This window comes from Lynx rufus, unplaced genomic scaffold (assembly GCF_022079265.1).
Source record: "Lynx rufus isolate CCGP_SWC_20201006 ecotype Redwood Valley unplaced genomic scaffold, mLynRuf1.p SCAF_26, whole genome shotgun sequence".
Classification (NCBI taxonomy): Eukaryota; Metazoa; Chordata; class Mammalia; order Carnivora; family Felidae; genus Lynx; species Lynx rufus.
In genome coordinates this window covers 12,535,436-12,679,614 of record NW_025814841.1, presented here as the reverse complement: position 1 = coordinate 12,679,614, position 144,179 = coordinate 12,535,436, and the positions used below count along the sequence as shown (strand labels likewise).

The 144,179-nt window shown below is 37.0% G+C and overlaps 3 protein-coding genes across 20 annotated transcripts; 2 read left to right on the top strand and 1 right to left on the bottom strand.

The window, feature by feature from the left end:
- The first annotated feature begins 36,293 nt into the window (after nt 1-36,293).
- Nucleotides 36,294-64,240, top strand: CIBAR1 (CBY1 interacting BAR domain containing 1). The gene is made up of 9 exons (XM_047089050.1): nt 36,294-36,380; nt 36,930-37,164; nt 40,253-40,321; nt 41,512-41,613; nt 44,645-44,650; nt 45,837-45,941; nt 55,357-55,470; nt 61,050-61,169; nt 63,030-64,240. Exons 1-9 carry the CDS (start codon nt 36,355-36,357, stop codon nt 63,114-63,116), a joined length of 864 nt encoding a protein of 287 aa, XP_046945006.1. The 5' UTR covers nt 36,294-36,354; the 3' UTR covers nt 63,117-64,240.
- Nucleotides 48,990-75,083, bottom strand: RBM12B (RNA binding motif protein 12B). Of its 18 annotated transcripts, none has more exons than XR_006963986.1 (5): nt 74,667-75,083; nt 71,591-71,638; nt 58,554-58,662; nt 49,789-49,919; nt 48,990-49,058 (listed from the first exon to the last, which is right to left on the bottom strand). XR_006963986.1 is itself a non-coding variant. In XM_047089045.1 (4 exons), the coding sequence occupies exon 4, from the start codon at nt 70,975-70,977 to the stop codon at nt 67,993-67,995; it is 2,985 nt and encodes a 994-aa protein (XP_046945001.1). In that variant the 5' UTR covers nt 70,978-71,005; nt 71,591-71,638; nt 71,727-71,847; nt 74,667-75,054; the 3' UTR covers nt 67,381-67,992. The 18 variants fall into 18 exon arrangements, 8 of the variants coding, with proteins under 8 accessions (XP_046945001.1, XP_046944998.1, XP_046945003.1 ...); XR_006963993.1 differs by having other exon boundaries at nt 49,789-49,844; XR_006963994.1 differs by lacking the exon at nt 49,789-49,919.
- Nucleotides 75,084-88,168: 13,085 nt separating this feature from the next.
- Nucleotides 88,169-142,790, top strand: TMEM67 (transmembrane protein 67). Its single transcript, XM_047088997.1, has 28 exons — nt 88,169-88,391; nt 90,024-90,112; nt 92,473-92,566; nt 99,072-99,171; nt 100,862-100,931; nt 101,027-101,101; nt 106,471-106,533; nt 107,940-108,091; nt 108,212-108,320; nt 109,523-109,609; nt 110,108-110,173; nt 112,294-112,450; nt 113,030-113,153; nt 114,691-114,796; nt 117,437-117,493; nt 119,013-119,111; nt 120,882-120,980; nt 121,234-121,320; nt 123,247-123,346; nt 123,437-123,576; nt 125,885-126,025; nt 129,505-129,585; nt 130,084-130,200; nt 133,692-133,808; nt 133,913-134,017; nt 134,564-134,666; nt 140,116-140,258; nt 141,494-142,790. Exons 1-28 carry the CDS (start codon nt 88,169-88,171, stop codon nt 141,572-141,574), a joined length of 2,985 nt encoding a protein of 994 aa, XP_046944953.1. The 3' UTR covers nt 141,575-142,790.
- The last annotated feature ends 1,389 nt before the right edge of the window (nt 142,791-144,179 follow it).

Genomic DNA, 144,179 nt, shown 5'->3' with positions numbered 1-144,179 from the left:
GAGTTAGGTAAGGTTTTTGAAAAATCTACCAGCAAAGCCTCTGTTTGCTCTTACCAGCAGTAGAGTCTAAACTGTAAGTTCTGGGGAAGATGAAGAAAACAGCATAGAAAACAAGGTTGTACATAAAACTAATTTGAATTTTAACCTGTCAAACCAGATGTGAAAGACAGCAAAGATGTTTGTTTTCATGCTCAAAAAGAGGAAGCATTTCAGAGGAGGAACTTGGCGACCACAAGGGTTTAGAGGAGCAACAAAAGAGAAAAGATTCCAAATGGCCACAGGCTTTTAAACCTGAAGGAAGAGCTAAAAGGATTAAAAAATACTAAAGTTTAGGGGCACCTGGGTGGCTCAGTCAGTCAAGCGTCAGATTTCAGTCCGGGTCATGATCTCATGGTTCATGAGTTCGAGCCCCTAGTTGGGCTCTGTGCTGACAACGTAGAGCCTGGAGCCTGCTTCAGATTCTGTGTGTCCCTCTCTCTCTCTGCCCCTCCAATGCTTGTGCACTCTCTCGCTCTCTCTCTCAAAAATAGATAAACATTAAAAAAAATTTTTTTTAAATACTATAGTTTGGAAGAGAGAAAGGTTGGCTCATGTCTAAGATACTTAACTTGAAGACAGAACACCTAAGTGAAATAGTCCCATCATATCATGACTGATTATGAGAAACATGAAGGAGAAAGAGAAAGATCAACACAGTGCCTGCATCCTTACTTCTCCCATCTAATTCTTAGGTATAAAAAACTGGGCTATGTCCCAGAAAACATTCTGAGTACTCAGAACTTCAGCTTTTAGAGATATTTATTTAGTTTCCTCCAGTACATTTAGTTATGAAAAAAATATGAATTAACAAGAATTCCAATGTCTTGAACACAGAACTCAACAATTACACATTATTGCTAGTTAAAGCCATTTCCAAGGCATATACGTATTAGTTCCTCAAGAACATTTGCTTTGTGTGTTTTTCTTCTAGAAAATTAATAATTTTGGCAATGTGTTTGCGATGTTCTTTCTAACGTGTTGTAGAAGGATATTGTTGCAACTGCTGCTTTGTGTATTCTGGCTCTTATAGATGATTTCTCACTTACTAAGTTTGAAATTTAAATCGTAGGTTTGGCTATAGCTGTTGCCAGACAGCAATATCACAGAGTTAGGATGAAGTTAAGAAATTTGTGTTGTCATTTGGATTTCTAACTTTATTCAGGGAAAAAAAAAAAAAACTACATAATCTTAGGACTACAAGCATATGAGGTGTAGGCTAATATTTTGCTTCTGATGAGAGTTTTTGCTAGTTCTGAGAGATCTGCAGGGCATGTGCTATTGAAACAGCTCATTCCCAAACTAAGCAATAAATCTAGAATTGACAGCTACACAAATCTATCACCAAGTCAGGGAGGCACCATGCTCAGTGTGTAGACATCTGGGTAATTGGAGAACAGGAGGGCAACAGTGAAATGATAGGACCTCACTGCTGGGCGAGATCTGGGAGATCATTTTTAGATTACATTCTGTTTAAAATCACCAGATTTGAGAGTGTATGGGAGATCTTTAAGTGTTTCAAATTCTAATCACAGAGCCCATCAAAAGTGTAACTTATCTCATAAAATATATTTAGATTACTGTCTTAAATAGCAGCACCAAGAAGTGATTAATTTCTTAAAATCAAATAGACATTTTCCAAAAAAAAAGCGGTATGATTCAGGGTTTTGTGGAAAACTATGAATTTTAAAGATCTTTTTAATGAAAGTTAAAACCTTCCTTAATTTATGCATTTAGGTTTTTGGTTTGAAGTCATATTTTGTTGCATGACAAGGGGGAAAATAGGAAGAAAGAAATTCTATTTTAAAATGTACATTCAGTGAACTAAACGAAATCACATACTGGGAAAATCAGTCACTAGAGTTACAAAAATTATAATTTTATTAATGATAAGATATTTTCTTCAGATTCTCCCTAATTTTGTCTTCCATGAAAATTCTTAAGACACCTCCCATGAAGGCATCTTTGAGATATTTACAACAGTAGGCTGGTCTTTCTGGTGGCTGTATATTTTGTTTTTCTATCGTGGAGATGTATACGTCTGCTCTATAATGCTCCCTTTGGCTTATTGGCACAGCATTAGGGAGAAAATGGCAAACTGTTTCCAGAAAACTGATTCTCAATTTCATCCTTTAAGATTAAAGGATGTCTTGCGGCTTAAAGAGAAAGGGAAATATACAAAGGAATAAAAATCAAATGGGTTACACCATTTGAAAAGTTTCTTTAAGATATTAGAACTAGAACTTCAAAGGTTTAGCTGGAAGATATTGTCAATTATACAAGTTTTTTGAAATCCCTTTTCCAAAAGGCAGCATCTCAATACCTCATGGAAGATGGCATGATTTAATGAAGATCTCTAAGGCAGGGAGCTAGGTTCCCCCCCACACACACACACACACTAGCATCGCAATCAGAAAATAACTCTTCTACAGAAATATCTAAAACGGGGAAGCACTGTTTGAGTAGTTTACATACATTTGTGAAACTACTGCCTAGAAGATATGATTATAAACAAGCAAAAATCAAACATTTCTGACTCTAAGGTGGTTCAACACAGAACTTGATATAGGAGGCCTGGGAACCAGGATGACAACCAGGAAGCCCTTTTTAATGGTAAACCAGGGACATCTACTGTCTGAAAATGGAAATAGCAAACGAAAGCCATTTCCTACCCAGCATGTGGCGGGCTCTGGGAGAAAGCGGTGAGGCTGTCACAGGTGTAGCTAATTCTGGAAACCAGGATGGGCCTTGGCTGGTGAGAGCTGTTGAGGGTTGAGTATTCAAAGGAGACCGAGGTACGGGAGAGAAGAAAAACAGAAAGAGGGGAGTTGCTTTGGCTTAAGTGGTGACCAGGTAAAGATACCCAGCCAGGATGAGCCTCTGTGAGAGGTAAGGAAGAATGCAGGATCCTGGGGAGTGTTACCAGCAGGAATCACATTTACCCTGAGCACTTAGCTGTCTTCAGAGAAAATCTCTCTCCTGTGTTGTTGACTTTGTATATCCTTTTTTCCCCATTCCCCCATCTTAACTACACCGTCTGTAAATCATTTAGAGCTGGAAATCTGTTGATGATCCAAGGTTTTCAAATTGCTTCATAAATTAAGGAATTACTGGCTTTAAGACAATACGTAAACTTCTACAACTAGGCTGATCCCTTATAGACCATCTTAGTCTGCATTTAACAGTAGAGGAAACCGAAGCTAGAAGAATGTAGGTGACCCTGGGGTCACCCAGCTGGTGAGCGACAGACCACAGATTGGGCCCTGGAAGAATAAATTTTTCCGCAAGTAGGCCACACATATAAAATGTTCCTCAAAAGTTTCCTCACCTCCAGTCTGTTTTTATTTGTTTTGCATATGTTTGGAATTTCAGAGGCTTAATAAAATTCTATACTTTCCTCATACATACTTTCCTCACTTTCTCTGAGCTATTTTGAGGAAAATCAGAATTTAATATAAGTACGTAGCTACATGAGAAAGTAAAATGGGCAGTTATCTCTAAGTTGATGTATCCAATACATATGTTTCTGAAAAGAATAAACTGATTTAAATCTAAATTTTGTGGTTTTATGGTCCTTTTAAACACAACACAACAAAATAAAACACTGAGCTTTTTATCTTTAATTCACTCTATCTTTATGGAACTTTCTGCCATAACAAAGTCATTCACTGTAGAATGAAACTTCCTAGGGGGTCAGGAAATAGTCTTTAATTTTTTCATAAAGCAAGTACTTTAGAGTAAACCTGGGTGTTTACCTTTTTGGTAAAGTTCTAAATAGTGACTTTGATTAATCCATGTTTTAAAGATTTATTTTCTCCTACAATTCTCATTTACAACCATTAAATATGGAATGCCTCTGCAAGTCAGCTAGTATATAAACCAGAAAATCACATCCTTTAAGATGTATTTTATTTGCAAGAATAAAGCTCCAAAGATATTTTATATATTCACCTTTTCTTTTTCTGGGAGGAAAAATTTCAAATTTCAAATATTAGCAACCATCAGATTGTTTTCACTGTAATCCTTTTATAAAGCAGGCAGAATAAGGTCAGAGTATTTTTCCAAATTCATTCTAGGTAGAGAAACTGACAATGTTGAATTTTACCTGAGTCCTGTGCTCCTGGAAAACAACAAAAATTAAAGGAATTCTCCCTCTGCTTTTGTGTTCTGGAAAATGGCTTACTGCAAAGAACCACCCTTCCCATACTACTTAGATAAAATTCACAGGTTCCCCACTTGTTCACCCTATGACAAGACCAGCCTTTGCCTTACAAATGATTAGCTGAACCTCCTGGTCCCCACTGATTGACTAAAACAAAGCACTTGTTCACCAAACTTTGGTTAGGCTTCTCTTCTTGCTTTGGGTCCCTGAACTTGATTGAGCCCACTTACAGCCTGAGACAGCATACAATACCTATTTATGGGTCCCACCTGGAAAGCAGGGTGGGGTCTGAGTAAGGCATTCTCTGAGCTACTGTCCTATATGCTGTGCTCTCATCCCACTTCTCCAGCCCAGTTCTTGCTAGCCTTGTTCACTCCTCCTGTAAAAGAAGCCCTTTTTGCCTAACTCTTCAGACACTTGCCGATCACATGGTTACAGTGTTCTACCTATGGAAAGAGCCCCCTCATGACATTGTAATGGTCTCTGCCCACCTCCTGCAATAATCCTTTCAAATAAAGTCTCTCCTTACTAAGTCCAGATTTGCTTTTTATTTGACAAAACCGAGAACTCTAAGGCTGAGGGAAGTTGACTAAAATAGATCAGGATTATAAAGTCTTCCTGCTCTAGAAGAAAAATCATATGAGGTTCATAAAGATATTCATATTTCTCATATTTTTTTCTTTAATCCCAAGATAAAATTTCAAAACTTTCCAGGGGCAATGCTTTCTGGAAAATATTTGCACTCAAATGAATAGTGAAATTAGCTTTGTTTTTGTTTTGTGGAGGGGGATGGGGGTTGTTTGTTTGTTTTAACAAATCCTAGTAAAAGTCCCAGTATTTCCTAAGTTTAATCCTGGCACACCAAGTTCCTCAAACTTGCCCAGATCCAAGCTTACCTTTCAAGGAGAAAAAGAACGATTTATTTAGTATTAGCTCACTAAATCTTGCAACTCACCATTTTGCAGTGAGGTGAGAAATCTAAATATGTTTATTCAAGATTCTTGTTAATATGATCAGTACTCAATTGTCTACCAGAATGGAAATCTAATTTTTCCATGACAAAACCACACATTGTAAGGCCTAGTGCTACCACAAATCTTCAGGACATTTCTATGGTCAGAACTGACCGATACCATATGCCATATTATATAAACAAATATGTACCAATGGGCTCAACTGTATAAACCACAGGAGGAAATGAAAATGATGAGCTGAACAGATGTCTTAGAAGCATAATCATTTCTCTGACAATCCAGGAAACAAAGACCTATGTTTCCCTTTGATCTATGAAAACAGGTTGGAAATATTTATACGCTCACTCTTTATTTTAAAAATATGTATTTTGAAACATTAATGAAACAATTAGTTGGTTTCTCATAAACTTAACAGACCCAGGTAAATGTGAATTAATTTAGCTAGTGCCCTTCTACACATGTTGGAAAGAAACATTCATTTCCCTTGACATCATTTCTAGGCTCAGATCCAATGCCTATATACTCTGATTCATTTCTACTGTATTTATTTAATGCTTCTATTTATTCCTTTATTTGTTAATATTTACTGGACACCTACTGTGTGATAAACACTAGGGATACAGTTCTTTTTTTTTTTTAACGTTTATTTATTTTTGAGAGACAGAGCATGAATGGAGGAGGATCAGAGAGGGAGATACAGAATCCAAAGCAGGCTCCAGGTTCTGAGCTGTCAGCACAGAGCCTGATGTGGGGCTCGAACCCACCAACCGTGAGATCATGACCTGAGCTGAAGTCGGATGCTCAACTGACTGAACCACCCAGGCACCCCTAGGGATACAGTTCTGAACAAAATAGACAAAACTCTCTGTCCTCGTGGAACTTGTAATTTAGATAGAAAATGAACCAGATAAATGAGTAAGATACATAAAATGCTAAATGTATTATGTACTAAGGAGAAAAAATAAAGCAAGAAAGGGAACTACAAAATGCTGAGGGGCCGGGGCGCCTGGGTGGTGCAGTCGGTTAAGCGTCCGACGTCAGCCAGGTCACGATCTCGCGGTCCGGGAGTTCGAGCCCCGCATCAGGCTCTGGGCTGATGGCTCGGAGCCTGGAGCCTGTTTCCGATTCTGTGTCTCCCACTCTCTCTGCCCCTCCCCCATTCATGCTCTGTCTCTCTCTGTCCCAAAAATAAATAAAAAACGTTGAAAAAAAAATTTAAAAAAAAATGCTGAGGGGCAGGAGGATTTTAGGCAGTGATAACGTGATTTTTGAGTCAAGACCTCAAGGAAATGAAAGAGCTAGCCATGCAGCTGTCTGGGGGAAGAACCCTCCTGAAAGAGAAGAGCAAGTCCGAGGCCTAGAGGTAGGAACACTGCTACGTACAGTGCTGAGCACTGCAGAGGATACAAAGACGAATACGCTCAAAGAGCTCAAAATCTAATAAAGAAGCTTGGAATACAAATGTACTAAAACTAATACCAAGTAGACTGCTTTAAGAGTTGTTAGTGAGCTACAAACGCGATTCCATAGCACTTAGGGTTTCACGGCAATAATAATATAGTTGGGAAGGTTCGGCGTGCAGGGCGAGGTGTGGTTACGTTGGGGTCCACAAAGGAGTTCAAATCTGAGAGGAGTTTACGCAAAGCATGTAGAGCAATGAAGCAGCACCCCTGGGGTTAACTAGACTTAGGACCAAAACAGGGAGGAAATAGAAATACTAAATACCACGCAGACACATAAATATATGTGTGTCTGTTAAGTCAGCAGTATATTACATATAAAATATGTTTGGACTTATAGTAAATATATCATATTTCCCTATTCACAGAACTTTCCTGGGTCCCTCATATGTGTATTTGAAATGGGTGTCTTCTTACATTCATTTGAGAAAAAGAAGTAAATTCTTTGTCAAATATAAAGCCTTACAAACGGAGGTGGCAGGAGGGATAGGAAATGGCATCCAGCTGTTGATTTAGAACCTAGAAGAGTCCCGGTAATTGTTTTCTCTGGCCTTGGCAAAAGACACCCAGTTAGCAATATCCTGAAGCTTGCTTTTCTTCCCGGCCCCCCATGCTCCAACTGTAGGCCTCTGCCTTGACCACAGTCGCCCTTCTCACGTCCCCAGTCTCAGCAGGGCCCTTGCCCCCAACCTGTCTGTCCTCTGCACCACCGCATCCCCCCCCCCCCCACCGGGCTCCCATTCCTTCCGTTGCCGGGACCCGACCGGGCTGTGAAGTCCCCAGGAACCTAAACACCCACACGGCGCGGTGGGGGAGACCAGCCAACAGCGGTTAGGAAAGGACCTGACAAGAGCTACAGTGGCGACACCCGGCGGGCTGTGGCAGGGGCCGACGACCAAGAGGAGGCAGGGGACCCCCACACACACCCTTTCTCGAGGAGGCGGGGACAACCAGGACCCCGGGAGGCTGAGCAAAGGCAGTGAGTTAAACTCCCTCCCCTACTCTGCAGAAAATCGGCCAAGGACATCAGTTGCCCCAAAGTGTTAACAATGACACGTCCTTCGAGCACAAGGGCTGTTTTTAAAGAGCTTGTTCTAAGTGTGAGAAACCGACCTTGGGTGGTGGCCCGTGGGGAGGCGCTTCGGAGCGCAGTCCCTGCAGCCCGGCGGCAGCCAGAGGCGGACTAGCTGAGGCCGCTGGCAGAGGGAGGAGGAGCTCGCGCGGCTGGGACGCCGGGTCCCCTTCCTCCTCCCCCTCCTTCCTGCCCCAGCCGCACTGCTTGGGGTGGAAAGTTCACCTGGCCCTGGAGCGGGGCTGCCCCCTGACCTTTCACCCGGCAGACAGCCCTGCCCTTCTCCTAGGGCAATGCTTGGGTTCCTCACTTGGGATTGGTGTCAGACTCGTGTTGAATGAAGAATTATGAATTCCCTCTGCTTCAAAACTCGTGTCCGTCAGAATGTTAGGGATCCTGTGTCCCACGCCAAAGCTTCCATTCGATTTGGGAAAATAAGCTGAGTCTCAGTGTTCCCCTGAGATCATCTAAGATCTTTATTGAGTTGCTCTTTATTAAACATTCCCTAACGACCAAATCCCCTATTCTGCTATTCTACGAGTTAGCCCTTTAAAAAGCTCTGAGAGGGGCGCCTGGGTGGCTCAGTCGGTTGGGCGGCCGACTTCGGCTCAGGTCATGATCTCACGGTCCATGAGCTCGAGCCCCGCGTCGGGCTCTGTGCTGACAGCTCAGAGCCTGGAGCCTGTTTCAGATTCTGTGTCTCCCTCTCTCTGACCCTCCCCCGTTCATGCTTTGTCTCTCTCTGTCTCAAAAAAATAAATAAACGTTAAAAAAAAATTTTTTTTTAAATGAAAAGCTCTGAGAGTACCCCCAAATCTTCATCTACAGTTTGTACAACTACATTTGATCCTTGAACAGCATGGGTTTGAACTGTGGTGATCCACTTATACATGATGGATTTGTTTTTATAAATACAGTACATACTGTAAATATATTTTATCTTCCTTATGATTTTAATATTTTCTTTTCTCTGGCCTCGTATATTATAAGAATACAGTATATGATACACAAAATACCTGTTAATTGACTGCTGCTATTATTAGCCAGTCAACAGTGGACTGTTAGTAGTTCGGAGAAATTCAAAAGTTATAGGTAGATTTTTTTATTGCACAGGGTTGGTGCCTAACCCCTGTGCTGTTCAAAGGTCAACAGTATACCCCGTACAACTCAGAAAACCTAATTATTTAAGTTGGTAGACATTTTTCCACAACACTTCTTCCTTTGTGAAGCTTTAAAAAAGATTTTATATGCATGAATTTCAAATTCAATTTCCAATGAAGAAAAAAAAGAAAAAAGAAATTCAATTTCTAATGAAGAATAACTAAGCATAAATACTCCATTCTTTAGTTGTGATAATAGCAATTAAGTTATTTGTAAAGAATACACATATTCAGGCATCTAAAAATATTATAAAGCCAAACTGGAAATATATTAGGGATACTGATACTTAGATCAAGATTCAGATCAAGGTGATAGCCTTTCTGTAAATTTATTATTTTAAAGAAATATTTGTAAATATTACTTTTAACATGAAAGTAATTTTATTCTAAAAGATTAAAGAAAAGCACAGGGAAGACTTCCATTTTCTCATCTTGAGGCTTATTAACTACATTTAAACAGTTCAAAAAGCTATCTGCATTTGTCATCTGCTTTGTACATAGTTTAAGAGCAATCATTTGCTGCCCCCTGGCTGTAAAAAAAAAATCTTTATCTTTCAATAAAACTACTGTCTTAAAAAAATTACTATAAAGTGAAAAAGCGTAGTGGAGAATTTAGGAAATGTATCACTTCCCACAGATATCAGGGTACTAATTAATAGTGATTAATAACTTGAACTTTTAGATCAGATCAGACTGATTGGATTCGAATCCCAGTCTGCCATGTACTAGCGGTGTGAACTTAGTCTCAAGTTACTGAACTTCTCTCTTCATTTCCTCATCAGTATTAATGAAGATAATAAGAAAAATAATACCTACCACATTTAGCTAGTATGAGAATTCAGTGAGCTCATATAGTGCTTCAACTGTCTGGCTCAACTGTTAGGTATTAGCAGATGCCATGCTTTAAAAAAAAACGAGGAACTGAAATCATCCACTGTGACAGCAACACTGCTAATCGCTCGGACCCTGCTCTGTTTTCCTTTTGTTATACCACTTACCACATTCTAACATACTATCAAATTGGATGATGCCTGCACCTCACCATGAAGTAAACTCCAAGGGCATCTTTGCTTTGTTCTCTGACTCGTGCCAAGCACCATATCATAGTCCAGCACATAGTAGTAGGTACTTCATAAATATCTGCTGTTGAATACATTTTCTGCCATACTTTTGTCAATATTCAGAGAACCTTAGACTCTTGAGGTCGCAAGGAGTTTTCAAGAACAGTACCTTCATTCATCAGCCTTTTGTGACAGACTTCCTCTGTGGCTGATGTTGTTAAAGGGGCGTGGCATCCAAGAGGACTGCACAATGTGCGATGAAGGAGCAAACACAAGCACAATAACAAATAATTTCAATACAATCTCAACACTGTAATAAAGAATAAAATGTTGAAAATTGAAAACAAGAGAATATAAATCTCTCCACGGGAGTCAGAAACAACTGAGCTCGGATGAGAGGTGCTATCCAGGCAGAGAGCACAGGCTATGTTCCAGCACGGGAGCAGCTTGGAACAGAACCATGGAAGAGCACTGTGTATCTGGGGGCAGAGAGGAGCAAACATAGCTTGGGATGGGGTGAGATTTATTACTGTAATTATTGGCTGACATGCTCTGAGGTGCACAAGGGCCGTGTTGTGATTATGGGTGTTAACAGAGTTTTGGGTTTGGTTTGCTACAAACTGAGAGGGAGGGTACCAATGCGGGGTGGAGACCAGGCTAGCTGAGGCCAGGTTGTTATAGGCAGATAATCCAGGTTGTTAGAGGTAGACAGTCCAAGATCAGAGCAAGCAAGGAAACATGAAAAACAAAGAAATGAGAGTCGGAGGAAGCCATGGAAAGATGTCAAGAAGACAACCACGGCTCTATTCTGTGTATGCATTGGGGGGTCCAAACAACCAACACCAGCTCTGGAGGGTGGCTGGCCAGAACTGGGATGGCAAAAGAATTCATCTGTGGGCCACAGAACCTTTGATGTCAGTTACACAGCTAGCTGATAACTCTGCCAACTTGCCTCCAGGTGAGTTGTTACAGTGAGTTCAGGGGAAAAAAACAAAAACAAAAAACCTTCAAACCACTTACTCTGTACACAAAATGATGAACTGATTGATTGGATTTTTCCACCTTTTAATTGCTCTTCTTGGCACAGTATAGATCCCATCATAAAGAAATGGAATTTCTTTCTATGGATTGATCATATCAGAAATCACTTAAAAACATATTCTTGATTTTTTTTTATGCAACCTCCTTAAACGCAGGGAGTTCGACAAACATGACATTGACGGTATTTTCAGGTTTACAATTGTGAAATGTTGGAGGTAAGAATATTTCCAATTATTTTATAGGGGAGTATCCCCTTATTTGCAGGGGATATGTTCCAAGACACCCAGTCATAATACCAAACCCTATATATACCATGTTTTTTCTGATGTAAATATATATGTATATGTGTTCACATATGTGTGTGTGTGTGTGTGTGTGTGTGTGTATGATAAAGCTTAATCTGAAAATTAGGCACAGTAAGAGAGTAAGAACAATAACTAATAATAAAATAGGACAATTATAACAATATACTGTAATAAAAGTTATGTGAACATCGTCTCTCTCGAAATATCTTATTGTACTGTATTCACCCTTCTTCTCGGGATGATGTGAGATGATAAAATGTCTACATGATGACATGAAGTGAGGTGAATGATGTAAATATTATGATGTAGCATTAGCCAACCATTGGCCTTCATTGATTGACCAGGAAAAGGATCATCTACTTCCAAACTGGGGCTGAGCACAGTTGACCGCTGGTAACTGAAATCATGAAAAATGAAGCTGCAAATAGGGAGATTTCTGTATTCTTTTTTAATTAGTAAAAGTTATATAACATAGATAGGAGTACACAGGGTTCAGCAAGATTTTTTTTAAAGGGTGGATAGTAAATATTTTCTGCTTTTCAGCCCATATGGTGTCTGTAGCAATTACTCAACTCTGCCATTGAGCACAAAAGCAGCCAGAGACAATATGTAAACAGACGGGAGAGGCTGCATTCCAGTAAAACTTTATTTACCAAAACAGGCAGCAAATTGGATTGTTTGCTGACCCCTGATCTGTATACAGTTCTGTATCTTGTTTTTCTCTCTTTATAATATATCTTAGAGTGAATTCTGTACCAGGACATTAAAGAGATCTCATTTTTTAAAAGAATATATAATAAGCTACTCTATGGATGTATCATAATGTATTTAGCCAATCCTACATTAATAGTTTTTTGGTTGTTTTTTTGCTATTATAAATAACTGCTAGAGTGAATTACATATTACATACTTCTTTGTACGCATGTGAATATATATGTTAGATAAATTCCTAGAGGTGGAAACATATAATTCGAGATTGCCAAATTGGCCTCCAACTCTGCACTCCACCAACAATATATGAGACAGAATATCCTAATTTCACGTGGCATTATCCTCATATAGAAGTAAGTTGGGATCAAACTTTATTATATTATAATGCTACAGATGTGTGCCCAGTTGTCCCAAGATGATTTATGAACTACATTATCTTTACCCACTAATTTGAAATATTATCTTATTAAAGGTTTCTGCCACTAATAGCAGCCAAGAAAAACGTTTCCTATCAACATATGAAATAAAAATTTTTAAGTATGAATGTCATTTTCATCAAAGCTGCCTTCTCTTTCTCCCCATAAATCTAAAAGTAAAGAATTTTATCTTGATGCTGTGATGTATCGATCTATAAAAGGAACATGGAGATCAATTTAGATAATCACATTATCCATCATCTAATTCTAAAAGCATCACAACTAGTTGTTAATACCATAAGCATGAGAAATAAGTGGTTGTGTGTATGTTTTTATTGAAGTACTACCATATTGTCTTATCCCTCTCCAAAATTCTGCAATTCTTTGAAAGATTTATATAAGGATCTGCACTCACAACCCTGAGATTATATCAAAATCCAGTCTGGTGGGAGAAGAAACCCTTCTTTGGGACATTGTCCTTTGGCAGCTAGTATTAAGTAATGCAAAACATAAAGATAGATTACCAAGGGTCATTCTAGATCTGTACTGTCCAACACACACACTATATTGTGAGTATTGAGCCATATAGTAACCACTAACCACATGTGACTATTGATAACTTGAAATGTAGATAGTGCAAAATGGGATAGGCTGCAAAATATACACTGGATTTCTAAGAAATTATCAAAAAAGGAATTGAAATATTTCAATAATTTTACATTATTTACATATTGAAATGTTTATTGGAATCACATTTACATATGAAACACACAAAATGGAATACTACTCAGCCATTAAAAAGAAAATCTTGCCATTTGTAACAGTATAAACACACCTAGAAGGTATTATGCTAAGTGAAATAAGAGGAAGGAAGACAAATATTATTTCACTTTTATGTGGAATCTTAAAAACAAAACAAACAAACAAAATAAACATACTTTTGAATACAGAGAACAAGGGGCACCTGGGTGGCTCAGTCGGTTAAGCGTCCGACTTTGGCTCAGGTCATGATCTCCCGGTTCACAAGTTCGAGCTCCACATCGAGCTCTGTGCTGACAGCTCAGAGCCTGGAGCCTGTTTTGGATTCTCTGTCTCCCTCTCTCTGCCCCTTCCCCATTCACTCTCTGTCTCTGTCTCTCGCTCTCTCAAAAATAAATAAACATTAAATAAATACGCACATACAGAGAACAAACTGGTGGTTCCCAAAGGGGAGGGGATTGGGGGAATAGGTGAAATAGATGAAGGAGATTAAGAGATAATTCCCAAAATGCTAAAACTTTAGATATATTCATTGAATAAAATATATTATGAAAATTGACTTCACTCTTCCTCTGTACTTTTTTAATGTACTGATTACAAGTTACAAACCAGTTAAAAAAATGGGTCATGTTGTATTTCTATTAAATAGTGGTATTAGTTCATGCCAAGAGAACTTATAACTTTAGGATATAACTTGAAGGTTAGCTATGACTCTTGGAGACCACAAATAGAACTTGTGATCATAGGGATTCCTAAGAGTTCAGTATGAATACTGGAAAGCACAATGCACTAGGAAAAAAGAACATCATTCATTCTGCAAATATGGATTAAACACCAGTTATTACTAGGAACATGACTGGAATTAGTTCAAGGCTACAGACTTCTTAATAACCATATAACTTTCACCTTGTCAAGTCATTAAACTACTCTGAGCCCCATGTCTTCATCTGCAAAACTGGCCTCACCTGAAGAGAAGACACTGGAATGGATGAACTCTTGAAATCCTTTTCTGCATCAAGATCTATGATTCTGTACATATTTCAATTTTTTAATCAAGGTCTCTAACTGGGTGTAATAAAAGCTTATCTCATAAATTTATAAACCACATTTTTACACATAATTTACTATGAGCATTTTCTCTCAGCAAGTAAATATATTTCCTTAGTGTCTAAAACATTCAATTATATAATCAATGGTGAACTAAAAAGAGATAAAATCAAATATATTTTGTATTATATTTTGACAGTTTTATTTTGAAGTACATAGATTTTTTTAATTCATTTATTTCTTATTAATGAGTATAAGGCAAGATCCTATAAGGGTAACAAACATCCATAAGCATAGTCCCTGTTCCTGAATAACTTATCTCTGTGAAGCTTTCCCAACTTCCCTGGCCAGAGTTATGCCTGAAGGTAGATTTAATTACTCCACTGTTCATGCCCCTATTACAGCACACAACTCATGTTACTGTCCTTTTTCTGTTTACATTTCCATTTCCTTCCTACACTGTAATCTCCTTGGCAGAGGAATTATCTTATTCATCTTTGAACCCAGTACTTAACTTATAAGAGATGCACATTGAAGACTTGGCAGATGACCATTACCATAACCAATAAGGAAGAGATGAACATGTGCCCCAGATGTGATACTCTGAGAAGAACACACCATCTACAATGCAGTATTTTTGCCAAGAATGCATAACCTCAGTCTTTTATGAGGAAACATCAGACAAGCACAAAATAATGAACTTTTACTAAGAACGTGGGACATGGGGGCATTACATTCTCACAAAATGTCAATGTCATAAAAGACAAAGAGGGGCTGTGGAAATGTTCCATATTAAAGAAGGCTGAAGAGACGTGGCAATTAAATGCAATACCTTATCCTAGACTGGATCTTTTATTGGACTGGAAAAAATGCTATCAAGGAAAATATTAGATCAATGAACAAATCTGGAATATGAATGATAAAGTATTACATCAATATTAATTTTTTTATTTTGGGGAGAGTCCAAGTTGGGGGGGGAGGCGGGCAGAGAGAAAGGGACAGAGGATCCGAAGTGGGCTTTGCACTGACAGGCTGACAGCAGGAAGCCCAATGTGGGGCTCAAACTCATGAACTGCAAGATCATGACCTGAGCCAAAGTCAGAGGCTTAACCAACTGAGCCACCCACATGCCCCTCAATATTAATTTATGAATTTGATAAATTCATGTGGTTCTGTGAAAAAGTGTCCCTATTCTTAGGAAATATATGTGGAAATATTTAAGAGTAAAGGACTCCATATATGTAACTTCAAATACTTCAGTAAAAAATTATGCACAGACACACACACACATACATGCGAACATACACAAAGAGAGAAATTGACAAAGCAAACGGAGTTAAATGTTAGCAATAGATGAACTTGAGTAAAGAGTATATATATGTTCCTTGTACGGATTTTGTATTTCCAGCTTTGAAATTATTTCCAAATGAAACATTTTAAAAAAGACAAAAAAGAACACATATATTTAAAAAGATGCTCAACTTAACTACAATTTAAAGGAATGCAAATTAAAACAATGAGAAAGCATTATTCACTATTGGCAAAAATTTTAAGGAATCATTAAAAGTCAAGGTGTAAAAAAAAACAATACTGTCTCGCACACTTTAAAAAATAAACATGTCATTGTATGTTTTTATACTACTAGAAAATCTGTATGTATTTCTTTTCCGTTGGCTAGAGTTTTAGATGGGACAATTACCACAGCTGCAAATAGATACATACATACGTATTTCTACAGAGAGATAGAGATAGAGACAGAGACAGAGAGATAGATAGATACTTGGGACTTTTAAAAATCTCCTTAAAAGGGGAAGAAACTTTTAGGGAAAGGCTTTTTTGCCCTTCAGCCTTCCCAAAAGTTGTCTGAAGCCAAAAATCTGTATATAATGACTGTGCTGCTGTCTTGTTGCAAAGAAAGAAGTCTGCATTCCAGATAACTTTATTTATCCTCCAGACAAGCTATTGACTGCCTACCATGGCACTTCTTTTATGTGAAAGAAAAATTAATTTCTATCTTGTGTAAGCCCCCCTGACTCCCGGTGTCTTCTGCTTAATGCAATTCCCAAAGCAAATTGCCAATTTTTTTTTTTCTTAATTAAAACTGTTTTCTTAGGGCAGACTTGGCAACACAGAGCCACCTGGAAGTTCACATATGGCCAAAAGCACAATGACTTTTCCCACCATTCTGGGAAAATTCAACATTTCTGGAGCAAAATGTGCAAAAGTGAAAAGCAGGGATAGGGTCAAGAGCACTTCTGTGATTTTGAATTATGGTTCCATTCCTAGGCACATACTTTAAAGAAGCTTCTTGGAGACCAATAAGAGGAAAAGAAATATACAGAGCCTCAAATTATCAGAGAAGGTATTTATATTATTAAATCAATGGTACTGGGGAAAATAGCTAATTAGACATATTGGTCATACTGGCCATTTAACACTGTTGCCTCACAACTTAGAATGAAATAAATTTTTAAAGGATTAAAATGTTAATTACATAAAATGAAACCTTATAAAAGCTTGGGGGGGGGAAGGTGAATATTTAATTGATCTCAAATTGGGAAAGGGCTTTCAAAATATAAAAGCAAATTACACTGACAAAGACTGCTACAATGGATTTTATCTGTTCGTTTTAAAGCATAAGCTTAAGAGGCAAGTTACAAATTTGGGAACTAAAATATTAAAGTAAAATATTTACTATTTTTAGATATAATTTGCTCAACAAAAATATGTTGACTGTTACACTTAAGACAGTATTCTAGCTTCTAGGGGTGCGGTAATGAATGATGTAGCATGCTGTCTATATGAGGTCAGACATATGAGTAATGCGGTCTATATGAGGACAGACAGACACAAATAGTACTCATTACCCAATCAGATATTTACTTATAATTGTGATCGGTGCTACAGAGTAGTATGAGATATCACATAGAGAAGTATGAGATATCAATAGCACCCAGGGGTGCCTGGGTGGCTCAGTCGGTTAAGCATCTGACTCTTGATTTCAGCTCAGGTCATGATCTCAGAGTCATGAGATCGAGCCCCATGTCAAGCTCAGCACATCAAGCTCAGCATGGAGGCTGCTTAGGATTCTCTCTCTCTCCATCTCTCCCTGCCCCTCCCCTGCTCGTGTTCTCTCTCTCTCTCTCTCAAAATAAATAAATAAACTTAAAAAAAAGAAAAGTGATTAACAGTGGTTCTGCATCTTGCAAGCTATCTAAAAAAAAGTATTATAACTTTTATAATAATAACAAAGCAATAAATATGTGAGAATTTTTAAAGAAAATAAAAGTTTTAGGTACACTCTTTTAATAAAATACCCATTTTTCTATAACACAATATTATCTAGATAAAAAGGAAATGTTTCTGAAAATTATTCCAATGCTTCAGTTAATCCCAAATAAAGATCTGGACATACTCTAATAAATGACTGAACTTTTCACTCCATGGTATTTGTCATAGAAACCCCATATTTACTAGATTCTGCTATCAAAATGAGAAGTATTTACAAAAACTGGTGATCTGAAGAAACATTACTCTTTCTTCCCAGTAGGCTAAGCCTATGAGTATGTTAAACTGCATAAAACTGTCTCTAATACAAGTACAATCTCAAACACACTATTTTAAATTTTTGTTTATTTAGGTTGAAAGAATAGGAGCACAACAAGCTATGATTTAACGCAGATTTTGACTGTGATAGTCTTTGTTAAAAAGATAAACATATTGTTTTCAGTGACCATTACAGCTAACAGTCAAAATAGATGCTTTCAACTCTTTACTCAGCAGGCTTGCTATTCCCAAAACTCTCTCAAGAAAATGCTTTAATAAGGAATTCAGACTTTTCAGTTTAAAGTGACGTCTAGCTGTTCCTTGCAGAATTGGCTGATTCCAAGTCTTGAGAAGAATAGACACAAGGTGAGTCTGGGACGTCTTGGGCCAGAACCCAGGACACATTTATGAAAAACAGGAACTTGTCAAACACAGCACCAGCTGGAATGGATCCCAATGGCCAGCTCCTGAGTAATTGGAACATCAGAAAGAATAATGGCTGCAATCACCTGTAATACACTGACTAAGTAAAACCTAACTGCTCACTAAAAATAACTGTGAAGACTCAGACAAACTGATATCAACACTGAAAAACAATAAAGAAAAAAATTCATATGGACAGAACATGAAGCTAATATGTGAAATACAAATGGTTGCTAACACAGGCTTTTCTTTTTAAAAAAATTTTTTTAACATTTATTTATTATTGAGAGACAGAGAGAGACAGAACATGAGCAGGGGAGGGGCAGAGAGAGGGGGAGACACAGAATTCGAAGCAGGCTCCAGGCTCTGAGCAGAGACTGATGCGGGGCTCGAATTTACATAGAGATCATGACTTGAGCTGAAGTCAGATGTCAACCAACTGAGCCACCCAGGTGCCCCTAACAGAGGCTTTTCTGGTTGAGAAAGATAATCTTCCAATCTAAAGGACAAAAAAAAAGTTACAACGTATGCCCACAATATAGTAGCTTAAAAATTTTTACATTTCTGTCAGGAAAAAAAATGTTAATTCATATCTAATTTTATCCTTTTAAAAAGTTAATAGAATTATTGTCTAAGCATCTGTAAAAACAAGGAAATCTACAACTACAGTAGTAATAGTAGTAGCTTCACAAGATCATTGTGAAGATTAAAGAAAATAATATAATATAGCAAAAAATACAAGGACTTCCAGGTAAAGATGATAGAATAAAGTTGGTTCACAGAATCCTTTCCCTCCATATCTGACAAAATAAACAAATAAATAAAGGTTGCAAAAACTAGCCAAAAAATTACAAGCAAAAGTAAAACACAGTAAAGTATACTAAATCATGTCATAAATTTTGAAAAGTTTCAGCCATGACTAGATCATAATCCCATACCTTCTTCCAAGGAATAAGGATAAGGGAAAATATTGAGTTCAACTAAATCCTGGGAATTCTCCATTTTATCCCCAAATTTTTAAAGAAGTGAAAAAAGAGTAGGTAGGGAGCTCAGAGAAGCATTAAGGAAAATCAATGAAAGTAGAATTTTCTATTTTCATTCAAGATCTTCCCAGGGTCTGCAACCTAATTCACATTAGAATCACCTGGGAAGCCTAATTTAAGATTATCAATTGCCAGGCTGCATTCCAGATAAATCAAATTATAATTTTTATTGGTAGGACACAGGCATTGGTATTTTTTAAAGCTTCTTAGGTATTTCTAATGTGCATCCAGCATTAAGCTCCACTACACTGGAGGAATCTCTTGAAGTAACTGCATCCCATGGCCACATGCTGAATTGGAGTCAGCAGATATCCCCCACCATAGGTGCAGGATATACTGCAATTACATGGAGTTAGCCCTGACACAGGATATTAACAAAGACATCAAAAAATAATAGGACCCAGGTCTTCCAACAAAGGAAATACGGAATATATTTAAAAAGCTACCAAATGGTAGATTTTAATATTACTATATCAATTATTACATTAAATGTAAATGGCCTAAACCAATTAATTAAAGTCAGAGACTATCAGATGGATAAATCAAAACCTAACTATATAAGAAACCCATTTTAAATATAAAGATACAGATAAGTTAAAAGCAAAAGGAAGGGAAAGATTATACCATCCTAACACTAATAAAAAGTACATTAGTATCAGGAAAAATAGTCTTCAGATTAAGGAATAGTACCAGGAATAAAGAGCAATATTTTTTTTTTAATTTAAATCCAAGTTAGTTAACATATAGTGTAACAATGATTTCAGGAATCAGTAGTCAGTAGCTTCTCATAGATTAAAATAAAAAGCCCGTAACAGCCAAGCCTAGTTTTCATTTCACTAGGTAATTCATAACTTTCCTCTGGCAGTGCTGCCAATCTCTAGGTGAGAGTCTGTCTCTGCCAGGTCCTACTTATTTGTTCCCTTCTATTTCTTTTTTTTTTTTTTTAAGATTTTATTTTTTTTTTTTTATTTATTTTTTTTTAATTTTTTTTTTTCAACGTTTATTTATTTTTGGGACAGACAGAGACAGAGCATGAACGGGGGAGGGGCAGAGAGAGAGGGAGACACAGAATCGGAAACAGGCTCCAGGCTCTGAGCCATCAGCCCAGAGCCCGACGCGGGGCTCGAACTCACGGACCGCGAGATCGTGACCTGGCTGAAGTCGGACGCTTAACCGACTGCGCCACCCAGGCGCCCCTTAAGATTTTATTTTTAAGTAATCTCCACATCCAATATGAGGCTCAAACTCACAACCCCAAGAACAAAAGTTGCATGCTGTACTGACTGAGCTAGCCAGCCAGGCACCCCTGTTCCCTTCCATTTCTTTTCAATGATGAACCTCTGATGTATATCAAACCTAGGGACGTTTGTGTTTCTATTGTCCCTAATATACCATCTAATGTGCTGCGAAAGGAAATGACTAGTTGTCCATTAGACAGGAGGAACAATTTCTCAGCTCCCAAAAGGTTGCAATGTTTAGCACCAAATGCCAACTGTTTTAAAGCAAAAATCCTAAATGCTTTGAATAATTTTTAAAAGTTTTGCTGAGATATAATTCACATATGATACAATTCACCCATCTAAAGTATGTAAGTCCAATGGTTTTTGGTATATTACCTTTTTAATATTTTCAAATTGTGGTAAAATATATATATATATATATATATATATATATATATATATATAACCTTGGCATTATTTTCTATTTTTATTAAAATTCCAGTTAGTTAACATACAGTGTAATATTAGTTTCAGGTGTAAAATTTAGTGGTTCATCACTTTCATATAATACCCAGTGTTAATCCCAAGTGCCCTCCTTAATGCCCGACACCCATTTAGCCCATCCCCCCACCCAACACCATACCAGCAAACCTCAGTTTGTTTTCTGTATTTAAGAGTTTCTTATGGTTTGTCTCCTTCTCTGTTTTTATCTTATTTTTGCTTCCGTTCCCCTATGTTCATCTGTTTTCTTTCTTAAATTCCACATATGAGTAAAATCATATGATAATTGTCTTTCTCTGAGTGACTTATTTTGCTTAGCATAATACACTCTAGTTCTATCCATGTTGTTGCAAATGGCAAGATTTCATTCTTTTTGATCACCAAGTAATATTCCATTGTATGTATTGTGTGTGTGTGTGTGTGTGTGTGTGTGTGTGTGTGTGTATACACACACATGTACCACACTTCTTAGGGATAAAAAGCAGTATTATACAATCATTAAAGGGTCATTAAGAAGATATATCAATATGGTACATAATCTAAACATATATGAACCTAACAACACATATTCAAAATGGACAAAAACTGATGGAACTGAAGGGAGAAACAGGCAAATCTATAATTACAGTTGGAGACTTCAACATTCTTATTTCAGAGCAAATAGAAAGAAATTCAGTAAGGTTATAGAAAACCTATAATACAATGCTATCAACACTTGACCTAATTAACATTGGTAGAATTTTCTACCCAACAGTAGGATACAAATTCTTTTCAAAAGCATATGAAACAAGGCCTCATATGTAAGTGATGAATCACTAAATTATACTCCTGAAAACAATATTACACTATATGTTAACAAAGTAGAATTTAAATAAAAACTTGAAAAATGAAGTATAATAAAAATGAAGCATATGAAACATTCACCAAAATAGACAATATTCTGAGCCATTAAAAAATCCTCCAGGGGGTGCTTGGTTGGCTCAGTCGGTAGACATTGTGACTCTTAATCTTGGAGTCATGAGTTTGAGCCCCATGTTGGGCATAGAGATTACTTTAAAAAAAATCCTTCAACCAATTTGAAAGAACCAAAGTCATAAGATATATATTCTCTGAGCATAACAGAATTAAACTAAAAATCAGTAACAGAAATAGATCTGTAAAATTTGAAAATTTGGAAGTTAAGCAACACACCTCCAAATGACCCATGAGTCAAAGAGGGATCTATAAGGGAAATTAGAAAGTATTTTTAGTTGAATGAAAAGAAAAACACAACATACTAAAATTTACGGATGCGGCAAAAGCAGTGCTTAGAGAAAAGTGCATAGTATTTACATAGCATTAAATTCATATATCAGAAAAGAAGAAAGGTGTAAATACCATGATCTAAGCTTCTATCTTAAGAAACTAGGGGGGAAACGGGGTGCCTGGCTGGCTCAGTTGGTAGAGCATGTGACTCCTGATATCAGGATTGTGAGTTTAAGCCCCATGTTGGATGTAGAGATTACTTAAAAATAAAATCTTGAAAAAAAAAAAAAGAAAGAAAGAAAGAAAAGAAGAGGAAGGACGCCTGGGTGGCTGAGTCAGCTAAGCATCTGACTCTTGATTTCGGCTCAGTTCATGATCTCACGTTCATCTCTCATGAGATGGAGCCCCGTGTCAGGCTCTGCACTGACAGCATGGAAGCTGCTAGGAATTCTCTCTCCCTCTCTCTCTGCCCCTCCCTGCTCATGCACATACACTCTCTCCATCAAAATAAATACATAAACATTTTTTAAAAAAAAGAATAGCAAATTAACCCTATAACAAGTAGGAGGCAGAAAAAAAAAAAAAAGAAGGAAAAGGAGAGGGAAGGAAAAAAAATGGGACCAAAAGCTAGTTCTTTGAAAAGATCATTAAAATTGATAAGTCTCTAGCCAGACTAATCAAGAAAAAAAAAAAGAGAGAGAGAGAGAGAGAAGGCACAAATTATAAATCACATAAATGAAAGAAATGAAAGAAGGAACATCATTACTCGTCCCACAGACATTAAAATACTGATAACAGAATATGACATACAACTCTGAGTTTATAAAGTCACCAACTTAGATCAAGTGGACTGATAGGGAGCAATGAGTCAATGAGTCAATGTAAATGTACAACCAAGACTAAACCACTATATGGGTTATAGCTTCAAACATATTGTTAGGGACATTGATAATATAAAATAATAGTATTATTAATAAAAACAAAATGTGAGGAAAAGGGAAGTGATGGAAGGTATAAAGATGGTAATTACTTTATTTTTCATAGCAGAGAGTTTACCATAAAATTTGAAATTGAACTACATGTTTACAAAATATAAAATCTTCAATTCTTAGGCAGCCTGGGTGGCTCAGTTGGTTGAACATCTGACTTCTGTTCAAGTCATGATCTTACTGATGGGTTCCACCCCCATGTCAGGCTCTGTGCTGAGAGCATGGAGCCTGCTTTGGATTCTCTCTCTCCCTCTCTCTCTGCCCCTCACCACTAATGGTCTCTCTGTCTCTTTCAAAAATAAATAGAGGCTCCGGGATGGCTCAGTTGGTTAAGCATCTGACTCTTGGTTTTGGCTCAGGTCATGATCTTGCAGTTTTGTGGGTTCAATCCCTGCATCAGGCTCTGCGCTGAAGGTACGGAACCTGCTTGGTATTCTCTCTCCTTCTCTCTGCCCTCCTTTACTCATGCTGTCTGTGTATCTCTCAAAAGAAATAAATAAACTTTAAAAATAAATAATTAAATAAATAAATAAAGATTTTTAAAAAATTAATTCAAAATTGACCATAGACATAAATTTAAGTGCCAAAACTATAAAACTCTTAGAAGAAAATATAGGCGTGATTCTTTATGACCTTAGGTTAACCAAGCCCTCTTTGTTTAAAAAGCACAGACAACAAAGGAAAACTTACATAAATTGGGCTTCATCATAATTAAAACCTTTTGTACTTCAAAAGATACCATTAAGAAAGTGAAAAGACAATCCATATAATGGGAGAAAAATATTTGCAAATCATATATCTGATAAGGGACTTGTATCTAGAATACATAAAGAACTTTCATAACCCAATAATATAAGAACAAATTACCAATTTAAAAAATAGGCAAAGGATCTACATAGATATTTCTCCAAAGAAGATATACAAATGGCCAATAAGATATCCAATAAGGGGTTAATACCCAAAATATATAAAGAATTTATACAACTCAATGCCAAGAAAACAAAACAAAACAACAACAACAAAACAAATAACCCAATTAAAAATGGGCAGGGGGGGGTTGCCTGCGTGGTTCAGTCAGTTAGTTGACTCTTGGTTTCAGCTCAGGAAATGATCCCAGGGTCATGGGATCAAGCCTCACATCAGGCTCTGTGCTGAGCATAGAGCCTGCTTAAGTTTTTCCTCTCTCTCTCTCTCTCTCTCTCTCTCTCTCTGTGTGTCTCTCCCCCACCCCTCCTTCACTCTGCCCCACTTATGAGCTCTCTCTCTCTCTTTAAAAATTTTTTTTTAAAAATGGGCAGAGGACCTGGGTAGACATTGTTCCAAAGAAGACATACAAATGGCCAACAGACATATGAAAAATGTTCAACATCACTAATCATCAGAGAAATGCAAATCAAAACCACAATGAGATATCACCTTACACCTGCCAGAATGGTTAGTATCAAAAATACAAGAAATAACAAGTGTTGGTGAGGATGTGAAGAAAAAGGCACCCTCGTGCACTATTAGTGGAAATGCAAAGTGCAGCCACACTGTGGAAAACAGTATGGACATTCCCCCCAAAATTAAAAATGTAATTGCCATATGATCCAATAATTCCACTGCTGCGTATCTATCCCCCTAAATGAAATCATTAATTCAAAAAGATATACACACCTCTATGTTTAATTGAAGCATATTTACAACAGTCAATATATGGAAGCAATCCAAGTGTCCATCCATAAATAAATGGATAAAGATGTGATATATATATATATATATATATATATATATATATATATGATGCATATATATACATATAATGGAATATATGTGAGATTTATATATATACATATATATGTACACATATATACACATATATACATACATACATATACACATATATATATTATATATATACATATATATAATGGAATATTACTCAGCCATAAAAAAAGAATTGGGATCTTGCCATTTCTAACAACGTGGATGGACCTCAAGGGTATAATGCTAAGTGAAATAAATCAGACAAAGACAAATACCATATGATTTCACTTATACATGGAATTTAGGAAACAAAAAAAAAATGAAGAAAGGGACAAACAAAGAAAGAAACGACTCAAATACAGAGAACAAACTGGTGGTTGCCAGGAGGAGATGGGTGGGCAGATGGGTGAAGTAGATAAAGGAAATTTGTAGCAGTCTACGAGTCTGGAGTTCTCTCTTGTCCAGCAAGAGAGCAGATGCAGAATTGAGTGCAAGAGAGGCTAATGCCTGGGAGGAGACAAGAGCCCCAAACAGGGATTTTGTCTCCCTATTTATTGAGTTCACAAGATACTACCCACGTGGTGAACATGAGGAAAAAAAAACCTTACACACGTGAACATGGAGAAAGCAACCAGACAGTAATCATCAACTTGTATGTGTAAGAAGCAAAGGATCTGGGGGGCAAGCGGAGTTTGTGATAAAGGTACATTGGCGCCAGATGGAAAGTAATTTCCTGCAGGTGATAGAACTCGTGATTCCATTACAGTATCTCTCTAGCTAACCTCGGGTGTTTTCACCCCGTGGTGGCAGTTTTCCAACCTAAGTTTTTTTTTTAACCCATTTAGAACCTATTTCCCCACAGAAATTAAGAGTACATTTCTTGTGAAGAGCACTGAGTAATGTATAGATTTGTTGAATCATTATACTGTACGTTGGAAATGAATAACACTTTACGTTAATTATACTTCAATTTAAAAATACAAAAAAAAAGATAAATGGCCAATAAGATCACGAAAAAATGCTTATTATTAGCCATCAGGCAAATGGAAATCAAAACCACTATGTCATATCATTTTTTTCCCACTAGTATGGCTAAAATGAATAAAGTCAGAAAATAACAAATGTTGCAAAGGATGTGGAGTAATTAGAGCCATCATACACTGTTAGTGGGAATCTGGTGCAGCCACTTTGCAAAACAGTCTGGAAATTCATCAAAAAGTTAAACATACTGTTACCTTATGATCCAGCAATTCAACTCCTAAGTATATATACTCAAGGGAAATGCAAACGCATGCCTACACAAAAACTTGCACAGAAATGTTTACAGCAGCATTATTCATAACAAGCAAAAAGTGGAACTAACTCAAACGTCTATCAATTGATGAATGGGTAAATCAAATAGGTATATCCATACAAAGGACTATTACTCAGCAATAAAAAGAATAAAATACTACTACAGTTTATAACATGAATGAACCTTGAAAATATTATGCTAAGTGAAAGTTCAATCACAAAAGACCACGTATTGTATGATTCCATTTATTTGACACACCGAGAACAGGCAAGTCCATAGAGACAGAAAACAGATTACTGATTGCCTAGGGCTGGCGGGTTTGAGAAGCAATGGCTAAATAAGCCAATGAACAGAATGCCTATAAAAGGTCAAACTATGTATGGGAACTTGGCATGTGACAGAAGTAGTAATAAAAATTAGTTGGGATGGGGGGATAATTCAATAAATTAATTTGGTACAAGTGGTTATCTGTATGTTAGAAAATAAAATTAGATCCTTACTTCCTAGTATATACAAAAATAGATACCAACTAGATTAAAGGCCTAATATTAAAAACTTTTGTAATGTAAAAGTTATTACAAACAACACAAAAAGACAAGCCAACTCTATATAGATACTCTAGAGAAAATAAAGTACATTGCAGCATATTTTGTTAGACAAAAAATTGGAAACAACCAATATTCACCAGAAGAATACAAACACTGTAGTTTAACTACACAGCACCCAATGTAACAATATGGATAAACCTCTAAAACATAATAATGTTGTGTTAAAAAGCAAATTTCAAAAACGTACGTAAATATTACACCAATCACATAATGTTTAAAAACACAAAAAATACTACATCATTAATGAATACATACATATAAAGTAGAAGTATATAAACAGGCATGGAAAGAATATGCTTGAAGACAGTGATTATCATGACAAAAAAGGGAGAGAGGGAACAAGATGAAAGGGTAGGATTTTAACTTATCTGGAATTTTTGCTTATTAAAAAAAAACTGAAGCAAATATGGTAGAATCTGACCAACGAATACACAGAGGCCAGTTAATTACTTTCTGTATGTTTGCTATATTTCATAATGTAAAAAAAAATTAAATAATACCTAAAATAAAAATTTAAAACACACACAAAAATCATATTTTTGTAAGATTATTTGTCTTCAGGCCTACTATATATTTGTATTTTTACATATGCATATATATGTTCTACCTCTACCTATCAGATCAATCTAGAAAAACAGATCTACAAAAATGTTTACCTAATATTAACATAACATTTTACCTATAGTATTGGCATTCTTTTCTTTATTATACTTTTCAACTTTTCTCTTTTTTTTAATTTTTTTTAATGTTTATTTATTTTTGAGAGACAGAGACAGAGAGAGAGCAGAGGAGGGGCAGACAGAGAGGGAGACTCCGAATCCAAAGCAGGCTCCAGGCTCCTAGCTATCAGCACAGAGCCTGATGCAGGGCTCGAACTCATGAACCACGAGATCATGACCTGAGCTGAAGTCGGATGCTTAACCGACTGAGCCACCCAGGCGCCCCTCAACTTTTCTTTATTATACTTCTCAACTTTTCTCATTCTAATAATGAATATGTATTCATATTTTTCTAAAAGTCAAATAACTTTGCTTTATTTTTTTCTGTATTTTATTCAGATTTCCTTAGTTCTTACCGTTTACCTAATGTCCACTTCCTGTTCCAGGACCCCATCCAGGATACCACATTACATTTAGTTGTCATGCCACCTTAAGCTCCTTCTGCCTGTGACAATTTTTCAGACTTTCTAATTTTTTTAATTTATTTTATTATTTTTTTAATGTTTATTTCTGAGACACAGAGACAGAGCATGAGTGGGGGAAGGGCAGAGAGAGAGGGAGACACAGAATCAGAAGCAGGCTCCAGGCTCTGAGCCGTCAGCACAGAGCCCAACGCAGGACTCGAACTCACAAACCATGAGATCATGACCTGAGTTGAAATCAGTAGCTCAACCAACTGAGCCACCCAGGTGCCCCGTTTTTAAATTTATTTTTGAGAGAAAGAGCAAGAACGCAAGTGGGAGAGGGGCAGAGAGATTGGGGGACAGAGGATCTGAAGCGGGCTCCATGCTGACAGCAGAGAGCCCGATGCAGGGTTTGAACTCATGAGATCATGACCTAAGCCAAAGTCCAATGGATGCTTAACCAACTGAGCCACCCAGGCACCCCCAGACTCTCTTATTTTTGATGACCTTGACAGTTTTGAGGCATCCTGGTAAGATATTTTATAAAATGCCACTGTACTTGGATTTATCTGATGTGTTTCTCATGATTACTCGGGGGTTATGGGTTTTGAGGAGAAAGACCACAAATATAAGATACCATTTCCATGACATCACATAAAAGGTACATACTTGTAACATAACTTACCACTGTTGACATTGACCTTAATCACCTGGCTGAGCTGATGTTTGTCATGTTTCTCCACTTTAAAGTTACTTTTTCCCCCTTCTTTAGAAAGAAGTTACTATGTAAATAAAAACAAAAGAAAGAAAGAGAAGAAAGAAAGAAAGAAAGAAAGAAAAGGAGAAAAGAGAAAGAGAAAGAGAAAGAAAGAGAAAGAGAAAGAGAAAGAGAAAGAAAGAAAAGGAAGAAAGAAAAGGAAGAAAGAAAAGGAAGGAAGGAAGAAGTCACCAAGTGTTGTCTACACTGAAGGACTGAGTTAGGCTTCCGCTTTGAGGGCAGAGAATCTACATAAATTATTTGGTACTCTTCTGCATGGAAGATTTGTCTCTTCTCCATTTACTTATTTATTCATTCTTTCATTCATTTAATCATTGACCTCGGCATGGACTCAGGGATATCTGTTTTTCACCTTGGGTTATAATCCATTACTACTATATTTTATTGCTCAAATTTTTCCAGCTTTGGCCATTGGGAGCTGTTTCAATTGGCCCCTGTGTTTATTTGACACACTCCCCTTCAGTGTGTAGTTTCTGTTTTGTTTTGTTATCAGTTTTTCAAAGCAATGAAAAAGATTAATATATTAATAATGAGGGAGATTCTATAGATTTGTTAATAATGCTTAGTACAGTGTCAAGCACAAAGACCTTAACCATAAGTAAAATTACTGATATAACTTAGCTGACTATTTTAACTCAACAATATTATTAAACAGTTTTACTTTATTTTTTGAATTTTCCAAATTAGAAAACACTGCGTATCTGTGACATTAACACAAGCTAACCTTTATGGAGCATTCACTATGTCAGGAATCATGCTAAGCACTTAATTAACATCAACTACTCCATTTAATTCTCACAACAACCCTGCAGCTCAACCCTGAGGAACAGAAGGCTTACTTAGTGACATCACTCTAGGAGTCAAGGATCCTATTTCTCAAAGTGTGGTTTTGAAAGAGAACTTTACCTCCATTTTTACCTTAGTCTGTACTTTCTAACTGATGAAGTTTTCCAACTTAACTTTTAACTCAAGCAAAAGAGCTGGCGGTTCCCATGATGGGAACCGAAACTACCCCCTCAAATAATAATAATTGCCCTGATGCCAGCAAGACCCCCCACGACTGACCCCAGGACAAGGCTTGACCTGACCTGTATTGCCCACCTACATGTACCCACCAACCTCTGTCCCACATTTTCCTTATATAAACCTAGCACTATCTTCAGCACTTTGGAGTCAGTCTTTGGGATATTAGTCCGCTGTCTTCCCAGTGTTGTCACTGAAATAAATTCCTTTCTTGCCTCACTACCCTTGTCTCTCTGCCTCTGGATGATGTCAGCAATAAGTGGCTGAACGTGGTCTGTTTGGGACCCCTGGGGCCAGGCGCTCTTGTACCCTTGGGCCCCGGCTACAGTCCCTGGATCAGCAGCATCAGTGTCATCCGAGAATCTGTTACAAATGTATATTCTTGGAGCTCACTCCAGATCTCGGAGTCAGAAACTTGGGCTGGGGTCTAGAAAGCTGTGTCTTAACGTGCCCTCCAGGTGACTCTGATGCACACCAACCCTCAAGAGAGTGATAAAGCCGGGCTTTAAATCTGGGTGTGAGACCTCAGAGCCCTCCAAAGCCCATGTGCTTCATCACTTTATGACACTCACTCCTTAAAACACTAAGAAAGCCAGTGATAGGTAAGTTCTGCTTGAAAACTGATCATAAAAGGGATAGCAGTCTGGGGCAGTTTCATCCTAATCCCTTGGTTCTAGTTCTTGACCAAGTCATTTTAAGTACTAAATTTACCACTAGAGGGAGTCCTTATATCCCCTCAAATATTGAATCTTCAAAGAGTAAAAAAACAAAATTAGGGGCGCCTGGGTGGCTCAGTCGGTTAAGCGTCCGACTTCTGCTCAGGTCACGATCTCACGGTCCGTGGGTTCGAGCCCCGCGTCGGGCTCTGTGCTGACAGCTCAGAGCCTGGAGCCTGCTTCCGATTCTGTGTCTCCCTCGCTCTCTGCCCCTCCCCCATTCATGCTCTGTCTCTGTCTCAAAAATAAAAATAAACATTAAAAAAAAATTAAGGGGCGCCTGGGTGGCGCAGTCGGTTAAGCGTCCGACTTCAGCCAGGTCACAATCTCGCGGTCTGGGAGTTCCAGCCCCGCGTCAGGCTCTGGGCTGACGGCTCAGAGCCTGGAGCCTGTTTCCGGTTCTGTGTCTCCCTCTCTCTCTGCCCCTCCTCCGTTCATGCTCTGTCTCTCTCTGTCTCAAAAATAAAAATAAACATTAAAAAAAAATTAAACAAATAATAAACAAAACTATTTGCTAGGGAGAGGTTTTGTATCTGTGTATCAACATTAAAACAATTTTCTTAAGCTATCTAACATGTAACAGCTACATCTGAAGTCATGTTGTATAGGCATAAACAACGGCAAAAAAAATACAATATATCATGGTTGCTCACTTAATATTTTCCTTTCTAAAATGGGACAAGGGGGAGGGGAGGAGAAAGCTAAGATTAAGAAAATAATAACATATGATTTAAATAAAATAACCTAATTTAAACTACATCATCACCTCTAAAGTTTCAAAGAAATACGACTGGAAAAAAGCTGAAAAACTGCTCCAGTTATATGTATAGGTACTTCCTTCCACCTCATGCAGGGCACTTGGTTTAAAAAATGGTAAATCCAGGGGCGCCTGGATGGCTCAGTCGGTTAAGCATCTGACTTCAGCTCAGGTCATGATCTCACGGTCCATGAGTTCGAGCCCCACGTCAGGCTCTGTGCTGACAGCTCAGAGTCTGGAGCCTGTTTCGGATTCTGTGTCTCCCCCTCTCTCTACCCCTCCCCCTGCTTGTGCTCTGTCTCTGTCTCTGTCTCTCAAAAATGAATAAACATAAAAACAAAAAAAAGAATGGTAAATCCAGCACCTGGTATATGACAAGTTCTCAGTAAATAATGCTGAATAAATGGTGAATGAAGTTAATGTAACTCTTTGCCTCCACTGGACCTTTCTTAAACCAACCTAAGTAAATTAGAATTCATTCAATGTTATGCAAAATAAAATTGTGCTGTTTTCGCAATAAATAAATATCATGTAGTAACTTAAGAGAAGTCAGTGAAAAGTCAGTAGTAATTTAAGAAATCACTGAAAAAAGTCAAGTTATACAGCTGGTATCCTGGAAGAGTAATTCCCAGAGATTTTGGAATGCTACAACCATGATTGGCTGATCACTGACATATACTCTCCTTATTTCAAATATGAAATGGCATTCATTGACTACTTAAATTAATTTATTTAATGTTTACATTTGTTTAAGAACACTGCAAAAAAAAATCACAATGTACGTGGTGTGTGTGTGAGAGAGAGAGAGAGTCTACAACAGTGGCAAGCACACTAGAAAGAGAAGACAAGGGATTTAATTTCAATGTTCTGAAATGTCTGTTAACAAAAGAGTAAAACCAAAGAAGAGCCCAGAACTCAGGAGATGGGTTCCTAGAACATATTCATTCCATATGTTAGGTGGAGGCTGAAAGAGTACAATTCAGTATATTTTTGTTCAAAAATTGTACATGAAGCATTTGCTAAAAGATTTAAAAGTTACATGACGAATACGATAGTTGTCGCTGTAACATATAAATACTAAGATAAGGACTGTGATCCTTTATTTGTATCAACTTGACTGGGCCACAGGATGCCCAAACTTTTGACCAAACATTTTTCTGGGTGTGTTTGTGAGGATGTTTTGGAATGAGATTAACATTTGAATTGGTAGACTGAGTAAAGCAGATTGTCCTTCCTAATGTAGGTATGCCTCATCCAATCAATTTAAGACCTGACTAGAAAGAGGTGAGTCAGATGGGTGATGGGCACTGAGGATGACACTTGTTGTGATAAGCACTGGGTGTTGTATGTAAGTGATGAATCACTGAATTCTACTCCTGAAACCAATATTGCACTATAATGTTAACTAACTAAAATTTAAATTAAAAAAAAAAAAAAAACTACCTGACTAGGACAAAAAATCTGAGGGAGAAGGAAAGCTTCCTACCTGACTGCTTAAACTGGAATGTTGCTTTTTTTCCAACCTTCAGACTCAGCCAGAAATATCAGCTCTTCTTGAGTCTTGAGTCTGCCAGCTTTTGGACTAGAATTCATACCATCAGCTCTCCTGGGTCTCCAGCTTGCTGACAGCATGTCCTGGGACTCAGCTCCCATTTTCACATGAGCCAGTTCTTTAAAATAAACCATATGGTTGGATGGATGGATGGATGGATGGATGGATGGATGGATGGATAATAAAAACATATATATACACTATATTTAGTACATATACACATATACTATTGGTTCTGTTTCTCTGAAGAACTCCAATGTAAGGAACAAATTTTTTCACCATGACTGAACTGCCTATGTGACCAGACCCCCTCCCTACCACTCCAACTACATCACCTATCATGATGCCCACCTCCTCTACTCCAGCCTCTTTGATTTTCTTCCATCTCCTCAAACACACCGTGCTCTTTCTGTCGTGGGGTTTTCACTCATTCATTTTTCATTGGTAAATTCCATTAATTACTAATTCCATTAGTTCCTACTATGAATCAAGGACTTTGGTGGTGCAGAGAATATAATGTGAACTGTGCCTACCTCCATGCAGATTATATTCTAATCATGGAAGACAGAAATAGCATATAAACAAATAGGTTAATTTCAGAGAGTGTCATGTGCTTCAAAGGAAACAAAACAGAGTGATATGGTAATGATTAGGTGTTCAGAGAAAACCTCATTCTGTAGGCACCTTTAAAGCAGAATTCTATGTGATAAGAAGGGGCCAGCCACGTGAAGACCTGAGGGAAGAGTGTTCCAGGCGGAAAAAAACAACAAACACAAAACTGATTCTAAAACGAGCTTGATACATGCTGGGAACAGAAAGAAAGATACTGTAGCTAGAGCAGAGTGGGGGCAGTGGAAGTAGATGGGAAGGCAAGAATGAGATACAGCCTTCACAGCCAGAGTAAGGATTTAAATCTTGATTTTAAGCGTACTGAGTCTGTCTTAGTCCATTTAAGCTGCTATAGCAGAAACAAAAACATAAACTGTGTAGCTAAAAAAAACCCAGAAATTTACTTCTCACAGTTCTCTCCCTCATTGATGGCCATCTCCTCAGTGTAACAAGGCAGAAGGAGCTACGGAGCTCTCTGAAATCTCTTTTATTAAGAGCACCAACAGGGTTGGGACATCTGGGTGGCTCAATGGGTTAAGTGCCACACTCTTGATTTTGGCTCAGCATGACCTCATGATTCATGAGTTCGAGCCCCACATTGGGCTCTGTGCTGACAGTGCAGAGCCTGCTTGGGATCCTCTCTCTCTCTCTCTCTCTCTCTCTCTCTCTCCAAGAAATAAATAAACTTAAAAAAAAAAAAAGAGCACTAATAAAGCCTTCCCCTAAGGCCCCATCTCCTAAAACCATCACCCCAGAAATTAGGATTTCAACATATGAATTTGGGGGAGACATAAGCACTCAGATGATTCAGCAGAGGCTTTGAAAGGTTGGCATGATCTGATCTACATTTTTTTTATTTTGCATTGCAATGTGTAACTGTGGACGTGCAGAGACCAACAAGGAGGGTCTGCAGTAAAGGTGAATGATGATAGTAGCTTGGATTATGGTGATGCAGAAATGAAAAAGGAGTGATTCAGGATATGTTTTGGCAGTGGAACAGATGGAAATTGTCAGTGTGCCTGGGGAAAAGAAAGGATGGCTCCAAAGTTTTTGAATTGAATAATCAGCTGGAGGGCAGTTAGGATAGATGGGAATGGGATTGGGGTTTGGGTTGGGAGGGAGGGAATCTGCCTATCCTGTCCTTCTCTTTGGACTACTTTTCCCTCCTTCTTCACCTAGTTAACCCCTTCTCAATCTCTGAATCTCAGTTCAAATGTCACTTTCTCAATGAACTACTTTCCCCATCCAGTTCAAACCAAACTTCTGTATTAAGTATATGTCATCGTGCACCATGTACTTTTCCTTAGTACCTGTGTTATAATGCAAAAGGGGTCACTAACATGTTGCCTCTGTTGCCCCTGCTGATAGCCTTCCCAACCCCAGACTTGTGAGCGAGGTCACCCTGGCTCATCCAGTCACCAGCAAACCCAGAGCTGGCCAGAAAGATATAAAAGAACCCATTTGAGTAGACTAAAGTAAAAGAACCACCCAGCCCATTCATAGAATCCTGAGTTAGCTAAAGGACTATCATAAGCCACAAGGTTCTGCCATGATTTGTTATACAGCAAAAAATAGATACAGTAGCACATACCTCAACTGCAATTTTACAAGTATTTGTTTGATTAGTGTCTATCACTCTGAGGAGACTGTGCACTCTACAAGAGCAAAGACTATTCTGATTTTAGTTTACTACTCCACGCTCAGAGTCCAGCACACTATCTGGAATACAACAGGTCCCGGATAGATAACTTGCCGAATGAATACAAGGGGCAGAAGAGAGGAATACAGGTAACATACGAGAAGAAGGGGAGTTCCATAAGAGAGGTAACAAAGGACTGGGGATATCCATTTGTCCAAAACAAACTTTCATCAGCCTAAGGCACTGACAATACAAGACCAAAATTGCATTTCCTCTACCTCCAAGAGCTCAGTCTAGACGGGGGGAGACAGCACAAAATCCAGAAAATACACTACCAAGGAAGAGGGCCCTAACGTGCTGTTGGGAAGACAGAAGTGTGAGGCGCGCGCGCGTGTGTGTGTGTGTGTGTGTGTGTGTGTGTGTGAGAGAGAGAGAGAGAGAGAGAGAGAGAGAGAGAGAGAGAGAGAGAGAGAGAAGCTTGAATTTCGTCCTAACAGTGTTAACTTGGAAGAGCAGCACAAGGTAAGGTCAGAAGACCCAAAGAACATGGGTTGTTCAAAGGCAAAAGAAAAGCCTCCCGTTTGTTATTTATCTCAGAGTATATTGTTCAACAGTTTAAGTGGCTGTCACCTCATTGAACACTAAGGTCCGTCAGGATGGGGGTCCTTTCTTCTTACCTTTGTATTAGTTCCAGTGTCTAACCCAATCTTTTCCAGAAAATAGGAACTCGACAAATATTTGCTGAATAAGTGAAAAGTTAGGGATGAGACGGTAAGCAGCGCTCCTACCAAAGGCAGCTTCCAAGAGCCCACGTTTTCAGATTCAACACAGGGACGCGGACACGCTGAGCATATGCTCTGAAGCTAAATGGCGCGTCAGCAGAAACTGGACCCCATTGGCCTTTCCTTTTACGTTTCCCTCCCAGTTACTGGCTGATTGGCTTTTCGCTCCTTTGCCCACAGTCCCGGCTGGAGGGACCGGAGGCGGTGTTTGGCGAGCGCGGCTCTCGACGAGGATGAAAGGCCCAGCAGCGGGCACCGGCCTAGGCGCTGTGCCAACCGCACGCGGCGGGAGGGAACGCGCGGGCCGAGGGCGCGGGCGGGTCTCGGGGCGGGCGCCGGGGCCCCCCGGCTTTCCCTGGCCGCGCTCCCGCCGACTCAGGCCCCGAGCGCGGGGACGCGCCGCGTTGCCGTAGAAACGCCGGGGCCGGCGCGGCGGCGCGCGGGGCGGGTTCTCAGGCTCCGGGAGGCGGCGGCTCGCGCCCCGGCGCACGCTCGGGCGCCTCCGAGCCCAGGTCGTTGGGCCCAGCCCGGGGTCCCCGGCCGTGCGCAAGGCAAGATGTTGAGGCGCAGCTTGGAAAACCGGTAACAGCCCCGGAGCCTCGGCTGGCCGGGGCCCCTCCACACGCGAGGGCTCGGGTGGGGGAAGCGGAGCCTCTCTCTCCGGGGCCTCCGTGCCGAATCTCGACCCCAGGCCGGGGTCTGGCCCGTCCCCGCTGCGATCTGGGGCCTACTTCCCAGGGCTGCGGCGAGCCCCGGAGGCCGGGGTGGATCTTGGGACCACGCTCCCCGGGCCCGGTATTGCCCGGGCGGTGCAGACGCCAGGGAGGCAGCCGGGCGCCCAGGCCGCGCCGCGCCGAGCGGCAGCCCTAGCAGCCGCCTCCCCGCGGCGGCGCGGCCAGGCCACAGCCTGGCCTCTCCGTGCGCCCGCACTGTCGGGGTGTTGAGGCCAGGCCCCGACATGGGGACCTAGAGGAGGGGAACCCGCCTCGGGAGGTGGTGGGATCGTTGATGGTTTGCTCCTTCGAAGCCGCAAAACGCCCCGGGAATGTTTGCGTATCAAATTAACGCGGAGATGAAGCCTTTTCATCTCTGATGAGAATGATTTGCGTTTTGTGTCATCTTTTTCTCTAGGGACGCTCAAACCAGACAACTGCAAGATGCTGTCACGAATGTGGAGAAGCATTTCGGAGAGCTGTGCCAAATCTTTGCTGCTTATGTGCGGAAAACTGCCAGACTGCGAGACAAAGCAGACCTACTGGTGAATGAAATCAACGTGTATGCCTCCACAGAGACCCCAAATTTAAAGCAGGGCCTGAAAAACTTTGCCGAGGAGTTTGCCAAACTTCAGGATTACCGACAAGCAGAGGTATGGAGTGAGGTCACAGCGTCATTGTTATGAATGAGCCCCGAAGTAGTGGATGAAGGAACCGTGAAGACTTCCACTTGTAATCCACCTAACTGCAGTGGCGACCACACACTTGATGATAAACGTACATTTCATGTAACATTGTGTGAGTCTGTTAAAGGGAAGCTTCCTGTGATTTGTGATTTTACCGTTTTCAAACTAAACTTTAGGGTGTTCTGAAGTCCTGAATTTCCCCACTTCATTTGGCCAAGGGGTGGCTCTTTACAGGGGGTAGTAAACATAGTACCCATGGGAAAGAAAAGGAGCATGACTTGTGTCTTGTGTGCACGTAAGTATATTTTAAAGTATGTCTGGAGATGGAAGATGTTGAGAGTGGTAATACGAGTGAATAAGTAATAATTGGACAAGAGATCTTTGCTGCTTCAGTGCTCTGTAAAGTGGACCGGTATTTCATTGATAAAAAAAAAAAAAAAAAAAGCAGCAGTGATTTGCTGATTTATATCATAGATATAAACTAGTAGTGAGACTTTGTGGAGTGGCTTTGGTTTTTTTGCTTTTGCTTTGGAAAGGAGGGAAGAAGATGGTGTTGTAATTGTTTTCTTCATGAAAGTCCATTTTTACCTTTAAAACCTCATAAGCACTTTCACTTATATTTATCTTAGGTTTCAAGATACAGGTTTACTGTCAGAAAATTGCCAAGTTAGGAGCCACATTGCTTCTCTTGGACTCTTCTCATCAGTGCTTTTGGTACTTTTTAAAAGCCTAATCCAGTAATTTCAATTATCAAAAAAACTCACAAAAACAAAGATAACGATCTTTGAACCTACATTTGCGATCCAAACGGAAATTTGAGTAGTAGCTAGATTTGGGGGTACTTTTTGGGAAAAGTTGAGTTCTTGTCATAGGATAGTCTTCTATAATAAACACCCAATTCTCAGTTAAACATAACTGGGGACTTAGTGTTCAAAAATTATTTATTTACACTCACTGATAACCCTGAATTCCCATGTTAAGACAGTAATTTCAGTGCCCCTTTCTAGAAAACCTCTATGCTATTTATCAAATAGCAAAGTGAATTGGTTTACATTTGTTCTCCTTTTTTATTTCCCCTGCTTCCCAAATGGTGGAGGTGCTAATGAACCATGAACAAAAGGTAGGCCACAAAAAGGAGAACAGAAACAAGACTTAAGATAATCCTTGCACTGCATAATCAGTGTATGGATTATTCAAAATGGTATAGACTAAACTATTCAGAGTATTCATGGTTTTTATTTTAGGATTCCTAATATTTACTCAATGAGAACTTGGTTTGTTTCATTTTCCTAAAATTTTTTAAAGTGAAGCATTCATATACATTTTGTTTGTAGAAAAACCAATATGAAATGTAAAGTACTGACTATATAAACATACATCATCAAAAAAAAGCCTTCTTCCTGGGGCGCCTGGGTGGCTCAGTCAGTTTCAAGAGTTCTGACTCTTGATTTCGGCTCAGGTCATGATTTCACAGTTCGTGAGATTGAGCCCTGCATTGGACTCTGCGCTGACAGCACAGAGCATGCTTGGGATTGATTCTGTCTCCCTCTTTCTCTGTCCCTCCCCTCCTTATGTGCTCTCTCTCTCTCTCTCAAAATAAATAAATAAACATTTTTTAAAAAGGCTTCTTCCTTCTCCAAAAATAATGTTCATTTTGAACAATAATGTCATCTTGTATTACTTGTCCTGATAAAGAAAATGTTATTGTCCAAGAGTTATTTTTCTTACACTATACATATATATTTGCCTTTAAAGTTTTGGATTGTTTTTAATTTTATTTTGAGAGAGAGAGAAGGTGTGTGTGCATGTACAAGCACCTGGGGGGGGAGGGCAGAGAGAGAGAGGGAAAGATAGAATCCCAAGCAGGCTCCTCCCTGTCAGCGCAGAGCCTGACTTGGGGCTCAGTCTCATGAACCATCTCATGAACCATGAGATCATGACCTGAGCAGGGATCAAGAGTTGGATGTTTAACCAACTAAGCCACCCAGGCACCCCTATATATGTCTTTATAAAACCTTTTTCAGTGCCTTTCACTAGCACTATTAATTAAAGAAAGTAATTACTCAAAATGAGATAAAAACTGTAATGTTTAAGAAAAACAGTTCAATTTTTTTTTTTTAATTTTAGGGAGATTGCAAGCAAGGGAGGCGGCAGAGGGGGAGAGAGAGAGAGAGAGAGAGCGAGAGCGAATCCTAAGTAGGCTTCAGATGCTCAGCAATGAGCCTAACATAGGCTAGATCCCACGATCCTGGGATCATGACCTGAGATGAAATCAAGAGTCAGCCGCTCCAAAAAAAAAAAGTCAGCTGCTCAACTGACTGAGCCACCCAGGCGCCCCAAGAAAAACAGTTTAATTCTGAATAAAAAATCAACCATGCAGTTTGACAGTTCAGCAACACTGAGACCATTTATCTTGTTCTTCAAGCTTTAGTAGTTTACAAAAGGCTTCCCAGAAAAGAATTGCAGCTAATGCAGTGGTCTGTAAGCTTTTTCTGCTTTTGAGGATTTGTGTCATTTAAAATTTTTCCAATATGCTGTAGCTTTCAGCTTCAATTTTCTTATCTGGAAAGTTGGACTATTACTTTGGAGATAATATATTTTCTTATCTGGAAAGTTGGACTATTACTTTTGGAGATAATATATGTAGAATATCCAACACTGTGCTAAACACACTGATAATGGTAGCAGTACTAAAATTTGAGAGGTCTTGAGACTTACCCAAAAGCAACTGTGAGGTAGAAAAGTAATAGATGATTGTGTGGCGGAGATAAGCTTCTTAGAAACCTGAGACACCTTCTTGCCATATTGTATACGAGGTACTTTTCTGCTTTTATTGTTCCTCTGCAACTTAATAGTTTTTATTGTATTTGAGTTTCGATTCTGAGTTTTATCAATTTCTGGTGATGCTTTTTTATAAAGATAAACTGTGACATCTTAAAACATTACTCTGTGTAGTAATTATGTTTAGGTTAAATAGCACAGGTTTTATTTCCGAATTTAAATTTTGATATGTCTGTGTTTCTTTTCAGTTATATTTTATAATAATTTTCAATAGGTTGAAAGACTTGAAGCCAAAGTAGTTGAACCTTTGAAAGCTTATGGAACCATTGTAAAAATGAAACGAGTAAGTAAATTCATTTTTTCCTACTATTTATTAGGTATTGTGGCAATGAGGATGAGATTTCCAATAATTGTCCTCTTAATAAAAAGTATAACATAATAGTTACACAGTTCTTTTCACACATTTTATGAAGCATCATTTCTTAGAACTTTGAGAATAGTGAGATATTTTTAGTGAGTTTACTAAGTAAACTATAGCAACATAAAACATTATTATAGAAAGTTTAAAATATTTAATATTTGTAGTCATGAAGAATATATGGACAGAACTTATTTTACTAAATGAATATAAGTTTATATTAAGTTTATATTTTTTCATTTTAAAGTAGGCAATAACAGGTAGACTAAAAGTGACTAAGACAAAGCTCTATTTTTTTATTGAGACATATTAGTTTCAGTGATTTAGTATCTGTGTACATTGTGAAATGATCACAAAAGTCTAGTTAACATCCATCATCATACATAGTTAGAAATCTTTTTTTCTTGCGATGAGGCTTTTTAAGATGTACTCTTAAGCAACTTTAAAATACGCAATACAGGATTAATAACTATAGTCTCCATACCGCATGTTACATCCCAAGTTCTGTTTTTTAAATCAACTTTGAGGTATAATTTACAGGCAGTAAAATTCTGTTTTAAGTGTTCATTGAGTTTTGACAAATGTGTATACACATGTAACTACTACCACCGTCAAAATTCTCTCTCTATATAACATTATATATAATGGTTATAGGTTCGTATTAAAATTATCTTGCCTGTATCATTATTTTTAGAGGATATTAAAGAAATGCACACATACATAGGCACACTCACACACACTGATTCTGCAGTAGTAATAATTCCTGTGGTAATGATACATGGACCAAACAAGGAGTGTTTTCCCATTCTTAAAACAGAGTGTGTATGGGGCGCCTGGGTGGCGCAGTCGGTTAAGCGTCCGACTTCACCCAGGTCACGATCTCGCGGTCCGTGAGTTCGAGCCCCGCGTCAGGCTCTGGGCTGATGGCTCGGAGCCTGGAGCCTGTTTCCAATTCTGTGTCTCCCTCTCTCTCTGCCCCTCCCCCGTTCATGCTCTGTCTCTCTCTGTCCCAAAAAAATAAATAAAAAAAAAAAAGCATTGAAAAAAAAAACAGAGTGTGTATATATTACTTCTTAAATCAGAGATTTGTATTAATCATAAATGCCTCTTTTCAGGATGACCTCAAGGCAACATTAACAGCAAGGAATCGAGAAGCTAAACAGTTAACTCAGTTAGAAAGAACACGACAGCGAAACCCATCTGATCGACATGTTATTGTATCCTTTGACTTTTGATCTTTAAAAAAATGTTTTGTAAGGTATGCCGTACAAAAGTAAATATATATGGAAATTATGCATTTCTACTCTTAAATGTGCAGAAAATTTGAATATAAAGGTTGAAAAGAAGCCTATGCATTTACAAGTTCTCATTATAGAAATCAACTGCCCTGCTTTTGAAAAGGAAGGAAAAGTCATTTTTCCCCAGTATAATCCCCTTCACCTTTAAAAACAACAACAGTGTGAAACCACAATTATGACTACCAGCCAAAGACCCTCAGGAGGTTCTAGAATACAATTGAGGTCCTTAGCTGGACACAAAAGGATCTAGATAGGACTATCAACTGTGACAAGGATCTTCTGTTAAGACTGACTGTTACTTAAGGTAGAATGTACCTTGTTCATGACTAAATAAAAGGATAGAAAATAGTGCCTGGCTAATTGCCAACCATTGGAATAGGTGCAATTGTATAGAAAGTACTAATTTATCCCCCTGCCTCTTTTTCCCATTCCTTGTGTCTCCTTCCTGCTTCCTGAAGGTTTTTACTGCCCTAGCTCAGCCAATTAGGAGTGCCCCTATTGGGGGCATTTGAGGTTCCATAACACCTCCATCCCTGAGGGGAACCCCTGGAGCAATAATTTGGGGCTACACCAGTTGCGCGGTCCTCCTTCTCTGGACCAAAGGTACATAAGCCCAACCTTGTAATAAACAAAAATGGGCAGCCATAGGGCTGGGACAGAAACATCTAGTTGAGGATTAAGATTTACCAACTAGATTATAGAGTCTGGATTTTAAGCAAGTCAGAAAAACCAGAGAATGGTGGAAAATTTATGACTGCCAACTAGGGACTAAGGCAGAGAGACCAGGTTATCCAGATTTTAAGAAGCGAGAGATCAAAATTTTGTTGTTTTGTTTTGTTTGGAGGAGAATACATAAAGGCAGAAAAATGTCACATCTGGAATCCCAAGTGGTTGGTAGGATTGAATCATGGGTATTAGTGTGGAGATTCAACACAGAAATGAACATTTCTAAGACAAAGATGTTTCTGACTTAGATGGTCTGTTGTAAACACTGCTGTGGAGGAGGCAGTCATACTGTAGATGAAACTGGTCGCTAGGTTCACATTGGGGGAAATAAATGCAACAATGGGATAGATTACTGCTATAGGTGAATTGATATGCTCACTGGAAAAGTGAGTGGATTTTGACAACCTAAGACTAGAAAATAAAGGACAATCTATATACAAATGTATTCAATATAAATATAAAAATATTCAATCTTAGCATAATAGAATATTTACCAGGATGGACCCTTAAAATTCATCTGATAATTCAAAAGCAGCAAGCATGTTAAAGTTCAATATGTAAAAAACACGGAGTGGCTCTGATATAAGAGGATGGGATAAAGAAGAATCTCAGGGCTCTGTCTGCTTGCTCATCCTGCAAGGCCCTGGGTGGCTTTGGAAAAAGTTTCCTATGACACAGTTTGAAAAACGCCAGTCTGGCTCACCATTTTATAAGCCATTTTGCACTAATGGCTAGTTTCATTAAATATACTGATACCTCTAACTCACAGAGTTGTGTCATAGTATTTTATTTTTTTATTTTTGTAATGTTTATCTTTGAGAGAGCATGAGCAGGGGGAGGAACAGAGAGAAAGGGGACAGAAGACCTGAAGTCTGCTCTGTGCTGACAGCAGTGAGGCCGACGGGGGCTTGAACTCACAGGCTGTGAAATCATGACCTGAACTGAAGTCGGATGCTCAACTGACTGAGACACCCAGGCGCCCTCATAGTGTTTTAATAAAAAGCATTTCCTACTCAAATTGATACATTATAGGATTTTGAAGAATTTTCCGAAAAAACAAAACAAAAACCAGAAATAGAAACCTATGTCCTTTTTGTTAAAAATAGCTGTGTTAACTTTGTGTGAGTTGCTGTGCCTGAGTGAAAAGATCTGAGACTTTCAGAAATGAATATTAGTTGGTGGAGGGTGGGGGAAGATTAAAACACAGGTGTCCCAGCTGTAGCCTCTGCTTCCCCACTCTTTTCCTGGTTTAGCCAATTCCACCTACCTGTCCAAATCAAAAAAAATTTTTTTAATTTGAGACTATCAGTAACTGGAGAGGGCAAAGACATAATCAGAAGGAAGTAGTCACAAGAATTGCGTGAGTCGCATGTAATACTATTAAGAAATTAGTTTTCTTGAATATTCTCATCAGAAGGTTAACATGCATCAAATAACTGTTAGAAATTTTTTCATACTAATCTACAAAGGAACTCTATTTTACTTTTGAATTTCCTGTGATACAGTTATATTTTTAAAAATTGCAAGCCCAGGGCACCTGGGTGGCTCGGTTGGTTAAGCCTCGGGCTCTTGATTTCAGCTGAGGGTCATGATCTTGCAGTTTGTGAGATTGAGCCCTGCATTGGGCTCACTGCTGTGAGCACAGAGCCTGCTTGGGATTCTCTCTCTGCCTCTCCTGCACATGTGTCTGCACTCTCTTTCAAAATAAATAAGTAAACTTAAAAAAAAAAGTTAGAAGTTTGTATGCTTTTAAAAAACTTTACTCCCTTATGGCAAATGTACACATACGTATAATGACTATATTTTTAAATTCTTAGCATCTTAAAATCATGTACTTGAATTATTCTAAATTCTTCTTTTTTTGTTTACTTATTTTTGAGAGAGAGAGAGACACTGCAAGTGGGGGAGGGGCAGAGAGAGAGGAGAGAGAGAGAGAATCCCAAGCAGACTCTGCACTGTCAATGCAGAGCCTGGTGCAGGGCTTGAAGCCACAAACCTGTGAGGCCATGACCTGAGCTGAAATCAAGAGTCAGACACTTAACCGACTGAGCCACCCAGGTGCCCCATGAGTTATTCTAAATGTAAGAGTACATAATCAATATAAAATTATAATTAATGTATAATCTGATTGCAAGTTTATATAACTCAATGAGCATATGATTCTAATTTACTAAAAAAAATTGTTCTCTTTGAAATGTATTTTTTCCTTTATGAAAAATTTCAGTCACAGGTGGGTAATAAAGTGGTGTGTCGAGATGGATCCCTATAGTAAACTCTTTTACTTACTTCAATTTGTACATTTTCTTGAAAAAGCAAGGGCTAAATGTCAAAATAGTACGTGTCACTAAACTTTGATGACAAATGCACATTTTTCCATGGATTATTAAATGATGATATTTGATACTTTTGAGTAAATATACTACTAGTACAGGAAACAAAACTGTATTAGAATTTAATCAAAAATTAAGCTATGTTTTTTAAAACCTCTACTGCTTAGTAATAAAATCTTTTAAATATTTTTGGGCAACTACAATTCTAAAGTAAGAAATGCTTTTTTAAGTGAAATACATATATTGCTAGTACTGTAGCCACTAGCAATATATGGCTGTTGAGCTCTTGAAATGCAATTAAACCAAATGAGGAAGTAGTTTTTTAATCATTAAATCTTACAGTAGCCACATGTGGCTACTGGCCACCATATTGATTATACACTACAGATCCAGATTGTATGAGTACTTGTCATTACAGTATATGAAGTAAAGCGTTAAAGTTGCCATCTAATTTATTACTTACTGGCATATATTTTTTGTAATAAGCATTAACTAAATGGTAACAGTGTAATATGATTAGCTTATAAGAAGAATGTATAAATACACCCCATGCTGAAATAAAGATCTGTAGTGTACATTCTTCTATATCTGATTAGGATATTACAGGATTAGAAACATTTAATGCATTTGGAGAATTAGAAAATTTAAAATACTTAAGTCACAAGTCCATCCTTTTTTGGAAAATAAAGGGCTAAAGGGGAAAGAATGAGAAAAGAACAGAATGATAAATGGCACAGATGATAAAACAGATGAAAGGAGTAGAAAATATAGAAAATTGTTTTACAGTAAACAGCCCAAGGGTGATATAGGGAAAAAAATGATTTTGTAGGAAGAAAGGGGAAGGAGTTAACGTTTTCTTTTGTTTGAGGTCAGGAATCATGTCATTTAATAGATTTAAAGTTCTTTATTCTGCACATGCTTATTATATAGATCATTTTATTTTATGTGGTAAAATATATTCTTGAACAGTTTACAGTATTACGCCAAAAAGCCAATAGGGCAATTGTAACATTTAGAAATAGACTCAGTTGAATGGATTCTAACTTGAACTGTTTTATATCTTTGGTTGGGGAATACTTTTTGTAGGCAGAAACTGAATTGCAGAGAGCTACAATGGATGCTACCCGAACAACTCGTCATCTGGAGGAAACCATTGACAATTTCGAAAAGCAGAAAATAAAGGATATAAAGGTAATAAAGTAACTGTTAAAGTCTGCAACATGTTTTCTAATGTTATTTTTTGTTTATTTAAATGTATGAAAAATTTTAATGCTGATTTTTTTAGCCCATAGTCTATATGGAAAAGGTACTATAAATAAAAATATATCAGATGATATTTTCCTATTTCCTCAGATATTCAACTTATTCCATTTCTATTTAATCAAAGGAAACTAACATTTCTTACGTTTTTGTGCATCCAGTGCTGTTACAGGCACTTTATATGAATTCTCTTTATAGCAACTTCATAAGAATGAGGTGGTGTTATCCATACATTATATAAAATTTAAGCAAAGATAGAAAGTAATTTACCCAAAGTATCATAGCCAAAAATCTGAAACTATAAACCAATTATGTATTTTAAAAATCTGTGCTTTCCATTATAATACACTCATTAAATGCTCTCTAGTAACTAGATATTATCACATAAAAAAATAGCAAGAGTAGCCAACCACATAAATTTGCATCCACCATGATACAGTGTCATAAGAACTGCCTTATCTTATTGCAACATACCAGTAGATATGACATCTTTCAGATCATAGACTTCAGAAGTCTTCAGTGACTTTTTCATATGCATTTGGAAAGATTTGGAGGATTGCTTATGACCATATTATGTCCTTTAAAACAAGTAATCTAGGATGTGTTTTGGCTTGCTGCAAATTTTCTGAGAAAAAGGCTTTAAAGAAAAATACTTTTGTCATTTTACAACTACTAACAAAGAAAACATCTTGCTTTCAAAAGTTACATTTTTATCAGTAAAATTATCTGCCATTTAATTATATCATTCCACTTTACAGTCCACGAAACAACATTCATTTGTACCTTTTTCTCCCCGTTACAGTTTTAAAGGATTCAGAACTTTGATTTTTTCTGATAACCATGCTCAAAAGTCTCTGGTTTGGTCCTGAAGACCAAAACCCTTTTTTAAAGCCTCTCAATTCACTTTGCACTCTGCTTTGTAATGGTAGATTACTGCTCATAAAGACCATCTCATTTAATAGAGGAGACAAACTCCATTTACTGAGGTGGGAGAGTGTGGGCAGGATATAACATTTTACAGTCACTGACATCATCTCATAAATTGAGGGAGAAAGGAAAGAAGATTATTAAAATAAATAGCTTTAACCTGAACAATGAGAATGAAGACTGGGGAGGTATGCTTGATTCCATTGCCACTTAAGGGCTTCTTCAGTGATGGCAGACTGATTCCTCTCTCCTGCTGATCCTCATGCCTGCAAAATTTCCTTGTACACATGGCAATCTGTGTCTCTGATCTTTGGGCTCACTTCAGGGGCAGACTACCTCTACATGTGTTTTTAATTCCCTGAGTGACCACCAGTTACAGAACAGGCAGAGACAGTGAATGCAGAATTCCCAACTGCAATTCCAAGTACCTGGGATTTTCTGAAGCATTATGACATAGAAAGAGACTGCACAGTGGAGGGTGCACAGAGAAGGGCTTCCAAGCTTTCTCTTTACCTACTGTATCATGCCCTTGGAAGGCTCTTGGTGGTCACAAAAGTGTTAGACAGGAAGAAACCTACTTTTTAGAAAATTGAGATATAATTCATACACCACACAATTTACCCACTTAAAATGTACAACTCAGTAGTTTTTAATGTGTTGTGATATATGTAATCATCACCACTCAATTTTAGAACATTGTTATCACCTCAAAGTAAGACCTAGTACTTCACTGCTCCTCCCACCCCACCCCACCCCACCCCAGCCCTAAGCAACCATCACTTACTTATCTCACGTCTCTATGGATTTGGCTACTCTGGACAGTTCATGTGACTGGAATCATGACATGGTTTTTATAACTGGCTTCTTTCACTTGGCGTAATGTTTTCATTATTAACTATACTTATATACATATATGTATATTAGCTGTATACATGCTATCATGTCATAACATGTATCCTATGAGTATAATCCATTCCTTTTTATGGCCAAATATTCTATTATATGAGTATTGCCACATTTTGTTTATCGGTTCATCCATTAACGGACACTTGGGTGGTTTCTACCTTTTGGCTATTGTGATTAACGATACATTCATATACAAGTTTTTGTATGGACATAAATTGTCATTTTTATTAGGTATACATCTAATTGAATTGCTGCATCATATGGTATAACTTTATCTGTAATCATCTGAGAAACTTCCAGACTGTTTTCCAAAGGGGCTTCAAGATTAGGTTCAAATTTTTTTGCATCCTCACCAATACTTGCTGTTCATCAAACTTTTTCATCACAACCATCCGAGTGGGTGTGAAATGGTAGGTCATTGTGGTTTTGAGTTGCATTTCCCTGCTAATGCTTATTGGCCATTGGTATGTCTTCCTTGAAGAAATGTCTATTCAGACCCTTTGCCCATATTTTCATTGGGTTGTCTTTTTATTATCGAGTGGTAAAAGTTCTTTATCTGTTCTGGATACAAGTCCCTTTTCAGATATATGGTTTGCAATTATTTTCTCTCATCCTTAGGGTTCTTTTCACTATCTTCATGGTGTTCCTTGAAGCAGAAAAGTTTTTATGCTTGAAGTCAATATATTTGTTTCTTTTGTTGCTTGTGTTTTTAGTGTCATATCTAACAATCCATTGCCAAATCTGAGATCATGAAGATTTATCCCTGTTTTCTTCTAACAGTTGTATAGTTTTCATAGTTCTTTTAAGTCTTTGATCCATTTGAATTAATTTTGATGTATGGTGTGAGCTGAAGGTTAAACTTCCATCTTTTTGCATGTGACTGTCCAGTTGCCCAAGCACCATTTGTTGAAGAAGCTATTCTTTTCCATTGAATAGCCTTAGAACCCTTGGTAAAAATCAGTTGACATGGTTTTTGTTTCCGAACTTTGCCTTTCATTGATCTATAGGTCTGTCCTATGCCAGTACCACACTACATTGATTAGCATTGCTTTATAATGAATTTTAAAATCAGGGTGTATAAGTTCTTCTACTTTCTTCTTTTCAAAGATTGTTTTGGCTATTCTAGATCTGTTGTAATTCTGTATGAATTTTAGAATCAGCTTCTCAGTTTCTATAAAGAAGTCAGGTGGGATTCTGGTAGGAATTGCATCAACTCTGTAAATCAATTTGGGGAGTATTGCCATCTTACAATTAATTTTTTCAGGCCATAAACATAGGGATATTTTTCCATTTATTTAAGTATTCCTTAATTTATTTTAACCATTTTATAGTGTTCAGAGGATACATTTTTGTGTTTCTTTTCTCAAACTTTTTCCTAAGTATTTTATAATCCTTCATGCTATTGTAAATGGAATTGTTTACTTAATTTCATTTTTGGATTATTCATTGCAAATGCACACAAATATAATCAGTTTTTGCAGACTGATCCTGTATTCTGCAACCTTACAGAATTCATTTATTAGTGCTGATAGTTTAGTAGATTACTTAAGATTTTCTACATACAAGATATATATCATCTGTGACAACCTACACTTTAAATACAGACCCCCCCCCCACGATCTACCAAACTTCCAGAAATGAGTTCCAGAGGTCAAAATTAAATTCTGTTAGGGTTCTGAATCTCCATTTTATACATCTTTCCTCATCACTATCAAATTGTTTCTTTTCCAAGTCAGGCCTCATTTGAGATCTTTTATGATAAAGAGGGATGCACAAATCCCAGAAGTTTCAAACACAAGTCAAAAAAAGTGACACTACTGCCCCCCTATGTTGATTTTAGCATGTCTTACATTTCTGTTTATGATAGAAATTCTTGGAAAAGTAAAAATCGTTGCTGCCACTCATAATTTTGGGAGAAACAAACCTAGAACATTCTTATTCTTACCTTTTATCAGGCTACTGGTTCAGATGGGGGCAGAACTTCTGGCTCCTCTAACCTCTCTGGGGGCAGAAATGAGTGAGCACTGCTGATTACTGTACAACTGTGTGGGAGGTAGGTTTAACTGACAAGTCCATCTGAATTTTGGTAAAAGCAAAAGTAGCACAATTAATTAATCAGCAAGGTAGCACAATTTTTAGATAAAGACCTCACAGGAACCTTGCAAAAAATCGGCTTGAGAAAAGTTGTTATGGAACTTAAGAGTACAGAATGTGGATGAAAAATCACAATCCCATTTGTTTCCCATATAATAGGAAAAATCATCAGTTACATGGTGAATGTCAAGGGAATTTCAGGCCTACAGAAAGGATCTTAAACAGGGGGTCACTCCTGGAACAGAGAGGAACAGGAATTCAGTATGTGGCAAAGTAGCTGACATGAACAAGAAACATCTTCTAAATTTAATTTTAATAGCTTTATTTTTCTTATAACTAAATATAAAACAACCATAAATTTTCTGCATGAAACTATTAAGAAAGTATAATAATCCTACTACTGAGAAATAATAAATTAGCATTTTGGTTTATGTCATTACAACTTTTTTCTATGTACATATACACAAGAGATAGGATAATAAATATTTCTTAGGCGTTGACTATGTCACATATTGTATGCATTTTATGTGGATACACTCACTTACTCCTCACAACATCTTTATGAGGGAGGTAATATCATTACCCCTATACAGTTATATTTAAGTGGACCACACTATATGTAGCATCTCTTTTTAAAATTTAATATATCACAGACATTTGCTAAGAAACAGATGTGTATCATCCTTTTGGTATCTTCACAGTTTTTGCTATGGATATATATTACTTTATCTAACCAGTCCTTATTGGTGATATCAACATTATTTTTGCAGGTATAGATCTCATTGCATCATTAAACATTCGGCTTTTTGCTGATCCAGTTGTTCTTTTGGGATAAATTAACAGAGTGGTATTTCTGATTCAAAGAGCATACACCCTTTAAATTTTGATACCTTCTGTCCACAAAGCTTTAAACTCCTGCCCACAAAGTTTTAACTGGTTTACATTTCTATAAAACCTGCATGAGCAACCCAGTATACCAATGATGAGTAGTAGTCTTTTTAATAATTAGTCTGATAGGTGAAAAAAATCGGTGTAAACTTAATTTGCACTTACTACTATTAAGACAATATTTTTTCATATATTTAATAATACATTTATTTCTTCTTTAGTAAATTACCCACACTTGTCCTTAGCCTGTATTTTTATTGAGTGTTGGCAGTTTGCTTATTAATTTGTAAAAAATCCTTATATTGAGAGAATTAACCTTTTATATTGAAGAGAAATGTCGCAAATGCATTTTCCCATTTTGTTGTTTATGGTGTGTTTGTGCCATAAAGTTTTATGTTTGTTGCCAGATCTGTTGGTCTCTTTTTTGGTTTCATACTTGGTGTCATGTTTGAAAGGTTGTTTTCATCCTCAAGATTGTAAATACTTGCTTATATTTTCTTGTAGTATTTGTAAGTTTTAAAAATATTTTAAATATTTAAACATTTTATCTGGCAGTTGTGTTTTGCATATGGTATGAGGTAGATATCTAGCTTTATTCTTTTCAAGTAGATAAAAGTTCTCCTGGCATCACTTATTGAATAGCCTCTACTCTGGAGTCATTATTTCCCCTTTATTTGCCAAAATGTTATTGGTCAGACCTTTCATGACTTTTTTGTTAAAAGTGTTGCTTGCTAATTAAACCAGGTAGAGGCTTTAATATTAACATAAGGAACATTTTCTAACTTAGCAAGTTTACTTCTTGAGTGATAAAAATAGCTAACGTGTGTTGAGCACTTACTCTAAGTCAGTCACCATACTATACCTTTTCTTGGATTCTCTCATTTAATCCTTCACCCCCAAACTTATGAGTTTGATACTGTTCTTATCCCCCATTGTACAGATGAGAAAAATTAAGGAAAAGTACAGATAAACTGCTTATATTATATAACTGTTATGTTCGGTCATGATTGGAACCCACATTTATCTTAATCCAGAGCCCATAATCTTAACTCCTATATACTATCCTGCTTTACAGAATACTTGTCAATAGAGAATTTCAGATTAGCTCCCCCATCTCCTACCAGTAAAAATTAAGTACATGCCCAAATTGCCCTCTAGTCATACAAAATAAAATTGAAAAGGGGAAAAAAAAATAACTCATTAATGCGTCTGTCCCTGATGATACTCACCCACTGCAGATAAGATTACATGAGATCACTGAAAGTTAGGCTAAATTTATTTGGGGAAAATTACTTCTAAGTATGATTGGGTCCTAAAAAGTTCCACCACCCTTCTGGTGATTCACTGAAACTATTTAATTTCAAAAACATGCTTTTTATGTTCTTCTTATACTAGGTGTCACCTAACTTTTCTGTTCCTTGCTATTATTCTCCTTCCTTCTGCCTATCTTCAGATGTTTTGTGAAATTCTAACTAGAAAAAAAAAGTATAATTAATTGGCAGTATTCCCTCCTCGCTATACTCAGGGATATAACTCTCTATGATAATCTTTAGGCTTCATAACTCTTAGGTCAAAAATTCCAAGTCTGGGATACTAGATTACCAGTACTTCTGATTTCCCATTATGGTTTTTGACAGAAAAATAAACAGTATAAAATATCAGTAGGGCCAGTCTCGTCTTATTTAGGTGTTACAATATAGGTTTTGTCAAGAAATAAAAGTTCATGGGGCGCCTGGGTGGCGCAGTCGGTTAAGCGTCCGACTTCAGCCAGGTCACGATCTCGCGGTCCGGGAGTTCGAGCCCCGCGTCGGGCTCTGGGCTGATGGCTCAGAGCCTGGAGCCTGTTTCCGATTCTGTGTCTCCCTCTCTCTCTGCCCCTCCCCCGTTCATGCTCTGTCTTTCTCTGTCCCAAAAATAAATAAACGTCAAAAAAAAAAAAGAAAAAAGAAATAAAAGTTCAAACCATAAAGGATTAAACCAATGTATCACAAAACCTGAGAGTGATTCCCTCCCCCCCCACCTTCCACATAGTAAATAATAGCCATTTATAGATTAAAGAGAATTTGTAAAGTACTTATCATTAATTGAAACTAAATTGAGACTGGAAAGTGGTAACAGACTCAAAGTTGATCAGTGTTTTTTAAAATGAGAATGCAGTAGATTCTCTTATCAGAGGACATGAATAAACAAAAATAATGTAGCTTTCTTCAGTGACAGACGTATCTACATATTTTTCAGGGCTCACTTATGAGCTAAGGGTAATGTAAATCCTATAAAATGCTAGTATTAAAAAATTGTTAGTTCAGAGATGACACATTCAGAGATTCTGACCATCAGAAATTTAATAACTATATTCAAATACTTGAAAAATGTTTTAAATTATTTTGAAATGTTTGCATATTCCACAAAGTTACCACAGTGGAATAGATTTGAATTAAGCCTAATCTACTGATTTAGGTGTAATAAGGTTGTAAGTATTTGGATTTCACTAGTTATTTAATAGTGTGACAGTCTATTATAAAGATTTAGAATGTCCACTTGTAGAAATATTTAAAAATAGGAGTAATACCTAACTCACTTGACTGATTAAGCTTAATGCCCTTATTTGAGGCTACTTTATTTCTCAAGTACTTTTATAGCATAAAGCAAATACCTTATCTTCTCTCTCCACATAATAGATCCACGTAAGTAAACAGATGATTTATAAATACCCAAAAAAGAAAAACTAAAAAAGAGAGTGCACTGTGTAACATTGTAAAATGTTGATTCTCTACTGTACTTAGCTGAAACATTAAACCTAAATAAATGAAAACAAATTTCTGTAACAGCCTTGAATAAAAAAAGTCAAGCTATGTCTATATTTTTTACATAGTTCTTTATTTAGTAAATGTAGAAAATCTCTAAATTTAAGATTCAGAAGGAAAGTTGTAAACCTCTGCTTGATTATTCCCATTGCCTAAAATGAGCTGCAGACCAAGAACCAAGTAGGAATCTTAAGTGTTTTGGCATATCATTGACTTCTGGTTCTGCTGTTTTCCCTCCTGGAGTTTTCACACTCCTAAGGGCACTTGACTCCTTTCTAGCTAGACTGCTATCTTAGGAAGACGGACAACTAAGTGAATAAGTGCCAGTCTTAATCAAAAGCGACTTCATTCTTGGGTATCTAGAGATTCTTGGTCATAATACTGCTTATTAGTCAGTTGCCATTCCAGTATACCAGAACCCTCTGTGACCTATATGAAGTGACAGTAAGGGTCACTGTTAGTCATACTTGTGTCTTGTCCCAGAGCCCAGTCTTTTTAGGCCAGAAGGGATACTTTCAACTACTGATCTGTTTCCATCGAGTAGTAATCAGAAGCCTATCAGTACTCCCTTAAATATTCTTAAGGAAGAAAGAATGGACATAAAGGAGAAAAAAAAAAAATCACAGGACACTAAGGGATACCTATAACACTGTCTTCCAAAGTGCAGGGCCACTCCTATTTGATGACTAACACAGGAGAGCAGCAACAAAGTGAAATGGGTATTTGACTCTTGTCTGTTGTAGCCCATCTCTTTTCTCTTGCTGCTTAAGGACAATGCTTTGGTACTTTCTACCTTATTCTTATTCTGTCCACTCCTCTCTATATTAATGCTCTGATTTTTTTATTTTGATAAGAGACAAAATAATTAACAAAAGGATAAGATCCTATTTTATTGAAAACTTTTCTGGTTTGTATCCTTTCCTTACCTACCGATTATCTCACTCCTGCTTAAATCAACATGCACATCTCCATTCATTCTCTTAGCTCATTATCTTCCTTGTTGTAAGCTGTCATCATGCTCCATAGAGTTTACATGCATAGTTTATTTGTGAAGGAAATGATGGATTCCAGCAAGAAGAGCACAGTACAATAAGCAAGAGCTATAACTTTTGAAGAATCAGACCCAAGTCACAACATTCTAGCTATGAGCAACAGGAGGCAAGTCACGTATTCGTAAACTGGAAAAGCTCTACACAAATGCATGGTGCTATTATCAGTAGTAGCAATATAATTACCAAGTAAGTCCTTTGTGGCTAGAGAATACAAGTAACACATAGAAATATGATGGGATAGAATTCCTGTCTAAAAAGACATACTATTGTTTCAACATCAGTTGGAGTTACTAAAATATCAGGTTTAGAACTGACCTGTTTTATCTAATATTTAGAGACATATGGTAACAGAGTACATATGGTATACATTTTAGTCAGATCTTTTTTTTTTATCACAAATATCAATTACAAGGTATACAAAGAACTGACTTATTAAAAAATAGGAGGAAATTAAATGGTGGGATAAGAAATATTTTATATAATTTCAACGTTGTGCTACAGTCTTTTCAACTATTTTTATTCCCATTATCTTTTATACTTGATGTGCCCTGTGGAAAAAGAGATACCTCTGTATTTCATAAAATGCAAAAACAATAATAAGGAATAAATTTACTAAATTCACAAATTCATATGATTGTTTAAATTCAAATCTTTGTGGTTTTTTTTTTTTTTTAGACTATATTTTCAGAATTTATCACTATTGAAATGTTATTTCATGGCAAAGCTTTAGAGGTCTATACTGCTGCCTACCAAAACATACAAAAGATTGATGAAGAAGAAGATTTGGAGGTAGGACTATATCTATCTAAGTTAAGTTCTTCTCTTAAGATGGAAATATTTAAAAGAAAGCATTAATCTGTATGGGTAAAAATATCTTAAGTTTGAATACTACAATGGCTCGTGTTACTGTGTGCAGTCCCAAATAGCTCAACTTTTATGTTTTTCTCATTATGTATTTTTAACTTAACAAATTGACCATGGTAAAGTTCCAAGAATTAATTTATTAACAGCTAGTTAATAAGGCCATTACGTGAAATACTGTATCATTTTGACTGGTGATATAAGTCACTTAAGTGTGCTAACCATCACATTGATTAGTGCTAACATTTGATTGCTTATGCTGTGCAGAATACCCAAAGCTTCACATGCATTTTCTCATTCACTGCTCAGAATCCTATGAAGTAGGTGCTGTGGTTATTCGCATCTTATAACTACAGAAACAGGTTTAGAGGTTTTAAGTAACTTAACTTGACCACAGCCACTTAGCTAGTAAACAGCAGAATCAGGATTCTCACCAGTTTTGTGTGATTTAATCAGTATGCTATGAAATAAGTGTAGGTTTATAATAAGGCTTGCTTTGTACTGATAGTTAGATGCAAATGCAAGTAGCCAACTAATGTTAGAGCATCTAAATATCACAGCCTGGCTTCAACAAGCACATCTGAAGAGTAACTGTCCAACCCTCCTACCTTTTAAAGGGAGGAATAAAGGCACAAAAGTATTTTTGCTGAAATAGATAAAATATTACACACAGACTTTGTCCATATTATCTCTATAGTAGAAGTGAAAAAGACCAGATAATCTCAAGATATAACCAGAATTCTCTATTAATGAGTGATAGAATTTGGGAGTATCTGCCAGTTGACAATTTTGAAGATTCCCCCAGTTGTTTATTTATTAACTAACTATCCATAAAGAGTTCACCTGGGCCTTCTTTTCCCACTACTCCACTGGTTCCAGGAAATCTAATTCATAAAATCAGATAACAGTTTGACTAAAATGAAGAAGGATACATGTTTTAACATGTGTACATGTTTTCCAATGTCAAAATCTCATCTTAGTTTTATATCAGTTATGCACACATGATATTTCTATTTATTGTCTATCAATAGATGGCTTCCTAAGTTTCCCTTCCTTCCAAGTACTATAGCTAAGGTTTCTTAATTTTTACTCCTTTCATGTCCTATCTTTTAAAAAACAGATCAAGCTTTTATCTGTCATTTGTAAAATAATAAAATAGCAAATGTTTATATATAGCGATTACTTTGGACAGCTACTGATCTATGCATTTTAATTATATTTTAATCCTCCCATCAACTTTGACAAAAGTATTTATTGTCCTCCTTTCTATGGAAGAGGAAACTGAGGCAGAAGTAGATTAAGAAACTTCCCAAAGGGTCCCATAACTAATAATGCTGGAAGCCAAACCCAAAAGTCCTGACTACAGACACTGTTTTTATCCTCTCTATACTGTGATTAGTGTGGTTCTTGATGAGTGTGATAGGCACCATTCCCTACAAGAAAAACACTGCACTGAGTGGTAGGTTCAAAACTGATCCCTTACTTTTCCTAGAAGACTGGAGTCCTGTTTAGAAGTATCTTCATTCTCCTTTTTCTAATGCCTCTGACATGCCATTTGTTAACTCTTACTAAAGTTCCTTCAATCTCTTTGAACCCCAAGATTTTCTTTCTCATTCCAGAGGTCCTAGCTAGTTTATTCTGTCACACCACTTCCCTTACCAGTATTCTTAATCTAGCTAAATAGCTCGTGGGAGGAGAGATTCATAAAACACCCAGGATCTCAGAGCTGTGTGATAGATACGTTTTTGAGTATCAACGTTCCTACTTTCTAATGGGGTAATATTGAGCAAGTTTTTCATTCTTCAGCTTCCTTATCTCTCAAATGGAGATCTAGTATTTACCTCATAAAATGTTCATTCAACAACTGTTTATTGAGCACCTGTTATATACCAGGCATCACTCTGAAGATTTAGTATTATAAGTTAGAAAAGGTCTGAGTTGTCAAAGCAAAGATTTAAAAATCTACCATAGAGTTCAGACATTTAAAAAATATACAGGCATACCTCAGAGATATTATAGCATTCCAGACCTGTGCAACAAAAGGAACATCACAATAAAGCAAGTCAAATGAATTTTTAGGTTTGCCAGTGCACATAAAAGTTATGTTTACGCTATACTTGTAGTCTACTTCTTTAAGTCTTTTATTTTAATTCCAGCACAGTTAACATACAGTGTTATATACTATAGTCCATTAAGTGTGCAACAGCATTAGATCCAAAAAGCAAAAAGGTGTACATAAAGAAAATATATTATTGCTAAAAAAAATGCTAACCACCCGAGCTTCCAGTGAGTCATAATCACTGATCACAGGTCACCTTAAGACAGGTAATAATAATGAAAAAGTTTAAAATATTGTTAGTAATTACCAAAATGTGACACAGAGACACGAAGTGAGCAAATGCTGTTGGAAAAATGGCACTGACAGACTTGCTTGAAGCAGCATTGCCACAAAACCCTTAAGTTGTAAAAGAGTCTCTGTGAAGCACAATGAAGTGCAATAAAATGAAGTGTGCCTGTACTGTGTAACTGTTTAAGTTTTATAATGTGACCAGTCCTGTAAAGAAAAAATATAGTGTGCTGTGAGGATTCTAAATAGTCTGGCGAATCAAAGAATGATTTCTTAATTAGAAGTCTGAGGGACGCGTAGGATGCCTGGCAACACCTGTAGGGCAAAGGACACAGATACACAGAGGTCCTGAGGCGTAACGAACTATAGGCAGAAGCCGTTAGTGTTCTGCCACACAGCAATTGTGGAGAGAAGGAAGCAGACTAGGGAGAGTTGTGGGACCAGGGAAAGTAAAATTCTATGAAACTGGTACCAAGAAGAAAAAGAATCTTTTACATACAGGATTTCTTCGGAACAAGTAGAGAAAATATGTAGACAGGGACAGAGAAATAACTTGCTATTCTTCTTAAATACTTCATGCTTTACAAGGACTGCTGAGACTTATTCTGGCAACAGCTAATTTTTTTTGTGGTTAGGCATCTAGTTATATCACAAACCATCTTACCTTATTTGTTCTTCACATAAAAAAGCATTGTCAGGCTCATTTTCCCCTTCAAAAGATCACCTCTGTGCAGTCACTTCAGAGCATCTTGAGACTCACTCCTAGAAGAGATCTTGGACCATATTGGGAAATGCATTATTGCCAATAAACATTCCTGTAAACCTGTTGTTTTGCATTAAGAGATTAATTTTAACACGTAGCTGGTTTAGACTTTTATCCCATGGGTGTATACTGTCTTCCATTTCCCACTTTTAACTTCATCTTTTCTAGAACAGTTAAAAAAGGAATGTTGTTCTAACAAAAATACATCCTTTCCAAATACCATTTGATTAATGGTTCTTATACCAGGATACGTGTTCCTTATATCCGTTTCTTATATCATACCAGGATATGTTTTCCTTAACTGGCATGAAAACATAATTGGATCCTCAGTAACATGTTAAATAACCTAATTAGCATGACTGAATTGTCCTAAAACATGTCTCACCTCTTGAGTTTAAGTTTCACCTCTTCGCTCCTTTTGTGTCTTGTACTTCTCTAAGGTTTAAAGAAATCCATAGAGAAATCCCTTAGTTTTGAGTTTCTTTTCCCCAAAACACGTCGTTAACATTCCTTTATGTTACAATCTTAAGCTGGGAGGAGTTGCAAAGATAAAACGGGGCTCCTTGCACTAGTGTTGGAGATAGATGCATAATTACGGAACAATGAAATGATAGCTGTATTGAGGTATAAACAGTAAGCGCTACTGACTAGAGAATAGGAGAAAGCAGAAGATGGCATTTGACTTGGCTCTTGATGAGTGTGCTAGAATTCTAGGCTGAGGAATCAGCATTGCAAAGGCAGAGTATAACATATTCTGCATATAGGTAAATAGGCTAGAGGTGAAGAGTGATGAGTAGGTTTGAGTAATGTTAAGCCTTGGGTGTCAGTGTTTGGACTCTAGGTAGGGAGGAGCCACAAAGTGTTTTAATAATCATATTCTGGTCTTCAGTAAGATAATTCTAAGTAAACTACAAAGAAAGATGTGCAGAGTCAATAAATTAAAATAGAAGTGCCTCAGATGAGAAATTTAGGGAGAATGCCTAGGATTATAGTTTGGTCTACTCAATGTATCATAACATCTATCATTGTAAAGGTGAATATAGAACTACGCTGTCTAACACAGTAGCCCCTAGGCATATGTGGCTAAAGTTAAAAATTCAGTTCCTCATTCACATGAACCACATTTCAAGGGGTAGTAGCCACATGTAGCCTGTTTAGACAGCAAGCATTTCAATCATCTCGGAGTTCTACTAGATGGTTGGTCTAGAACAGAAGTAGTTAGGCATGTTAAGTATGGCTATCAGAAGAGAGCCTATAGAAAATTGGTTAAAAGGTAGATAAGATCTACCAGAGAAAGGTAGATAAGATAAGATCTTCAGAGAAAAGGGTAAAAAAAAAAAAAAAGTGGCCTAAGGGAAATCCTTTAAAATTATTTAAGGTATAAGCAGTAAAAAAAGAGATGTGAAGAAATAGGGCAGCTAGCACATGAAAAGAGTTTAGAGATGGCATACCTGGAAAAGAAGTTTCATAACAAGGCCAGGGAGGATCAAAGATGACTTTGGTGGTTTGGGGCAAAAGCAATTTCAGTGGAAAGTGAAAGCCCACTTGTAGTTTTTTTGACAAATGGAGATGAAGGAGAATATTTGAGAAGTTAAGGAGTAAAGTTATATCTTGAATTAAAAAAAAAAATTGATCTTGAGCTTGTTTGCTGAGGGGAAGGAACCTGTGGAGAAAGAAGGCTTTTCTTTTTTGAAGTCTTAGATATAGGAAATATGCACCTTGGAAAGACTCAGATGACATTAAATAAAAGGGGTGGGGTAAAGAGTTGAGGAAAAAGGGAGTGAAGTTGAAGAAATTCACATCTGACAACATTACCTTCCAGTTTAATTATTAGAGAAATGGGGGAAGACAAAAAATATAGATAGGCTTAAAAGAGTGGTATTTGGAACTGTTGCCTTAAGGATAAAAAAACTGACAAAAGGTGTTTCAGAGTCTAGTGAGATTATAATCCATAAATCACAGTGGCTCCAACTTACTCTGAAATGATGTACTGTCAGACTATTGCGATGAAGTTAAATTGATAAGAGTTGAGACAGGGAGAAGACAAAGAATCAAAGGTATGACTTGCAGCCTCTCTCCTTGGGAGCATCCACTTTGAGGGAAGGAACTCCTCAGCAAAAGCTCTCAAGTGATGGTTTCAGAACCCATCAGCATCTTAACCTGGTTCAAATAAACTTTATAGCTTTCATCTTTAAAACTTTATTTTTTGTAATGGTTTTTTGTGTTTTTTTTTTTTTTAATTTACAATAATAGAAATTTGTTCCTGGGAGGTGGAGGTGAGCAGGTGGATGTGGTTGCTTTAAAAAAAAAAATCTTAACTAAGAAGAACTTAACATGGCTTCCTAGATTCCCATCGTTTGGTATTTATTTTATAATGTTGCTTTATCATTGCAACAGGTTTTCCGAAATTCTCTGTATCCACCAGATTATTCATCCCGTTTAGATATCGTAAGAGCAAATTCAAAGTCCCCTCTTCAAAGATCACTGTCAGCTAAGTGTGTATCTGGAACAGGTCAGGTAAGCTAAAAACCGTAATTTAAAGGAATACGAGCAGCTGCCTTTGGTATTGTTCAATACATTTTTAGTTTCCCTTATGTCCTGACTTCATATAACTTACCCTCTTACAGAAGATGATTGGAAGATTGCATTAAGTGCAGCTCTGTTCTTATTTTGTATACTGTAGTACATAATACTCTCTACAAGAACACTTGAGAGCAGAGGTGGAAAGGACAGGAGAATGCTAATCTAGATTTGTTTTCAGATGTAATATGAAGAGCATAGATTCTGAAGTCAAACTGCTTATGGTTTAAATACCACTATCATGACTCAGTGAAAATTATACCTAAAAAAAGTCTTTTTGCTGAACATGATCTTAGATCTGGAAGCACGTATCTTTAGGTAAAAAGTCCATTTTCTCATTTCTTCTATATCCAGAAAGCCTGAGTTACTAGATGTCTACAACTGGGAGGGGTGTACAGCCTTTTTCTTTTAAGAGGCCATACAGAAAATGGGCCCAAGGTGTATGTCCCAAATAAGGGCAGCCATAAACAATACATTAACAATTCTTTATGGCCGTGTTATAATAAAACTTTATTTACAAAAACAGGAGGCAAAATGGAGTATAGCTTGCCAACTTCTGATCCAGAGATCAATACTTTTTTTCATATCTAGCCTTCAGAATTTAAAATTGAGCAAAATAGGGGCACTTGGGTGGCTCAGTCAGTTAAGCATCCAACTTCAGCTCAGGTCATGATCTCAGTTTGTGAGTTCAAGCCCCACATCGGGCTCGCTGCTGTCAGCACAGAGCCTACTTCAGACCCTCTGTCTCCCTCTCTGTCCTTCCCCACCCCCTTTGATCTCTCTCAAAAAAATTAATAAATAAGATTAAGCAACATATTTTCAAAATACAACTTGTAGGTAAATGTGACCCAATGACTTCTATTTCCATTTGGTTCTCTTCTAAGCATTTATTTACTGCTTTATATGTATAGGTCTCTCTCCCCCAAACAACTCACATTTTTATTATTTATCAGCATAAAGTGCCTTGCATGTAAATTCCATATTATCTAGTATTATAGTACAAAGTTTGTTTCTATTGAGAGCTAATAATGTTACCAAAATTAGCTAACATCTGTGTCGTACTTTAGAATTACATTATCCTAGGGTTTCTTGACCTCCACACCATTGACTTTGAGTCAGATAATTTGGCAAGGGAACAGGGAGTACTGTCCTGTGCATTCTAAAGATGTTCAGCATCACTAGCCTCTACCACAAGATGCCAGTAACACACACAAACACAAACCCCCAGATGTAACAACATTGTCTCCAGACATTGCCAAATGGGCCTCAGAAAGGTCTGAAGCAAGATGACTTCCCAAGTGGCAATGGTCAGGACTTAAAAGCAAGTAGTGAATTCAGACTCACTCCATTTAAATCACAGTATTAAATTTTAATATTTCAGCTGCCTAGTTGAAATAGTCTTGGCATATTATTTGCTGTCCCTTTGATGATTCTCATATTCAAACGCCCATTTTTGTGACCTAAGAATTACTTAACAAAATATTTTCGATATCCATAGTATACTGAGTATGTACTTTTCTCTGAAGTATTTAGTTATTCAAATACTAGTACCGAACTGGAATTGGTTAATTTCATATTTTTGTTCAAAAACAATCTGATATATGAATGAAAAAGCTCTGTAACTGTTTTCAACCTTAAAATATAAGAATTCATAGGGAATTTTCATTACTAAAAAATTATTATCTTCCTGAAACATATGTTCTATGTGACCTTCTCTATAAGGGCATATTCAAAAGATACCAAGTATGTAAAAATATTTTAAGTTAATATTTTTTAAAATGTGTTAACTTTTAACAGGTGTCTACCTGTCGACTAAGAAAGGATCAACAAGCAGATGATGATGAAGAGGATGAAGACTTAGATGTTACAGAAGAAGAAAATTAATTTTCTTAAGAAAACTTCATATTTCGGTTTTCATCTTGAATGACTTGGCGTCCAGAATTACTACACTGTAAAACTTTATACTGGCTTCATACTCGTTAAACCTCAAAATGAAATCCTCCTGAAAATGAAAATTAAAGGAAATTTATGCTGACCAAAAATGAAGGTTTTAAAAAATATTACACACCAGTCATTTCAACATCCTATCTAGCAGTATGTGATTTTTGTATAGGTTCCATTAAAAAAAAAAAAATTATGTATTTCAAATGCATTCCATATAATGCACTATACCTAGTTGAGGTCGCAATAGAAATAGATGACAAAACACAAGAGATCTAACAATTCCACTTGTTTCTTTGCTTTCATTGCCAAAAAAAGGGTCTTTACTCATTCTGATTAAATACAAATTCTATTCCATAAAGCCTTAATCAAAAGGACAAAGGTTTTTTTCCTTTACTTTTTTTCACTTTTACTACAACCTGAAGTTTCATTATTTGATACATAATTTACTTTTCAATAAGTGTCATTACTTTTTATTAAATGTAATGGGACACTAGGATATCAGTGTCTTAAAACTACATAAAGCAGAAATTTTAGATTCAAAAAGAAAGCCACATTCAGCCTGATTCTGGTTTTAAAATGAAAATGCTGTCATACTGAAGCATTATACATGGTACTATAGCTTTTAGAAAGCTGTAATTTGGTGGAGTGTTGCCTAAGAAACATCATGGAAAACGATAATCATTTAAAAGTCTATAAAAATTTTACCAAACCACCATCTAATTAATGAAAGAGTATACAGTTACTTTTATTCCTGAAAATAATCAATTTAATCAGAGCCTTTCAGTATGTCCAATACTTTTGTTTCTTTGGATGGGGATTGTACTTTTGTTATTTCATGGATACCAGTCAGGCATATAAAAATTTTGAAATTTATAAAATTATTTGGGATAACCACAAAAGGCAACTATTCACAACAAAAATAAAGACTTTCTAGAAAGCTTTTTTGACTTTGTTATTCATGGTTCTGTTAACAAAACATTGCTTCCTGAGAATAGCCCTAAATGATAAAATTACTTCAGTACAAAATATTCAAAATGTTCTAAAACCCTAAATAAATTAAGACACTAAAGGTATCATTACATTGCATTTTATTTTCTCAATATTTAAACGTGGTGTTATAGTTGGGAGGAAAAACCAGGGTTATAGTATTTCTCTTGTTTACTATAGCAGCTCACTTCTCTTAGCATTAGTTGCCTATCTATAAAATTAAAACAGTGCCTGATATACAAAGCAATCAGCAAACAGTTCTGATATAAAATGTATGCTCTGCCTACTTCAAAGAAATCTTCTAAAGACAAAAGGATTACTATACATAATACGTTCAGCAATGTAAAATTAAGTTTCTTTTAGACCAGACTTAGGTTGGCAAACTATTACTTAAAGGGCTAGGCAGTAAATACTTTATAATCTGTGGGCTGAGAAACAAAATTAAGGCTATTACATAGATAGTTCTATAATCATTTAAACCACCTTTAAAAATGTAAAAACCTCTTTCAGCTTCCTAATTAAAAAAAAAAAAAAAATAGGTAACTGGACCAGTTACTTAGCCTATAAGCCTCCATATATCTCCAAAACAGTTTAAGTTTTTTAGGGTTATGGAGAATAAATCACATAGTTAATTCATAATTATAAGCCAAATATACAGTACCTAGTACAACTCCTTAAGTAATAGCTAACACTTAATACAAAAAGATGGAGGTGATGGGGTCACTGCTTAATAGGTGATCTATGGACCAAGAGCTACTGCTCTTGAGAATATCCTTAGTAACTGATAAAAAATAAACTCTTAATGATTCTTAACTATCTCCTGGTTTATGGGATCAAGTTTACTTTCTAGATGGTAACTATATTTTTCAGATACCTTCTGACAAAAAATGTTTGGTTTTAAGATAGTTAACATGTTGCTAGGTATTAAACTAGAGAACCAGTACGCTCCTAGTGTACCTGATATGTCTGGGAACAGGAGAAAGAAGTGGCTGAAACAGTTGACCCCCGAACTATACCAGGGTCAAGAGTGCTGATCCCTGCACAGTTTAAATCCATTAACTTTTGATTCCCTTAAAACTTAGCAGCCTCTTGCTTATCAGTAACCTCCCGTTGATCAGAAGCCTTACCAATAACAGTTGATCAACACATTCTGTATCTGTATTATACACTGTATTCTTACAATAAAGTCAGCTAGAGAAAAAGTATCAACAAAACCATAAAAATATTTAGTGTTATACTGTATCTATCAAAACAATCCTACCTATAAGTGCACACTTGCAGTTCAAACCCTGGTTGTTCAAAGTCAACCACATTGATGGGTCTATGAGAATTGAGTGCAGTATTCTCTTTTATGTTTTTGAAATTGGTGTGCTGTTTGACGGTCCATCATGGAAAATGCCCTGATTTGTTACATTTGCCAATTTCCATTGCAAAAATACTACCATGGCCAATTTAACATAACCAACGACAGCAGAGCTGGGAAAATGTGCAAAAATGGTTCCCAACCAGTAGGAGCCAATTTTCTCTACTTTTTTATTTTTAAAAGTTAAAAAATTTATTAAACTAAATGGTTATGAGTGTATCATTAATTTTACAATCATAATACAAAGCTTCTGTTTACTATTGTTGACCTCTTGTCTACTATCACCTCACACCCCCGCCCATTTGAGAAGCAGTTCCACATTACATGATATTTCATTTTTAGGCTTCATCTTGGCTCTTACTGATATGTATTTAGGAAGTGTTTTAAAGTCTTCTATACATTCCTCACGAAGACTGATCAAATGAACCATCTATATAATCTCTGAGCATTTAAAAATAGTGATTTATTATTTTGTTTTTTGTTCATTGTGTTTAGTTTGCACATTTATCATTCCCCTGGCTATTTGTAAGCTTACTAGTTTAAAGAGCCATATTGATGTGCTTTTTCAAACCAAATTTACCAGTTTATTCATTCTACTAGCAAGTAAGATATTCACAATAATTAAAAACACAGAAACTTCAGTTGGCCTCTCAAGTTTCTTAAATCACTGAAGATTAATCCAAAATAGTGGCAAATGGCTAAATACTGACAAAGTATTCTACTTCTGCAAAATCCTATTATTAAATTACTAAGCTACCATATATAAATTCAAATTATATTCTTATTTGCTCAATATGGGAAACCTGTGAATCACAGAATTGAGGAAAATTAACCTGGCTTTATGTAAACTATATAAAAGGCCAACCAAAATCAAATCATATTTGATAAAATGAACAATTTTAAATTAGAAGTCAATTTATGATATTATTATCTAAGAAAAGCCCTGGATAGATATATACAAACTTTTAAAGTTATTTTGTCTTTTATGAACAATGAGCATAGTAATTTTGGTTTTTTAATGCCACTTTAAAGCAACAATGGAGAGAAAGAAAATATCATTTACTCTAAAGTATTTTTAGCACAATCTTACCAAAATAAAAAGTACCATTTAACAAAAGTTAGTAGGCAAAAGTGTTAAGAGCATGAACTGGAGTCCAAGGTCTGTCTGGGTTGAACCTGGCTCCATGATTTATTAGCTATGACTTTAGGCAAGTTACTTAACCTCTAAACTTCATTATCTCACTTGTGAAATAGACATAAGTAATACACCATACTTCTTAAGGTAATATTTAAATTGAGATTGAGATTATGCATGTAAAGCACTTTCACTGCCTAGCACACAGTAGGTGCCCAATAAATGTTAGCCACTATTATGGGTATAATAAAATCAAATGCAGTGTTTATAAAACGTCTACACTAAATATCAAAGAAGTAAAAATGCAATCTCACAAAAATCTGATTATATTTAGTTACTGAGTCTTTGGATACAAAGTCTTATAATTTAAAAATGAGAACCTAGTAAAAAAAAAAAAAAAAAAAAGTTCAATGAATCATCACTAAATTCTTCCCAGAACAAACTACATCCATTTATCAGATTCTTCCCAGCATAAGCCTAAATGTCCCCTTGTACCTATAATTACTTTTTTCTTTTAAGTATTTGGAGTTAATCTTACCAGTTTGGTTGATGAGATATGGAAAACACCATAAAGGTACACAGCACTCTATGCTATTATAGGCTATTTGGTCCATCCTATCATAAATATGGTCTAAGATAGCTGTTGAAAACTTCACAGAAGAAGCTGTAATCCTTTTTTCTTTTTATACAAATACAAGTAAAGTTAATTAGCTGGTCTATTCAGTTGCAAATTTTTTTATTTTTATAAAACTTTGCAAAGTTATGAACATGGAAACTTCAAGAATCTCCTAAGCTTTTTACACAAGTAAACTTCAAGTTCACAGTCTGTCCATTTTGAACTATTTATAATTAATGGGAGGCTTAACACAGTAATATCTCAGACAAAGAAGAGGGCATTAATTCTGTAGGCAGTTAGCAATGCAAATGCTAAACCTGAACAATAGTCACTGACCATTTCCTTATACAGTGTAAAAGATGTAGACTACAGACCAGAAACAAAAGTGAATATAAAACTTATCTTCCCCAAATACAGGTCTACTTTATACAAATCTTGAGGTTTACCCATGACATCAACAAAAACTAATGCACTCAGGGAATTTTCTCCCCAACTGTCCAAAAAAGGGGGCATATATAATTTTAAATTAGAAAAAGTGAATGGTAATTTGCAAGCAAAAGAAAACCAGATTCACATTCTAATATTTACATTTGTTCTATTCACAAGTCAAAATGTTTCTTTTCATTAGATAATTAAAAATAAACACTTAAAAAAAACAAATGCATTTTACTGCATCAATACTGTGGGGAGGTAATTCTGAATTTAGGAATGCTCGCTAGAGCAACATTAATTTAACTTTGCGTGGGCCAACCGGCCTATCACTTAGGTCTTTAATAGCAGCCATAGCTTCATTATAGTTTATCATAGCAACAATGGCTTCCCCTGTAGGTAACCCTTGCTCATTATACTGTATTGAAACTGAATCAGGTATGATTCTATAACCATGGAAAAAGTCTAGAATTTCGTTAACATTAGCTTTAAATGGAAGATTCATTATCTTAATAGGTGTTAGTCTACCTGAACTACAATTTAATTTTGGGTCAGGCATAAATCTCCCCTCAGGAAAACTTCCCATACTGCGCTTTCCAAAATCAAACTTGCCACCTTCTGGGCGACCAAAATTCACAAAAGGACGATGACTTCTAAAGTCATCGGGTGGACTCCTAAACTCCTCACCAGGAGGTCTAAAACTGTCAGGAAGTCTAGGGTCCTCCTCTGGAGGTTTCCTGAGGTCTTCCTCCGGGAGCCGCCTGAAGTCCTCATCAGAAGGGCATCTAAAATCTTCCTCCTGGGGGCTCCTGAAGTCCTCATCAGGAGGATGCCTCAAGTCTTCATCGGGAGGGCCTCTGAAATCTTCATCCGGTGGGTGCCTGAAATCCTCCTCTCGGGGGCGCCTTAAATGTTCCTGGGGTGGCCGCCGGAAATGCTCCTGAGGCGGCCGGCGGAAGTGCTCCTGGGGTGGCCGGCGGAAGTGCTCCTGAGGCGGTCGCCTGAAATGCTCTGGGGGCGGCCGCCTGAAGTGCTCCGGGGCCGGACGCCTGAGATGCTCTGGGGCCGGCCGCCTGAAGTGTTCCTGGGGCGGCCGCCTGAAATCTTCTTCGGGAGAACGCCTGAAATCCTCCTCGGGAGAACGCCTGAAATCCTCCTCCGGAGGTCGCCTGAAGTCCTCCTCGGGAAGTCGCCTGAAGTCCTCCTCAGGTGGTCGTCTCCACTCCCCTTGGGGAAGCCGTCTAAAGTCATCCTCAGGAGGCCGCCTCCAATCCTCCTCAAGAGGCCGCCTGAAGTCTCCCTCCGGGGGCCTCCTCCAATCCTCCTCCGGGAGCCGCCTCCAGTCCTCCTCGAGGGGTCGCCTGAAATCCTCCTTGGAAGGCCGCCTGAAATCCTCCTCCGGTGCCCGCCTCCACTCCTCCTCTCTGGGGTATCTGAAGTCCTCCTCCCGAGGGTATCTGAAGTCCTCCTCCCAAGGACGCCTGAAATCCTCCTCAAGAGGCCGCCTGAAATCCTCAAGAGGCCGCCTGAAGTGTTCCTCCCGAGGGCGCCTGAAGTCTTCTGGGGAGCGCCTGAAGTCCTCTGGGGAGCGCCTAAAATCTTCTGGAAGGCTCCTATCAAGCTGTCGGAAATCCCCCTGGGTTTGCTTGAAATTGTCCAGTTGCCTCAAGTCCTCCTGCTGATGCCTGAAGTTTTCAGAAGGACCAACTGAGTATATTGGTGGATCGCTGGAGTCAAAAGAATGGGAATGGTCATCTCTATCACGTGACTGTGAATGGTCTTGCACTCTCTCACTGGACATCAAGGAAAAATTTACATCAAACTCCTGCATTTGTGCCTCAGATATAAGTCTTAACAATACCTCTGTCCCCAAGAATCTCCGTCGGTTTAAACGTTCGGCTTTCATGGCTTGTTCTTCTGATTTGAATTTCACCAATGCTTCTCCCAGACCAACTCCTTTGTCATCATAAAGTAAGTAAATGTCATCCTCTGCAAGAGAAAAGTCTGCAAAGAACTTTTGCACTTCAACTTTTGTAACATCAAAAGGAAAATTTCTTATATATATACACAGTTTCTGGCCAAGGTAGCCTTCTTGAGAGTATTTTTGTGAAATATGTCCAAGCCTCTCTTTTTCTATGGACACTGGTCTTTTCTTTTCATAACATTCAATGAACTTCAGCATTTGTTTTCTAGAAACAGGATCAATATGAACAGGACGATACTGTAAAACAGTCTTATGTAAACCCAGAGCAGTGTTATAGTCTTTCAGAGTTTTGAACATTACAAAGGCATATCTTGTTCTTCTTTCATCTTTATATAAAAACCTAATCTGTTCATTAGTCAGATCAGTATCTCTAAAGAAATTTCTTAAATCTCTTTTGTTAATACTTAGGGACAGATTTTTTAAGTGAACATAAAACCCGAGAGGAGAACGAGAACGTGTTCTTCTGGGAGATTTTGAATGAGATCGTTTTCGAAAATGTCTATCATTAATTCCTCTTAGTGGAGAAGAATGTTCTTCAATTCTCATAGGAATGTCAACCTCCTTAATTGCATTACCACCAAACTCAATCCACTGTTGTTCTGAGCCTTGCATTACTTCTATAAATCTTGAACCCATAAAACTTCTATGACATTTAAGACCTCCTGAAGCGTCAATACATGAAGCAAATTTTACTATGGCATCACCATTATTTCGGCCATCGTGATGTTTTAAGAAAATTACGCCATCCACACACAAACCAGAAAAAAAGACACGTACATCATCTTCATTTACTAAGTAAGGCAAACCTCGCAGAAACAAGTAAGGATTCTCTGCCTTCAATGGCCTTGTCTTTCTTGGCCTTAAATCACCATGTCCTGTACCATTAGTATGAAACCCAGCATCTTGATTAATTGGAGAGCCATATCCGGAATTACTTGCTTCTTCTTTAATAGCCTCAACAAAGTTAGATAAGCTGCCAGCCCCTGATGCCCCAGATCCCGGTCGCTCTCTTCCTATGCGATCAGTTCTTTTCATTTCTATAGTCTTCTGCATTTCTGCCTTACTACTAAGAAAGAGCTCTACAGATGAATCCTTGATAAACCCTCCTGAACGACTTATGGCACGTCTTGCATCTTCATCTGTTGCAAAAATAATAAAAGCCTCCCCAACTTCCCCTCCAATTATATGCACTCCTCCATCAGGAATAGTCAATCCCGTGAAGAAGTGACGAATATCCACAGGCCCCGCAATAAAAGGAAGCCCCAGTAAACGGATGACTACAGCCATGCTGAGCTCAAACCACAGCAATAATGACCTGCAGACAAAAAGGTACACATAATAGCAAGTCTTATTTGTGAAGTACCTTATCCCAAACTAAACTTAATAATTACTTAGTTCCTACCTTCTTCAGCATTTATAAATGAAAACAGGGTATGAGTTCACAAAAAATATTGACAGTATCTAATTTCTTAGAAAAAGAATAAACCTTCTCCCATCTAAACATAAAAATAAACCAACTACTTCGGAGAAATATTTCATATCACCTATCCTATATAGTATGAACATCAAAAATATCAAATCTTCTTTGTAAATCTGCCAAGCACTGCTTCACAACAAGACCAAAAACTATTTTCAGACTCACTTAGAAACAGATCTTCTGCTGAAACATGTGAGAGAGCTTTGTGGATTAAAGAATGTTACCAACCATGATAAGTTTTACATATGAGAAAAGCCATCTATGGTCAGAATATAATTTCTGCTCATAATAATAAACTGTCTGCCACTAGTGCATCACTGACCAAAGGTAAAGTACAGAAACCATGTGTGCCTACAGGTACTATTCTACTTTACATTTTTTTGTCAAGCTTCTGTGAATAGCCTTAAGCTCTGGATATCTTACCTTTTTAAAATTTCTTGGAGACCTGTTAATTCTGTAAAAGCAACTTAACTGTGGAAAGAAAATGAAATATAATTAATCCTTGGACCCTGTAATTGATCTTAAACACGCCAGATTAGGATATTCCCTTCAGAATTACCTATTAAAAGTGAAGCAATATACGGAACCACAACTATGGACATTACAAAATGGTCTTCTTTGTTCCAAGGGGAAATTAATCATCCTTCAGCAAAAACGAAGTACAAATTCCAGGCAGACATCTGCAAATTATTTAAAAACAAAAATCTCCTGGAAATTAAATAGCTCCTTGATTGGAAGTGGCAAGAGCAAAGGGGTGATGAAAGTGTTATACATTTTGATTAGAGTGTTGGTTACATGGGAGTATAAACTTATCAAATGAATACTATCCTTAAAGTCTGTGCATTTCACTGTATATAAATTTTACATCCACTTAAAAAAAAAAAAAAAAAAGACAAGTGTTCTACAAGTAAAAGGTCAATTTAAACACATCAAAAGTTCCCAAAAAAACTTCTGTCACTTCCACTCATGAGAAAACCAAACACCTAGCTCCTTATGTCCAACTCTCTTGCAGTTTTCCTCCCTTTTAAAATATAAGACCAAATCAAACTAATAAGGCAACCATTCAAAATGATACAATAAATGAACAAAATACTAATGTTTTGAATTCAAAAACCAATTTTTAAAGTAATAAATTCAAACCAATGGCTACCCATTTGAATACAAATTTTAAGTTATACACATATAGCTCACACTTCCAAACATGGAATTAAATTTCCTGATTCTAATATAATTAAGGCAAACACTAAAATACCCATAAAATAAAAAATCTCTGCTACTAATCCTTATCTTAAACTCCTAAAACAATTACTACTAAATTCATCCTAAGCCAAACAGAAAATGTTCAAATAAGAATCTTATTATGCTAACAAGTTTATTCCATTTTAAGCTGTCCTGCACTGAGAAAACCCAAATGACAATAAAGAAAATAAAAACACATTTATTTAGAATGTTTAGGGATTATCAGTATTAACTGCTGAGAAATCTTATTTCCTTAAGGCAATTTATATCTAATATTTTCAGAGATACTCAAAGTTACAACATTTAATGTAATCTTATCAAATAAGAGTTGCTAAATTAATAATTATACATTTATGTTTTTAATGTGCAAAGAAATGTTGCTTTAATTCAGTACTTACACTTAAGTACCACTCTTCCACAAAGTGTGGTTGGAAGACATATTCTTTGAGGTCTGCAAGGCTTATTTTCCTTTGGAAAGGGTCCACTGATTACTTTTTAAACTACAAGCTCAACTAACAAGGTATCAAGAAATTACTGGCCATATTCTACATCTGAATTATCAATGCCAAATTGATACTTAAAATATTGACTATTAATACTATTAAAATATTTACAAAGTACATGGGCGCGGGCAGGGGGTATATAGGAAATCTCTGCATCTTCTGCTCAATATTGCTGTAAACCTAAAAAAACTGCCCTAAAAAAATCGTTTATGAAAAATCCACAGTACCAAAAATAAAAATGAGTACAAACCTGGTTCCTTCAACAAACCAATATCCACACCAACGTTTAAAAAACTATATAAATGGCTTCTGTACTAGTTGTCCACATTAAAGTTCCAAGATTCCTTCCTATACAAATTAACTTAGCTCCAAAGCAAGTAAGATACATGCCATTTTGTCTATCCTCAACTTTTTAAAAAACTTAAAAAGGGATATGCCCTGAGAACATAAATATATCTACAAGCTACGTAGGGACGTTTCAAGGAATAACATGTCAAATTCAAAAAATTTCTAGTTTATCCTCAGCTTAAAAACAATATTTGAACTAAATAGTTCCAGGAGTACAAATCTCATGAATTCCAATCCAAGCAGACAAGATAAAATATTTTGTCTAATTTGCCACATATAACTAACAATTAACTTTTTTCCCTTTTAGCTGGTAGGGTAACGTACCATTTCATCCCTCAACAATGACACACCTAGGAGGCCATCTGTAAGAGACCGTTCTCAAAATGAGCACTTTTCCTCTGGTTCCCATAGGTCATTTCCTTAAGCAAATTCACCAGAAATTCTACTCTTAGAACATAACACAGAAATAGAAACACACAAAATACCCTAAAGTACACTGCACTTAGATTTGTTTCTACTTATGAATGTAACAGAAGTATTTTTGCGACTGTGTTGATTTAAAGACAGTGATGTTAGAACTTCTAACCTATGAAAAGATGAAGTGAGTCCTGAAAAGCTTGAAGTTAAGAAGTTCATTTTAAGTAATTTTGATTTTATCCAGGATTCATCACACTTGATCACCATTACTAAACAATACGAAATGTGCATCTTCTAATCAAGCCTGATAGGGAAACGAGACTAAATTTAAATAGGTATTATCTCAGATCCACCTGATTTTAACTAGAGAGTAACAAGTCATTCTCCAGATACGGTGGGGGGAAATGACTATTCCTTAAAACCCAAAGTTATGATGAAATTCTAAATGCATGAGTTTCCCTTGCAGAAAATAATCTAGCCCGGTCCACAATTATTCTTTATGAAGATCTGCCTTTTATCCTTTTATAATGTAGATGGTTAAAATAAAAACCAAAGGCATGACGACAGAGCCATAGTCGTTAATAGGAACTGTAAATGAAGACGAATCCACAGGGCACAGGATTTCCCATAACATCCATCATCCTCAAATGGGGATCATCCGAAGGAATCGCTTCTATAGCCCAAAGCCTTTGTCCAGACTCCCAAGGGTTAGAGCTTCCTTCTTTTGCGCCAGGCCAAAGTTGCTACGTGGGATCCGATGCTGTCGCCAGACCTTCAGCCAAAATCAGCCTTCAAATTAACCTGGACCGCCCAACCTCCGTGCCTTTCCGTTACGCCGTCCCAAGGGCAAACATTCCACCCTAACTCGCCACAGGGTGAACTGCCCCATACCTAACTCAAACACTTTGGCCACTCTCACGCCTAACAAGCCGGGCCTTCAGCGCTTTTCTGCCACCACTGACTACGATGACATAGCAAAGAAAAAAAAATACCTATGAAATCCTTCGAGATCTTCACTCTCAGGAAAACTGGGAAGCGCACACACACCACATGGAGGCTGACGGGAGAGTCGGTGTTTAGCAAGGAAGGAGGGTGCCCTAACGGCAGAAGCTACGCTAGCTCCTGGCGCGGCCGCCGGCCCCGCCTTTCCCCGTTCTTCCGTCCCCGTCGCCAACCCCTCCCCACCCCCGACGCCCCAAGGGTAACTGCTTCGCACTTGGCAGTAAACACACACCACTGCTGCCGAGTCGGACACACAAGACCGGGGGCGGGGGGCACTCCTCGTCGCAGCAGCCTGCCCGGCACAGGTGAAGCCCTCAGTGAGCCTAGAAGAAGATGGCGCCCACTCTCCCCTCCGCTCCGGACAAACGGACGTACAGTTTGTCTGCCCATGCGCTCTCCAGGCGTAACCCACCACCCCGGCGCCCCGGCCACGTTTGCGCACGCGTCTTGTGCTCACCCGCTTCCCCTTGTCAGGGGAAGGGAGGCGGTGCCCGCGAGCACAACGGCCCGCCTAGGGTTTGCTGAGCTTCTGCGCATGTCCAGATTCCAGCCAATCCGGGCGCCTCCACCAGAGAAGGGAGAGATTCCTAGACAAAGTTCGAGGCCGTATCATTGCAGTAAGGAGAAGCTTCAATAATAACTGCTGAGGTACGTTGGGGAAACGTCTGTGGTTTACAGGAATTAAGGAGATGCAAAAGCAGAGACGAGTTGGCGATTTGTCTTTTCACCGCTGCAGTTATCGTGTGTTGTAAGCATCTTCTATAAGGCTCTTTCATAAGCTTCAAAAAGGCACAGAAATGTTAGTTTTACTGCCTTAGATGACCAACACCCAGTGGGTTTAATAAATGCATGCCTATTCAATTTTATAGACATTAATAACTTTTTGAAGTGCCTTTTTACGTTTGTTGTTCCTACGTCCTAGTTTTTTGAAACATGAGAACAGACCAATCCTGAACAAATGGTAAGTGAAAAGCACAATTACAGGCATGTTCTGTGATGCCAGCTATGTAATATCTGCTGAACAGCCTTGTGTTTGATTTTATTTTATTATTTACAAATAACAAAGCAGCCCACCAGTTTTATAACTACATGATGCATTTATGGTTGGAGTCAAAGCTCACTAAGAAAGCAGATACTACATCTTTAAAATGGAGATGAAAAAATGAGTTTTCAATCCTTCTGATATGATTATAAGAGGTAGTCTATCAAGTGAATAAAAGGTGGTTCCTGGAATGAGAACCACCATTTACTCGGGCAAGTTATTTAGCCTCTCTATGCCTCAGTTTCCTCATCTGTAAAATGGGGGTAAAATAATATCTACCCCATGGGGTTGCCATAAATACTAAATGAGTTAATATATATAAAACCTTAGACTAGGTAAGTATTAGTGACTTGTTTCAAATGTCAGGGTTACCCAGGCCATCCATGCCGAAAGAGGGCACTTTGGGAAGCTAGGCTTATTGAGTAGATAGCATTTACCTTGATTATTCCCTACAGTCCTGGGTTTGGTCCTAGGGGAACCTGGCCTCAAAAGCTAAAATATATTGAGGACTTACTTACCACGTGACAAGCCCTGTGCATTATCTCATTATATTTTTACAACTATTTTTAGAAGTAGGTACTATTATGTTTCCTATATTACAGATAAGGGAAACTAATGCATAAAGGATTGCATAGCTTGCTCAAAACTACAGAGATAGTGAAGGAATTGAATCCAATCCAGGAATTGAACCCTGCTCATTTGCTCCCAGAGGCCACAGGAAGAGGATTCTGGCCTGTGAGGCAGGCTCCCTTTAAACAAACACAGAACCAACACTCCAGAATGTCAATATTGCCAATATTAAGTCACAAGAAGAAACACTAGTAGAGTGAACCTGAGATCACCTCTGGCTGACCAGCACTTTTCCTGGCCTGTATATGCTCTCTATATGAAGTCAAATACTCAAAGAGTTGTTCGCTACATGTGGAAATAGAACATGAGAAGGTACCTAATCTCAAAAAGTGGTTCTCAGTTAAAGGGTACCTAGGAAGCATTCTCATCTATGTTAACAAAAATAATAGCTATCATTTAATGAGCATTTTCTATAAGGCTAATCTGAACAAGTATGCTTAGATCAAACTCCCTCTTTTGAACAGGCTTAAACAGGTATTGTCAGCCTCATTTACTGTTTGGGGATAGCCATCCCCTTCTACTTGCACAGATTTTCTCCACAAATAAGACACTATACCGTATGCCTGTCTTTTCTAGTCTGCCTCCTGCCTCACTCAGATAACAATACCAATTACAATCAAAACCAGAAAATGCCAGTTGAGGTAATTAGTTTTAATTACATGGTATCCTGGTTATAGAATAGTTTCTTGAGCCTTTAGTATGTCAACATGGATGTCTAATCATTTCAGAGTACAGAAAGAAAAGTAAGTTTCTGGAACAAGACTATATCATAAAATATGGTAACCACACCAAGCCATGAGCATTCTGTGGCTCTGCCTGGGCAATTACTCAACCTCTCCCAGCTTTTTACTATATCTACATCACTTCCTACCCTCCAGAATGATTTTGGTATCAGACAGCTTTCAGCTGCCCTTCCTAGCTCTTCAACACCCACAAGAACAGTCTTTTCTCACTTGATCTCAAGAGTTCCTTGATCTTCTCAACTGCAAAGTCCTTTATCCATCTTGCACACCTTGACTTCCATTCAATTTAACTGGCATTTATTGAGCACAAACTGTGGGCCAAGAACCTTGCCAAGGCCCCTGAAAGACGAGGGTGAACAACTCAGCCCTCTTTCCTCAGGAAGCTTATACTGTAGCAGAATAGACACTGCACACGCCATTACACCAGAAGCACAGGTTGAACATGGGGATTAAGACTGTGGGCTTTTGAATCAGGCAGATCCAAGTTTAAATCCCAACTCTGCCACTTGATGACTGTGAACAAATTCCTTATCCTTAGGTTTCTCCATTTGTAGAGTGAAGATAACAGTATTCACCATTCAGGGCCATTTTTGAGGACTAAATGATATAGTGCTTGTAAAGCACTTACCACAGTCCCTAACACACAACAAACTCCAATATGACTTGGAAATCAAGAAGGCTGGCTCAGAAATCAGAATACCATAGTTCCAAACCTAACTCTGCCACTTGCTAGCTGTATCACATTAGTCACTGAATCACTCTGCCTTAATTTCTTCACCTATCAAGTGAAGGTGACAGTAGGAGTGTTGTGTATGTAAAACACACATGCATGTGCATAAACATGCATGCACACACATGCATTGTATATTATATATAATACATAGTAAAGCACCAAGAAAAGCATATAACATGAAATCTTACCTGTTGCTGTGGTGACCTGAATGCTCTTTTCCAATTTTCCCCTGAGGTGGTCCTCAGAGGCACACCTACAAAACCCCTAGGGATTATTGGAGCCCTGTTTGGACACTACTGATTAAATAAAGGAGCTTGCTCAACTGTGTGTGATGGAGTAAATGGGAGTCTTATCGCCATGGTAGAAAGATGGAGGAGACTGAGATCCTGAATGTTATTTATGTTATAGGTTAACAAAGGAGTCATGCAGGAAAGGTGGTGGACAAAATCTGTTTTACTGCTGAAGCTTTGGCCCCCAAATCTCAGTATAGAACCCACTTCTAGTGAACAGGTAGAACCACACATGAAACATGACCTCTCCTGCTTAGGCGTCATTTCTCTTGGTTCCATTTAGTACTGGGTACATAAAAGAAAGAAGCAAGAAGACCTAATAAACTAAAGAGAACTTCCAAACACAGAATATAAGGAGAAAGTGAAAGAAAGAAGAAAAGGGTGAACGGAGGAAGAAGGAAAGAGTCTATAAAACTTTGTGTTGGAAGAGGGAGTCTCCTTCATGCAGTCTTTCAGACCCCACTCAGCTGCATAAGAATGGGCCTTGAGTCTGCAACACCTCCTTGCCAAGAGTTAAAGAGCCCACACAGACTAAACCTGACCTATCACCTTATGTGGGATAGGCCTTGTTTTGGGCTAAGTACTCTTGCTCTGTTTAAAGTATGTACATTAAACATCGCTTGGTCAACCCACTGTTATGTCCTAGAGAGAGGCCAGGTTGTTTCCACTGCATCATGAGAGGGGTGTGGCACAAAGACCAGTTGCTTTGTGTCAGTGGCCAAGAGAGACCCACTGGCCATGGGGGACTGACACCACTATTGACGCTGATCCTGCTCTGTCTCTTCTCTATGTAAATAAACTATTGTCTGTCCAATGTTTGACTGCATTGTATTTCCCCTAATGACTCTAAAACGAAGATGCAATGGGCAGAAATTTTTGGAGTCCTCCCCTGAGACTGGTTATTGGTACATGGTACTTTGATTGATCAACATCAAGCAAAGTAGAAAGAAGATTTTGTGGACACTAAAAAATCTGTCTCTTAGACTATGGCTAGAGCCTACTCCAGGCTCAACCTATGTTGGTCCTCTGCCCCCTTCTCAGGGATGAAATGAGAGGACACAGCATTGAGATCCCCTTAGAGTTTGGAAGATGACAATAAACTAGAGAATGAGGGAGTGAAGCAAGTTTTAATCTTTTCCATTGCAACAAATGTATATTAAATGACAATGTGTTATGCACAACTCCAGGTACTAAGGAGACAGGGTGAACAAAAATGGACATGGTCCTTGCTTTCATAATTCTTGCAGTCTAGGAGAGGGCAGGAAACCTAGTAGAAGAATTACTCAACTAAATGTAAATTTACAATAGGGACAAGAGCTATAAAAGGGAAATACATGATGCTGTGAGAATCACAGGCCTGGCCTGATCACAAAGGCAGGAGGAGTTCCTTAAATGACAGATGAGAGATGCTTGGGTGGCTCAGTTGGCTAAGCATCTGACTCTTGATTTCAGCTCAGGTCTTGGTCTCATGAGTTCATAGGATTGAGCCCCACTTGGGGCTCTGCACTGACAGCATGGAGTCTGCTTGGGATTCTTCTCTGTTTTTCTCTCTGTCTGCCCTCCCCCACCCACTCAAAATAAATAAATAAACTTTAAAAAAAAAAAAAAAAGAAGTGACAGATGAGCTGGAAGGAAAGGTAGAGTTAACAAAGTAAATGGAAATTTCCAGGGAGGGCAAGGAAAGAGCAATAGTTCAGGCAGAGAGGTGCACAGGCTTAGCATTCAGAGAATTGAAAGAAGACCAATGTGGGCAGAGTGCACAGGAGTGCACGGGACAATGAAAGGATGTGGGAACAAGTCAGACCCTGCTGGGAGTTGTGGTTCATGCTCAAGAGGTTGAGCTTCCCACTGGGGGAAAAAAAAATTATTTTAAGCAGAGAGGTGATAGACTTGCATTTCAAAGGTTACTCCAGCTGAGGTATGGAGAATGGATTAGGGGGCGGCAAGAGTATGTATATGAGGACAGGTTAACAGGGTTTTTGACTTCCAGTTTAAGGTGACAGTTTGAACACAGGTATTTACTTCCTCTCCTTTCAGAAATCCTAATAATATAACAAAAAAGGAACTTTTGGAAGAAGCAAAAACTGACACGAAGATAATAGAGTAGGAGGCAACGGCAATAAAATTTTGTGAGCAGGAAAGAGATAGATAGGTGATAAATTCTTTTGTGAATCCAAGAGGGCTGAATCCTAAATTGACAGTGGGAAAAGCAAAAGGCAACCTGATATACACCAAATAAGTCCTCAAAGTCTTAGAAGTCCTCAGTGTCTTCTGTTGGGGAAGGAGATGAAAACATTTGGTTGAACATTAATTTATAAAGCACTAAAAACATGCACTTAAGACTCCTTTCCAGAGCCAAGAAACATAGATCTCCCCCCAGAAGATGGAAAGTTTATTCTCTTGAGAGAATATGACTATGGGACAATGGGTACAAATGAGATCAGGGGTTCTATTATATGAAAGAATGACAACGTGTAAATGATGAAACTGAATGATGAAACTCACACCCTCCTTCCCTGGCAGCCAGGCTTGCATTCTCCAGAGAGAAGTTTCTTCCTGGGGAACCTGATCAGCACAACAAGACAGAAGAAAGAAAAAACACTAACATGGGAGATGCCCTAAGAAACAGCCCAGGCATGGGGAGCCTGGGTGGCTCAGTCAGTTAAGCTTCCAACTTTGGCTCAGGTCATGATCTCACAGTTCGTGGATTCAAGCCCTGTGTCAGGCTCTGTGCTGACAGCTCAGAGCCTGTAGCCTGCTTCAGATTCTGTGTCTCTCTCTCTGCCCCTCCCCTGCTCACACTCAGTCTCTCCCTCTCTCTCTCTCAAAAATAAATAAAAACTTAAAAAATTTTTCTAAAAAAGAAAAAGAAACAGCCCAGGCAAATCACCCTACACATTGTAGACAGTCAAGAAGCCCCACATGTCCTTTTAGAGCTTCCTATTAGCTTTTCAGTGTGCCCCACTCTAATATGCATACATTTAGGAGATAAATATACATAGATATAAAACACATATACATAAATAGCAAAGGGTCACCAGATTTATAAGTAAATCCTCTCATACAAAACATAACTTTGAAAAAACAGAGATTGTGCAGGCAGAAGGAAACTTTAAACGTAAAAGGAGGGGCGCGTGGGTGGCTCAGTCCATTGAGTGTCTGACTTCTGCTCAGGTCATGATCTTACAGTTCATAAATTCAAGCCCTCTGTGCTGACAGCTCAGAGCCTGGAACCTGCTTCGGGTCCTGTGTCCCCCTCTCTCTCTGCCTCTCCCCTGCTTGTGTTCTGTCTCTGTCTCTGTCTCTCAAAAGTGAATGAACATTAAAAAATAAATAAAATTTCTCAAAAAAAAAACCTTAAAAGGAAACTTAAAACACTATTAATAAGTAATATCTTCAAAGAGATAAAATATTACATCCATGAAAGAATACCATGATGTTACACATTAGATATAGTCAGAAAATTAAAAAGTGCTTTTAGAAGTTGAATTAATAATAGTGGAAATGAAAAACTCAAGGTAATGTTTGAAAGAGAATGCTTGGAAATTTTTCCAGAAAGTAGAACAAAACAAAATGAAATGGAAAAGATAACATAAGAAAATTAAAGAAACAGTCCATGGGGTCCAGTATCTGAAACAGGGCTTCCAAAAAGAGAGAAGAGAAATAAATGAGTGATCTTCATAGGAACAATTAAGATCCAACAAGTGCTCAACACAAAAGAAGACAATGAAATACTCCAAGACACATCACTATAAAATTTTAAAAAATGAGGACAGAGGGACATCCTCAAGACTTCCAGAAGGTAAAAAGCAAATTTAAACCCAAAAGATTAAGAATCAAAATGGCAGATTTTTCAAGAGCAATATGAGAAACCAAAAGAAAGAGAAGCAGTACCTTCAAAATTCTGAGGGGATTTTCCAAAGTAGAACTTCATACCCAAATAAACTGTTAAGTAACTGTGAGGGAAGAATAAAGATATTTTCAGATACACAAGGTCTCAAAAATTTACATCTTATGCATCTTTTCTCAGGAAACTCTACCCAAAGAAAGCAGTAAACCAAGAAAGGAGAGAACATGCAATACACTTAACCTGAGATCTCGCTTTAACATTACTCCACTTTACCCTTCCAGTTTGATAGATTGCATAGTCTCTTCATTCTGGGTTTCTGTCCTGGAGGAGAGACCTCATAACAGTGCTTAAGAACATAGATCCCTGAGGCAACTGAAGCAAAAATAAACAAGCAGGACTGCATCAAACTAAAAAGATTCTGCACAGCAAAGGAAACCACCAACAAAATGAAAAAGCCTCCTACTGAATGGGAGAAAATAACATGCAAATCATGTATCTGATAAGGGATTAATACCCAAAATATATAAACAACTAATACAATTCAATCACAGAGAAACGATCTGATCAAAAAATGGGCAGAAGGTCTGGATAGATATTTTTCCAATGAATACATACAGATGGCCAACAGGTATATGAAATGGTACTCAACATCACTAATCATCAGGGAAATGCAAATCAAAAACAACGGTGAGATATTATCTCACACTTGTTAGGATGGTTATTATCAAAAAGAAAAGAACAAGTGTTGGTGAGGATGTGGAAAAAAGGGAAACCTTGTGCACTGTTAGTGAGAATTTAAATTGGTGCAACCATTATGGAGGTTCTTTTAAAAATTAAAAATAGAACTATCATATGATCTAGCAATTTTACTTCTGGGTGTCTATCTGAAGAAAATGAAACCCTAACTCAAAAAGATACATGCACCCTCACACTCATTGTAACATTATTTACAATAACCAAGATATGGAAACAATGGAAACAACAAATGAAAGAAAGAAGAAAGGAAGGAAGAAGGAAAGAAAGAAAAAGAAAAAGAAGGAAAGAAAAAGAAAGAAGGGAAAAAATGTGATTATACACATATATGTAGGAATGTTATTCAGTCATAAAAAAGAATGCGACCATGGGCCCCTGAGTGGCTCAGTCGGTTAAGCGTCTGACTTCGGCTCAGGTAATGATCTTGCGGTTTGTGAGTTTGAGCCCCGTGTCGTGCTTTGGGCTGACAGCTCAGAGCCTGGAGCCTGTTTCGGATTCTGTGTCTCATTCTCTCTCTGCCCCTCCCCCACTTGTGTTCTGCCTCTCTCTGTCTCTCAAAAATAAATAAATGTTAAAAAAAATTTTTAAAAAAGAATGCGACCTTGCCATTTGCAACAACATGGGTGGACCTTGAGGCATTACACTAAGTGAAATAAGTCTGACAGAGAAAGACAAATACCTTATGATCTCATTTACATGAGGAATCTATTTTAAAAAATAACAAAAAAATCCCCAAACTCATAGATACAAGAGAACAGACTGGTAGTTGTCAGAAGTGAGGGTAGAGAGTGGGTGAAATGGGTGAAGAGGGCCCAGAGGTATAAACTTCCAGCTGTAAAATAAATAAGTCATGGGGATGTAATATACAGCATAGCAACTATAGTTAATAATACTTCATTGCATATTTGAAAGTTGCTAAGAGATCTTAAAAGTTCTCATTACAAGAAAAAATTTTGTAACTATATATGGTGATAGATGTTAACTAGACTTACTGTGGTGATCATTTATCAATATATACAAATATTGAATCATGGTGTAAACCTGAAACCAATATAAAAATTATATGTCAATTATACCTCAATAAAAAAATAAAATAGAATAACTGATAATGTCTAAAACTGAAAATTAAGGTTTAAAATAGGTCATTGCAGTAATTCATATGAGAGAAGACATTTTAGGATGATAGAGGTTAAGAAAAGTAAAAGAATTCAAGGGATATTTGGGTGATTAATTCAAGATATATTTAGAAGGTAAAAAATCAAGAGGTCTAGGGGTGCCTGGGTTGCTCAGTCAGTTAAGCATCTGACTCTTGATTTTGGCTCAGGTCATGATCTCGTGGTTTGTGGGATAGTGCCCCTCATTGAACTCTGCACTGGCAGCATGGAGCCTTCTCCTCGGGATTCTCTCTCTCCCTCACTTTCTGCCCCTCCCTCGCTCTCTCTCACTCCCTCCCTTGCTCTCTTTCACTCCCTTGCTCTCTCTCAAAATAAATAAAGTTAAAAAAAATAAGAAGTCTAGCTAGACTGAAATGGGAGGATGAAAGAATGGAAAGCATCAAAAGTGACTCCTAGAGTTTTGGTCTGTATTACAGGTGGGATGATGTTACCATTAACTGAGATAGAAGACACTGGAAGAAGACAAGGTTGGGGGTGGAGGAAGGGATGGAGATCATGGGTTGTTTCGGGACACCTTGAATTAAAGATGCTTCATTCCACCCAAATGGAACTTCCAAGCAAGCAGTGGAAATACTGGTTCAGAGCTCAGAAAAAGAAATTTGGCCTGGATATATAAAAATATGTGAGTCATCTGCAAAAAGTGGTCAGTGAAGTCAAGGACATGGTTGACATCCAGAGGGAAACTAAAGTATGAGAAGAGACAAAAGTCTAGGACTGAGCCCTCAGGGACTATCCATATTTAGTTAGATAAAGGAAGTTGAGTCAAGAAAGGGCAAAGAGCAGGAATAACCAGAAAGTTTATTCTAGGAATCACCTGGAGAAAACCTGGGAGAGTGTTCCATTATGGAAGCCCATCCAGTTTAGAACATATTGAATGTGATGCAGCAGTTCTAGTAGGAATTGGCACCACGAGTCTGAAGATTAGGAAAGAGAGTAGGGCTTACCACACAAAGTGCCCTGACTGTAAGATCTTGACCTCACTAATTCCCCTTTCTGACCACAACTTCCACTTCCGCACTTTGCATTTGTTCATCACATTCTTTAATACTTTAAATTCTGTGATACTTTAATGCATTAACCCCCTCATGGGCTTACCTGCCTTTCCCTTTTCTTTATTCATGCCCAAGAAAGCACATCCAAGGGTTCAAGAGGACAAGTAAAGAATCAGGGTCAAGATGGTGGGCTCCAGGGGTGCCTGGGTAGCTCAGTCAGTTAAGCATCCAACTTTGGCTTAGGTCATGATCTTGTGGGTTCAAGCCCTGTGTCAGGCTCTGTGATGACAGTTGGGAGCCTGGAGCCTGCTTTGGACTCTGTGTCTCCCTCCCTCTCTGCCCATCCCCCTGCTCGCACTCTGTTTCGCTCTTAAACAGAAACATTATTTTTTTTTTTAAGAAAGAATGTGGGCTCTGGTATCAAATTACCAGAGTTAGAATCATGATCTGAGTATGACCTTAGGAAGTCATATATGCTTTCTAAGTCTTGGTTTTCTCATCTGTAAAGTAAAGTGATTATAATGGTCCCAATTTTGTCAAATGAGATATTGCAGTGACTGACACACTGAAAACAAAAAATTAATATCAGTTATTTAAATTATCCATGGTCCCAACTCCCCATGAATGGATAATTCCATAACTTTAATTTTTACCATTAATTTTTTTTTATTCAGAAAGAAGCTTTTATCTGTCCCCAGATATTTCCTGTTTTCCTATAATGTCACAATCCACCTAGCTACCCAAATCAGAAACCGAGAGTGATCCTTGTTTTTGTTTCTTTACTTCCACTGTCCAAGTCATAACATTCTCACGATTCTTCCTCCTAAACAGCTCTTTCATTCATCCTTCCCTGCCTCTCCCTTCTTCCATAGCCCTAATTTTGTTATTGTAGGTGAGGCATGGTACAGTACCCATCTCATTCTAGGTGTTCAATAAGCATTTGCTGTCCTCTTTGAAGCCATCCTCTCATGTTTTTTGGTAGACTTCTTCATAAGCTGACATTAAACCATGTTCTGCTAGTCTCGTCCACTTCTATGGATAATTCTTCCACATTTTAGCTGGGTGATACTGGGATGTCTTTAAGCTGATAAATGCACTGTCTATTTATAGGGCTGTTAAAAATATTGAAATGATGCAGGTAAGAAGTTTAGCATAAGACATGACATAGAGAAAGCATTTACTTTTTTTTTTCTTTTAAGAGACAGTGGAAATATCTCTGGTTCAGCTTATTTTCTTCTTCCTGTCTTAAATCTGGTATAGGGCAAGCACCCTGCAACTAAGAGGGAAAAGCCAAGAAAACTGCAGAGGTGACTATCTGACATCATTGAATGAACACCAGTGACCACCTATGTCCAGACTTCTCCTGTTTGTTTTTGTTTAAGCCATTGGGAACTGGCTTAAACTACTTGATCTATTATTTGCAGCAGAAATGTCCCTAATGATACACTCCCAATTTATATTTAACAGTTTTAGCTAACATTTTTTCTGCTATCCTTGTAAGCAGTTTATACAGATGAACCCATAGTATCTACAGTTATGTCAAACCTGTTTCTATTTTGAATCATTTCACTACTTTATTTAGCTTTTTGAAGCAGTTTTGTCAGGTACAGTGCCCAAAAGTCTTAGGCAATCATCGTTCCCCTGTCTGTGGTGTACAATGGAGGTACCATCTTGTTAACTAAAGGCGATCGTTTCATCCTATATATAGAATATGCCAAATTTTTCCTCTATTCCACAAAGAAGCCACTTAGTAAACTGGAAAGGTAACAGGTTGTGGAGTTGGCCAGATGAAAATAAATTCTAGTTCCACCACTTTCTAAAATGTTACTTTCTTGATCCTCAGAAAGGGATACAGAAAGGGATAGTATTACCTCAGAGGGTTATTATAAAGAGTTCAGATTAATGCTGTCAAGAGCCTAGTATAGTGCACAGTGTGGAACACAAGAAAAACCAAGAATGGGAGCTCTTTTGTTGTCTTAATTACATAGAAGGCAATGAGTAAATGTTATTGCCCCAATCCCCTCCACAGAGCATATAACAGTATGCACTTCATCAAGGAAGATTAGAATTAAAATTCACCCATACGAAGCTTTTGCAGATTAATCTCAACTATTCTGACCATACCCTTTCTGAGTCATTGACATTTGTATAGTCACATGTCTTTAAAAAAAAATCTTAATCAGATAAATGATTTCCACTACCAGTTAAACACCCCAGCAATGCATAATTACTCAAAAACATTTTTGAGATTCCTTTTTAAGAGAGAGCTTTCAGAACATATTACTGTGTCCTGTATCATAGATATTAGTGACTGAGTGAATGCTGGTCTTTTGGGGAAGGCCACATGAAAAATACTAGGACTGATGGTGGATACTGGTTAAAGTTATCTATCTTTTTTTTGAGAGAGCCAAAAGTTGTTTCTAGCTACTACTGATTGATAAGGTGGCTGAAAATTATGCCAGGTGATTTTATTGGGGGAGTGGGGAGTGTGAGAACAAAATAAAATAAAATACAACAGAAACAGAAGTGAGATTTAAATATTGAGAAATAAAATTTTATGATCTGTAAAGTGGCTCTAAAGGTAATTCTAAAATGTTTTGGTGCTAATAGCCTTCAAGGATGCCTAAACATCGTGTATGTTTAAATTTGGTTAAAAATTAGTTTCCTTCTTTATTCACAAATGAGTAAAGATAATCTAATTTTATATACATGATTTCCTTTACCCGAAACAAAGAAAGTAGAAACACAAAGAAAAAGTCTGGCAGGAAAGATCTTTTTTTAGTGCTTAAGCCAATTTTCCAGCATTGCATATTTCAAATCAGTGGATTTTTTCTACTTTTTTGACAAATGTATTTTGCAAATACTCTGTTGGAATGTCTCCTTTAACGCGAAAATGGCCTGATTTGGATAAATTCTGATGTAAACATCATTCAACAGCTTAATGAAACAATACTCATAATTCTGTCATACTATCGCATATAGTCTTTGCTGTGAAATTCTATTTACCGACCTCCTAAACTGATAACAAGCCCGGTAACGGGTCGCGTCCCAGAGTTTGAAACACATTTTAAAGAGCGGGTTGGCCTGCCAGCCTCCAGGGTTACTGTACCTCTACCCCTTCCTATCCCAGACCAGCCAGCTTCCCGAGGCTTTGCTCACCTAGCAACCAGGCGGCGACGACAGACACTTCCGGAACCCCAGGCGGAGTCGTCCAATCGGCTCTGCAGGTTCGCCGCAGCGGCTGATGGGGCGCGGGAGACTGCGCTGCCGCCGGCGTCTGCACCATGGTGACGAGCGGCGGTGGGGCCAGGGTAGCCATGGCGGCTTGGTCCACCTTCGCCGCGGCTGTGAACGTATTCCTCCTGTTGGCCCTCCCGCGAGTCTCACACGCCCAGACCTTCTCATTTCCATTCCTGCAGCCGGAGTCGTGCGGCCACAACCAGTACTTCGATATCTCCGCGCTGTCCTGTGTGCCGTGTGGAGCCAACCAGAGGCAGGATGCCCGAGGTGAGACCGTTCAGGGTGGGCCCTAGCCAGTGTTTTAACACTCCAGGCTTCCTGTTGCCCGCTGCCCCCTCCCCCTGTCTCTGAAACACATTTTCGTCGGCGGGAAGAAATGTTTCAGGAAAGTTAACTGCCAACTCCTGAGGGGTGGGTTTCCTTGGAGGATTGCAACTTGCACACAAATGAGGTTGGGGAACCCAAGTAAACTACCCCCTGAGCCATGTCCGATAATTAATTTCTCGGCGCCAGTCCCTCACTTCTCATCCGAGGGGTCTTTCGGGAGGCACCTGGAAAGTCGCCCACCGAAGATAGAAAAAAAATAGAGAAGGAACGAGGTGTAGAGAAGTAGGTCACAGGATGGGTTGCGGAGGGAATGCAAATTAGCGCTTATAAATTTTGTTAGCTCTTTATCTTGCTCTTCAAATCCCAGAAACCTAGAGCTAGAAGGGACCTTAACCATGATTAGGTCCAGTCTTCTCATTTTACAGATAAGGAAATTCAAGCCTCGATGATGTTGTTACATCTTCTTTGTTACCTAAATTGTGGATTGGAAGAACTGGTGTCTCTCTGCCCTCAGTCTCAACCCATGTATTTCCACTATACAGTGTGTTCTTAATATAGATTTCCTTAGGACTCATCCCTTTTATTATTGAATATTACTAATTGCCCTTAAAGTCTCTTTGTATTAAACTTAGTTGTTGTTTTTTTCCCCTTCAAACGTAGGTCATTTGGTCCCAGTTCCCCTCACTGAAACTGCTCAGAATAAGACTTTTTCCATATTCTAAGTCCAAAATGTTTTCACTCTTGATTTGGTCACCCATGGTGTTAACTTTCTCCCAACTTCAAATTTGATATATCCTCATTAAAGTTGTCATTTAAGACTGGGCCGGCTCCTCGTGTGAGGATGTATGAATGAGGAAGCATTTCACCGGCTCTTAAACTGTAAGGTGTTGCTTCATAGTTACGGACCCAGATATTGGATGCATCCTACTACATAGATTCCTATGGGTGCTGTTTCCACTTGATGCCTCCTTAGAGAATGTTGTCCTTACCTGTCCAGCAAGTTGAATGGTGATTATCTTATAAGGCCTACTGTCTGTCCAGAGGAAAACAATGGTTTATTTGAATCAAGGTAACTTTGCTAATAAGGTTTTGTTTTGACAAAGTAAATTTGAATTCATTGAATATATGTGTATGGTTGGATGAAACAGAACAGTAAAATTTCCCATAGCAGTTAATGCATAGTTTGATTATTAAAATTCAAGTTCAGTACTTTAATAGTTCAGTTATGCTTGCACTTAAGGTGGTAGCACATATGGTACCTACTGCGTGCCATACACATTCTAAGATCTTTGCGTATAATAACTAATTTAACACCCATACCAACCCTATGAGGTAAGTACTGTTATTGCCCCCATTTTGCCAAAGTGGAGACCAAGCCATAGAGTTTAGTAACTTGCTAAAGGTCACACAGCTGAATAGCAGAATTAAGATTAGAACCCATGCAGTGCTGATTCCAGAGTCTTGCTATTAACAGCTATACTTCTTCTCAAGATTTTAAGAATATTAAAATTTTCCCTATCTTGGAGCTTTATTTTTATTTACCAAGGTCAAAATTGACTGTTTTTATTTTAGGAACTTCATGTGTGTGTTTACCAGGATTTCAGATGATCTCTAATAATGGAGGACCTGATATTATTTGTAAAAAGTGCCCGGAAAACATGGTATCAAGTATTTATTTTAAAATCATTTTACTGTAAAAAGTAGTAAATTAACATATCTTTATTTTTTTAAACTATATTTTAATGCTGTACTATAATATGGTCCCAAAACTCAAAATTATTAAATTAACTTTGTTTTTCTCGAGTAAATTTTGAGAAATGAGTGAAATTTTATGCAGACTTGGAAAAAAACAAATGTATTGCCTTAGTTTTTAAAGTCTGAGATTTAAAAAACCACAAAGCTGTGAATATTTGTGTCTTTATATTTTCTCATAGAGTAACTCAGTGACTTAAAAAATATAGATGAATGGTATATATAGAGAACAAGTTGGGATGTGTGAGTTTTTTGACTGGTACAGATTGAGTTCTGTGCCTTACACCTATTGTGTTAACAGTCTTATATAACAATTCATGTTTATAATGATAACTGAGGTGTGATAAGTTCATGAAATGCCAATTGCATCACTAAAGAGGTTAAATAATATCTATTGCTGTTTTGTTAGTCATATCATAATTTTAGGAAAATTAGTAAATTAATGGTTACTATATGTAATGATTCTTAATTAACAGAAATACATTTTCCAGTCATTTTGGATAATTCGAAGTCTTTGTGAGCCAGTTCTTTTATAGCGATGTTTCTTCTCATTATCTGAATAAAATAATTGAATCTGGGAATTTAATGGTCTAAAATACTATCAAGTTAATTATTATTAAGTTACTAGTTTAATTTACCAGTTGTCCTAATTTATGGCTAACTTGATTTAACTTTTAAGTTTGATTTTCACCTTAATATGTATTTTATATTTTTGTAAATATTGACCATAGATGAATTATCAATGATAAAAAGCTAATATGAAATGGCTACAAAGCAAATTTATTTTTCAGTGAGATTACTAAACAAGCATAATTTTTATTTTTCCAATGTTTATTTATTTATATTGAGAGAGGGAGAGCATGTGCGCACACGTGTGCACACATGAGTGGGGGAGGGGCAGAGAGAGAGAGAGAGAGAGAGAGAGAGAGAAGGAGAGAAAGAATCCCAAACAGACTGGTACTATCAGGGCAGAGCACACTGCAGAATAGATCTAATGAACCCTGAGGTCATGACCTGGGCCAAAATCAAGAGTTGGACGCTTAACTGACTGAGCCACCCAGGCACCCCAACAATCATAATTTTTAAATAGTCCTATATAATGTACTGACAAATATAGGAGCATTTCATGACAAATCCAGTCTTTTCAACTAAAATTAAAAATAATTTGTGGCATTGTTTTGTTATTACCATTTGTTCTCTATTCATTTTGGTTACATTCATGTTTTTGATACTATATTTTTGCCCCAGGTTTAGGAAAAATCATATAATATAATACGCCTAATTGTGAATGTCATATTTTATAAAAAACCTTCATTGAGGCACTTGGGTGGCTCAATCAGTTAAGCATCTGGCTCTTGATTTCAGATCGGATTTCATGATTTCATGGTTCATGGGTTCAGGCCCTGCATCAGCTCTGTGCTGACAGTGCGGAGCCTGCATGGAATTCTCTGTCTTCCTCTCTCACTGCCCCTCCACCACTCTAAATAAATAAATAAACTTAAAAAGAAAAACAAAACTTTCATTAATACAAGCAATTCTGGGTCGAAAGCAATATCCTTATAACTTTAACAACTTTATTTACATATTCATACACTATAAAATTCACCCATTTTAAATCATAACTTAATTTTTAAAAGCTGACATATTTGGATTATAAAAATTAATGGGGCGCCTGGTTGGCTCCGTCAGTTGAGCATCTGACTTTGGCTCTGGTCATGGCCTCATAGTTCATGAGTTTGAGCTCCACATCAGGCTCTGTGTGGATAGCTTGGAGCCTGGAGCCTGCTTCAGATTCTATGTCTCCCTCTCTCTGCCTCTCCCCTGCTCATGCTTTGTCTCTCTCTCTAAAAAATAATGACCATTAAATTTTTTTTTTTAAATAAGTAAAAATTAGAATATTTTAGAACAGGTAAAACCAAACTATTAATTGACTATCTGTTGATTAAATGCTGTTGAATTTTGTTGTTTTTTTCTTTGTAAATGGAAAAACTGAATGGCAATATTACTTTGAAAGAAATGACTCATTTGAACTGAAAATCATGAAGAAGAAACAACGGTTGCCCAGAGTTAACAGTAGTCTGTACATAGTAATAATGTATAGCTTAATTTCGGAAAGTGAGCACAGTTTGACTCTCCAAGAAATATTTATGTAGCTCATATATGCATGATTTATTTGAATCTTGACTACAAATTGTACACTACTGTGGCTTCTTGAATTCACAGCATCAATTAAGGAGGAGAATTTACTTATTGATTTATTTTAATTTAGAAAGGTGTTACTGAAGATGGCTGGAATTGCATTTCTTGCCCTGCTGGTTTAACTGCAGAAGGAAAATGCCACTGTCCTACTGGCCATATTTTAGGTAAGAAGTAGATTCTTTATGAAAAAATAGTAGAATCTTCACTTATGCTACTTAACAAATATATATTTATTTATTTTGAGAGAGAGAATGCGAGCAGGGGTGGGGCAGAGAGAGAGAGGAAGAGAACCTCAAGGAGGCTCCACACTCAGTACAAAGGCTGATGCAGGGCTTGATCTCACAAACTGCAAGATTGTGACCTGAGCCGAAATCAAGAATTGGACACTTTGACTAAGCCACCCAGGCACCCCCACTTATGTTATTTTTGATAAGGACATTAATGGAAATACCTTGGTGAACAGTACTTTTTATTGCCCAGAATTTAATGATGTTTAAGTCAACAGCAGGCATTGAGAAGAGAATAAAAAGTCCTACCTGATTAAAAAAAAAAAAGTCTTAACAATGTACAATTAGATGGATAAGATGGATACTTCCTTAATATGATAAAGTATATATGTTTCAACTCAAAAGTCAACATGGTGCCTAATAGGGAGAAAGTATAAGCATTTCTATTGTCAGGAACCAGATAAAGATGCACTTAGGTAAGTGAAAGAAACAGGTGGTAGAGTAATTAAAAAGGAAGTAAAAATCATTAAAAACTAATTTTTAATGATTTAATTATATGTTTAGAAAACCCAAGAGAATTACTAAAAATTATCATAAACAATAAAGGTTTTGGGGTAAAAAATTAATATCCAAAAATTAGTAGACTTTGTCTATCTAAACAAGAATCCTTTAGAATATATGAAGGAAGAAAAGATCTTGTCTACAGTAGCAACAAAAAGAAAAAACACCTGTATAAACTTCAGAAGAAATATATAAGATAAATCAATTGAAGAACCTTAGAATGCTTCTGCAGAACACAAAAGTTGGCTTTAATAAACGGGAAGGGGAAGATTAAATATTGGAGGGGAAGATTGTTCTTGGAGGGGAAGATTAAATATTATAAAGATATTAGAGGGCCCCTGGGTGGCTCGGTTGAGCATCCTGCTCTTGATTTCAGCTGAGGTTGTGATCTCACGGTTCATGGTTTTGAGCCCCACGTTGTGCTTTGCACTGACAATGCGGAGCCTGCTTTGGATTCTCTGTCTCCCTTTCTCTCTGCCTGTCCCCCACTCCTTCTCTCTCTCCTTCTCTCCCTCTCTCTCTCTCTCTGTCTCTCTCTCTCACAAAAATAAACAAAACATTAGGGGCGCCTGGATGGCTCAGTTGGTTAAGCGTCCGATTTGGGCTTGGGTCATGATCTCACGGTTTGTGAGTTTGAGCCCCATGTTGGGCTCTGCTGAGAGCTCAGAGCCTGGAGACTGCTTCAGATTCTGCGTCTTCCTCTCTCTCTACCCCTCTCCTACTCACACTCTCTCCCTCTGTCTCTCAAAAATAAATATTTAAAACAATAAAAATAAATAAATAAATAAATAAACAAACAAACAAACCATTAAAAAAAAAAAAAAAAGATGTTAGCTCTCACAATACCCGTCTATACATTTAACAGAACCTTAATAAATTCTACTAGAATATTGTTTGTCTGTTTTAGAGACTAATTCCAAAGTTTATCTGGAAAATGTGAAAAGCCAAGACAATTATGAAAAAGGAAAGAGAAAATAACCCCATCAGATACTATGTACATCAGATACTATGTACATGAATGGCTGGTATATGGGTTACACATACTGGTGGATGGGACTTAAAATAGAGAATCAAAATAGATCTAATCTGTATCAGAATGTGATATGAGATAAAAGTAGTATTTCATGTCAGTGGAGAAAAGACTGATTAGTAAATGGTGTTGGGGAAACTTGGAAAATACTAAGTCGGGTTTCTAACTTATTGCTTAAGGAAAAATAAATTTCAGGTCAAATATCTAAATATTAAATATGAATCTAAAGAAAAACAAATTTCAGGGTGCCCAGGTGGCTCAGTTGGTTAAGTAAGGATACAGGGAAATAGTCATTCATATATTACTGGAGGATTATAAACTTGTGCAGTGTCTGTAGAAAGCAACTTGACAGTATTTATCAAATGCAGATCATTGCCCAGCTAGCCCTTATCTGGGAATTTCCTATTCCAGTGCAGGGAAATATATCTCTGAAGAAGTATATGCATGGCTTCTTATTGAAACATTAATCCTAAGACAAAATATTGTAAGCAATGTAAAAGTTTGTTAAGAGGAGATTAGTCAAATAAACTCTGGTACATCCATACAATGGTATAGAATGCAGAAAAATATAGATTATTATATAGAAAAATAATGCAGTTCTTTATTGCTGTGGAAACAAATCCAAGATCCATTAAGTAAAAAAACAAGGTATATAAAGTTTATATTCATTCATCCACAAATATTTTTTTGGTACCTGCTATTTATCAGTTCTGTTTTCTGTGTTTGGTGAACTACCATTTATGTTTTCTGAAAAAGATTATATATGCATATGTGTTTATGCACAGCCTATTTCTGGAAGAATTTACAAGGAACTGATAACAGTATTGCTTCCAGGGAGGAGAATTCGGTATCTGGGGGGAAAAGGATGGAAGAGACTTAATTTTCACTTAAAAATTTTTTGTGCCTTTTTTATTCTATTTATATATTATCTATTCAAAAATTAATTTTATAGGGGTACCTGGGTGGCTCAGTTAAGTGTCCAACTCTTGGTTTCTACTCAGGTCATGATCCCACAGTTCATGGGAGCCTGGAGCCTGCTTGAGATTCTCTCTCTCCCTCTGAGCCTCCCCTCCCCCAAATTATTTTTTTAAAGAAATACAAATCTCTGCCATCAATTTATTTAAAATCTAGCTAGAAGGCAGGATATGCCTATGGAAAAGTAATTTGCAGAGCAAAATAGCAACAAAATATTTTCACAGGGGCACATATATTAAATCATCAAATGAGCATTTATAAACAATAAATGCTCTGTAAAGAGGAAGTCACTTCAACCAGGGTTGTTTAGGAAGGTTGTCATGAGGAGGCAGTGTAATCGTGGGGCCATAAAGGATTAATGGGATTTCAAAAGGTAAAAAGAAAGAGAACATCTAGGCAGAAGGAGCAGTGTGAGCAAGAGTATCATTATAAACATAAACATCTAGATTGAAAATAAAGGAATTGGGAGGATAACAGTTTGTTGAGTTTAAAGGTGCTTTGGTACAGATGGTGGAAGGCCTTGAATGGTAGGATGTTCTGTAGGCATAGGCATTTTGTTCAAAGCTTTGAACAGGAGAATGATGATTAATCTGGCAACAATCTGTTGCATTTGTTCATTCAACAAATATTTATTGAGCTCCTACTACGCGCTGGCCATTGTGCAAGGGCGCGAAGCATAAAGCAGTGAAGAGGATACAGTGAACAGGCACGAAGTCCCTGCTTTCATGAAGTTCACATTTAAGGAGTGGAAGAGCAGAAGTAGGGAGAGCTGTGAAGAGGCTGCTCTGGTGCTGTAGACATGTGACTACTGGACCTGAACCAGAGCTAGAGGGAATTATACCCAAAAGAGTAGATGCCAGAAACATTAAAAGGATGACAGTAGACCTAGATGAGTGAAGGAATATAGGGATGAGGAAAAAGGAAAAATCAAAATATCTTTGGGATTTCTAAGTGGGGATGAAGGTGATGATGGTTCATAGATTCATGCTGTGAGGAAGTCATTATGGACTGAATTTCTGAAACAACTTTTGACAGAGATCACTGGTACAGAAGTGGCAGTTTTAGTAGGTTGCTGAGAATGGAGGCTAGATGCCCGGGGGGCCAGATGGTGGCTCTGACACCTAGAGACCCCTTAAGGTTGAGTGACAGCTGTGAAAACAGTATTTCACTATCTTAGATGCTACTGTTACGTACTTAAAATTCTCCATGGCATGAGCTCCTTAGAGCCACCTTGAACTTTTGCTGTTGATATGTTCTGTGGATTTGCACAAGGGGTTGGAGAGGAATGGAAGAGTACAGAAAGAGGGTACATCTTACTTATTGCACCGCTTCTCTCAACTCTTCCCATTTCTGACATGAAAAGAAAATGATCAGATAATCAGGTAAATAATTTTTTAAAAATAATTTTAAAATAATTATCATTAAAAATATCAAAATTCTTGAGGCTATAGAATGAGAAATAAAAGTCTACACTCCCCATCTATTTTATTTCCCAGAAATTAACCTAAAGTAATTATTTTTTCTCTATCTTTCCAAGTTTTTAATGTATTGCAAATATTTTGGAATGTCTATTTGCAATGTATTTTGGAGAGAGTGCCATAAGAGCACATGTAGATTTACTACTTAAAAAGATATATCCATATTTTTCAACTTAAAATTTTTACTTTTTAAAATTAAAGTAATACATGTATATGGTTTGAAATGTAAATAGTATAGAAAAATATAAAAACCAAGGGTCCTTGCCCTTCCACCCTCACTCTTATTCTTAGTTCTCTAATGTAACCACTATTAAGTTTCTTTTGTGTTCTTCCAAGAATGCTTTATGTATTTATATGTTTCTGTACATCCTTGGAAATATTTATATTTTGTCATACTTATTTCATCATAAATATTTGTTCACAAAAATTAAAATTTAAAATAAAATTATAAAACTTGATTTAACAGAACGGCAGTGAAGCTAAAAAGCAGTACCTGTTACTGAGCAGTACCCTGTTCAGTACCAGAAAATGGTTATCATCATGTAGGAACATGGGTCCCATGAAATCAGATTTTCCTATTTTTAAAAAAGTGCTAAAAATACACAATTTTTATGTGAAACCTTCCAAATTAAAATTTCCCAAATTCAAAAAAGAGTTTATTGAGCACTACCTGCCAGGTGCTGGCAGACAGTGGTGAATCCAACTTACGTTCTAAGCAAATTAATAGTATATGCCAGGGCATGGTAAGTGCTGTGAAGACAAGGGAGGGAGGGGGACAGAGAGAGAGAGCGAGCGAGAGAGAGCGCCAAGTGTTATTTTACGTGGATGATCATGGAAGATCTCTTTGGAAAAGTGACATCTGAGCAAAGATTTGAAGGAAGTGCGGGACAGAGCCATGTAGATGACTAGGGGACTCGTTCTAGACAGAGGGAATAGCAAGTACAAAGATCCTGAGATGGGAGAATATTTGGCATTTTCAAGGAGCAGCAAATATGCTAATGTGGGTAAAGTAAATGAGGAGGAAAGCAGAAGTAGATGGGTCTGGAAAGTTGGGGTGATTGTGTGCAGATCATGTAAGGCCTTTTGGCTGTAATAGTGACCTTAGAAATTACCCCAAGTGAGATGGAAGGCCATTAGAAAGTTGTCAGGGGAGTGAAATCATCACACTTAGTTTTGAAAAGTCTTGCTCTAGCTTCTGCCTAGAGAATAGAACCAGGACTCCAATTAGGAAGCTGTCATAAAAGTCCAGGTGATAGATTGATGTCCCTTGGCCTGGGGTAGAGTTGCGGAGGTAGAGAGAATAATTCAGTTTCTGGATATATTTTAAAGGAGGAGCTAACAAGATTTGCAGATTTATTTTGTTAACTTTAATTTTATTGTTTTTAATATACAGTATGAAAAGAAATGAGGAAACTCTAAGGACTAGGGCCTGAGTAAATGGTCGAGTGGCATTGCCATTTACTGAGACGGGGATAGGGATGACTGTAGGAGAAACAAGTCATTCACCTTTACTTTGGTTAAACTCATTTTTACTATCTTGCAAAAACTTAAAACATTATGGACAAAGCATTATTGATAACATTATGATTAGGAGTAATGCCCTTTGACCATTTTTCTCAGTGCTGGTTCTCTGTTAATTCCCTTAGCCCCAAAAGTAATTGTTAACATTTTGATGTGCGTGCACATACATGTTTGCGTGTGTGTTTCCTTCTAGAACCTTTTTTTTTCTGTTTTAAAATAAACATTACAGCCACATTATATAAATGTTTCATACCAAAAATATTGTTCTAGAGCAAACTTTTTTCAGTTACCAGTATGATCTGTTAGATTACGTAATTCTTTTTAGTCCACTCCATAGTATTTCGTAGGATGAATATACCATCATCTTGCTATTTTAAATATGTAGGTTGTTTTCTAACAAGTAACTGCCTCAGTAAATATCCTTATACACATGTACAAGTGTTTCTGCAGGTTAGGTATCTAAAAATGAAATTGTAGTGTTGTAGGATATGTGAATTTGACATTTTAATAGGTGCTACAAAAAACCCTCTTAAGTTGTAGAAACATGTCAACTGTCTATGAAATTACTTGTTTCTGCATACCTGCTGTAGCAGGAACGTACAGGTAAGAAGTAACAAAAAAATAAAAATAAAGAAAAAAATAATAATTTATTATTATGATTTGGAAGGTTAATTTTTGTAATTTTTTTATGTGGGAATGAGGAAGGCTTCACTTTTCTACACTTTGTTATGGTGGTATTTGACATTCCTCTTATACAAATCAGGTATCTTAAATATACCTGGTTATTTATAATAATTACAAGGGGACTGTACTAAGTTTATAGAAGGTTATATGTTGACTTTGAGTTACATCTTAATTTTGTTTCTAAATTGTTTAGTGGAAAAAGATGTTAACGGAACATTGTTGTCTCAAGCAACTTGTAAGCTCTGTGACGAAAATGAAAACTCTTTTACAGTAGCAAATGCTTTAGGAAACAGGTAAGTGGTGTGCTGGGTGCTGACTTTAAATATCATCGTACATTTATATGGAATCTATACCTTTTAAAAATACTTCCTATGATATCACTTGTTCCTCATAATAGCCCAAAGAAGATAAAAGTAGATATTAACATATAAAGAAGCTGAAGATCAGAGAATGAGACTGATTAGGGTTCAAAGCTTGGCTCAGTCTCTTATCAGTTGTTTGACCTTGGCTAGCTCAGTAAGTCAGTCTTTTTGTCCTTAGAATGGATATATACCACCTACTTCCTAGGCTGTTATCACAGCTCAGAAATCAGTATGTGAATTCTTAGCATAGTGCTTCAGAGTAAGTGCTCAGTAAAAGGTGCTTTTTTTGTTTGTTATTATGAAATTTGTACATTTCTATAATATATATAGTATATAAATATTAACTTCTATTTGCAGCATCCTTACTGTGTGCCAGGAACTGTGCTTTAAAATAATGTTACATAAGGGCACCTGGGTGGCTCAGTCGGTTGAACATCCGACTTCAGCTCAGGTCATAATCTCACGGTTCGTGGGTTTGAACCCTGCGTCAGGCTCTGTGCTGACAGCTCGGAGCCTGGAACCTGCTTTGGATTTTGTGTTTCCCTCTCTCTCTGCCCCTAACCCATTCACATTCTGTTTCTGTCTCTCTCAAAAATAAATAAACATTAAAAAAAAATTTTAAATAATATTACATAAAAAAGCATGTGAATAGATAAATGGTAATTATAGTGACCCAGAAACCCTGATTAATAGCCCTGTTCTTTATCACTTCCTGTTTCCCCTTTATGCGTGCATATGTGTGCACCACGTAAACACACAGCCCTGTCTCTCTAACTCAAACACAGTATCCCTATTTCAAATTCTTCACATTTTTATAGAGAGCTACATGATGACTTTTCCCAAGTTTAAGAGAAAATACTTGAGTAGCTTCTCCTGGGGGTACTTAGTATTGGATCACCTCTTCCCTTATGCTGATATGGATTGTAGTATCCAAATATTGACTATTGGGCTGATCCCCAGGTCTTCCCCTCCAGTACCGCCTTAAGCCCACTTCTATGCCATGCCCCAGTGCCTCCTACCTGCTCTATCTTACGAGTAATGAATACTACAGACCCATCACTGTCCCCGCTAGTCCGGTGGATGCTCTCCCTCCCTGGATATCATACATTAATGAAAAATACAAAGTATTTTTCTAAAATAAATAAAGATAATAAATAGACTTTAAAAGTGTTTGTCACAGCTTTGATCAGGGGATCGACACACATTTTTTCAGTATATGTTTCCTTTTTGCTTTGTGAGAGGCAAAATAAGGAATGTAGATTTGATATAACTACCTATGAAAACAGATTGGGTTTTACTTATGTGAGTTTGTTAGGCTCTTAATTGAGTGACTTAACCATCTTTTTTATTCAGTATTGTTTATTCTGTACACGCCATGTAGTTTCAAAAGAATATTCTCCTATTATTGGCTAATATTATTTATTTATACCTTGCTTTGTAATACAAGGAGGTATAAAAATAATCAAATCAGTGTTAATTTTTTTAATTTGTTTAGTTTATCATAAGTAATTACTTAGTTGAATGAATCTATTCTAATCCAGCATTTAAGAAGACAGATTTTAATGAAATTAGATCTAGCATAATTCATTAACATTTTTAAATGTTTTTGTTATATTGACAGATGTGTTCGATGTGAGCCAACATTCGTCAATACCAACAGGTCCTGTGTGTGTTCGGAACCGAACATTTTAGTAAGGCTAAGCACATTAATGAAGTGTATATTTTAAAATTAAGTTATACCTTTCCATAAACTGGGTTTTTTTTTAATTTTTATTTATTTATGAAGACAGGGGGATTATGTTTCAGCAGCACAGTGAATTTTCCTTCACGTGTAATTTCATCTGCCCGTTATGGAGAACTTGTGAGTATGTTTCAGTTTTTTTGTTCCATTCTTGTTGCATTACTTCCTTTGGTCATCAGTCTGGGGCTAAACTGAGAAATATTTCTGTGTAAGTCACTTCAAAACACAAATAAATTAAGAAACAGTTACTCTCTTCTCTACCTTAGCTCAAACTTTTTCAGTGACTCTCCGAATGTTTAAGCTGGAAAGGTCCTATATAGATCCTGTAAGGAATGAAGCATTATTTGTTAAGAGCACCAGAGACTCTAGACTTGAACCCTAGGTTGCCAGTCATTAGTTTTATATCCTTGGACTTACTTGATATTTCTAAACTTCAGTTTTACTGTCTGTACATTGGACATAATAATAATAATTACCTCACAGTGTCTATACATGCTAACCACTGGAGAAACAAGGGTTATTCATATCTGGCCAGGTTCCTTGTTCTGTGGATGAGAGCATGAATGCCTCAGGTTAGAGCCTTTGTAACAGATTCTGGTCTGACAAGGTCTGCTGTGTAAAATGGGAAGTAGATGAATTGGAAGTGAAGAGATCACAAATAGAGAATAGGAGTTCGTTGACTAACTAGGAGTTAGTTAATGAGCACTGAAAATAAAATACCCAGTATGGCAGCAGAGCTTGTGGCAGGCAGGCGAGGACCCGGTTGCTCAAATTATCCTTAGATGAATGAGAGTCATTAAGGGACAGGAGGACAGCCATGATGAAGGTGGAATCTGGGCTCCTAAGGAATAAAGCAAAAATCCCTGTTCTCCAATACGGTCTTGTGGGAGTGATAGGCAAGTACCATGCATTTGCAAACCAACAAAATAAATGCTAATATTGGGGTACAAATACGGAGCTCTGAGATCACCCCAAATTGCCTCATTTGGAATAAGAGGTGTGTCTTCTGGAGTGTTCCCAGTCTCAGGTTATAGTGACCTTCTGTATACTATTGTCAAACTTGCAGGCCTTTAATTTTCATTTTTCCATTTGTTTTCTTTTTGCCTTTTTAAAATAATTTTGCCAAAAGTACCAACAACGCCTCTTTTTTCTCTTTGGTGTCAGATCTCCAGTCATTTAGAAGTCATGCCTCTTTTAGTCTCCTCTGATCTGAAATAGGTCCTTAGTCTTTCGCTGTCTTTCATGAACTCAACAGCTTTGAAGGTTACAGGCTTTACAGTCTATAGGATGACCCTCAACCTGGATCCATCCAGTTTTTCCTCATAATCAGGACATGCTTGGCAGGAAACCACAAAAAAGATGTCAATGTATTATAACAGAGGGCACACAGTGTCCATTTGTCCCACTACTGGTGATTTTAACTTTGATCACATGCCATAAAGTCACCATGTCTACTATAAGGGTACCATTTTTCCCTTTATAATAGTTAGTATTTTGTAAAGAGAATTTCCAAGATTGCACTTCGTCTTCACCAACCCTAACAGTAAGTTAAACAACAATAAGTTTTAGTGTTGGTTAGTGATGTTTGCCTTTATCAACCACTACTAGTATGGTTGCTAAATATTTCCATCATTCCTTCTTCATTTATTAATTGACATTCTACTATAAGAAAGAATTTTTCCTTCTTCTCATTTATATATTTGTTTATTAACGTAGGTATAGATTAGTGGGTTCCTGTTTTATTCAGTTGGTTATAATCCAGTACGTGCATTATTTGTTTTGATCCTCAAATTGTCCTAGATTTAGCTAGTAGAAGCTTCTTCAGTTTGTTTCCTGTGTCTTTTTGATATATCTCCATCATTCTTTGAGCATTTCCTTCCTTTCTGGAACAAAAGATTTCCAGGCTTATCTTGTACTTTTCCTACCTCAGCCCTGGGATCAGCCATTTCTTTAGAATTTCTGGAAGATAATAATTAGAAACCAAGATTACCGCATGGAGCATGCCCTTTTAGGAGGCAGATACCTATATACATACACACATCTGTAACTATTTATTTTGTATATATATTGAAGTAAATGAGTTCCCACTGATACTTTCAATTCCAAAGCAGTACCTCAGCATTCCTTCTAACTCTCCTTTTGACAGATTTTAAGTACCGTCTCCAGTAGTGAGAAATCTGGGTCTCATCTTCAGTTTACTCATTTGCTCAGTGTAATAGTCTTCCAACCATACTGCTCTCTTCCATACCATCTCCGCATCCTTCTTCACACCACTTTGCAATAGATCTGTTGCAGACTCTGTTAAGAAAAGATGGACAGGGAAAATCAATTCCATTCTTAAAGTTAATTTGATTCAGTTAATACATTTCATTTAAACATTGTCAATCTTGAACACTGATACTTTCCTAAGGACAAGTTTGGAAACCTTGATTTTTAAGTCATTTTATAACTAATGTTGAGACAGGTTCTGTGTAGCTTAAGTTATGAGGCATGTAAACAAATATAGTTAAGATTATATGACTGTTTTGGCCCAGTCCTCAGCCTGGCTGACATAAGAACTCAGTTTTAGCAGTGCACTTGTAGTCAGTCAGGACCTAGGGGACCAGTACAAAATAATTAAACCCACAAGAGACTAGATGGTGGACAAAGCAAAATGCATGTTTATTAGTTTATATATATTAATTGCCAGCTAGATTAAAATACTTACATTGACTTGATAATGTACACGCTTCCTAATTGGAAAAGTGTGCTTAGAACATTACAAATCAGGTGTTCTCTTGGGTAATACAGAATTGGAACATAATTAATTTTGTATAATTTTATGAGAGCATTTAATCCTACTCTAGGAATGTACCTGCCAATCAGTAAAGAGTTTCCATATATACGGGTCAGTGTGTTCCCATTGTCTGTCCCCAAAGATAGTAATAGTGATCTAGCATCTTGGCTTTGTGTTTTTCTCAACTTTTTTTTGAAAATTTCAAAATTACAGAAAAGTTAAAAATATAAGTCCAGGAATGTGCCTGGGTGGCCCAGTCAGTTTTGAGCATCCAACTCTTGATTTCAGCTCAGGTCATGTTCTCACAGTTCGTGGGTTCGAACCCCACACTGGGCTCTGTGCTGACAGCATGGAGCCTGATTGGGATTCTCTGTCTTCCTCTCTCTGCCCTTCCCTGCTCACTTGTGCACTCTCTCTCAAAATAAATAAACTTAAAAAAAAATACAAGACCAGGACTATACATATATCTTTCACTTAGGTTAACCAATTATTAATGTTTTGCTGCATTTGCTTTATAATTCTGTATGTATGTAAAAATGTGCACACACATTTTTTTTCAGAGTCACTTGAAAATAAGTTGTAGACTTGTGACACTTCACTCCTAAATATCATATTATATAGCCCCTAAGAACAAGGGGATTTTCCTGGCTTCACAGCAAAGAAACTAAGATAATAAAATTATCTGATATACTGTTCATATCTAAATTTACCCTGTGTTCCAATAATGTCCTTTATGCCTCCCTTTTTGTGGGTGCAGGGAGAGAGGAGGCAAGAATCCAAGGATTCATTTAAGGATCCCACAATGTAATTAGTCTTTTAGTTTTCTTTAATCTAGACCCTGCTGAATTTTGCTTTTGTGGGTTTGCGGTTTTTTTGCTTTTTTGACTTTTATAGAATTGAAATGCAGAATCCAGGCCAGGTCTCTTGTGGAGTGTCCCACAATCTGGATTTTTCTGATTGTTTTCTCATGATTAGATTCAGTGAAACATCTTTTCACAAGAATATGATGTAGGTATTGTGTATATCCATTGCATCATAACAAAGAGCACATGTTAGGTTGTCTAGTTCCTGGTGATGCTAAATTTGATTATCTGGTCACGGTGGGATCTGCCACTTCTCTTCATTGTAAAGGTACTGTGATTAATAAGTCAGTGTGAGATTTTAGTTTGCGACTTTGTAAATATCCATTTTAGTGGCCACTGATGAACCAACCTTGCCTGAATCAAGTTTTAAATCGGTCATTTCAAGATAATTTCACAATTCTATTATTTCCTTTACATTTAGTAGCTAGCAGTCTTCTGTAAAGAGTGCTTTCCTTTCTCTCTATACTTTTTCTTTCACTTTGAACTCATGAAATCTTTATTCAATGTGCTATAATTTTTTACTGTTTTTTTTTTTTTTTCCAAAGTTCAAATTGTCTTCGGGCTTCACTTTAAGACAGTTCCTATGTTATTTTGGCGTGTCTCCATCAGTCTTTTTGCACCTTCTTGGTTTCTCTATACCATGTTCCAGGCTCAACCAATATAATTTTTAATAGTTACCTAACACTCTCATTACCTAACACTCCCCTTTGAATATTTAGGTTTTCTGTTATTAATAATATTGCTATCAATCATTTTATGCACAGATATGTTTTTCCTTTTAGAGAGATTATTTCCTTATGATAAATGTCCCAAGTGTTTCTAAATTCCTGGGTTAAAATGTGTGGATAGTATTTTATGAAAGGATCATGTAGCTTTAACATTGTCACTGGAATTGTCTGTGGGTTTATTTTACATGAATTTCCAAACACTGTTGTCTTTGCTTTCCATTTTTACTAGTTGTTTTTTATTTTTAATGTGTTCTTCAATCCTGTATGCAGAGGTGATGTTTTTCTTTAAAAGGGAGAATTTTTAAAAGGGAGAATTGCTACTTGACGAGATGAAAATAGTAACTTAGAATTTTACTTCAGATTTTTTTGATAGCTATGATGCCATGTTCCATATAATTTGGTTTTATCTCCTCTCTGTCCATGCCTCTGAATGGTGTTTCTTAGTGTGTCATTTTTTAGCAAGATGTGCAGATAAGCTCTAAAGCAGTGGTTCTTAGCCAGAGATTTGTATCTGCAGCTTTCAGAGCACATGTGTGCCTTGGTCTCCTGGAGATTGATTTGGAATGCAGTCAGGCATTTTCTGTTCTTTGGAAATTCCACAGGTGACTCTGATGCCCATCATTATTTGAGAATCGCCACTCTAGAGATTTTATATGTCAGTTACTCTGTATATCCCCAATTTCCTGTTGCTTAGAAATCATTCATAAATGTTTCTTTTTTAATACTTGCAAATTTAATACAGTATAATAATCCTAAATCAGCATGTGTTGGCAGTGAAATGCTAAATCAATACCTAGTTTTTCTTTTATTTTTTTTTGCCATTTTGTTCTTTGTTTCTTGTATTAGTAAAATGAGTGTAATAGTTTTTTTGGATTATAGACACACTGTTTCCTTTTATCTTTTGCCTAAGTGACATGATTTTGTAATGCAGTCCCTCTTTGTGATAACTGAGTTTGGTTATAATTAACTCTTATATCCTCATTAAAACTATTTTCTAATAACATTGAGAAAGTGCTAGTAGTCATCTCCCATTGGAAAATATTCATGTTAATATTTTCTTAGCAGTGTACATAAGGAATCTTCATTTGAACTTAAAACTAAAACGTATCTTTTTGTGAGCAGGGCATGTCTTTCACTTCAGAATGGTTTGCAAAGTATTTGCAGTCATCAGCAGCTGCTTGTTGGGTAAGTTTAAGTTGTTTTTAAATAATTTTATTTCATTTTACAGAATTGTCCCACCACCATTTTTTCCCCAGATAATAAAAATCTTCTAAGATATATCTTCTAGATATATCTCCTTGGTCATATTCTATAAGAAAAATAAGCCATTTCTAGTGGAAAGAAAATACACAAAGAAAATGTTTTTCATTTCACATTTCATTATACACAAATTGAATGTCTTCAAGCTTGTTCAGCTAGAATGGAGTGTTAGAGGAAAGTGATTCATACTGTCATTTCTTAAATATTAATTATTGACCTACTGTGTGCCAGGCCCTGTTCTCAAATCAGGTTATGTATTTCAGAAAAAGACAGGAAAAAAAACCCTCATGGAATTATATTCTAAGTAAATGCAGGTGGTGCTAAGTGCTATAAGACAAATAAACCAGGATAAAGAGCATAGACAGTGGAAGGGGTACTATTTTATACAGGGTGGTTGGGATACATATCTCTGTGAGTGATATTTGAACAAAGTCCTGAAGGAAGTGAGAGTGTAAATATCCAGGGAAAGAGTGTTCTAAGTAGAGACCACAGCAAGTACAGAGATTCCAAAACAGTTCTCTGATGTGTTCATGTTTAAGAAACAGGAAGGAAGCTAGAGTGGCTAGAGCAGGGTAAGTAAGTAAGGGCAAGTGGAGAGGTGAATTTGGAGATGAAGGGAGTGGCTACAGTGAGGACCTAGAGTTTATTGCAAGGGGGATTAGAAGAATTTTATGCAAAGGAAGATAGTGACTGAACTTCAGATTTTGAAAGGATCACTAGCATGGAGAATAGATTTTGCTGAAGCAAGACAGAAGCAGGGAGACCAGTCGGGAGAGTATTACAGTAACCCAAGTGGGAGATGGCGGACCCATGAACAAGAGTGGTAGCCTGGGCCTGAGAGAAGTTCAGCTTCTAGATACACTGTGAAGATTGAGGCAATAGGATTTACTGATGAGCTGGGTATGGGTATGGGAAGGGAGAGAAAGAAGATCACTGAAATGTTTGACTTGAATCAACTGTAAAAAATAGAGCTGCCTCTTCCTGAAAGGGAAACTGAGAAGTTTGAGTGGCAAACTCAACAAATAGTATTCTTTCAAATATAATTATTTTACCTAATAATTTTTTAAATGTCCTGCTATGTTTTTAGTTCTTTTTTCAACTGCTCATCTTTATATGTTCACCTGTAATTTACAATTAAAATGTACACATTATTCAAGTGGAAAGTTCTTTTCTACTTAAAATAGAGGAAAGATATTAAAGAGCAAAAGAATACCGCCAAAAAGAATTTATAGACTAGGTACAAACATAATTGTTATATCAGCTTTTGCTTAAAGTATTAAAGTCCATGTTACATTTCTTTGCCTGGTTACCTTTACATGGTTCTCTCGTAGGTGTATGCCAATCTAACATCTTGCCAAGCTCTCGGAAATATGTGTGTGATGAACATGAATTCTTATGACTCTGTCACTTTTGATGCATGCCGACTGTTTCAGTTTATCTTTGAAAATACTGGACTGCGCACTGTTCATTCTATTTCATTTTGGTAAAGATACCCTGATTGATGAACTGTCATTTTGACCAAATTCAATGCAGTTACTTTCACAAATATTAGTAATAAGATATATTGGTACCGTGTTACTAAAACAATTGTAATTATTTGTAGGAGACGGAATCTTCCATGGCTCTTCTATGGAGACCAGCTAGGATTAGCACCTCAAGTACTCAGTACCATACCTCTTCCTACAAATTTCAGTTTTAAAGGGGAAAACCAGGTATAAGTTATTAGATTATTAGAGAACAACTGTATTTTGATTTATAATTTAAAATTTATAATTAGTCATAATTCTTGCTTCCTTAGGTTTTTTTCTAAAAATTTAATTACTGGGGCGCCTGGGTGGCGCAGTCAGTTAAGCGTCCGACTTCAGCCAGGTCACAATCTCGCGGTCCGTGAGTTCGAGCCCCGCGTCAGGCTCTGGGCTGATGGCTCGGAGCCTGGAGCCTGTTTCTGATTCTGTGTCTCCCTCTCTCTCTACCCCTCCCCCGTTCATGCTCTGTCTCTCTCTGTCCCAAAAATAAATAAAAAAACGTTGAAAAAAAAAATTTAAAAATTTAATTACTAAACTAAACCAAAATATCAGCTGTTCATAGAAATTAAACAATATAGAGTTTAGCAGCCTTACTGAGTGTATGGATACCTCTGGATTATGTGGTTGTGGCAGTAAGTAGTACGTGTAGGACTGGGAAAGTAGTTTTCATCACCAAATGCCAAACAAACTGTCCTTCTCTGTCTCTACATTTTTAAGAACTGCTTCCAAAGACTGACTGGAATCTATGCCATTTCCTTAGCATAAAGTTTTGTGCTAAGGTCAAAATTTTTACCTTCAGCTTTTTAACCTTCTAGAATGATGGAATCGATTATTCTTGTCCCTGCTCACCCCCCCCCCACTCTTCTACACACACACACACACATACTTAACAGTTTTGAAGGAAGTTACTTGTCACTGGCATTGCCTCTCAATTCTGGGATAATAGTTTTAATGCAAAAAAAACCAGTTCATTTATTTTAGGTGTGTTTAATTATAAAGATACTGGGGCGCCTGGGTGGCGCAGTCGGTTAAGCGTCCGACTTCAGCCAGGTCACGATCTCGCACTCCGTGAGTTCGAGCCCCGCGTCAGGCTCTGGGCTGATGGCTCGGAGCCTGTTTCTGATTCTGTGTCTCCCTCTCTCTCTGCCCCTGCCCCGTTCATGCTCTGTCTCTCTCTGTCCCAAAAATAAATAAACGTTGAAAAACAAAATTAAAAAAAAAATAATTATAAAGATACTTAGGTTAATTTTGCTTCAAAGTAAAGACAGTTGAATTTGATATTTGATCTCTAGAAAAAGAAAGGATCAGTCAATAATGAACGTTTCTTAATAGAATACTGCATTGCTTCTAGAGTATGTAACATTTTATTCTTGTTTTTATTTAATCAGAATAGAAAACTGAAGTTTATTGCTGCTTCCTATGATGTAAGAGGAAATTTTCTCAAGTGGCAGACATTAGAAGGAGGTGTTTTACAGGTGAGCATACTTCTAGCTAAAGAATTCCTACCTAATGTGCCTTATTTTTGCCTCAGCAAAGATAAGGAAAAGACTAGATGTTTACTAGATTAACTTGCATGGCTACGTTGATTTTTTTATTGTGTTTTAAATGGGAATTTCTTAAAACTACTTTAAGTAGTATTACATAAAACATGTTGTATAGGGGTTTAAGAATTCTTGACTATAGGGGCGCCTGGGTGGCGCAGTCGGTTAAGCGTCCGACTTCAGCCAGGTCACGATCTCGCAGTCCGTGAGTTCGAGCCCCGCGTCGGGCTCTGGGCTGATGGCTCAGAGCCTGGAGCCTGTTTCCCATTCTGTGTCTCCCTCTCTCTCTGCCCCTCCCCCGTTCATGCTCTGTCTCTCTCTGTCCCAAAAATAGATAAACGTTGAAAAAAAAAAAAAAAAAAAAGAATTCTTGACTATAAGCAAATAAAACATTATTCTGAGACATTTACCATTTGTATTGTTTTGCTCTAGCTTTGTCCAGACACAGAGACAAGACTGAATGCTGCTTATTCTTTTGGAACAACCTATCACCAAAACGTAAGTTTGGACTATACTAGTCTATATTTTAACTTCATTTCACATCAGCAATATTGGGATGATCTTTGAATTTTCAAAATGTTTTTAATAGTAGTGAATAATTTCACTGACTGATATAGTTTTTTATTATTTGGGTGTGGAAAGTCTTACCTTGTCATCTATAGCATTTAAAATCATATAATATTAGATTTTCATAATTATTATTTATTTACTTTTAGGCATATAAAATGATATTTTCTTCTGAGCATTTTAAAATAAAGTGAAAATATTATTTTTAGTGACTAATAAAAATGTTACTCCCTCCTCTCTCTACCCCCCAGTTAATAAATCAAAATGCCTCTTTCTTTCCTTCCATACTTTTCTCCTTCTACCCTCCCTGACAGTTCCTTCCTTTGGTAACCCATTTTGAAATTACAGTATTTACAGTATGGTATAAAGGAATGTTACGAGCCATTAAACTTCTGAAAGACAGACATTCACTTGTCTACAGAAATACTTCTTGATAAAATGCATATACGTACACCATAGAACAAAACTGTGATTCCACTTTTGTTAAAACTACAATGAAAACTATCATAGAAAACAGATTGGAAGACAATAAACATTTTTAATAGTGGTTACCTCTGGATGGTGGGATTGCAGGTGATTTATTTATTTATTTATTTTATTATTTTCCAAACCTCAGGGGCACCTGGGTGGCTCAGTCGATTAAGCATCTGACTGACTCAGGCCATGATCTCACGGTTCGTGAGTTCAAGCCCCGCGTCAGGCTCTGTGCTGACAGCTCAGAGCCTGGAGCCTGCTTTGGATTCTGTGTCTCCCTCTGTCTCTGTTCTTCCCCTGCTCATGCTCTGTCTGTCTGTCTCTCTCTCTCTCAAAAATAAACAAAATAGTAATGGTTTTCAAACCTCTATCATGAACGTGAATTTACTTTTATTATAAATGACTTATGTTATCAAAAAAAAAAAGGAATGTTATTATGTGTCTACTATGAACCAGGAGAATCAACACTAGTTAAATGCCTGCTGCGGGATGCTCAGCATTTTGTCATTGTCATCTCATTTGATCCATGAAATAACTATGTGAGATACGTATCATTATTATACATATCATTCATAGATGAGGAAATGGTGCTCAGTGAGATTAAGTAATTGACTTAAGGTCTTGTAGCAGGTAAATTGTGGAACTGGTGTTCTGTTAAACTTAAAAACCATGTTTTTTCCATTGAACCGGGCTGCCTCTGAAGTAGCTCACAGCCTAATAGAGAAAATACTATATAGACAAAGAATCGCAAAGAATGTAGAATGCGGTGTGTACAAAGTACCATATTGACACAAAAGAGGAGTCATCAGCAGTTCCTGGGGAGGTACTGGAAGGCTTCTCAGAATGAGTGATATTTAGTCTTGTAGAATGAATATGAGTTTGCCAGGAAACACAGTGGGGAAGGGAATATCAGGCAGCAACATTTGTGATGTCAGAGAGACATAGAATAGCATAGCATATTTAGGAACTGCATTAGGTTGGTATGAATGGACCATAGACTGGTAGGGAGCAGTGGGAGATAAGCCTGGTTCTGTTAAGGGAAGCCAAATCTTAGACTACACTGTACGTCAGGAGAAAGAATTAAGACCTCATTCTATAGGACAGTAGTTTTTAAACTTTTTCACTGATGTACACTTACTGTTGAGAACAAAGGCATACCTTCTCCAGCTGTGTTGTAGAATAAGAACCAAGCAGTTCTTTACTTTTAGTTCTTTTGATCCTTAAAAAGAATCATATTGAAGTATTCATGTTTTGGAAGGTTCATGGGAATGCATATTAAAAAGATAGTTTAAAGATATTTTAAAAGCTTAAAAAACACTTTTACGTTTATTTTTATTTTTGAAAGAGTATGAGTAGTGAGGGGCAGAGAGAGGGAGACACAGAATACGAAGCAGCCTCCAGGCTCTGAGCTGTCAGCACGGAGCTTGACGCGGGGCTCAAACCCATGAACCGTGAGACCATGACCTGAGCCGAAGTCGGACACTCAACCGACTGAGCCACCCAGGCGCCCCCAAAAAACACTTTGAAAGATTAAATATGCTTTCTAATTTTCACTGCTTTTATTTTTTATTTTCCAGTGTGAGATTCCTATTTCCAAGATCTTAACCGACTTTCCCTCTCCTATATTTTATGATGTGTACCTTGAATATACTGATGAAAATCAACACCAGTATGTTTGGGCTGTGCCTGTGTTAAACCTAAATCTTCAGCACAATAAAATATTTGTAAACCGAGGTAAGATATCCATATATACCATTCTCTCTCTGAGCTGAAAACCAATAAATAAGTCAACCTTCATGATAATTTAATAAACTATGGGTTATAAAAAAGGTCATGGGTTTTCTCTTATTATATGGTTTTAGATAGTCTGCCAAGAAGTAAAACAATAAGACTGCTGATAATATTTAGAAATTTCTGCCAAACATATGAGGCTCACTGTTAAGAAATTAAATATTATTGCTAACATGTAAATTGAGAAAAAGTAGTAGAACTGTAAATTGGGGCTTCTTCAAGCTGTTCTCAAGCTGCTTTTCAGACAAGTTCATTTATTTTGTCCTCATATTATAAAATTCTTATTCAGGTAATTTGCAGGGAAAATCCTTCCAAACTGATGAAAGTCCAAACAATCAGAAGACATTCAAGTGAGGTCAGGAAAGCTATTACCAAGAATTTCTTGCAGCAATAGCTGTTTGTGCAATCATTTTATCTAAAACACAATGTATAATTCTGTGTTTTAAATTTATTCTGTAACTTCTCCTTGAGAACCAAGGTATTTTTTAATGCCATCTTTTTCTTTTCTTTTTATGATAAAAGACAGTAGCCCCGGCAAGTGGCTTCTAACTCGGCGCATTTTCTTAGTGGATGCACTAAGTGGACGGGAAAATGACTTAGGAAGTCAGCCAAGATTAACTCGAATTGCTACCCAAATATCACTGAGGTAAGCAAACATCTGTTGTACTAAATTAAGGTTGGAGTGTATGGGAAAATGTGATAATGAAAGTGTTTACTAGTAATCATCAGATGAAAACAATAAGGACAACTGAATTGCAGCAATACATAGAGATTTTTAGATATCTGTGTAGACTGGTATCTACACCAGTAGAAGTGAGGAGCTCCAGGGGGAGAATTCTGTTAAAGAACCTGAGGAGTTTTGTCAAAATGCACACTCTAGCCCTGCTGAATTAGAATGGGTTGGGAGGCGGAGGGGAACTGAATAGCAGTGGGCTGAAATGGGAATGTGAGAAGGAGCCTGCCCAGTGGTTTAATGGGTAGGCCCCTGGGTTTTCATTTCCTTTCATAGCTACTGCCTTGGCCCAGATTAACTATCAACACCTCCCTCTTCCTAGGAAATCTTAATGATGATCCTACCTTAGAATAGTGCCTTGTAGCCCTTATTTCTCTGTTTTTAAGTGTGAGATTCCTACCTCTAGATCATAACTGACTTTCCCCACTCTGATACATGTATTTTTTAATGTTTATTTATTTTTGAGAGAGAGAGGGAAAGAGAGCACGGACCAGGCAGGGACAGAGAGAGAGGGAGACACGGAATTCGAAGCAGGCTCCAGGCTCTGCACAGTCAGCACAGAATCCAACGTGGGGCTTGAACTCATGAACTGCGCAATCATGACCTGAGCTGAAGTCGGACGGACACTTAACTGACTGAGCCACCCAGGCGCCTCACCCACTAATATTTTTTGATGTGTACATTGACTACACTGGCAAGAATCAACACCGTCATTTAACATGAGTCTGGCATTTTGAAGCACTTCAATATCCATATACATTTTTTCATTGTTATTTCATTCTGCTTTTCATAGCAATCTTATGAGGTACAGGCAGTATAGAAGCTTTATCATGTATCTTGCTGAAGTCCAAATATACTGTGTTTTTTAGCATCCCCTCAATCTACTAATGTAGTATCACTGATAAAAATGAAATTGGACCTAGTCAGGCCTAACCTGATTGTGGTAAAACCACGCTGGCCCCTAGCATTTGGCACTTTGAATTTACAAACTATATTCATGCATTGAATTCAGCAAAATATGTTCCACTATGTACTATAAACAGCACTAGATATGACATGCATTATTTTGTTAAGAATTCATCTTTCTCCTTTGAAAATTATGGTGTTATCTGTCTTTTCCTAGGCTTCGTTTAACACTTCACTTTTGACTGTTCCTCAAAGATGGTTCATAGTACTTCAGTGATTTCACTTGTAAACTTCATAGGACCTAGATCGCGAACAGTTTCTAATTTGTCTCAGACGGCGTATTTTAATATTAAAGTTTTGACTACTTAAGATAGCTTATGTTGTTACCATTAGTTTGTTTGACCCTAGTCCTTATTAACTGGTTGATTCTGAGATCACCAAGACTATCCATATTACATTAAAACAACAACAACAACAGTAAGTCAGCTGTATGTTTAAGGACTTAGATATATTTATAACTAAAAATGTATTTTATTATAAACAGCATCTACCTTGTGCCCAACACAAAAAATGGAAACATTTACCCTCCCTTAATTACCATTGCCTACAGCGACATTGATATCAAAGATCCCAACAGCCAGTCTGTGAAGGTGAGTGCCATGCTATTCAGTGGCTCTGTATGTGTTAATGTAATACTGATGCAGTTTACATTATGGTCAAAGGTTATTAGTTCTTTTTTAAGTTTAAAAAAAAATACTGCACTAAATATAGTCAAGTCTTAATTACTTTTTACTACTAACGGTAAAGGTGAGTTCTTTACAGATCGTTCAAGTAAAAAAGCAAGAATTAAGTTTTTATCTAGACACCATCACCAGGGATACAATTGGGCATCCCTGTTCAGGATCCCGGGGGTATCCTGAAATATGCAGTGTCTGTCTCTGTCCTTTTTGCCAACTTGCTTGCACTAAGATTTTGTTTCCCTGGCTAAGAAAAGCAGAAACTCGAACTTTTCAGCAGGCATATGTGTTCCTCTTCTCATCAGGTTTGCTCACTTGATGAAAATGCACTTTGACAGGTAGAAAGATTCAAACCATCAGTAGTTTATAACTAGTAGTGCTAAAGGGAAGTAGAGAATAGTTTGGACCTGCAGCCAGGTTGGCTTCCTACTATTTCCCCAACTCAAAGTTAACTGCAGAACTAAAGGCCTCCCTTGCCTGGAAGGGCCTGTGAATGGAGTAGAGACCTCGTACACTCTGAAGACAGGCTATGCCAGAGAATGAGCCTGGAGAAGGCTCAGTTCCTCCTCCCATCCTCACGAGTAGTCAGATAAAGCATCTCTGCTTTGAGGAGTGGTACATGACAGAGATATAGAGACCAAAACCAGAGGTAATCCTTCTATACTTTTTCCTCAGAGAGATTAAGTGGCCATTCCCTTCCCTGTCTGGAAACATGAGAGGTATTTAAGCATTCCCTACCTCCAAACCTCACTAATAGCTTTTAATTTCTACTATTTTACTTTTCTGAATTTTGGCTACTTTTGGCTTCTGTATTGTATTTGTACTCAGCTGCTACTAGATTCAGGCTGCCGTTAAAGAAAAAGTAGGCACATAACTCTTCTCTGAAAGATTTTACCTCCTCATTTGTATGACCGAATTGGACGTTAAAATTAGTTTCCATTGCCTGAGCTCATATGCACCATAACAAGAGGAGAGGAAAATCCAGAAACTCACTTAGTAACAACAAGGCTGCCTGGTTTAAAATTTCCTGGTTAGGGACACCACCTGGGTGGCTCAGTCGGATAAGCTCTGTGTTGAGCCCCAAGTGGAGCCCTGTGTCAGGCTCTGTGCTGACAGCATGGAGCCTGCTTGAGATTCTCTGTCTGTCTCTCTGTGTCTGTCTCTCTCTCTCAAAATAAATAAATTTTAAAAATTAAAAAAAATAATAAAATTTCCTGGGTAACCAAGAGTATATTTATTTTAAGATAAAACACTTCTGGGTCTTTTCTTTAACAATCTTTTTATTTGCTTAAAATATTCCAAAGTAAGTCTTGATAAATTGGAAAATAATAGATACAAAAAGAATTGCGAGAATCATGAAACTATACTGATGAAGTCCACCTCAGATTCCTTCTAAGTATAGAATGTACAGTTCTTTCATCATTTCTTAATTTTTCATGAGAGGTGTTGCAAAAATTCTACATTAGTGAAGCATTCAGCTACGTCTTGGCTCTCTCACCAACAGCAAATAACTTTCCCTCACATTTTCTGAGCAGATCAAGAGCATCCCTCAGATTTGCCCTCAGATGAATGCCCTCAGTTTTCCTCTGTAATACTTCAGAATCTCTGTTTCATTATCCTTCCTGTCTCTTGCTCCGATTTTTACGAACAGAGTGCCCTTCCTCCTTACTTAATTTTCTACCTGTGCTTGTGTGTGGTACTTTCTCCAGCATCCTGTTTCACCGCTCTTCCCTTATTCAGCCAGCTTCTCTGCTGGCCCCTTTCCTTTGCCTATAACAACTATCAAGTCCTCCCGTCTTAAATACAGTAAAACAACCAAACAATAAAATCTTTCCTCAGTTCTGCCAGCTTTTTAGCTTGCTGTCATATATCTTTCCTTGATTTTCCAGGCATTTACTCTTTCATCATTTGCAGTCTAGCTCTTGCCATTTTGTGTCTTTGAAAACCTCTTTCTTAAAGGTCAGCAATGAATTCCACGTACACTGGCTTTATTTCTTTAACCTGACATACAATATTTGACATTGTATTTCCAGACATATTCTTGAACCTCTATTCTGTTATCTTGGTAAGACTTCGGTATCTCGCCTCTTCTGCCTCTCACAGTCCTGTTTCTCTACCCTTTACTGGTTTCTCTTTCTCTTCTTGTCTCTTCATATAGTGGTATCCCTAAGATTCTTGTTCAGCCCTTTGATTAATGCCTTCTAAGGTGTGATTGTTTAGCTAGTTGCTAAATTCTTGCTGCACGAGATTTGTCACATTCCTCAGTTACAGACACCTATCAGAAAATGAAATATCATTAGTTTGGTTTGACTGCTGTTAATGAACCTAAATGAGCTCCTAATGAACCCCTCTTTCTTCAATGTGTGTTCAAAAGGTATATTTAAAGCAGCATGAACAATTCCTCAGAGTATTTCCACTTAAATATAAAGGTCAACTCTAAAAATACTGATAGATTAAAAATAGGCATTTCTACAACAAATATATCTTTATAGTAAAAGTAGGTTTGTGTTACATAATTTCAGTATGGCTAATTTACTTTGTTTTAAATTTCAGGTTTCTTTCTCAGTCAAATATGAAATGAATCAAGGAGAAGCACAAGTCCAGACAGATGTGAGTTTGTTTTAACTTGTTAAAATATTTACAGTATATTTCTTAATTAAAAAATGTTTAAGTACACAAGGGAGTTGTCAAAATAGTTCTGCGATAGATCCTTCAACCAGCCTCCCCTAATGTTCACCTGTTACATAACCATAGTACAGTGATCATAATAAGGGCATTAATATTGATGTAATCCTATTAACTGATCTGCATATCCTTTCAATTTCGTTTTTTCACTATCTTTTTTTTAATTTTTTTTTAATGTATTTATTTTTGAGAGAGAGAGAGAGACAGAGTGTGAACGAGGGAGGGGCAGAGAGAGGGAGACACAGAATCTGAATCAGTCTCCAGTCTCTGAGCTGTCAGCACAGAGTCTTACACGGGGCTCGAACTCGCGAACCGTGAGATCATGACCTGAGCTGAAGTCGGACACTTAACCAACGGAGGCACTCAGGCGCCTGCCTCTCACTATCCTTTTTTTGGTTTAGGACCCAAATTGCTTTTGCTTTTGGTGATCATGTCTCCTTAGTCTCCTTTAATCTGTGACAGTTCCTCAATTTTTCTTTGTCTTTCATGACCCCATCCCAACACTTTTGAAGAGTACTGGTTATTTATTTTGACCTTCAGTTGGGGTTGTCTGATATTTTCTCATAATTAAATCAAGTTTTGATACAGATACTACAGATATGATGTTGTGCCCTTCTCAGTGCATCATATCAGAAGGTACATGATGTCAGGATGTCTTATTACTAATGATGTTAACTTGGATCATGTCTAAGGCGCTATATGCAGAGTTCTCCAAATAGTATTTTTTTGTTTGTAATTAATAAGTATCTTGTGGAGAGAGAGTTTGAGAGGATGCAAATATCCTGCTTCTCATTATCCTTTTGGTCTCTGATTTTAGTATCTAGTGATGATTCTTATCTATAAAAAGTATTACCGTGACATCTGCCTGATGGTGATTTTTCTCTTTTTTTATTTATTTTTTTCTATTTTTCATTTCTTCTATGTTTGTTAAATGGAATTCTAGAAGAAGTCCCTTTGCCCACATGGATTTATTTATTCAATGATTTCTTTAAAAAAATTTTTTTTTAATGTTTTATTTATTTTGGAGACAGAGATAGAGCATGAACAGGGGAGGGGCAGAGAGAGAGAGAGAGGGAGACACAGAATCTGAAGCTGGCTCCAGGCTCTGAGCTGTCAGCGCAGAGCCTGACGCGGGACTCAAACTCACAAACCATGAGATCATGACCTGAGCCAAAGTCGGACGCTTAACTGACTGAGCCACCCAGGTGCCCCTATTCAGTGATTTATTTAAATCAGTATAGTTTCCTGGATATTTATTTTATTCTAATGATTATAATTCATTACTGTCTATCTTCTTGGTCAAATTGTCCTAGATTTGGCCATTAAGAGTTCCTTCAACTTGGCCTCTATCCACCATTTTTTTTTAGCATTTCTTTACTCTATTTGCATATTTGAACATTGATGAAGGAAATTACATATATTCCAAAATGTTGTGTTTTTTTAGATTGCTTTAGGCGTTTTGGGTGGGCTGGCTGTTTTATCATCTCTTTTGAAGACAGCAGGATGGAAGAGGCGCATTGGGAGTCCCATGATTGATTTACAGGTATGATCTCAGGAGTTTTTAAAGTATATTTTCATCTTTTGACTATTTTGTGTCTTTCTTTTAAGATACAGCTGGAGAATGAGTAAAACACTGCCTTCTTTCCCTGGGGTATATAACCAGAAGAGGTGTGTGCACACCGCATTTTCCTCCCACATTGCTGTGTGCCGGTCCACACTCCCACCCGCAGTGCTGTTCTTATTTCCACACATCCTCACCAACGCTTGGTATTTTCCAGCATTTCCATTTATTGCCAATCTGGCAGTGCAAGTAGTACGTCATTGTTGATTTCATTTTCATTTCTCTGCTTTTCATAGCCTTTATTAATCATTTTGGTTTCCCTTTTTGTAAACTGCCTGTTTATATCCCTTGCCAATTTTTCTATTTGGTTTCCGGTTTTTCTCGTTGATTTAAAGTAGTTTTTTGTATTTTCTAAATATGAATCCCCTTTTGGTTTTTGATGTTGAAATATGTCCTCCAAATATGACCCATCTGTTATCTTTATCTATGTGTTACTTTGTTTAACAGAGACTCTTAATTTTGATATTGTCACATTGATTAGTTTTTCCTGTGCCTCTGGAATATTTTTTAGGAAAACCTTCCCAGTCTCAAGATCACAAAGATATCCTCCCAGGTTTTATTCTATTAACTTTATAGTTTTACATCTCATATAGTCGTTTTTAATTTACCTTTGTTTTTATTTTTATCTAACATTTATTGAATGTATGCTAGGCACTTTTTTAAAGCTTTATTTATATAATTTATTTAATCCTCACAATAGCTCTCTGAGATTAGATACTATTATTATCATTCCCATTTTACACAGAATGAAATTGTGGCAGAAGTGAAATAAACTTTCTACTCATTTAATTTTTTACAACTCAGTAATAGGTGGTATTTATTTCCATTTTGCTGATGAGTTACCTGAGAAAGGCAACATAGTAACTTGTTTGTACTGATACATCTTCCCGACACCAAAGCCAGTGTGCCAAGGAATCAGAGGAGAGGCGCTTGGTTTACTGTTTGGAATAGTTAAGAAAGGCTTTCCAGAGAAGTGAACTTTAGGGTGGGTTGGGTTATCTGAGCATTCCACAGATAGTCACTGAGGACCTGCTTTCTGATTGCCAAGAACACTACCAGGTGCTGGGATGTGATAGTGAGCAAAGACATATTGGGTCTCTACTTTCAGAGCTCATGAGAGTTTGCCACAGAGAAGAAAGAATATTGGATGGAACAATAAGCAATGCCCATTTCATTCCACAAAATAATTCAAATGCAAGTTAATCATGGAGTGGTTGGAACTGGCATATGAAGTTTAAAAAGTCCATTTTGGTCTAGGTTGTGAAGGACCTTATGGGTCTGGAATTTATACTCTAGTGAAGAGTCATTGTACATTTTTAGGAAAAGGAATGACACAATCCAATTTACATTTAATTTTTCCAATTTAGATTTTAGAAAGCTAACTCTGGTGGTAGTATGAAGGACTGATTGGGGTAAAGGGCTCCAAACTAGGAGAGAATTAGGAAGCAATGTAACTTTCTTAGATAGTGAAAAGATAAGCCGGGTTGAGTAAGACAATGTTGGTAATGGACTGAAAGGTACAGATTCAAAGGAACCCAGGAGGTGTCCACAGTTGGGCTTTATAACTGAATAATCTATAGATACATGACACAGGCTTTAAACTTGAGAAACTGGGTAGAAAATAGGTTACTAAAAGTGATAGTATAAATAGATTGAGTCTATAACCGCTATAATTCTCTTTTTAAATTGCAGACAGTTATGAAATTCTTGGTGTACTATGCTGGTGATCTGGCCAATGTTTTCTTCATCATCACTGTGGGAACAGGTCTATATTGGCTTATTTTCTTCAAAGTACGTGAGTTTCTCAATTTAACCTAAATGTCCATACCTGAATAAATGAGGCTGTCTTTATAGAGGAACTATCTTTATTTGGGGATATTTCTGATCAAGAGAATTGAGTGAGGCAAGTGATGAACTCCCGATTCCTTGAATATGGTATTTACTGAGTCTCACCACCTACCTCTTTTATGCTTTCTTTGATTTATAAATTGTGCTTCTTAAAAACCCTGTATGGTCATATTTAACAGTGTAATTTATATCATAGGCACAGAAATCTATCTCTGTTTTGCTACCAGTGCCAGCTCAGGAAGAACGTCTTGTTACTTATGTGGGATGTGCTTTTGCTCTGAAGGTAAGTTTTAAAGGACAGGTTCCTGAATTTAAAAAACCTGCTAATAAACTCATAAGTCTTTAAAATGCTTTCAAAATCTTTGGTGTAAAATTTAGTGTGATTTTACTTTTTTTGTTTATTTTTATTTTTTAAAGTTTTATTTATTTAAGTAATCTCTACACCCAACATGGAGCTCGACCTCACAACCCTGAGATCAAGAGTTGCCTGCTCTTCCCACTGAGCCAGCCAGGTGCCCCAAATTTAGTTTGATTTTATTTTTAATTTATTATTTATTTATTCTTTTTTTTTTTTTTTTTTTTTTTTTTTTTAATTTGAGAGAAAGAGTCAGGGAGTGGCAAAGAGAGAGAGGGAGAGAGAGAATCCCAAGCATGCTTCTTTCCATCAGCGCTTGGAGCCTGATGCAGGGCTTGATCCCATGAACTGTGAGATCATGACCTGAGGTGAAACCAAGAGTCAGACATTTAACCAACTAAGCCACCCAGCTGCCCCTCTAATCAGTCTTATTTAAAATACTTAAGGAGCTCCTGGGTGGTTCAGTTGCTTAAACGTTCAACTCTTAGCTTCAGTTCAGCTCTCGTGGTTTGTGGGATCAAGCCCTGTGTCAGGCTCCAAGCTGGCAGTGTGGAGTATGCTTGGGATTCTCTCTCTCCTCTCCCTCTATCTCTCCCTCGTGTATTGTGTGCTCTCTCTTTCTGTCTCTTAAAGGTAAATAAACATTAAAAGAAAAAAAAAAAGCACGAATTATTTTATTTTACCAAGAAAGTCTACTTTTATTTATAATAGATAGTTCATTCTGAAAAACTGACTTAAATAATTTTCATAAGAAGCCATACATATTTTTGAATTAATACAAGTTATATTAATTTGATAAAGTGATATTTAATTATATGACTTTTCTTTTTGAAGTCTGATGGTGCATTCACAATACCTTTAGGCATGAATTTTATCTCTTTAGTGGACAATAAAAGGTACCACTTTGGTACCATATTACTTTCCTCCTCTTCTCATGGCGTCTCCTCTCCCTATTTCATTGTTCTATCAATGTACGGGAAGCTGTCTAACATGGTTCTGGTAGATCTCATCCCGTTGTACTATGATTATTAGTGTCTGCTTTTCCCACTGATCTGTGAGCTTCTTGAAGGAAGGAATCATGTCATACTTAACACGTGTATTCTTTGATAAATAATGCTTCTACTAGGAAGAACGCCCCAGATTAAACATATTACTTATGTTAAAATGAAAAAGATGTGTTTCAACAACACATTTTTAAAAATTAGCAATCTCAATACCAGAAATAGACAGTAAAGGCATCTTAAAACTTTAATTAAGACAGCAAATTACAGTTGAAAAATACCTTTACTCATAAAGAAATCAGATGATCTAGAAAATAAAGTGTGCTTTTGGAAACCTAGGGAAAGAGAGTCAATTATGCATGGCTTCTGTATGAGGAGAAGGTAGTATGTCTACTTTTTTCATATCCCTATTTTAAAGAAAGAAGAAAGGAGGGCAAATGTATAAAAATTTTGTGGATTTGTTGATTCCATGTTACTTGATGAGCTTCTAGTGATCCCATAATGATATTATAACTTTGTCATTGTGTATTGTATATTCTTGTGATTAAGTATATTTGTTTCTTAAAAAAAATCATCATTATTTTCATAGGCAGGTTTTTTTAAATGTTACATATTATTTTTGAGAGAGAGAAAGAGAGACAGTGTGGGGGGCAGGGAACAGAGAGAAAGAGAGACACAGAATCTGAAGCTGACTCCAGGCTCTGAGCTGTTACCATAGATTGCAACATGGGGCTCAAACTCACAAACCATGAGATTGTGATCTGAGCTGAAGTCAACCGCTTAACCAACTGAGCCACGAGGTGCCCCTCCATAAGCATGGATACATTTAAAATGTTTTGTTTGTCATTTTCAGGCTCTGCAATTTTTGCATAAGCTTATGTCCCAGATTACCATAGATATATTCTTTATTGACTGGGAGCGACCTAAAGGAAAGGTTCTGAAAGCTGTTGAAGGTAACTGAAATAACCATTGTACCAAAATGCTTTTGCTGCTTTTTCAGAACAAAGATGAAACCCTCTTGCTTATTTTCTCTCTCTGACCAGGTGAGGGCGGTGTTCGCAGTGCCATGGTTCCTGTGAGCATATGGAGAACATACTTTGTAGCAAATGAATGGAATGAAATTCAAACTGTGAGAAAAATTAATCCACTCTTCCAAATACTTACTGTCCTCTTTTTTTTGGAGGTATGAACTTTTGTAATTGTGTGTGACTTCTGTGTGCCTCATATATATTAATTTCATGTAATTCCAGCTACATTTTTTTTCCAGCTACATTTTCACATCAGTGGAAGTCTTCTAAAGTTTTCTAAAGTTATCAAGCCATTACAAAGAGTGGCTTTTAAAAACTTTGTTAAAATACACATAACATGTAAAACAAAACAAAAAATCGCCTGGGTGGCTCAGTCTGTTGAGTGTCTGACTCTTGATTTTAGCTCAGGTCATGATCCCAGGGTTGTGGGATCGAGCCCTGCTTCCGGTTCTGTGCGGCGCATGGAGCCTGCTTAAGATTCCTTCTCCCTCTGCCCCTCTCGTCTGCTCACTATCTCTCTGTCTCTCTAAAATAAAAATTAAAAAAACAATACACATAACATGAAATTTACCATCTTAACCATTTTTCAGTGTGCAGTTCAGTCTCATTAGGTACATTCATCTTGTTGTGCCACCAGCCCCTAAGACTCTTTTCATCTTGCACAACTGAAATTCTGTACTCATTAAACAACAACTTCCCATACCCCTTCCCCAGCCCCTGACGATTGCCATTCTACTCTGTCTCTTTCAGTTTGATTACTCTAGGTAAGGAGCAGTTTGTTTTGTTTTGTTTATTTTTGAGAGAGAAAGAGCATGAGCAGGGGAGGGGCAGAGAGAGAGGGAGAGGGACACAGAATTCGAAGCAAGCTCTGGAATCTGAGCTGTCAGCACAGAGCCTGACATGGGGCTCAAACTCACGAACTGCGAGATCATGACCTGAGCCGAAGTCAGACGCTTAACCGACTGAGCCACCCAGGTGCCCCAGGAGCCGTTTTTAAACTACTGGTTTGTATCAAAATCCCCTGGGAAGCTTTTGCAAAATATCTGTTCCTGGTCTCACCCCTAGAGATTATGTTTGACTCAGTAGCTCTGAGGTCTAGTTATCTGTGTTTTGAAAAAAAACAAAACAAAACAAAACAAAAAACTTTTCTTTCTCAGTCACATTCTTACTAGAATTAGAATTCTGCATCAGAACCACTATCACAGGTGAAGTTTTTCAACCAATTATCATTGAATGCTTGCTGTGGGCTATGTTCAGTGCTGAGAGCTGCACTATGCACAGAGAATGGGTGATGCTTGTGATGCCTTTGCAGCTATTTCATGGATCTGGTTGGAATTATTAAAGGAAGTATTCAGTACTGAATAGGAGACTGAACTATGAAAACCATTTATGTGGGTAATAGATTTTCTCAGGAATTAGCTGCTTAAATAAAGTTAGATATGAATTACTAACTCATGTCTGTCTGCCTTCCTTTTTCCTCCTTTTCTTCCTTTCCCTTTCTTTCCTTTTTTAAGCTGGGAAAATATACGTATTTCTAAGGCATATGAATGATTTTTCAAAAATTCATGTATAGTTTTGTTTGTTAAGAGTGTTCTATAGAGCTTTAAAAGGTGTTATATGAAAAAGAATTTTTTTAGATGAGCACATTTGGAAAGCATTGGATTCAATAAAGTCGTGTAGATTTCTTTACTGTAAAACTTACCAGAACTGGGGCACCTGGGTGGCTCAGTTGGTTGGGCGACTGACTTCAGCTCAGGTCATGATCTCACAGTTTGTGAGTTCGAGCCCCACGTCGGGCTCTGTGCTGACAACTTGGAGCCTGGAGCCTGCTTCGGATTTTGTGTCTCCCCCTCTCTCTACCCCTCCTCTGCTCACACTCTGTGTCTCTCTGTCTCGATAATAAATAAACGTTTAAAAAAAATTAAAAAAAAAAAAAAACTTACCAGAACCTTTATTCAATGAGAGTGGAAGGCATGGACAGGAGTATAATGTACAGACTATACTTACTCAGCTATGGCTTCCTTTTATCACAGAAGGTACCTCCTTCAAAAGACATTTTGCAAAAAACATTTGCAAAAACCACTGTTGAAAAGTATAAGAAGTATTTTGCATAGTGCCTGGCATATGTTAAAAATGTGTGAAATGCTAGTTGTTCATTGCTGTTTACTGAGTAAAGTTTCATTCTTCTTGACAGAAATTTTTTAATTTTGTCAGTGTGTGATAATAAGGTTATATCTGGCCCTTAGTCATATTGAAGAGATTTCCAAATGAACTAACTAAATATTTTGTTTTGTAATGAAAACTCCTGGATAATTATTTTTAATCTAGATTTTCTAATGTTTGTACAAACTTTTATAAATATTTTAGTTTTTTAAAGTAAGGGTAGGGAAGAGTGTCTCATTTTCATAGCAGAGCCGTTTTCTTTATCCATGTCTATTTAAATTTTTCTTTTTTTTACTTCAGGTTGTAGGATTCAAGAACTTAGCATTAATGGACTCATCCTCTAGTCTTTCCAGAAGCCCAACTAACTATATAGCTCCCTATAGCCGCATTTTAAGATACGCAGTGTCTACTGCTCTTTGGCTAGTCATTGGAAGTTTACAGGTAACAACAGATCATACTTTTTAGCAACATTGCCTTTCCATATTTATAACTCTGTTTACATACTAATTATCTTCAAATATTGACCACAATCTTGGTTTCTACAGCAGAAATAAGGTAACAGTGGAAACAACAATAGCAAATAGCTCACATTGTGTTATGATTCAGGCCCTGTGGTAATTAATTGCATTGTAAATATTAACTTAATCTTTATAGTAGCCCTCAGAGATAGTTTCTATTAGTATCCTCATTTTATAGATGAGGACACTGGGGCACAGAAAGGCTAAATAGTTTGCTAAAGTCATGCAGTTAGAGATCGACAGAACTGGAATTTGAACCTCTGATGTCAGAGCCAACCCAGTGGGCTCCAAAGGGTCTTTCAGACCTGCAGCTTTCTAGTCAGAAGACGGACTTTGTGTTTAGTTTATATAAACTATAGGGATAGCTAAGCTACTTTTATTTATTATTTTTTTTAAGGTTCACTTATTTTTGACAGAGAAAGAGAGACAGAGCATGAGTGGGGGAGGGGCAGAGAGAGGGAGACACAGAATCCCAAGCAGGCTCCAGGCTCTGAGCTGTCAGCACAGAGCCCGACATAGGGCTCGGACTCACAGACCATGAGACCATGACCTGAGCCGAAGTCGGACGCTCAACCAACTGAGCCACCCAGGGGCCCTGTTAAGCTGCTTTTAATATTTCCCTTTTTTTTTTTTTTTTAAATACAACTGAGTGTTTACATTTATTTATATATCATTAAATCTCATTCAGATTGCCAGTACCCCTTGTGAAATTTTTGTTGAAATATTTATTGAGAAAACTGAAACTAAAAATAAATCTTCTTGGCCTCAGGTCCTGTGGCTCTAGCAGAGGATCTTTTCTATGCTCACTTCCCTTATCTTCTTAGACCTTAAAAAAAAAAAAAAAAAAAAAAAAAGATGAAAGGAAGAAGAGAAAGCAGCATGAACTAAAGCACCTGACTCCAATATCTGCACTTCTTTCTCTTGCTTCTAGACACTCCCATGAATGGAAAGAACCTTTCTGTTTGATTAAAAATTTCTTTAAGTCAGCAAATGAACATGGGACCTTTAGACACACCGCGTTAAACTTTCTCCAGCCTGGCAAAACAGGCTATTTTTAAATCATGATTTGGGATTAAAATCCAAAAATTCCTATAGAATTGGATCCAGGTGGCATTCTGTAACCTGAGAATAGACTCTGAAAATTTACATTTATCTTAAATTGATGAGACTTGTTTAAACTAGAAGCTACAGGGATAGATCCAGTGAGAGATGGCTTAATAATCAGAAAAGAAAGTCAGGGGCGCCTGGGTGACTCAGTTGGTTGGACATCCAATTTTGGCTCAGGTCCTGACCTCACAGTTTGTGGGTTCAAGCCCCACATCAGGCTCTGTGCTGACAGCTCAAAGCCTGAAGCCTGCTTCCAATTCTGTTTCCCTCTCTCTCTGCCCCTCCCCAACTCATGCTCTGTTCCCTCTCTCTCAAAATATAAATAAACACTAAAAACAAGAAAAGAAAGCCAAACACATTAGAATTTGAAATGAGATAGGATCAAAAGAGAATGGGGTTTGATATTTATCATCAATATAATAGGGAGAAAAGTCATTTTAAAGATATATAAGTATACATTTTTCTGAGTAGATTGGATTCATCTGGATGTAGAGAATTTAAAGGAATACCATCTGAACCTTTTCATATTTGGTTAAGTACAACAACAACAAAAAAACAAAATAGCAATGGCTGAAGTAAAAGTGACCTGTATCATGAGAAAGAAGAATGGAGATGTGCAATGCAGGGCGGCTCCATGCTGCCGCCTGGACCCAGAAGCTCTGCCACTCAGAACTTCCCTCTCTAAGGTCACCTTGTGGAAGGAGTCAGGGGGAACAGCTCACCCTCTCTTCTCTAAGAGCCTTTCCAGAAGTGCTGTTCAGTATTTCCTTGGCCAGAACTTAGGCAGATGGCCGCACCTTCCTGCACTGGTGTCTTTCAGCTGGGCAGCAGTGTGCCCGCTCCAAAGAGGGTTCTGTCACTAAGGAGAAAGCAGGAAGGATTGGTGGGGCAGAAACTAGTCATCTCAGGCACCACCATCTCACCTCATTCTTTGTTTCTCACCCTGCTTTCATTCTGGTAGGAGTGTTTCTCTCCGTGGGTTATCAGTGTTTATTCCTCAAGTATTGTTAAGAGTCCCTTTAAAATTTTTTTTTTTTTTCCAACGTTTATTTATTTTTTTTGGGACAGAGAGACAGAGCATGAACGGGGGAGGGGCAGAGAGAGAGGGAGACACAGAATCGGAAACAGGCTCCAGGCTCCGAGCCGTCAGCCCAGAGCCCGACGCGGGGCTCGAACTCACGGACCGCGAGATCGTGACCTGGCTGAAGTCGGACGCTTAACCGACTGCGCCACCCAGGCGCCCCAAGAGTCCCTTTAAAAACCTGTTACCGTTCCACAAATTTGTTCATAAAAAGTGTTTTTGATTCTCATAACGTTAAGCTTATTATTTACTCCTTTTATTTCCCTAAACCCAGCTTCTTCAACTTTTAAGTGATATCCTTTAGTTTTTAAACTTTGAAAGTTGCTGTTTTTCAAGTCCTTTAAAGGGATTTAAAACAAGACGTATATAGAATGTTAGGGAAGTGTGTTCAGTAATCAGCTGCTGTAGATTCATTTATTTATTCATTCACATATCTGAGTACATTTCTGTACTAGGCTCTGTGCTGGGCTCAAGGATATGCTTAACAAGAACAAGCTACAGATTGTGGCAAATGCTGTGAAGGGCATCGGGAGATGAGATAGGGAGTAAGTGGAGGAGAGGTGGGTGGAAGTTAGGAACGGGGGCAGCTTTCAACTGGGTGGTTAGGAAATGTTCTCTTTCTCTGACATATATCTAAGTAGGTCTACGACATAAACTTTTCTCTTTTGATTTATAAAATAATTTCCTTTTCCAGTATTGTTATTAAAGCTAAGAAAACAGTTGAAACCATTCCATTTGAATATTTAATGCAGTATCTGCAGTTGAAATAGAATACTTGATATATGTTTTTTATGTGCTACTCTGTCAGGGAAGATTAATTTGAAAAGCAGCATGTTTTCTAATGGCTTTGGAACTTAGGAGATGAGCAGGATTGCAGAACCAAACATAAATCTGGCCACTAATACATTGGTTTATGCTAAATTTTTTAAAGCCCTTCTTTTTCCTCCCATGTTTGTCCTGTCTTGTTTTAATGATACAGAAAAGTTTTTAAAATGCAAAATAGGCTCCCTCAATGAATCTTAATACAATTCCAAAACCTACTTTCTTTGACAGAAGAATCAGAAATGATAAGTAGGATTGTATCCCACAGGAACCATTCAGAGGCCACTGTGTTCTTGGGTGGACCTTCTTTTTTCTTAAGATACTATGCTGTGGCTATAAAAGAAAATTAAATTTTAAAACCTAATAAGTATGAACTTGGCTTAATGTTTCAGATCATGTTCTTTGCTGTCTTTTATGAGAGATTTATAGAAGATAAAATTCGACAGTTTGTGGATTTATGCTGTATGAGCAATGTAAGTACTTTCTAACTTTATCTTGCGACTGTTATTTTTCCCTTTTTAAAGGTCATGAGTACATTAAGAGAGGCTTTAAAAGTGATTTGGTATGATTGGATTTTTTAGTCCAATTTCCCACTGATTGTTAATTCCGGAGATAGTTATAATGAGCTACAAGCTAATGTTTACTGCCTTAGTTTCTTCTTCTTCATGTGCAGTTTCTTAATTATGAATTCCTTATGCTACCAAATAATTCACTCAGCAGAGCCCCTGAAAAGTTTTCATATATCTATCAATCCTATTTCTTCCTTTCTTGGAAAATATCTTCAATCTCATTTCTGTGTTCTTTAAAAAAAAATTACTTAATTATCCTTTATTACTTTATTGTCCTGTTTGTATATTTTCCAAGAATTCAACCCTCTTTATTTTGAGAGAAAGAAAGCAATTTTAAGAAAAACTTACTTTTCATTGTTTTCTCGATGAGCTGCTAATAGTTCCTCTCTTCTCTTTTTATAGATATCAGTGTTTCTGTTATCCCACAAATGTTTTGGATATTACATTCATGGTAGATCAGTACATGGGCATGCAGATACTAATATGGAAGAAATGAATATGAATCTTAAAAGAGAAGCGGTATGAAAGTATTTAACATCTTTTTAATTTGAGACATGGGTTCTCTTTTCTTAATCTAGGATTTGTAATAATATTTTTAAAAATTCCTCATTGATTACTTTTGAAAGTTGCTGGGGCACTGATTCATTACCCTGAACATTAATAAAGGGAAAGAATCAAATTTCATCTTACAGTTCCTTATATGAACTGTATTTCAGAGTAACCGAAGAATTCATGAGGTAAAGTTCTTCCTTATAAAAAGAAACTAAAAGAAATTCTACCTTAGAAAATCACCATTTTATAATGACTGATGGATTAATGCATATAGGTTACAATCATCAGTGGATGCTAAAACAGTTAAGGGTAAGTTGACAGGGAGCTTTATAACAAGGAATCAGGTCGACACAATCTGAGCACACTGGCTCAATCTTACTACAAGTAAAAATTAGGAAAACGAACATTATGCACTTCCTGTTATGATGCAGTAGGAAGTACATAGTATCACTCATAAAATATCCTTGCTTAAGAAAATCAAGTCTAAATACAATCAAGCCTCTAGATCTAACCGCCAGTTTACAGGAATTAGAGGAGCTAGAGGGATAAATTAAATAATACCATAGGAAGGAATTAGCCATATGTAGAATGCAGGATAGCTCACAAGGTAGATGACCCAGTGTCTCCAGCAAATCAAGAGCATGTAAAGAAGTGGGGTGGGCGGTGTGAGAACTGTTACATAGGAAGAGATTTAGAAACAAAATAATCAAGTACAATGTATAGACTTTGGATCCTGATCCAAACAAACCAACTATGAAAAAAAAAGTCCTTGGGAAAAATTAGGAGATTTAAGGACTAAATATTAAATTATATTAAGGAATGATTCATTTTATTACATGTGCAAATGGCATGGTGGTTTGTTTTTTTAAGACTTTATTAGTTATAGATACATACAGAAGTATTTACAGATTTGGGGTTGGGTGATGGATGGTTTACTGTTTGTTCTCTGTACTGTGTACATTAGACCACTTCCTTAATAAAATTAAAAAGAAAAATAAATACTTAAGAAGAAAAATTAAAAGGATTTTTTGACTAAAGGACCTGTGACTTGTACGAATCTAGTACATGATTATAGCACGTCTCAGAGAACAATTTATTTAGTACATGAACTGGTTGGTTAACTATTAGAAATTAACACCTGATTGAAAAGTTAAATGTAAAAAAAAAAGAATATCTGAGATTGGGAGATGACATTCTAAGCAAAAAGAATAGAAAACATCAGGGGCACCTGGGTGGCTTAGTCCGTTGAGCGTCAGACTTCAGCTCAGGTCATCATCTCACAGCCCCTCGTCTCCAGCCCCACGTCAGGCTCTCTGCTGTCAGCACAGAGCCTGCTTGAGATCCTCCGTGCCCTCTCTCTCTCTGCCCCTCCCCTGTTTACACTAGAAAGTAAACATTAAAAAAAAATAATAATTAGAAAGCATCATAAACGGAATATTCATTGATTTTACTTTATTAATTAATGGAGAATATTTACCTAGCCAACAGTCATATAAATAAAAGACATAGCAAATAAGGATAAAATTCTCATAGCAAATATTACAAAGATATTGATAGCAATATTGAAAGTCATAAAGATCAATAGGCGAACAGTTAAAACCTCAATGGAAAAATGACAATTTTTAAATACATAAATGAACAGGAGACTAATAAACCTCTTAAAAATGTATAGCTCATAAATAAATGTAAAAAACTAATATTTTTGCCCTCTTCAAATTAGCAAACTTTTTTTAAAAAGCTAATACTTAATAGTACCAAGGACATGATGAAATGGGCACCCGTAAAACTCCTGGTCTAAGAATAAATTTTTACAAATCTTCTGGAAAGCATTTGGAAATAAATATACCAAGAGTTTTTTTAAGAGTTGATTATCTTTTACTCACTGATTCTGTAAATCTAATTCAAGGAAATAATTAGCAATGTGAATAGCTAATTAGGTTGAGGGTCTTTATCACAGGGACTATTTATAAGGCCAAAAGCATACATAAAAATAAGAATAGGGGCGCCTGGGTGGCGCAGTCGGTTAAGTGTCCGACTTCAGCCAGGTCACGATCTTGCGGTCCGTGAGTTCGAGCCCCGCGTCAGGCTCTGGGCTGATGGCTCAGAGCCTGGAGCTTGTTTCCGATTCTGTGTCTCCCTCTTTCTCTGCCCCTCCCCCGTTCATGCTCTGTCTCTCTCTGTCCCAAAAATAAATAAACATTGAAAAAAAAAATTAAAAAAAAAAAAATAAGAATATATTAAATCAATTGGTCTTCCTACACAGTGAAATCTTAGGTAGACATTGAAAATCTTGTTTTATAGAATATTTAATGACATAGAGAAAAAGAAATCAGTGTGATCCCAATTTTATGCCATCTATATGTATATCCCTGGACAAAGGACTGGAAATGAAATACCTTCAAAACTTCTATCTCTGAATGTTGAGATCATAGGTGATTTTTTTTCTTTTCTTTCTTTTTTATACTACTCCATATTTTATAAATTCTCTGCAATAGCATGTGCTTTTTTAATCAGGAAAAAAGAAATGTTTTTCAATAGAGAAATTCACTACATGTAGACTTCCTTTCAGTCTGTGAAAAACAAGTGTTATGTTTGAAGATTAAATTTAGACAAGAAGATTATTAAACTCTGGAATAGGCAAATAAAGCAAGAGAAGGGAAGCAGAAGGACTTGAGGTGACCTTGAAGCATCGATGGGAAGTAGCTAGGGGTGGGGTAGGGCAAAATTTCACATGTTTATGGTTGTCAGGATTCAGGCTGTGTCAAGGAGACCTGAAATGGATATCTGGTCCATGGCATTAACCGTTCAATCATGTATCACTACCTTTTTATTGCATTTAATTAAGGAAGTGTTTTAAAAGTTTTTAGGAAACAAAAAGGATTATAATTATGAAAGTAGTTAATCTAAGACTAGACATTTTGGCATGCATTAAAGAGCAATAAAATTAATCATAAAGCAAGTATCAATATATAATGAATTTAGTATGGATTTTTTTTAAAGTAGTGTAAAGGAGATGATACAGAGAGCTGAAAGGCATGACAAGAAAGAAATTAGTAAAACCCGGAGGGGAGTGGGAACCTCGGATAATGTCAGAATCCCTTTTGTCTCAAATATAGTTTCAGTAAAATTTCAGTTGGCTTCCAAATCTTGTAATGTGTGATACCAACAAAAAGAAAAATTTTAGGGGTGCCTCAGTCAGTTAAGTGTCCAACTTTGGCTCAGGTCATGATCTTGCGGTTCGTGAGTTTGAGCTCTGTGTCAGGCTCTGTGCTGGCAGCTCGGAGCCTAAAGCCTGGAGCCTGCTTCAGATTCTGTCTCCCTCTCTCTCTGGTCCTCCCCCCGCTCACACTCTGTCTCTCAAAAATAAATAAACTTTTTTTTAAAAAAAATTTGTGTATTTTCTTTTTGAGATAAGGCAAAATTTTTATGATCTTTATTTAAATCATTTAACTTTTCAGGAAAACTTGTGTAGCCAGAGAGGTTTGGTACCAAACACAGACGGTCAGACTTTTCAGATTGCAATTTCCAGCCAGATGAGACAACACTATGACAGAATTCATGAGACACTAACAAGGGTTTGTATAAATTACAATTCAGGTATATTTTGTCAATATTTCATGTTACTTAAAAACCAAGAACGTAAGACGTGTTGCATTTATTTTTGTCTCTTTCACATTAGAAAAATGGCCCTGCCAGACTATTGAGTTCATCGGCAAGTACATTTGAGCAGAGTATAAAAGCATATCATACTATGAATAAATTTCTTGGCTCTTTCATCGATCATGTATGTATGTCAGCATTTATATTTAAACTAGAAGCAAAATATAATTCTTAAGAAGTTAACCAGGAATGTCAGTGATTTCTTTAGTTAACTAAGTCAGTGGACTTAGAACCCTTCTTTTTTTGCCTGTCAAAATTAATACTGTGGCTTAAAGACAGAGTTACGTTATATAAAAATAAAATGACATTTTATATCTCTACTAGCATAATGATAATTCCCTTGAAGTATGTCTACACTGCAATTGTGTCAGCTAGTTACTGAAGTATTACTATATTATTTATTACAGAGATATGCTGTGGTTGTATTCCTGAAAAGCTTGTTATAAGTTGATTTTAAGTATATCTAGCCCTAAATACTACTAAAGACATTTAAAATTTTTAACATTTCTAAAGAAAAACTTTGTTACAAAGCCCAGTGTAGTAAAATCCATCTTTTTAAAGAACATATTTTCCTTACTATTCATTTTTTCATTTTCTCTCTTCCTGATTTTACATTAATTTGGAAACATTTCACTGCTGTTTTTGAAACAACTTTGTCTTTTTATATTAGGTTCATAAGGAAATGGACTACTTTATAAAAGATAAATTGCTTCTTGAAAGAATTCTTGGAATGGAATTCATGGAACCAATGGAAAAAAGCATCTTTTACAATGGTATCCTTCAAATGCCTTTGCTAAACTTGATTACTATTTTCAAAGTTTGAAAAAAAAGTACTTGTAGTTATTTGTTTTGCTTTTATAATTTTATATAAAAACAAAGGAAAGGTAATGAACTTAATTAACTTAACAGTATTATAGTAGTTTGCTAGGTTCCATTTTATTATGTCATAGAGCAGGAAACAAAAGTATAAAAGGGGCGCCTGGGTGGCTCAGTCAGTTAAGTGTCCAACTCTTCATCTCAGCTCAGGTCTTGATCTCAGGGTCGTGAGTTCAAGCCCTGCACTGGGCTCTGTACTGGATGTGAAGCCTACTTAAATGCACACACACACACACACGTGTGTGTGTGTGTGTGTGTGTGTGTGATACAAAAAAAGATCATTATTCTGTAAGAAAGTAAAAAAACTGAATTTCAAAATCAGTGGTAGACATGAAAGAGATAGTAAAACACATAAAATTCAGGTTTTTTAAATTTGAGTATAACTGACATGATGTTAACATTAGTTTCAGGTATACAACATAGTGATTCAACAAATCTGTATGTTGTGTTATGCTCACAAGTGTAGCTACCATCTGTCACTATGCAATGCTGTTATAATACCATTGACTATATTCCTTATGCTGTATCTTTTATTCCTGTGACTTATTCATTCTATAACTAGAAGCCTGTGTCTCCCACCCCCTCCACCCATATGTCCTCCCCTCCACCTTACCCCTGCCGACCATCAGATTCTGCTTTTTGTTCATTTGTTTTGTTTTTTAGATTACACATATAAATGAAATCATGTGGTATTTATCTTTTTCTGTCTGGCTTACTTCACTTAGCATAACTCTCTCTACATCCATCCATGTTGCAAATGGCAAGATCTCATTCCATTTTTTATGGCTAATATTCCACTGTGTGTGTGAATATATATATTTATTTATGTATTCTTTATCCATTCATCTGTGAATGGATGCTTGGGCTGCTTTGATATCTTGGTCATCGTAAATAATGCTGCAATAAACATAGGGGTACATCTATATTTCCAAATTAGTGTTTCTGTTTTCTTTGGGTAAATGACCAGTAGTGGAATTATTGCATCATATGACATTTCTATTTTTAATATTTTGAGGAACCTCCATGCTGTTTTCCACAGTAGCTGTACCAATTTACATTCCCACCAACAATGCGCAAGAGTTCCCTTTTCTCCACATCCTCATCAACACTTCTTATTTCTTGTCTTTTTAATTTTAGCCATTCAGACAGGTGTAAGGTTTTCATTGTGGTTTTGATTTGCTTTTTCCTGATGATTAGTGACGTTGGGCTTCGTTTCATGTGTCTGTTGGCCATCTGTATGTCTTTTTAGGGAAAATGTCTTTTAGGTCCTCTTCCCATTTTTAAATGGGATTTTTTTTTTTTTAAGTATTGAGTTAATTTTTTATGTATTTTGGGTATTAACCTCTTTTCAGGTATGTCATTTGCAAATATCTTCTCCCATTCAGTAGGTTGTTTTTTTATGTTGTTGATTGTTTCCTTCACTGTGTAAAGCTTTTTTATTTTGATGTAGTCCCAATAGTTTATGTTTGCCTTTATTTCTCTTACCTGAGGAGACATATATATGTCTCCTTAAAAATTTTGCCATGGTCAGGGGTGCCTGGGTGGCTCAGTTGGTTAAGGATCCAACTTTGGCTCAGGTCATGGTCTCATGGTTTGTGAGTTCGAGCCCCACGTCGGGCTCTGTGCTGACAGCTTAGAGCCTGGAGCCTGCTTCAGATTCTGTCTCCCTCTCTCTCTGCCCCTCCCTTGCTCATGGTCTGTTTCTCTCTGTCTCAAAAATAAATAAAACATTTAAAAAATGTTTTTAATTTGCCATGGTCAATGTCAAAGAAATTACTGTCTATGTCTAGGAGTTCTGTGGTTTCATGTCTCACATTTAGGTCTTTGATACGTTTGAGTTTTTATTTTTGTGTATGGTATAAGAAAGTGGTCCAGTTCTATTCTTTCTTTGCATGTAGCTGTCCAGTTTTCCCAGCGCCATTTATTGGAGAGATTGTCTTTTCCTCATTGTATATTCTTGCCTTCTCTGTCATAGAACAATTGACCATATAGGCATGGGTTTATTTCTGGGCTCTCTATTCTGTTATGTTGATCTATGTGTCTTGTTTTTGTGCCAGTACCATACTGTTTTGGTTACAACAGCTTTGTAGTATATCTTGAAATCTGGAACTGTGCTACCTCCAGCTTTGTTTTTTTCTTTCTCAGGATTGCTTTGGCTATTTGTGTTTCCATATAAATTTTAGTATTATTTGTTCCAGATCTGTGAAAATGCTGTTAGTAATTTGTTAGGAATTGCATTGAACCTTTAGGTTGCTTTGGGTAGTGTGAACATTTTAACCATATTAATTCTTCCAACCCATGAACATGAAATATCTTTCCATTTGTGTGTGGTGTCTTTAATTTCTTTCATCAGTGTTTTATAGTTTTCAGAGTACAGATAACCTCCTTGGTTATTTATTCCTAGGTATTTTATTATTTTGGGTGCAATTGTAAATGGGATTGTTTTCTTAATTTCTCTTTCTGCTACTTCATTATTAGTGTATAGAGGATTTCTAGGTATTAATTTTGTATCCTACAACTTTACTGAATCCATTTATTACTTATGAGAGTTTTTGATTGGAGGCTTTAGGGTGTTGTATCATGTCATCTGAAAATAGTGACCGTTTAATTTCTTCCTTACCCAGTTTAGATGCCCTTTATTTCTTTTTCTTGCCTGATTACTCTAGCACTTCCAGTGCTATGTTGAATAAAAGTGGCAAGAGTGAACATAAAATTCAGATTTTATGAGAATCTGCAGTTAGTGGAAAACTAATGAAACACTTAAAGAATAACATTCGTGATTAGTTTTAACATTTAATTTTTTATTTTATCCAAATTCTTAAAAATCACAGCTATCCGTGACAGGAATGGTGCCTGAACCTGGTTTCTTATCTTAAAAATGTGGTATATATGTCACTTTTAATGTGGCTGATAACCTCTTATATGGGTTCATTAGAATGGAAATGATGTAACCTGTGTCCTGGTCTAGATGTCACTTATTCAGGCAGTATTGGGCATTATGTGTTGTGCCAGTCCCAGGATACACAGATACACAGACTAGTGGGCATCTCAAATGTATGAGTGGGGCGATGCTGGGATGGAAGGCTCTGCAGGCACAGGATATACCAAGTACAGAAAGGATAGTGGAATATCTAACCAGACACGGAGTTGAGCCAGAAGAAGCAACATGGAAAAGTTTGAATTGCATCTTAAACAAAAAAAGTTACTATTGTCAAACAGGAATGTCAGGGGAAGAGAGGCAAAGACATTTGTACGGAAGGGGGAAAGGGCATTCAGTACTTACGAATTTTATTGGTGAAGCCTGGTATGAAGTGGGACATCGTAGGAGTACATGAAAGATAAAGAGGGTGATGATCAAATCCCAAAATCCTTGTCTGACATCCTGAGGAGTTTTACTTTATCCTATAGAGCAGTTGTTTCCAAAATATATATATATACATCTTTTCAATGTTTGTCTCACAAGAGATGTGGTTGATTCGTGAAGGTATGATAAAAAACATTAAAATGTCTATTTGTATATTTGAGATTCAGTCATTTTTAATTTGTATTTTAAAGAATTTATAATATATAGTAGTATTTAATAAAATATACCTATTGTGGAACGCATGCTTAACACTTTGTTCTGATAGGGATCCATGATTAAAACAATTTGGAAACCACTGCTAAGGAACATGGGCGCCATCAAAAAGTGTTAAGCAAATCTGATGGTAGATTTCTACTACTCTGGCAATAGTAAAGTGTGTTAAGGTTGTATTTATACCTGTGTTATCATGTGTGAAAAGCCTGGTAGGCATCAGTGCCTGGTATGGGATGGCTCCCAGTGTAGTCATGTTACTATTTGTAATAACAATACAGTCATCTTCATCTTCATCTTCACTGGGAGATGATGAGAATATGAGCTACAGCAGTAATGATGGGGATAAAGAAGAAGAAAGGATTGTCAGAGATATTAAGAGGAAAACAGGTAGAGGAGAGAGAGTAGTAAAAAATTATCCAGATTTCCAGCTTGTATGACTAAGTGGTTGGTGGTGATGCTTTTCACTAAAAGAATGCAGATGGAGGGAAAGAAGATGAATTTAGGTTTTCTTTTAAATTTTTTTTAATGTTTATTTTTGAGAAAGAAAGTGCAAGTGGGGGAGGGCAGAGAGAGAGGGAGACATGGAATCCGAAGCAGGCTCCAGGCTCCAAGTTGTCAGCACAGAGCCCGACGCAGGGCTTGAACTCACGAACTGTGAGATCATGACCTCAGCCGAAGTCAGATGCTTAATTGACTGAGCCACCCAGGTGCCCCTAAATTTAGTTTTGAATATGTTGTATCTTGAGGTACTTTCTGGACAACTAAGAGGAAATGTCCAGTGAGGTATTAAATGTAATGAACTGGATCTCAGGAGAAAGGAAAGGCACACGATAGCCGGGAGTCTCATCAAAGGAGGGCATTGCTGGAGCGATGTCAGTGAAAGAACACCCGGGAAGAGCATACAGAGCAGGCTTGTTTATTTGTTTAAATTTATATGCAAGTATAATATGTATACAGAAGTCCATATTTTGTAAGGATATAGAATAAAGGGGAGTGAATTTTCACAAACTGAATATATCCCTGTAACTAGCACCCTGATCAAAAAAGAACATTACCAGCAAGCCAGGCATCCCCTTGTATCAAACAGAGTTCCTAACTGGATATCCATGAACAGCTTTGCTGGTTCCCCGGACCGCCCTGAAATTATGTGCCAGATTTGTATATATGTACTTTCTTCCCACTCTGGTGAAAGGGTCTGTAGCTTTCATCAGGATCTTAAAAGGGTGTTTACATCCCAAAAAGAACAAACCCCTCCTTGTGGAGTGAGGGGAAGAAAAAAAAAAGAGAGGTCGGTCTTAGAGCAGAACCTTAGAGTTCTGCTCTATTTAAGACGCAACCCATTTAAGACGCAAATTATAGCTCACTATGCACTATTTAGTCCTTGCTGGTTTGGGTTTTTTTTTTTTTTAACTTCCTCTATCTTGAAGAATCTAAGATTCTTTGGGCTTTAGTTATATAAACAAATAAGGGATATTAATTACCTGGTCTTTGAGAGGTATTGACGATACACTTATATTACATGCAATGACCAACCCTTGGTACAAATGTTAAAATTGCTTTTTATGAGCAGAATTCCTTGACTAATCTTTGAGATTAGCAATTTTTAATTTTAATACCGTTTGTTTATTTTTTTAAAGCAATGAAGTATTACAAGTAGCAGCTAGTTTCTATTGTGCTGTTTTTAAATATCCAAACTTTATCACCAGAAATTTATTCCATTTTGCAGTTTCTAATTTATATCTTATAAATTGTTTTTTTTTTTTAAATAGATGAAGGATATTCTTTCAGCAGTGTCCTGTATTATGGAAATGAAGCCACTCTTCTTATTTTTGATGTGCTGTTCTTCTGTGTTGTGGATTTGGCTTGCCAAAATTTTGTTCTAGCAGCCTTCCTTACATACCTACAACAAGAGGTAACTGTAAAGTTTTTTTACTGGATTTCTTTTAAAAGAACTATATTGGATGGGGCCCCTGGTGGCTCAGTCCATTAAGCGTCTGACTCTTGATCTCGGCTCAGGTCATGATCTCACAGCTTGTGAGTTCAAGCCCTACAGCGGGCTCTGTACCACCACTCCCCCCGCCAAATAAATAAATAAACTTTAAAACAAATATTTTTTTAAAATAATTTTTTAAAAAATACATTGGAAGTAGATATTTTATAGCAGAGACTAACAGTATCTACTTTCACAAGGAATTTATAAAGGTTTAGAATATGATTATTCCTACCAAAAAAAAAAAAAAGAAGAAACATTTCAGCCCTCTCCTTCAGGATCAATGAAATACTGGGGTCTTGTGGAGGGCATAAGTTGTTTGAGCAAATGTAAAAGGAATCCAGTAGGAAGATATTCAAATTGCTGATCATCTAGATGCCAGAAGCGGCAGTAATTAGAATCTGAAACCAATTTTACCATATATGTTAACTAACTGGAATTTAAATAAAAACCTGAAATTGAAAAAAAAAAAAGTAGAGGTAATTAGAGTTCCATTCATCCTCAGCACCAGATGTTAACATAACAAAAAGGCAAGCTAGGGTGATCTAGCTCAGGACTCAGCCCCAGAACAGCCCCCTTATGGTAACTCTCATGCATTTTCCACCTGTGTGAATAAAAAAACAACTGCTAGATGGCTTTGGAGCCTGAAATGGAGATTTTAAGAAATGACAGATTTGTTCTGGAAATGTTATTAATGTCACTCAAATATTCCCCCGTTATATCCAAGGAAGTATATGAGTTAGTAATACATAATTTATTAGTCTTTGACAGAGATCTAAAATTACAAATTCTATCACTAACAGTTCTGTTGATGTTTCCGTAGCTTTTAGAGCTAGAGGTAAGATGCCTTGCAACATATTTGACAGTGAATTTCTATGAACATGAGAAAATTTGTATTATTAATTCATTAAAACATAGTCTAAATAGGAATATACACTTCTTTGATATTATGAAAGATAATAAAGAGTCTTGAAATAATTTTGTATATCACCATGTCTCAGATGCCCGATACATGAAAATAAATAGTTGAGAGAATTAGCTAGTTTAATTTAGATATTTTAATTGGTTATACATATTTCATTTTCTTTCTGTATATAGTTTTCATTCTTTCTGTATATAAAATTTCATTAATAAAAATTGTTTTAATTTTTTTCCAGATTTTTAGATTTATACGTAATACAGTAGGACAGAAGAATTTGGCATCCAAAACATTGGTGGATCAAAGATTTCTGATTTAATTTTGTGAATAACTTCAAAGACAACATAGCTGTGGCAAAAACAGTCATGATCATCAGGTTAGTTTGCCAAAGTTTTTAAAACTTTTAATGCAAATTATTCTATTTTTATTTGTTTTCTAATCTAAAGAAAGATTTATTTTTATAATTTGTGGATACATAACTTCTTTGTGAATATGTAGTGTGATATAATGAAGAATGTTGTTTTCCCATTTGTGGTGGTATTTAATTCACCAGTTCATGAAGTAGATAAACTGACAGCAGGGCAAAGGAAATCTACATGTTGCTGTCAGCATAGCAGTCCCCATCATTTGTCTCTGTAGATAATTTTGTAAACTGGGATTTGCCTACATTTTCTCACATTGACAAAATTACTTAGTTCCAAGTTCAAGGCTAGTTTTCAGTTTAAGAGTTTCTGGTTTTTACTTAACGTTATGGTAAATAAATGTTGAAAACTATTTTCAAGTACTTAGAAATTTGAAATTGTATATTGCTGACTCAATTTGCCTCATTTTAATTTCTCACCCTGTTTGGCAATGGGCTAATTCACTCTTGGATTAATAGGCATCTCATGAGATGGTATATATTCATTCCTTTGTATACCTGTATTGTTAGGTCAGGAAATCTTTCCCGTAAAGCGTGTATATATCTTAACTATCACTTACATTTAAAACAAAGCTATAATGTGTGACATTTTCCCCAATATAGTTTTTCATACATTTTAAAAATTACATTTTAAGAGCATTCCCAAGTTTTGCTCTTCCATTATATTTAAAGATTATAAATAATGAACTGTAAATTTATCATGCTATATTGACAAGATGATTTATTGAAAGCAAACTTAGGCTTCATAAATCAGTACACTTGTATTTTTTTTAAATAAGGAAAAAAAATTAGGATCCAAAATATACTTAATGTAAATTCTGAACCATGTAGTAATAATTTCCCATGACATAATTTTTTTTCTTTAAAATACTCTTCAATAATCCTTTTCATTGTATACTGTATACTTGAAAGTCATCTTATGTTTCAAGTATAATGATCATTAACCCACAAACCATCATTTCTTACTGCCTTCTATGTTGATGCTGTGTAAATACGTAAATATAATGTTATGTAAATATTGTTTCTATTTTTTAATTGAACATATGGAATAAAACATTTGGTGTCTCTGTTTCCTGTTTGATTAATGAGTATTTCATGAAATAACATTTAGGAATATACAATACTATTGCGACAGGGGTCCCCAGCCTTTGCCAAAGTTGAATCTTTTACATTTCTTTGAGTTTTAAGAATGACTGAGGAGAAAGAAGTAGGGCTAAGAAGTATTTGAAGTATTTCAAGTATTTGAAACTAGTTTTTGAAGGGTCAAAGTACAGGAATGCCTTTATAAAACCTGTAAAGAGAAACAAATGTAATAGCCTGGATTTTTAAAACCACTTGCTCAGAAGCATATGAAAGAAATTTAACTCTCATTGCACACATGAGAAGTTAATATGTATGTGAATGTTTGAAAATGGGAATTTCAGACAATAGGTGAGTCGGCTCACCTAATAAATTAAAACAGAGAAAAAACATTTTAAAACATCATTTTTCTATACTAGTTTTATATAGTGTTGCTTTTTACTTCGGTTAGATACATAAAAATGTGTTCAGATTTTCATATGCTGTTGATTCCTTTGTCTACATTGCCACAATTTAAATTTTATGATCAGGTGCCTAATTTTCCATTAGCTCTATAATCTTATGTCGGTTTCTGTGGCACCAATTTACGGTACTTGTCATGTTACATCCCCAGTTTTACTGATTACCTAGAAACATTTGATAAGTCTCCTCATCATTTCATACTGAAGCAAACTCTAGGTTCACCTGGAGGTTCTTTACAAGCTGCTGTGTGCTTAGTATCCTACTTAGAAAATGCATGGGTCCCTGACAGTTCTGCAGACCAGTCTCTGTTATGAGATATTTATATTTGCTCATTTCTCTGGCACTGCTGTCCTAACAAACCCTTTTGAGAAGGCTCTACTGGTTACTAGATTGAGAGGCATTCAAAATGACCACTAACTCAGTGCTTGCAGGTACGAAATATGTATCCTTTTTTGTTGCCTATAAATATTGACAAATAAAAGCTGAGGGGAAATAAATATAAGTCAAGGAACAGTATGACTTAATGGAGAATGCTCCAGATTTAGTAACAGAAGCCCCGGATTCAAATGAGAATTTGAGTGCCTCTGTCACTTACTGGCTTTGGGACCTTAAACCAGGTCATTTGACATCATTGAGCTTTAGTCTGCCTCTCTGCAATGGAAATAATACCCTTTGTTTTCCACTTGTTGTGAGGATTAATTCCTTATCTTAATGATAAACATAACAGGAAACTATGTACACTAGAATTTTTATAATTTTTAGTTTAAAACACCTGCCTCCAAATATATTTTCTATCTTGCTAATAAATTATTTCCATAATATTAAAACCCAGATTACTGATCTCAGTAACTAACCAGGAACTGACCCCAGCCTCACCAGGAAGAGGCCCTCCCTGGCAGAGCCATCAGTGAAAGGCAAGAAGGAAGTGTCATCACACCATGTTTAGATACGGTTCATGGTA

Bases quoted from the DNA above. Each gene is read 5' to 3' on its own strand.
- TMEM67 (XM_047088997.1), top strand. From the start codon at position 88,169: ATGGTGACGAGCGGCGGTGGGGCCAGGGTAGCCATGGCGGCTTGGTCC. The intron at 92,567-99,071 runs GTAAGAAGTAGA...TAAATTGTTTAG, and splicing joins TCCTACTGGCCATATTTTAG to TGGAAAAAGATGTTAACGGA. The intron at 119,112-120,881 runs GTATGATCTCAG...TTTAAATTGCAG, and splicing joins GTCCCATGATTGATTTACAG to ACAGTTATGAAATTCTTGGT.
- CIBAR1 (XM_047089050.1), top strand. From the start codon at position 36,355: ATGTTGAGGCGCAGCTTGGAAAACCG. The intron at 40,322-41,511 runs GTAAGTAAATTC...GCCTCTTTTCAG, and splicing joins CCATTGTAAAAATGAAACGA to GATGACCTCAAGGCAACATT. The intron at 45,942-55,356 runs GTAATAAAGTAA...TTTTTTTTTTAG, and splicing joins AGAAAATAAAGGATATAAAG to ACTATATTTTCAGAATTTAT.
- RBM12B (XM_047089045.1), bottom strand. From the start codon at position 70,977: ATGGCTGTAGTCATCCGTTTACTGGGGCTTCCTTTTATTGCGGGGCCT.